At 44.2% G+C, this 144179-nt stretch overlaps 1 long non-coding RNA gene across 1 annotated transcript; it reads right to left on the bottom strand.

Annotated features, from left to right (window-relative positions):
* Positions 1-92353: 92353 nt before the first annotated feature.
* LOC146809216 (uncharacterized) lies at positions 92354-128022 on the bottom strand. Its single transcript, XR_014965533.1, has 4 exons — positions 127903-128022; positions 127278-127433; positions 125245-125776; positions 92354-92418 (listed from the first exon to the last, which is right to left on the bottom strand). It is a non-coding gene; the product is annotated as an uncharacterized LOC146809216 (long non-coding RNA).
* Between the last annotated feature and the right edge of the window lie 16157 nt (positions 128023-144179).

Raw genomic sequence — 144179 nt, 5'->3', positions numbered from 1 at the left:
GGATTTTTGGTGATTCAGAGACTAGCTCTGCAGTTCTAGATATTTAAACCTGGACATACCTTATGGTCAAGTAGAGCCCAAGACAAAAGTGAACCATCAGTAGCCAGATCGCCCCACACCGCAAGCCCTCCTGTTTTTAACAGGGTTGCCAATTGATCTTTCAAACAGGCCGGAGATCTGGGAGAGACCCTTAAGGGAGCCAAGCTTGAAAAGTAATTTAAGCTGGTACATTGCTTAATTCTTGCCCATGTACAAGCCATACCCAATAGGACTTTCAGCCGGACTTTCTTGAAGAACTTTCTACGCCATCTAGCATGGCCGAAAACATGACCCCCTCTCTGACAGGTCTGAGGATTTCAGGAGCATTCTAGAATGCGTCAGCTGAAGGGCCCAGGCTTAGTATTGGAGATCCGGGAGTGTAAGGCCCCCTTTCTCCCTCCTGTGCCTTAGCTTCTTCCAAGCTATTCTCGTAGCTTTATAAGCCCATACGAATGAATTAAATGCTTGCTGCAACTTATCTATGTCCTGCTTTTCAAAATGCAAAGGAATGGTGTTAAAAAGAAAAGTAATGTTTGGTAATATAACCATTTTGATCAAAGTAATTCTCTCTAAAATAGTCAGTGGAAGATGCGTCCATGATTTCATAAGTGTCTGGCACTCCCTAGAGACGTTTGCCAGATTAATCTCTGAGATCTTTTCTATACTTTGAATGATCCTAACCCCCATATATCGGATGTCGCCTTTTGTCTGGTATCGACACTTCGGCACATTCCACAACATAAAGTCAGTTTTCTCCTCGTTGATCTCATAACCAGATACCAGCCCAAAATCCTTTGCCAATCTAATTACATGGGGGAATGATGACTCCAGATCAGATGTGAAGCTCAAGATATCATCCGCATACAGGGCTACCTTCCTCTCCCATACCCCAAATTTGAACAATGAAATCCCCATCTCCTCTCTGAGACGCTGTGCAAAAGGCTCTATATACATGTCAAATAGAAGGGGGGAGAGGGGGTAGCCCTGTCTGGTTCCCCTACTAATCTTAAAGGTGTTGGTAAGTTTGTTGTTAACTAGGAGTCTTGCTGATGGATCACTGTAAATAAGCTGGATAACTCTACAAAACTTGACACCAAAGTTGAGCATTTCTAACACTGCCAAAAGATAGGTCCAATTGACCCTGTCAAAAGCTTTAGTGGCGTCTAATGTCATGGCTGCAAGTGGTAATACGAAGGTAAAGGCAAGATCAATAGCTCCAATAAAGTCATACGTAAGGTTGTGTAAATTCCTGCCTCTTAAGAAACCCTTTTGGTCTAAATGTAACAATCCACCCGCCACAGACCCCAACCTGTCTGCCAAGATCCTAGTGAAGACTTTGTAGTCCATGTTTAAAAGGGAGATGGGTCTGTATGACCCACAATTCACAGGAGCTGTTCCTGTTTTCAAACTTAATGTTATAGTAGCTTCTCCCCACGAGGCTGGAGGTCCAACTCCTTCCACTAGTATTTTATTAAATAGTGCTGTCATAACCAGAATTATTGATTCATCTCAAGCATATGTATAGTTCGAGAGGAAGCCCATCAGGCCCTGCAGCCTTGCCACCCGTACATGCCGAAATGGCTTTCCTGACCTCCTACTGAGTTATATCCAACTCAAGATTGTCTCCCTGGGAGGAATTTAAAGAGGTGAGCTTAATTCCACTTAGCCAATCTTTAGTACGGCTGCTCTCTACCATGTTATCTTCACTATATAGATCTTGAAAAAATGTGTGAAAAGCCTCTCCAATCTCTTCATCCGTATCCACTAAAGTTATTATGTTCAATATCGATTTGCTTTATATTATTATGAACCCTATCTGTCTTGGCTCTCCATGCAAGCAGTTTACTAGCTCCCTCCCCATATTCAAAATGGGCAAGCTTACTGGCCTCCCATTTTTTAGAAATCCTCGTCTGGATAATGTTCTCTATATGGTCTTTCAATGTCTTCAGTCTCCCCAAATGTGCCTGGCGTTTTACAGAGTCGTCTTCCCCACTCAGGCTCAACTCTACTGCCTTCATCTCACACTGTGCCTGGGCTATCTTCTCTCTGTACTGCCTGTTCTTATGGCATGTTCTACTGTTGACCAGATCCCTCAAGTAAGCCTTCCAAGCATCCCAGACCACTGAAAACTCGGCCGAACCAATGTTTATTTTAAGAAAGGACTCTGTCTCCTGGGACAGATATTTAACTTCTAATTCATCCAGGAGTATTGAACGATCGAATGTCCACCTCCTCAGTTGGTTTTTCTCCTCCACAATTAAATCCATCCATACAAAATAATGGTCTGATAAATGGGGAGTCAGGTAGCATGTATCTTTGATTTTACCCCTCAAATCCTGACTAACCAGGATGTAGTCGATCCTTGATTTGTGTCTATATTTGTGATTGTAAAAAGAGACTGACCTTTCCCTCCAAATATCACATAATCCATTCTGCCTCATCATCATTTGGAGATATGTCCTCGATTAAGACAGAACATTTGCCCCACTACTTGGGGACTAATCCAGTTGGGGATTCAAGACGATATTAAAAGCACCAGCCAGGATAAATGGTTCTGGAAAATACAGCAAATTTGTGAAGATAATTTTCAAGGTGGAAGGGTCATCTTAGTTAGGGCCATAGTAGCCCACTACTGTTAAAAGAAGGCCCTGAACAGATATTTTAACGATGACCCATCTGCCACCTGGGTCTATCATTGTATCTAAGATGCAAGCATTTGCTTGTTTTTTGACCAAGATTGCCACCCCTCTAATATTAGCACTCTGATTAGAAGTAACACAATGTTCTATCCATCTAACCTTGCTAAAGATTCCACCCATTTCCTCTTTCAGTAGGTGTGTCTCTTGCAAGATAATTATCTAAGCAGGGTAGTCTTTAAGATATTGTAATATTTTTGCCCTTCTATTTTTCACTCGGAGGCCATTGACATGCCAAGGCAAATACTGTATAGTTCTCATGGTGGTTTAAGTAACAGTATGTCAGGTCTCTGTCACGACATCCATATATAAACAAAACAAAAAGGCAAATGTTTTTTTTTCTTTTCTTTTTTACCCCATGCTCCCCACCCTGTGCCCACCCCTTCCCCCCAACTCTTTGAACCTCTCCCTAAGAACCCTACCCATATTTACCTGGACTAATAGTCCAGATTCTGCCTGCCGGAGCTACCTCCCTGTCCCTAGCTACTACAAAAAAGACTGGAAGCTAAAGCTCCCTATCTAAATTCCATAAAAAGGTTTCCCCACTAGTACTGTAACCCCATATTAATGTGCATAGCCGAATAACTGACCCTTAACTATATCGTGCCTGTCTTTCTAAAACCTGATACCTCAAAAGATTTTAAATCTTGGAAAAGAGGGCGAGAAAAACAACATGGCAGAGCTATTTGGAAGTTATAACTAAGTTTTCCAAAAGCCCGTCTGCCTCCTACACTGTTTTTATATTATACATCTTGTTATTGTGCATAATTTTTAGGAGTACAGAAAATTTTAACTGGGCAACCGCGCCCACTTTCTTGAATTCATCCATCTTCCTGCCCAGTTCCCATTGTCTGTCCAATGTGACATGTGCCAGGTACGAGCGAATCTCAAAAGCAAAGTCTCTGGGCCTAAAAGATTTCTGTTTTAAGGCACAATTCAGAATTTTCTCCTTCAGAGAAAAAGTAAGAAAATGTATTAAAATTTTTCTTGGCTTTGGCCAGTTCGGATGTTTCCTAAATGGGTGTCTGTGGATCCTCTGTATGTCCTTCTTCAAGTCCTCCTCAGACTCTTCAATCTGGATTGATTCCTTTATGAGAGTCACTATATTGGACTTGAGATCTTCCCCCTCCTTTCCCTCAGGGACATTCAAAAGACACAAGTTATTGTGCCAAGACTTGTTTTCCAGCGTTTCAAGTCTGTCTCGGAGCACAATCTCCTCCTTCTTGAGCAAAGAAATATCTACCTTTGCAGCTCCCAAGTCATCTCTGAGTCCTACGACTGAGCTTTCTAGAGCTACTGTCCTAGAATTTAGGAGGTCCACTTTTTTCTCGAGAGACTCACAAAAAAACCTGTATGACCCCTGCCCTCATCCGAGGTCCTAGTTGAGGCTAACTCAGTTGCAGGTTTATTTGTGGCTGGCATTTGTGCTGGGAAACTACTGCTCCTGTCTCCACCATGCCATCCAAAAAAGGCCCCAGCCTCAAGTGCAGGTTTTTTTTTCTGAGTATCTCCCCTGTGTTGCTACGTCCAGCACCTGAGGTTGAATTTTAAAATAAGACATCAAAGAGGGGGTGATCTTGACCTTTAAATCCAAAGAGCTACCCTTAGCTCTACCTGCCTTAATGCTCCTGCCCTTAATTTCATAGTGCTGGAACGTTGAGCTATTTTCAGGTACTGTAGCCAAGGTGCTGCTTCCTTTCTTCTGAATTATATCCTTAGAAGTGCCAGATTTATCCTCTAAAGGAAGTTTAATGTTTTTATCCGCCGGCTTTCCTCCTTTTGACCTCTGTGGTGTTAGATACCTCCTTCCTCTCTTAAAACAAGCAACAATTTATCAACTGGTATCATTAGGCAGGACAGTTAGGCAAGCATGTACAAGACATTACATAAAAGAAAAGGAGAGTCTCGGTAGGTTTATGTAAAGAATGTGCACATGGCATCATATATTTTGAAACAAATTGAGACAAGAAAAAGGAAAAAGAAAAATTGCAGTTGGAACAGCACTGCGGGCAAAGCAAATTTCCGCGAACAACCCGAATTGTACTTGGGGCTCAATTGTGTTCGTGACACAACGGGTGGTAACGTAAGTGGCAATGTGATATCAGCAAGGAACGGCACAAGGTGAAAAAATAATTTGCAATCTTTTTAGACAATTAGAAAACATTTTCTTTTGAACCACATGAGGTAAGCACCATCAATTGCGCTGACAGGTCGATGACGTTTACCCAGTAACTTAGGATCATCTTCAGGACCGGGTTGGCATGGTTTAAGCGGTGTTGGAGTTACGAAGAAGGCTGTGTCAAAATGCGACATCGGCGTTGCCGGAGGTTAAAGAGTGTCAACCAGTCAATGGTCCGTCTGGGGTCAGCGATTAGTTGCTTGGAAAAGAGCCGTGTTGTCGGAGGGACATCGGCGAGGTCAGAGTCAAACCGGCAGTAGCCCTCTTTCCTCTTTCTGCACCCCCTGTGCTTCTTTCTGCACTTCTCTTGTTTCTGTATATACCTCTTGCTTCTTTCAGCACCCCTCTTGCCTCTTTCTGCACCTCCTGTCCTTCTTTCTGCAACTCTCTTGCCTCTTTCTGCTCCTTTCTTTTTTCTTTCTGTGCTTCTTTTGCACTTTTATATGTACATTTTTCCTCTTTCTGCAGTTCTCTTATTTCTTTCTGCATTTCTCTTGCCTCTTTATGTACCGCTCTTGCTTCTTCCTGTACTTCTCTTGCTTATGTATGCACCTCTCTGGTTTCTTTCAGTACCCCTCTTGCCTCTCTCTGCACCGTCCTTGCTTTTTTCTGCAACTCTATTACTTCTTTCTGCTCCTCTCTTGTCTTTTTCTGCATTTCACTTGCCTCTTTCTGTACTTCTCTTGCCTCTTTTTACACCTCTCTTGCCTCTTTTTGCACACTTCTTCCTATTTCATTACCTCTCTTGCTTCTTTTTGTGATTCTCTTGTTTCTGTATGCACCTCTCTAGCTTCTTTCTGCACCCCTCATGCCTCTTTCTGTACCTCCCTTGCTTCTTTTTGCAACTGCCTTGCCTCTTTCTGTACCTCTCTTTCTGTGCCTTTCTTTCTGTGCCTTTCATGCCTTTTTCTGCACCTTTCTTCCTCTTTCTGCAACTCTTGTGCTTCTTTCTGCACTTTTCTTCCTCTTTTGCAGTTCTCTTGTTTCTTTCTGTACTTCTCTTGACTCTATATCTATCTCTCCTGCTTCTTTCTGCACTTCTCTTGCCACTTTCTGCACCTTTCCTGCCTATTTGTGCACTTATTTTGCCTCTTTCTGTGCTTCTATTGCCTCTTTCTGCAATTTTCTTGCTTTTTTCTGTAAATTTCTTCCACGTTCTGTGCATTTCTTTCTTTTTCTGGGCCTTTTTCCCTATTTCTGCAACTCTCTTTCCTTTGTATGTACTTCTCTTGCCTCTTTCTGTACTTCTCTTGCCTCTTTATTTACATTTTTTCATCTTTTTTCACCTCTCTTGCTTCTTGCTTTTTTCTGTACACTCTTTGCCTCTTTTTTCACCTCCCCTACTTCTTTTTGCACTTCTCTTGCCTCTTTCCGTACTTCTCTTGCCTCTTTCTGCACCTCTTCTGCCTCTTTCTGGATGTTTCTTTCTCTTTCTGGTCATTTCTTTTTCTTTCTGCATCTCTCTTGCTTCTTTCTGCACATCTCTTGCTTCTGTATGTACCTCTCAGTTTTTTTTCTACACCCCTATCTCTTTTCTGCACCGTCCTTGCTTCTTTCTGCAACTGTATTGCTTCATTCTGCTCCTCTCTTGTCTCTTTCTGTACTTCTCTTGCCTCTTTTTGTACTTCTGTTTCATCTTTCTGCACCTCTCACGCTTCTTTCCGCACTTTTCTTCCTCTTTCTGCACTTCTGTTCCCTCTTTCAGTATATTTCTTTATCTTTCTGCACGTCTTGCCTCTTAATGCACTTCTCTTGCTTCATTCTGTACTTCTCTTACAACTTTCTGCACCTCTCATGCTTCTTTATGCACTTATCTTTCTTCTTTCTGCACCTCACCTGCTTCTTTCTACAGTTCTCTTAACTCTTTCTGTACTTCTATTGCCTCTTTCTGGACTTCACTTGCTACTTTCTGCACCTTTTTTCTTCTTTCTGTGCCTTTCTTCCTATTTCTGCACCAGTTGTGCTTCTTTCTGTACTTCTCTTGCCTGTTTCTGCACTTCCCTTGCCTCTTTCTGTACATTCTTCTTCTTTCTGCACCTCTGTTGCCTCTATCTGCACTTCTGTTGCCTCTTTCTGCATTTCTCTTGCATCTTTCTGCACTCTGTTTATGTGGTATACCATTTTCTCTAAAGGTGGGGTCAGATGTACATTTGGAGGAAGAAAAGAAGCATGCAATTTGTTCTAATTTTTGCAGTAGCAACTACATCAGAATAAGAAAATATTATGTGTTTGTTTCTTAATTAGGTCTTTGGTATAAAAAAATGCCCTTGTTTTCTTGCTACCTGAACAGCAGAATATGTGAAATAATTCCATCCAAATATGTATTTCCCGGGGCTTGTCTTGAGAAGCCAAATATGGCAGATGTGCCCTAGAGCAACTCTGTCTGCCTAAGCCATATTTACAAGAACTCGCAAGTTATCCTGAGCCCCACCGGGAATCCAACCATGCTGCTGTTGTAGACAGCATCAGAAGCCGTTGCTTTTGGAGTCCTCTGCCACAATTGTCCCTTGCAGCAGATGCGCAGCGGAGTGAACTGGGCCTGGGGGTGTGGCATGCGATCGGCAGACACTGCCGGGTGTGGAGCCTGGCCCTGGTGCGACAAGCCGAGGGCAGTGCTGGGTTGAGACTTTGCATAAGGAGGGCACTTGGCGACTGACGTGATTGAGCCCTGTGGTTGCCACTGTTGGGCCCAACTTAGAGGGGCCTTGGCACAGCACTGGAGTCGACGGGCGGACACTGTTGCCCAGTCTCAGTTCCCCAGAATCCAGAGACTCCCAATATAGTGTGGCTGAGATTCTGGATCCGGGCGGGGGTGCCTGTGGCATGCTAATAAGGTACACACATGCAGCACAGGCAGGCCCAGGGTCATCAACGTGGTGCGGCAAGCAGCGGGAACACAGCCGCTCATAGAAATCAGCCGCGACCAGCTGCCTTGGGCCTAGCGCTGGGCATTCGGGTGTCTGTTGGTGAGACTGCAGGGGGTGGAGTGGAGTGGGGGGTTTTCTCCCTGGTTGTTGGACACGCCAAGATTCCCCCCACCAACGTGTGTGTAGCAGTGGTACTACACCGCTGAGCAAAGAGTCGACTTTTTAAAATTTATATTGGTCATTACTGCGGGGCCCAGAGGGGCAAACCCTGATACTTAAGGCCTGTGGACCAGAAATCAGGAGCACGCCGGTCGGAGCCCACTGCTCTGCCATAACCCATTTGGCCGCAGCTCATCATCCCCAAGGGAGAACACCACGTTGCAGTACATTCTCAGGGTGCATTGTGACAGCCTTTAACTGGGCCCTGGAGTATGTTGTAGAGCGATGCCTAAAGCAGAATAGGGACGGCGAATCCGGTCCCTTTAGGGAGCCAACTTGACTGGTTCTCTCGGACTGTGGAGGCAGCTGGGCTAGGCCTGGTGCGGATTGTGGTCCGGGAGAATGGGAACCGTGAGGACCGGCCTGGGGTGCTGCCCCGGAGGGACCATCTGTGTAATACATTAGAAGCTATGCACAGTTAAGCAGATGCCCAGATCAGAATATCCACACCGCAGAGAAAAAGATACTCCATCGGATCTACAACCAGGGAGGTTCCTCCGCACATACGTTCCTCTATTCAACATCGGCAAAGACAAGTCAGGAGGGACCGCCTCAAAACAGAGCACTGCGGATCAGTACACAATGCCAACGGGCGGCTCCAGCGGAGATGGGGCGGGGGGCCCAATCCCAGATAATGCAACACTACTAGCAGCTATTACCCAGTCGCGAGAAGCACTTGAGGCGAAGATTGGCTCAGTGGCATCGCAGGTCCCATTCTTGCGTCAAGATCTCCACAAGGTGGATCGCATCACAGAAGCTGAAACCCGTGTCTCAAAGGTGGAGGACACGGTAACGTCTCTCCATAAGTTGACAGTTGTGATGCAAAAATTTGCATCCCAGGTCGAAGAGGCAGAGGGCAGGGCCCGGCAAAACAATATGCACAATATGTTTTCCAGAGGGTTGTGAAGGCCTATCCATGAACAAGTTCCTTATGAAGTGGCTCAGGTCCCTACTGCCGGAAGAATCCATCTCAGCGTGTTCTGTAGTAGAGAGAGCCCACTGGGCTTTGATGAAGAAGCCACCACCGGGTGAACATCTGCAACCGGTAATTGCTAAGCTTCTGGACTATGCAGACCGTGACACAATACTACAGTTTTAGCGAACCCATTAAGACCGACTGCTCTTCAAATTGCACCCTATCACAGTGTTCCCAGACTATACCAGACTTGTGCAGCAATGACGACAATCCTTTTTTGCCGCAAAACGTAGACTCAGAGAACTGAATTTTTCTTATATGCTGTCATACCCTGCCAGGATGAGAGTGATATACAATTCAAAGTCCTATTTCTTCGACTGCCCGGAGGCAGTGTATTATTGGGCTGATGAAACTATACATCTTAAGCCACACTCCCCGCCGCTGCAGGACTCTGACTCCTGCCAGGGCTCGCACAGGGGCAGGCAAAATAAAGGCAATTCAAAGCGAAGGCATGGGTCCCGCTCTAATTGGTGTGTCTAAGAACAAGAAGAAGCAGCAGAATAACTCACTCTCAAAACAGATATAAGGTTCAATGGCTTAGCTGGTCAAAATAATAATCCCACTCCTATGCTGATAAATATGGGGTTCAATCTATTGGCTGTGTCCATGCGCAGAACGCTCATGCCTCAGGACATTTGGCTTTATGTTTTGTAAGTTTGGGATGTTTGGGCACACTTGGCAGAAGTCCCAGGGTTTCCTACTTTGGCGTCCATGTGGGGACTGCTGTGACGGATACACCTTGTTCATGGAAGTATAGGGGAGGGGTGATGGGCATTGTTGGGTATATTGTGTTAGTAAAGTTATACACACCGACACAGGAAACATCAGTCGATGTACCAGTAGTAGAGAAGACACAACACATGCTAGGCCCTCAATTGGAGGAACTAAACATAATCTCCTGGAACGTCAGGGGGCTCCAGAACAAAATCAAGAGGGGTGCAGTGCTCCATTTGGCAAACTCTGTGAAGCAGATATACTTCTACTTCCGAAGACTCATCTTCTGGGGAATAGAAACCCTTGCCTTACTAGATTTGGCTATACCTCGGTGTACCACTCTGGGTTTGCTTGTGGCTCCAGAGGCACGGCAGTCCTCATATACTGCCATGTGCCACATTATATTTCCAAACACTGGTTAGACCCAGGGGGGAGGTACACAGTTATTACAGGTACAGTGGCTGGGCAGCAGTTAACTCTAGGGAGTATATTTGTCCCTACTGCCTATGGAACAAACCTTCTCGGACAAAGTCACATATCTGTGGGGTAAGCTGCTGGAGGGATTGACAATCCTAGGGGGGGACTGGAATGAATTTGATGACGCCCCAAGATTGCTGGCAGGCAAGGGAAAAAAACCCGTTTAAGCAAATACAAATTAAACTCTCTTGCCACTACACTCGAATGGTCAGACACATGGCAGTTTTTCCTTCCCTCAGCGAGTGGGTTCATGTATACATCGGCAGTACATGATACTCTGTCACTACTGGGCTACATATTTCTCCCCCACAGCTATATACACAGGGTATCACACACGTCCATTCTCCCCCAGGAACTCTTGGATCATTCGCTGGATCAGATTAAGCTGCGCTTAAGCTTAAAAACCCAAAGAGCCACCTACCGCTGGCATATGTCCCCCTGGCACCACAGGGATCCTCTTTATCAAGACTTCCTTCAACAGGGCATTATCTCCTGCTTAATTCTGACACAGCCCCGTCCAGAATAGTCTTGTGGGAGGCACTTGAGCCCTCGATCAGAGGGATTGACATAAGCTTCCGCACCGGGGAAAAGCATAAACGTCTCGCTCAAATGCTAGACCTTGAAGATTGCCAGCTATCCTTAGAGTCGGAAGCAGCGACTGGGAATGCCCTGTGATCTCGTCGTAACTTCCTCATCATTCAGTCACAAATACATCAACTTCTCAATAACAAGGCACAGGAGACCTGGTTGGCGACACAACATAGGAAATATCAGTGGGGTGCTAAATCAAGCAGAATGCTTCACCGGTTATATCAAGCTAAGATGGCCCCTATCCCTGTGCCAAAACTGTGAGATGCAAACGGAGTGTTATGTACAGGTCTTTGCGACATTTTATGCCTCACTGTACCAGAAGCAGGAGCTGATCTCAGAGGACCGTAGTGATGAATTCTTGACTGATATCCCCCCAAACCTTTCAGATGAGGATAGGGACCGATTAGATGCCCCCATAACATTATACAAGCTAAGAGCAGCATTGATTAATATCCATCCCGGCAAAGTGCTTGGTCCCAACGGATTTCCCAGCGACTTCTTGCGGCCACACATGCCAACGTTAGGCCCTCATTTCTTGTGGGACTACAAGAAGCTAGTGAGCAACACATGTTGCCTACAGACTGGCGTCATGTGGAAATAGTAGTATTTCTTAAATCAGGCTGCTCTCCGGAAGACCCAGCGTCATATTACCCCATTTCCCTGCTCAATTTTGAGCCTAAATTACTTGGCAAAGACCTTGCTGACTGTCTTAGATCCTGCATCCAAGAATTCTTTCACCCCGACCAGGCTGGCTTCATGCCTCAGCAATCAACTAGGCACAACTTCAGATGGGTTCAAAACACCATGGCTAGGGCCCAGGAGCTTGGCCGGCTGCCAGCCATTCTGTTGGCTGACATTGATAAGGCGTTTGACTCTCTAAGTTGGACGTATCTCTTCAAACTCCTGCGGAGCAATAAACTTAGGAACCCTATTTTTACTATACACAAAGTTGCTGGACACAGACCTTTCGGTCTCGATCCGGGTGGTTTTCCCAGTTTTCAATCCATCGGGGCAGATGACAAGGATGCCCCTCATTTCCATAGAGACCCTGGTGGTATGGGTCTCTCAGGATCCACTGATTAGAGGGTTCGAGTGGTCGCAAGAATACTCTGACAGAATTGCACTCTATTCAGACAATGTCCTATTCTTTTTGACAGATCCATGGGCCTCTGGGCCCCATATCCTTCAGAGTCTCCGAGTGTTCAGAGAGACTATGGGGTTGGGAACTAACCCCTCCAAACCTACTTTTCCCACTGTGCGGAGACCAGAAGCACCAGACCTGAACCATGCAATTATCCCGGGCTAAAGATGGGTATAAATACCTGGGAGTTTACATACCACTATGTCCTACAACTTCGTGGACTCAAACAATTTCCCTCTGCTCCCTGCGGTTTGTAGTGAAACTTCAGTATGGTCCTGGTTGCCCCTATCGCTATACGGACGTTCAGCCATTTTCAAAATGGTATCTTTACCCTGCTTATCTTATCGGCTGCAAAATTTCACGCATAACGTCCCCCATTCTTGGTTCACATAATTAAATGCAATATTGAATGGGTTTCTTTGGCAGGATGGCATGATACAGGTGGCACTTGCAAACAATTGAGGCCCTAGCTAGCCCCCGACATGCGGCGGTCTCTTCGAGACTCTGCCTTTTACAATTTAAATTTCTCCACCATCTATACAATACAAGATTAAGGCTGTGGAAGATGGGAGTTATCCAGTCCCACCAGTGCCTCCTCTGTACAAAAGAGGAGGGTTCATTTCTCCATACAGTATGGAGCTGTGAAGTAATACAACCATCCTGGAGGAGGGTGGTGTCCTGCCTGGGCCAGGTGCTGGTTTGGACCATTCCATTTGATCCCAGATTAACTCTCCTCCACAGTACAGAAGAGATTGGAGGAAATCGCTTAAAACAGCACCTCCTGTTCCTGGGTCTCACACTGGTCAAAAGAGATATTGCCCAGAAGTGGAAGGCGTCCACCCCACTGGGTTTAGGAGAGTGAAAACAGGCCTTAGATGCATGGGTGCCAAAATTGTTGTTTTTTATGCACGGGATGCCCAAAGAAGCATAGGAAGATTTGGTCCGGCTGGTAGATATATCAAGGGATTACCTTGCCCCCCACCACATACAGACCCCCGATAGCTCCTCAACAGAGGAAATATGATACAGTTATACATCAGATACAGATAATTTCCAGCACTCTCATTTGACATACCTTAAGCTTATGCAATTACGAACAGTTAGCTTGGTTCGGTGTGGTTTGTCAATTACCGGGCTTGGTGTTCTCCAGGCCAAGTTGCTATTGAATTCTTAAATCAGGTACGCTATGTCTTTTTCATTATACGCATTGTACTTGTCGGGCCATGCCCATATTGTACCCATAAAAACAAATAAAAAATGTGTTGTTAGAAAAATACATATATATTTCCCATAATATCTTTATAACTTTATATTCTTTGCATTGAGAACCAGCTTTCATAGCTGAGAATGAGTATGCCGGATCGTCAGAATCCAAAACCTGTATCCCCTTTATTGTTTACAGAATTACGAAGATTTTGATGAAGAGAACAATCACCTTTGCAGAATTGATTGGGTTTCTAGAGGCATTTGGCATGTATCAGAACTTCCTGTTGAAAAACCCAGAAGAAGCAAAACAATTCCTACAAAAATTCCAAGAAAGGTAAAGAAAATGTGATGCTACAATAACGCATTTTGAAAGTCTCCATCAGGCCATTTGGCAAGCAGAAGTGACACAATATTTTCCTATTTTACCACCACTGATTGATCTGTTTTGTCATGGTACCTGCACAATAAGTACTCAACCATGTTTACAGCAATACCTTTTCATTTAGTTCTGTTTAGTTTAGTTATGGGCAGATCTTGAGGAAAGTAACAAACACTGGAGTAATCACGCTCAATCGCCATGTCCACAGAGCTAAAGTTTACCTGTTTAAATAGTCTTCGATGTCCCATAAACAAAGGTGGTATTCAGTAAAAATTTGTGAATTCTGAACAATTTTTTTATGAAAAAAATGATGTACTGAACTATTGTAATGAACATTTACATTGTAATAATACGTTTGCTGCCACATCATTGAAATGTAGGTACACCCTTTAATGAGAACACATATACAAACATTTCTTCTCACTTTTGCCCACAGGCTACATATCTGAAGTTTGCATCTATGTGTTACACACATAGAAAGACATCAGCTGGAGCCCCTATCACATCAGGAATATCTGCATATTGTTAATATTTAGCATGTTACTTGTTCTATCTCTGTGAACAAATATTTAACATTTACAGTCAAATAGATTAATTCTACCTTTTACAGTTTCATGTAGCCTAAAACCAGTAGCTAAATGGTTGGAAGAGCCCTGGACTTCTTAGTCAGTGGACAAGTTGCTATATAAAGAAATAGACTATACCAGACATTCTTATTTTGTGTATGTAATATAATAGCAAAGTAATTTATTTTCATTTCTGTTGTTTCTAAGCAATGTAAATTGCAAAAGAGATATACGTTTCCAATATTAAAATAAGTAAACAGGCCGTGTGATGGAGAGGACTAATGGGGACACAGTATGCCTCAATTAGTCTCTAGTGCAGTCATAAATTACACCCACAAAATCCCCTGAAACAATTTTGCAATAATATCGTAAACATTAAGTATCCTATTAGATCTTGACTTTTGTGGGGTGGCTAATATCTAGTGCTTTGCCCCTAATAAAGTTAGATTCATCAGCAGGTCTTTTGTGGGGACCTTCATATTTGTGTTTGCCGATATGCCCAGAAATATTCATAATAATGTATTATCTTTCTGATTGTACCATTTAATTTTCAAATGTAAGAATGGATAGCCTCTGAGAGTGTCACCAACACATGACTAGTTGAGCTATGTCATGCACGCAATGATTAACAGGATTACCGACAGGTGAACGTCACTATTTCTGATGTTCTGGTGGTGTTTCCTCCTTTACCTTATTTACAAGACAGCATTAAGGCACTTAACGTGGCTTAACGCTGCCTTTAAACAGTGCCCTTCTTCACGCAGCACTTTGAATCAAAGGGACATGCAATCGGTGTTGCAGTGGATGTTCTGCTGCAACACCTATTGATTTTGATGCTGCCCATACTTACAAGGTATGGGGCACTGCCGAAAATATCCCCAGGGAGAAATGTTTCACTTTACCTCGTATTTTGCTAAATTTTGCAGCTATCAAACTCCACAAATGGATTTCCGTCTTCGCTAACATGCTCGCACACCACCAGAACACCTACAGTTGACACTCCACTAAAGCCACATGGTTCACCACAGATGTCCGTGAATCCAAGCTCTTGTGCCAACGACTCAAGAAAACTTAGAGTAAAAGCGAAACCCCGGGAGCATGCACCGCCTACAGGACTGCCACTACAGCATATCACAAACTCATCAGATCTACGAATAGGAACTTCATCCCAAACAGAATCCTCTCCAATTGCCAGAACTCCAGGGAACTCTTCAAAATCATACAAGAATTTACCAGACTGCCCAGCGAAACCCTTCCCCAGCACCTCTGCAACAAACTTGGCTCCTTCTTCCACTACAAGATCAGGACACTCTATGACAACTTCAATGAACAGGACCAAGGCACCGGCCAAACACTTTCCACCAGCAACTCCACTGAGCCGAACATCCTCACCTGGACCTATGTCACAACAGAAGACACTGCAAAGACCATGAGGAGCATACACTCCGGAGCACCCATGGACCCCTGCCCACTACACATCTTCCACAGGACCGCCATTGCACCAGAACTACAATTGAAAATCAACTGCACCCATGAAACGGGCACGTTCCCCACTGACTGGAAATGCACAGAAGTCAAATGCCTCCTGAAGAAATCCTTCACAGACCCAACGGACCTCAAGAACTACAGGCCCATCATCATCCTCCTCCGCTTTGTACCCAGAGTCACAGAGAAGATCATCAACATTCTGGTAAAAAACTTCATAGAATCCAATAACATCCTTGACATATCTTAATTCGGCTTCTGCAGCACTGAGACCGCCATCAAAGCTGTCACTGACAACATCCACACACTCCTCAACCAAGGACACACTGCAACCCTCATTCTACTAGACCTCTCAGCAGCATTCAACACCATCTGCCACCGCACACTAGCCTCCAGGCTACATGACGCGGGCATACAGGGAACTGCCCTAGAGTGGATCAGCTCCTTCCTTGCCGGCTGAACTCAAATAATTAGACTCCCACCCTTCATCTCCAAACCCAGAGAGATCAGATGTGGAGTCCCCCAAGGATCCTCCCTTAGCCCCATGCTCTTCCACATTTACATTGCCTCCCTGGCAATCATAGTCAGAAAACGGTCCCAGCATAGTATCCTACACCGATGACACCCAGCTTTACCAAGGAACCCAACATCACAAGGCAGAAATTCCAGGAAGGAATGAAGGATGTTGCAACCTGGATGAGCACCAGCTGCCTGAAGCTCAACTGGGAGACAACGGAAGTCCTCATCCTTGGATCCACCCCCTCCTTGTGGGATGAAACCTGATGGCCCCACACCCTCAGCAACACCCCCACTCCAATGGACCTCGCCCTCAACCTAGGCATCATACTCGACTCCTGTCTCACCATGAATCGACAGATCAACGCTGTATGCACCACTTGCTTCAACACCCTCCGCAGACTCCACAAGACCTTCAAATGGATCCCCCCCGAATCCAGGAAGACCGTCACCCATGCACTCATCACCAGCAGACTGGACTACAGGAACACCCTCTACGCAGGAATCAACAAGTATCTACTCCACAAGCTCCAAACTGTCCAAATGCTGCACCCTGACTCCTCTTTAGCATCCCACGACAAGACCATATAACCCAGCACCTACGAGACCTCCAATGGATCCCTGGTGAAAAAAGAGTGACCTTCAATCGGCTCACACACGCCTACAAAGTCCCCCACAACATCGACCCCAAATACCTAAAAGAAAGAATCTTCTTTTAGGCCTCCAAGAGAAACCTCTGCTGACCTAGCCCTGGCTGAAATCCCCCCATCCACAGAGCAGAAACTGGTGGCTGATCCTTCTACTACATTGCAGCCAAGACCTGGAACAAACTTCCCCTCAGCATCATACAAAGCCCCTCACTGCAAGCTTTTCGGATGACCGGAGCTTCCCGAAACCCCCCCTACCCCAGTTCCTTGAGTGGGGAAGATTGTTTTTCTGCAGAAAGGGACACCTTCCTCCCAAAAAACTATTACAAAAGGTATTTTCCCCTTTGCATGCATGCTGCAGAATGCAGCACGCATAGAAACAGGAAATAAGGAGGATAAAAAAAATTATTTCTCCTCATTATTATTATTATTATTATTAGCATTATTATTATTATTAATGAACTTATAAAGCGCATGGTTACACTTAGAACAGTGAGTCCCCGCGCTGCGATGATGCAGCAAAGCAGGTACTGAGGTCTATTCAGGAGGGAACAGGAGAGTCTTCAATTCCTTCCTAAAAATGCTTTCAACGGGTTCCACTCGAAGGCATACTGGAAGTTTGTTCCAGAGTTGGGCCGCCAAAAATTGAAAGGAGCGGCCCCCCATCTTGGCTCTCTTCACCATCGGGATACAAGCCAAACCCAGCCCCTCAGACCTGAGGCGGCGGGTGGGAGTGTAAGGGGTGAGGAGGTTCCGCAAATGGGCTGGAGAGGTCCCATGCATAATACGGTGGCACACACATAGTGCCTTAAAACGAGCACGTTCCCAGATTGGGAGCCAGTGCCGGTTTGGAGGGGGCTCTCCTCGGACGCTTCAGAATTAATCGGGCCGCAGCGTTCTGCACGCATTGGAGTCTTTGTATACACCTTTCTGTAGCACCCAAATAGAGGACATTCCCATAATCAAGATGGGAGGTCACAAGTGCATTAACCAGGGTCTTCCTGGCAGCAGCGGGAAATATGTCCAGAGTCTTCCTGAGTCCCTTAAGAACTCCGAAACATGTGCCCGCAACCTGTCTAGTATGATAATCAAATGAGAGGTGGGAATCCATCCAGACCCCCAGGTTTTTTGCCTGGGCACAGGGAACAGGAGTAGGGCCCAAATTATGCGGCCACCACGCGGACGACCAGACAGAAGGAGCTTTTCCCACCACCAGTACCTCTGTCTTATTGCCTTTAAGTTTTAAACAATTAGTGTCCATCCAGGCTGCAAGTTCTTGGAGGCACGCCACCAGGTTGGGAGCCGCCGATTGTTGATCCTGAGTCAGGGACACAACCAACTGGGTATCATCGGCGTAGGATACCACCCCAATCCCGAAGCCTTCAGCAATCTCAGCCAAGGGAGCCACATATAGATTGAAAAGGGTGGGGCTCAGAATTGAGCCCTGGGGGACCCCTGCTGCAGTGCCATCACCTTCGAGTAGAACTTACCCTGCCTCACCTGAAAGCTACGATTATCCCAAAAAGAGGTGAGCCAGCCTAAGGCCCTCCCATACACACCTCCCTTCTTCAGACGGTCAACCAATATCTGGTGGGCCACCGTGTCAAAGGCCGCACTGAGATCAAGCAGAATCAGGGCTGCAGTTTGACCCGCGTCCACGAATTGTCAGATGGTCTCACTGGCCAGAAGAAGAGCCGACTCCGTCGAATGACATGCACGGAAGCCCGATTGGGTAGGGTGTAAAAGATGATATTTCCCAATATGAGCCGTGAGCTGCTGGTTGACCACTTTCTCTGGCAAAGTAAGGAAGAGAGATGGGCCGCAGGTTATCTAGGCGTTCAAGGCCCAGGTGCGGTTTTTTTGGGAGGGGGAGAACAACTGCCTCCTTCCAGCAGCTAGGGACTGTGCTGGTCTTAAATGAGACCTCCAGGAGATGTCTGATGAAGGGTTCCAGAGCTTCTAGACAGCCTTCAAGTCTTCTTGGGGGGGCCTGATCTTTGGGAGACCCGGACTTTACACTCCAACAGATATTAATCAAAATTTCAGGGGGGGGAGTGAAAAAGTTCTCAAGCCTCTCCTCCTCAGTTAGAGTAACATGTCGTGACCTAGCCCACACGTCTTGGCCAGTAAGGACCACATCAGGGAAAGATGAGTAAATCGTCAGCACCTTCTCGGAGAAGAATTCCGCTATTTGGTTACAGCGTTCAGCTGAGCCTTCAGCAGACGCTGCTATAGAGTCCAGAGAAGAAATATCTTTATAGACCCTAAATAATTCTTTAGTAGAATTTTCCGCAGACCCGATTCTTTCAAGATAGTGTTCAGCCTTAGTTTTCCTAATAAGCCTGTGATAAGCTTTCAGCGATGCTTTATACTCGTTCTTCCCTTGCACAGAGAAGTCCTTCCTCCATTGTCTTTCAACACGTTTACAATCTGCCTTAGCCATTCTCAGCGTATTATTGAACCATGGGGCAGATTTTTTGGTTCTGGTTAGTGTTTTCCACGACCAGGGGGCAGTCTTGTTAAGGGCAACTCCTACCCTCCCATCCAGTTCAAGACAGGCACTATCAGCGTCCTCACCCCCTGGCGGACCCCCCATCAGGAGGGCACTCTTAAACTTGTCCGGGGAAAAGCCAGCCCATTTCCGGTAGGCTATACCCTCATTCGAGTGCTCTTGCACCTTCGACATGGGGATCCGCAACATGAAAGGGACTAGGTGGTGGTCCGACCAGATCAGAGGCTGGGGGGTACCAACCACAACCTCCTTCCAGTTTGTAAAGATTGGGTCAAGCAGGTGGCCCTTCAGGTGGGTGGGGCCCATAACACTAAGTTGTAGTTGAAGTGTCGCTAGTTCCTGGCACAAAGCTTGTGCAATTGTGCAGCCGGCATCTTCCAGGTGTAGATTAAGATCCCCTAGCACAATAAGCTTACTATAGCGCAGTGCAGGTTGGGTAAGGTAGTCAACTAAGCTTAATGACAAATCGGGATGGATACCCCGGATTCCTGTAAACCAGGAAGCTTTTCACAATACTCTTGCTATCAATCGTAATAGTGAACAGGCTGGCCTCACAGTCAGTGATGGTGATAGACTCAAGTTGGCACTGGATGTTGTGTTTAAAAATCATTGCCACGCCACCACCCCTACCAGAGTACCTATCAATACGGCTGATAGTATACTCAACTGGCAGCGCTTCGAGGAGCTCCGGAGCGGAGTCCTCGTCCAGCCAGGTTTCAGTAAGAAACATAATATCCACCTGATTGTCAATCAGGAGGTCGTAAATCTCTAGTCTGTGTTTCCTGAGAGAGTGGCAGTTCAACAGACCGCAGGTCAGAGTGGGTGAGCCAACCTTTCCCTCAAACGTAGAGTTAAATTTAAAAGTACAGTAGTTGCAGGCTCTAATGAGGCCATCAGCATGCATAGAGTGAGTGCACGTGTCGGCGGTTTTGAAGCGAAGAGCAAGAAGGGCCTGACTATTATAACATAATGCCCTACAAAAACCACCAGGGGGACTGGCCCCGGGCCCCGGACGGCCGCGGACGGGTGCAGACGGGCTTGCCTTAGGCGCGCCTTTTGCGCGCCAGCGGCGCGCCCGCTGCGCGGCCGCCGGAGCATGCGCTTATATGCCTCCCCGCTGCCTGCTTGTCCCCGGAAGTGCTTTGCCCTGACCTTCTCCGCCCTCCGCGCAACGGTACTAGTTACCGCGTCGGACCGGGGCGAGAAGGAAGGAGAAAGGAACAAAGGCATACAGATCTCCCCAGGTAAACTACCCCTCAAACAGAGGCGTTTCAGTGTTTACAGTTTTAAAATGCTTAAAAAATGCTTAAAACGTACACAGCAATCACAGGTGAAAAATAATTAAATAAACGAGACTTAGCGTTTCGCTCCCGATGCAAACAGCGTATCACCAAGCGGCTCAGGGTACTGCCACTGCCCTGATCACCGCTGCGCGGCCGCCGGAGCATGCGCTTATATGCCTCCCCGCTGCCTGCTTGTCCCCGGAAGGGCTTTGCCCTGACCTTCTCCGCCCTCCGCGCAATGGTACTAGTTACCGCGTCGGACCGGGGCGAGAAGGAAGGAGAAAGGAACAAAGGCACACAGATCTCCCCATGTAAACTACCCCTCAAACAGAGGCGTTTCAGTGTTTTCAGTTTTAAAATGCTTAAAAAATGCTTAAAACGTACACAGCAATCACAGGTGAAAAATAATTAAATAAAAGAGACTCCGCGTTTTGCTCCCGATGCAAACAGCATATCACCTAGCGGCTCAGGGTACTGCCACTGCCCTGATCATTGCATCTCCTTACACCTCTACTGGAGAGGTGTAGGATTCTGACTCATTCCCAAGTTTACGAATTGTTGTAAATTTGGATATGTGGCAGAATCCATGGGTGTTGCATGGAAACACCTACAGCAACACCCATGTCATTCTGCTTTCACTCAAAGTGCTGCCTGAAAAGCCCTTGTAATTATAGGGCCATGAAAAGCTACGCACAGTGGCTTTACATGGCTTTTTAAAGAAAGAACACCACATTACAGCGAGATTTGTGTCAAAAAATGTTACGCTCCAGAAAGTACATGGGGCTTGTAAATATGCCTCCTTTACTTGATATTCAATTTAAAATTATTACAGAAGGGATAAACTGTTCTTTCACCATGTATAAATGAGAAGTGAAATATGCTGTAGCTGTTTTGCACTAGAGGGTGTTGAAATGCTAAAAGATAACTAATATGTTAAAGTTGTGTTTTTTGCTCTGAGTTTGTTATATTGAATTAAGTGCATGTAGTAATATATCTGGGTCCATCTGCAGATTTAAAACCACAACATAACATGAAAACTGTGTTTGTTTTATGTATAAGACAGTAGTAAAGTAGTTGGTAGATTGGCTAGGGTACAGAAACAATATCTACATAACTACACACAGTTCTAATGCCCACAAAACCTCAGATGAAAAAACAACAGTAGCTACAGTATATTTGTAGAAATAGGTTACAAAAGGGGCAAAATACAGAAAAAGTTTGAAAGAAAAAAGAGCTACTGGTAAGAGGACAAAGTCGTTTCTTAATAATATATGTGGAGATTTGCAAAGATTACAAAATAAAGAAAATGAAACTATGACTGTGAGAAACAAAGAGTCGACAAAGTGTACATTGCAAGAACAGAAAAGATTGTAAAAGACATGGATGGACCTTAACCAGGAGACAGAAGCAGTTTAATGAATTCAGAGCCAGAATTTTGCCAGAGGTGCTCCCAATATTCATATGCTGTTGTGTGTAAAAGATGTCCGAAAGTTTGGATAGGACAGTGATGCGTCTATGTTGTTTTATTGAGCAGTATGTAACTTTCTCCATCACAAAGAATAGTAGTGACAACATGTTAAGAGAACAAGTTCTACAATTCCAAAATCACAGATGTGGAAACTATTGTCAGCCAAAATACAGAGAAAAATGGAAATTCTATACAAGATTTTGTTTCTGATTCCCAGGACCTATCATCTCACAAGGAAGAGTCAACAGCTTTTCGTCTGCAGTCACACATACATTTACAAGGAAATCATAGATAAATACATACAACCTAATAGGAAAGAGGTCCTCCAAGTACATTAATGACTGCAACCCTCTGATTCTGAAGATGTGGAATGAAACATGGATGTGCAGTTTGTTGCAGACAATTCGATTGCCTTTGTTCGGTATATTATATCTTATGTAACAAAGTCAGAGAAATCTGAGATGAAAGCGATATGGGAGGCGATTTCAGCAAAAATTAGTCTTGCAAAGAAATTGTACAGTTTTAGTTTGAAAATGCTTACTCACAGTAAGACAGGTTCCTTTGAATTTGTGGACCGTTAAAGCTCAACCAGTTTGTTTTCTAAATCTGGAGAAGTTCTATGGGGGAGTTTAGGGCTTGCTGATACTCGTAGCAGAGTATTGAAGTCTATGTTCCACTGTATAGTCTATCCCCTGTAGGGAAATGGCCCACCTCAAAAGTTTGGGGCTTTCACCCTTCATCTGTTTTAGCCATAAGAGGGGCTTATGGTCTGTCTGAACAATGAAGTGAGTGCCAAACACGCATGGCTCCAACTTCTTCAGAGCCCAAACCACAGCAAAGGCTTCCCTCTCAATAGCTGACCAACGTTCTTTCTGGGGGTCAGCCTTCTGCTAATTAAAGCTACTAGCTGAACCTGACCCTCTTCATTCAGTTGTGATAACACAGCTCTTACACCAACTCAGATGCATCAGTTTGAACAATGAATTGTTTGGAATAGTCAGGACTTTGCAGAATGGGAGCAGTGCACATGGAATGCTTCAGGTCATCAAATGCCATTTGACACCTAACTGTCCACTGAACTTTCTTTGGCAATCTTTTGGAAGTTAGATCATTCAAAGGGGTCACTATGTAGCCATAACCTTTGACAAACCTCCTAGAGTACCCAGTCAGGCCCAAAAAAGCTCTGACCTGAGTCTGGGTGGTTGGACCAACCCAATCCATGATGGTTTGGATGTTGCTCTGCAATGGTTGAACCTGTCCTCCACCTACAAGGTGGCCTAGGTATACAACCTTACTTGGTCCTATCTGGCACTTAGTGGCCTTGATAGTGAGACCTGACTTTTGCAGGGCCTCCAAAACATTTCACAGGTTGACCAGGTGATCCTCCCAGGTGGAGCTAAAGACAGCAGTATATCTAGATAAGCTACACTATGGGCTTCCAGACCTGTGAGAACTTTATTCACCAGCCTTTGAAATGTGGCAGGTGCATTCCTCAAGCCAAAAGGAATCACCTCAAATTGGTAGTGCCCACTAGGGGTTGAAAATGATGTTTTTAGTTTTGCATCCTCAGCTAATCTGATTTTTATTTTTATTTTTGACAGTTTTATATAGCGCTGGCTACACCCGGAGGTATCAGAGCGCTTTACATAAGGTTCCACAGAAATTACAAAATTACATGAGTTACATGTTACATTTCAAAAGTGTAGAAGACAAAATAAATGGAGCTTAGAAGGGTAAGGGGGTGGAGTAAAAGGTAGGAGGTAGATAGGATGGAGAGACGAAGGAGAGACTGCCCAAAGTCTGGCTGGGTAGGAGACGGCCGAGGGGGGAGTCCAGAGCCTATCTCCTCTTTAGCTATCAGGTAGCTCCACCGGGCATCAGCCAAACAGCTTGGTCTCAACGGGAAAACAATTTAAGACCAAAGAAGAGGGATAAATGGAGCGTAGAGGAGAAAGGGGTGGAGTAAAGGGGTAGGAGGGAGAATACAATGGAGAGACAAACTAAGTTCTGTCCAAAGACTGGCTTGGTAGGTGACGGCTGAAGGGGTAGTCCACTGCCCATCTCCTCTTTAGCTATCAAGTAGCTCCACCGGGCATCGGTCAAAAAGCTAGGTCTCCACGGTCAGAGGTAAGTACACTGATTCCGTATCATGATGGGTAGGCCTGATGGGGGATGTGTTTGAGGCATGATTAATTCTGCCGAGGTGCCATCTTAGGGTCAGGCGGTCTTGGGTTCTTACTGCAGCCTTTTCTGCTGTGAAAAGCTGGCTTCCAGACGGTTTAAACCACTCTCTGCCCCACTGGTGTAAAGTCGGTGGGCCAGCCCATGTAGCCCCGTGTGGTTCATGGGACTTTTCTTCTTACTGCGGGCCGGTGCTGTGAGATGGGGGGAGGATCAAGATACTGCAGGGCTGGGTGGGTGAACGTCCTCCGCCAGTTAGCTACCTACACCTCAGTCCCCCCCCCTGCAGCGGGTGCACTCACTAATAAAAGTCGCTCATTGGAAGAGTTCGGCTTCTCCATGGGTCTTCTGCCCGTTACGCTGTGATCAGCGCTAAAAACGGCATCTAGTCGCCATTTTGGGCCTCCGGGTGGATCTAAAGTCTGGCGACCACCTCACACATTAACCACACTGCTCAGGGGCCACGCTTCAATTCCCCTATGATTTACCAGTAACCAGCTGTCAGTTCAAATGTACTTAAGAACTTGGCTGAGGCCAAAGTATCAATCAGTTCATCTGCCCTTGGAATTTGATAAGCATCAATCCTAGTGACTGCATTGAGTCCCCTGTAGTCAACATAGAACCTATGTTCTCTCTAACTACCCTGGGTGTAAGGTTTTGGTACCAAGACTACTGGACTAGCCCAAGGGCTATCTAAGGGCTCAATCACTCCCAGTTCCAACATCTTCTGGACTTCAGTCCTGATACAGTTCCTTACATGATCAGGTTGCCTGTAAATCTTATTTTCAACAGGCAGACTGTCACCTGTGTCCACCTAATGTGTACACCAGGTAGTCTGACTTGGAGTCAGTGAACACGTATGTCTGTACTGATTGAGGACTTTCCTACAATCAGTCTGTTGCTGTTCAGTGAGGCTGGTGCCTACCAGTTTGATGTGCCAAGGCTACTCCATCAACTGAGTCATCATCAGGGTTCTGTGAGAGGAGGTCAGGGAGTGGGTCACTCTCTTCCACCTGCCCTCATCAGTAGCCATAAGCAAGCCCATGTCTGCCCTGTCCACATATAGCTTGAGCCTGTTCACATGGAACACCCCTTGGGGGCTCCTGGGAGTTCCAAGGTCCACCAGGTAGGTAACCTTTCCCTTTTGCTCAAGAATGGTGTGGGGCCCACTCCACATGTCTTGGAGGGCTGCTGGGACCACAGGCTCCAACACTCATACCTTCTGTCCTGGCTGGTATACAGTCAAAACAGCCTTTTGGTCATGCCAGGCCTTTTGAAATTCTTGGCTAGCCTCAGGGTTTTTGGATGCCTTCTTCATGTACTCAGCCACCTGGGAGCGGAGACCAAGTACATAGCCCATATAGTCCACTATGTCCTGTTTAGGTGGTTTTAGAGGTAACTCCCATCCCTCCTTAACCAAACATAAGGGACCCCTAACTGGATGTCCAAACAGAAGTTCAAAAGGGCTGTAACCAACCCCCTTCTGAGGAACCTCTCTGTAGGCAAAGAAAAGGCAGGGCCTAATTGTCCTGCTAATGGGATGTCATGTGCCAGTGTCAATAGGAAGCCCCTAAACTTCAGAGGTATAACCAACCTCCTGGTAGCACCAGGTGTGGGGTCTCTACTCTCTGAGTATAGGATTCCATCATCCCAGTAGATCCTATAGGACCCACTGGCACTCCCAGTAGACTCAGCAGCAGCTTGCTGTCTGAGGGATTCAAGAGAGGGGCCACTCGACTGCTCCTGGCTCAGATCTGCCGTGGAAGGGCCCCCTGTCCCCAAGAACTCAACCTGGCCAGGTTCAAGTTCGTTTGAGACAGTTCCTTCACAGGGACTGATATCTTCCTCCTCAAGAGACTGATCCTCACTCTGAGGCAGGGGGGAAGACACTGCCTTACCCCTTCTGCTCCTTCTCTTGGAAGGCAACTGGTGTATCTTTTCAGGATCCAGGGCCTTTTTTTGCCTGTGACCTAGTCATGGCAAACACATCTGCAGAGATGCCCAGAATTTCTGCATGTGTCCTGAGTTTCACTTCAGCCCACGTCATTTGACATCCCAAATAGATATTAAATGACAATTAAAAAATAGTGAGTAAACTAAAACTTACGCAATGTGAAAACAAGAAATAATGAATCAAAAATAGTTGCATATAGAACATATGGAATAAAAAGGGGGGAGGAAGGAGAAACAAGGGTAAAGGAAACATTAGTACTGTGATTGAATGAATACATATGAAGTAAAAAAAAAGCTTAATATACTTTAAAAGGTACTGTATAATATAAGGAAGAATTGCTGTAAATCAAAGTATGGTAGTAATTAAAAAAAAGGCAAAAGAGAAAATATATAATTACAAATATAAATCAACAATATATCATTATAAACAATTCATGGTGGTTTGGGGACTTCTTCCGCCGAAGGGTGATAACGAGTAGATCTTTATGCAGAAGTGTCTACGAAAATAGTCACAGGAGACCATATGCGTTCTCTTTTCAGGATTAGAGACATAGGAGAAACATAGGCACGATCTAGTCGATGGTTCTAACATACACTGTACCACCAAGATTGAAAAGAAAGTTGTGTGGACTGTTTCCAATTCTTTGTTATTTGCTGGAAAGCAATTGCAATCAATAAATCCACAATGTCCATGTTATGAGAGAGGGTTTGCCACTGATCATTTGTTGTGCCTAGAAATACAGCTTCAGGGGAGAAAGGGAAACGGGTATGGCAAATGGTATTAATTTGAGACCATACATTCAACCAAAACTGTTGTGTAAAAGGGGCAAGAAAAGAGCATATGAAATAAGTCTGCATCAGAAGCTTTACATTGGGAGCTTGCTCCCACTCTTCCCTAACCAGACTGAAGGTCCCCTTACAGGTTAAACATGCAGAAGTTCAAAGGGACTTCCAACCTCTTTTTGGGGTACCTCTGTATAAACAAAGAGCAGGAATATCAAGAGGACGTCCCACTTTTGCCTCATGGGCACAGGAAGGCCTGTGATCATGCCCTTTAGGGACGTTTTGAGTTTTACATGTCCTAGAAGTGAAAAACATTTTAATGTTTCACTTCTGCAAGGTCTCTCCAATAGAATAATATTATGATTACCTCTTTTAAGTGTAATTCACAATTGTGAAGAGATAAACTTTTCAAGTTTAGTGTCACTGAACTGACAATTTAAAATTACAACTTATGATGAAGTTGAACTTTAAATTTAGGTCTAGCATATTTCACTTTAAGAAAGTTTATATTTACTTACTTTAGCCATTTGGTGCCTTCTGCCTGTCTCTGGAATACACATCTGGGGTGGGTGGTAGCTGACTTTCTGCATTCACTGCATTCCCTCCAGACAGCCACACAGAAAGGAAGGGTAGGTGTGCCTGAGTTGTGCGCTGGATGCAGATGACCATCCTGAGCGAGATGGGTGTGAAAATCTGACACTTACACCTGAAAGAGTGGAGTCCTGCCCACACCAAAGGATTATTTACCCCCTGTAGGGTGTATGAAGCCGGGGCAGGAAGGGAGAACCTCTGTGCACTTCAAAGCTTTCTTTGATGTCTCCCCCATTTCTAAGGCACCACTGGGAATATGTACTGAACATCCAGTACTACCAAATATGTACAAAAGCAGACTTTTGACTACTCTGCTAAGATGAACTGCTGTGCTGCTGAAATGACTACACTTTGCCGGATTGCTGCTTTGCTGGACACTGCCTTGCTGTGTTCTTGCCTTGCTCAGCTGCCCTGCTGTCAGATGTCCCCCTGCCTTAGTAAGAAGGACAGGACCTGCATCACTTGAACAGAGAGTGACTCCAAGGTCTTTCTGACTTACCTCCTAATGCCTAAGTCTCAGGTGCACAAAAGACTTAGAACCCTCCTGTTTTAAGCCTTGGGCTCATCTGCATGTGAGTCTGTACTGTGAAGTGGTGCTACCATACCTTTGACCCCCTGGAATTGGGCCTAGGTGCTTGCTCCAGAGGAATCAGCATATCCTCTGCTACAAGAGCAGAATCAACTAATCAAAGCTGTTGCAGAAATCTGACCGGTGCATTGCATTTGGCACCTCTGCATTGCTCTTGGAACCACCACTTTGGAATAGATGCATCGCCGCCACTGTGTGGAGAAGTCCAATGCATCACCTTTACAGTGTAAACATATCTGACATATCACATTCGCACCCTAAACTCTGCTCAGGGAAGCAATGCATCCCCTCAGTTGTGCATAGAAACTTAGCGCAACACCTCAACTATGTGGAAATCTATGATGCATCTTGCTGTTGTGACCGAGGTCAAGGTGCGTTTGCTCAGCTGGCCCTGCATGGGTCCTGTATCTGGCCAACTCTACATCGTGGTCTGCCTCAATTCTTGACTTTGTCTACATTCACGCAACCCATCAACCCATCAACTCTTTAGACGCTTCTTGCTTTTAATTGTATTTAGTCTTTAAAAATTCCTATCCCAATGTCTACTTGATGGCGATTTGTTGTTGTGGTCTTATTTATAAATTCATAACCAATTTTTCTAACCTGGTGTAGAGTCTTTTTGTGATGTTTTCACTGTGTTATTGTATGAAGTGTTGCACAAATGCTTTACACATTGCCTCTTGAGTTAAGCCTGAATGCTCTAGGGCCAAGCTATCAGAGGGTGTGCACAGGATAATTTAGGGTGTGTTGTCTTACCCCCGACTAGGATTGTGGTTCCTGCATGGACAGGGTACATACCTCTGAAAACCAGAAACCCAGTTTCTAACTAGACCTTTTGAGAAAAAGGCCTTATGCTGCTGGAGCTCAGAGCCCACTTATTGGTAGAATGCTGAGCCCTATTAGCTCAACAGGAGATCAGCTTTATGACCTTTGAAGTTCACTTCTTTGTCTGGTACAAGAGGTAGAGCAGGTCCAGTGTTTTGATCCCTTCTGAGGTCTCAGATAACAGGTGCAGTCCTCTTCCTATCTTCAACAGGTCTAATAGTATTCTGTGGATGCCAGATTTATGCCTGGCACCAGCCTGTGGAGTGGGTGACGTCTGACCCCCTGCCTAACCAATAGGGTGAAGGTTTTCAGTTGGAACCCTACCCACTTTTTCAACACTTTATATTTGCTCTACAATAAACAGTCCCCAGCAAAATATATTTGTGAGAAATTGGGTAGTTGGTTGACTGGCATGTGGCACCTGTTGAACCACAATAAGTCACTAAATTATCATGTGTTATCCCTGACATAAATAGCAGTCAAACTAACATGGCACATAAAACAGTCAGGCTTAACTTAAGAGTAATGGAGTGTAACACAACACAAAAAAAATCCCAAACCAATTTAGAAAATGTAATAAATTTGAATACATTATTTGGCACCAAAACAACAAAAATCCAATCATAAAAACCAGAGTTATGATTTTTTAAACGTTTGTAAAAGTTCAAAGAACCACAGGTGGACATCTAGCTACACAAGACTGGGTCAAAGTCAAAGAATTTGGCTGACCATGATGGAGCGCAGTTCTGTACAAGAAGTGGATTGTGCCCTGTCAGCGTTTATCTTCGGACTTGAAAACATTTCTGAGAAAACTTTTCTGAGAAAGTAAAGTTCAGTGGTTAAGGTTGCAGGCGTCGTCATCGGATGGCCTTGGGTTGAAGCTGCAGTGAAGATTTCTACGTTCGATCTCTGAAATGGAAGTAAAAAAAAAATGCTGGACGAGGCATGGCCTGTAGCCAAATACAGTTCCATGAGGCCGGATACCCCTTTGGCAAAGCACAGCTGAAATGGATTTGCTGCTGTGGAGAAGAACATAGCAGGAGAAGCCTCAAAGTCAATCTGACCTGCTATGCACATCAAGTGGATAGGCGAGCAGGTTGGTTCCAGTCTCTTCCTGGTTCTCTTGGTTCTCAGATCAGTTTTAGCAATCTTTTTCTTTGTCTTTTGGCTATCTGTACCCCCTTAGTACCACTTCCTGGGGTCTGAGACTGGAGGGTTAGGATTCATGCACGCTGGGTCCAGGCGCAGGTTAAGGATGCAGGATGACTTTTGTGGACACAGTGGATGGGTGTAAAGAAATTAAAAAACTGTTTGGCTCAAAACTAAACAGAGGTATTAACGGTGTTGTTTTCCTTGACTTTAAGCACTTTAACCTAATGAAACACCTACTTCAGTCACTGTATTTTGAAAATCCATTTGAACTTAACTTGAATAAATCTTTGATATAAAATGATCAGATCTAATTTGTTTGGCACACCCCATTTAATTAAAAAAACTTTCTTTGGATCAACAAAACTTCAAAACTAGTGATTTTCCCTTCATATGCATTATTTTAGATCTGAGTGCAGTTAAATATAAAGTTATCCGCAAGGCTAACTGAGGAACAAATTGTTTGGTGTGGGTTTCCTATAACAATAGCTTTTGTTCCAAATGCCTTACAAACATTGAAAAACATTAAAGGCAGAATTCATATTTTAGCATTGCAGATCAATAGGATGCGAGTGGCACTGAAATTATGCTCCCTCTCTGCCTAAATTCAAGATGGATAAATAACTTTTCCTTTCACAGAGCCTGTGTACCCATCCCAGAGTTGTGGCTAGGAAAATGAGCACCCTTTATCTATGGTCACACCAAACAGGCTCTGGGGGCATCTCATGTCCCATTTGGATTGGTACATGCCTGACTGAGAGAATAAAAGATGGGTACTACCCAGAAGACCACTAGCACTTACCCATGACAGGGTTGGCTTCTGTTTAGTTAATCAAGTTCCTGAGCACAGCTCAGTTGGTCATTCTGCCAGAGGAGCGTAAATACTGCCGCAAGGCCTTTATCCTGTTCTTTGAGCAGTTTATACACCTTTTCAAGGGGATAGTTTATGCTCATACTAATGGGCCCCCTGATGTTTTAGTGAAACAAAAGGTAACTTTCTGAGAGTAGAATTTTCTTTACAGTTATCAACAATTCCATTTAGAGTTAGAATTATATTTCTCGCTGTTTCCTAACTAAAATTTGCATTATTTAATTTCAGAATGTAACCCACTGTATTGCTTTGGAACAGCCAGCCTTGGTACAGCAAAAATCACTCTTGGGTCTTTTTCACTGCAAGTACATGTTTAAAATCAAATGTTTACATGACCTACTTTTGAAAATCATTCACATGCTTAGGGGTGACTTACTAATACTTAAAATTAAGATTTATTCCTGTCAAAAGGGATTATTTTGACAGGCACTATTTGCAGTTAAAAAAGGCAAGAGCCAGGCTACAATGGTAGACCTGCAGTCATGTTAGCACTGTCGGTGTAGTAGGTGGCACAATGGGTGCTGGTGTCCACTAATGACATTTAAATTAAAGGCCACCTTTTACCATTTACTAGGGGCTTATAGGTGAGTTATATATGCCAATTAGAGGTATGGGAATTTCTTCATGTTGAAAGGGGCACCATAAGTACTTTATCACTGACAAGCAAAAACAGTTAAGGCAAAAGTCTTGGGGTACACAATACACATATTAGTAATTTTCTACATTTTGATTTTAAATCATCTTTATTTGTGCTCAGTCGACACATACACTAAGTTCAAGGTACTTTCAAAAGGCATAGGCCCTGATATCAAAACATAATATGAGCAGTGTTTCCTCTAATTATTTTGCCTGGTGTACTGGCCACTATTCTGAGCTGTGTGTGAAAACAAAACTTATCATGAGATACTATGCAAGCGAGTTGGCTACCTCTTCCAGGTTGATCAGGTGAAAGAACCATTTAATTTTTTAAACAAACGGACTAAATGGTGAATTATATTTTTAAATGTTATTATTTGAATTCTATTTTCTAAAGGCAAAAATATATTTGTGACAGTTCCACAGAGGGTATGGTGCAGCTCATGCAATAATCCAATCTTAGCAGTCCAACAGGTGATCCAAAAAGGAGTTTCATTAAGGCCAATGTGCTCCTTTCCTAATTTACTGCAGCTTATTTCATGCCCAAGCTTTTTTCTGGAGATAGCTCTAGAGTGCAGGGTTCAGCTTCCCATGCTATTCTGTGAAAATCCCTCTACACCGACTACCAACCAAGGGCTTTTTTCAGCTATCTTCAGCATTCCAATTCAGATTTAGATGCAGAGTTTAATTTGTCCACATTCGTGTAGGCATTAATGAGCACTTTTCCAACTGGAGCATCCCACTTATTGGCACTGCCTGCATTGACATTGCCCAAAGCTGGATTTAAGTGACTGAAGCCAGCGAGTCTGCCATCCCCAACAAAGGTTCAGCGCCAAAAACATTTTGTTGGCCAATAGGGTATCTAAAATCTTGACATACATTTACTTAGAAACTCTATGTTGACACAGATCATTTTAAAAGGGCACTCAGGTAATATTCCAGTAATCTCTTGTTCTCAATTGGAGGGGTAGGGGGGGTCATGGGCTAGGCCTCCAAGAGAAAAAAGACACCAATACAGCAGAGTTCTGGGTCCTCTGGTTTTAGAGGAGTGCATACATTCATTTAGAGCCAATACAGACCAGTATGCTCAAGCTATTTATTTGTGGGATGGAGGAAGCCCTTACTGAAACTGTATAAACTCCATGCTATTGAAGAATGTGGTGGCCTCAGACTACCCACTACTAAACTTTATTGGCCGTTGCTTCAACTTGAGAACTTCAAACCCTCTCTCACTCCTCTGTTGAAAAAGACTAAGATGGGTGCTGATTGAAAACTGTCTGATGGAAAAAGACAGGATGCTTGGGTTTGCTGTGTACGAAGGATAAAAACCAGCTGATCAAAGCCTACCCTTTCCTTAGGGCCAACTCAAGGGTGTAGGGTAAAGCCCACAGTTTACTGGGGGTAGATGGGGGACTATATATATAGGCACCTTTGTGGGGTAATGGCAGGTGCCAGGGGACCAATGTGAATGGATTCTAATTGTAAGGGGATACTCCACATTGACCACTTATTGGAGAATGGCGACCTGTTGTTGTTTGAGATGGCCTATGCCTAGTGCAGACTTTCAGCAAAACAGTTTTGCAGATACCATCAGTTGTTCTACTGCTTACGTGGCACACGGAGAGGCTCACCCTTTACTCCGCCAACATCTCCCATACAATCCTACCATTAAGATGGGGATCATACAAGGGAGTGGTCTCCAGACTATACTGACTTCTCATAAAGTGAACCTTTCCTGTCCAAGTACGGGCTAGTCCCAAGGAGGTCAGGACCACACATTTTTCCATGGACTTCACAGAAGAAGACTGGTCCACCCTCCTCCAGTATCACAATGAATGTTTAGGAATTGCTTGACTAAAATTACCAAACTTCAAGATCTTACATACATGGCACTGGTCCCCAGACAGATTATACAACATGGGGATCCCTGCTGATCCATCTTGTTATGTTGGAGATGAAAGGCAGAGAACAGAGATATAGTGTACGCATGTTGGATTTAACTGGATTATGGGTAGAGTTTGTGCACATGCAGGGAAAACTTGGGGCCTGTGATGTGCAACTGTTTTCCTTCACAATGTCTCCCTTTATTCAGAACTAGTCCCACATTTAGGCTGATTGTGCTCTTCAGCACTGCTAATCGCAAGGCATGTATTCTTCAACACTGGAAGACGATGACACTCCCTTTGATTGACACTTGACTTGGAGAAATATTCTTTATTGCCACTGATGAATGTATTATATATAACCTTGAATATTGCTTCCCCCTATTTAGAAAATTCAGGATTAACTTTCTACGACATTAACACAAGACTGTCTGTACCTTTACAATGGTGTTCCGTGGTCAGCTCAAGGGCGGTATACTAATCAGAGGTGAGGGAATGGAAATTGACCGCCGCTAAAATGACTTGCTACAGATTCCACTGGAATGGGTCCTTTGGAGGTTAAGAATTCCTATTTCCTCCTTTTCTAAGCTTGCTCTTTTTATTTGCTTTCCTGATGTTCTGTATTGTAGTTTTCGACTGATTTGAGAGTAGTGAAGGAATGGGTGGGAGTGGAAGGTTGGGTGGTGGAAGCCTCATGTCATTGTGCCCTCTTTATTTTGTTGATAGTTGATACACCAGGCCTTGGTGGTAAAAATATTACAGTCTTGACAGCGGAACTTGTAGCATATTTTGGCTTGAAATAAATACAAAAATATAATATAAAATAAAAAAACCTTCATAATTAAGAGGAATGGTGTATTGTTAAACTTACATGGAAATGTGCCATTAGAGCGCTGAAAACTCTGTTAAATTCATAACCTTTCCACCAGACCAGGAAATTATAGCTTTATGAGCAATGTAGACTTTGATGCTCTGATGATTCGATCAGAACTATTTTTTGCTTGATCCAAAAAAGTGCATGTTTTTATTTTTGTAGGTTTTTGTAGGTTACACAAGGCACAACAGGCATCAGAGTGATTAACAAATCTTAGTTTTTTCAGTGAATTTTTAAGTTTTTTTTAGTAATATTTATTTACCATACATTAATAGGACAGCTGCCACTCACAGCATTAGCCCATACACCGCAGGGGGTTGGCTGCATGGGGCCAACTCTCTAAAGGCAGCCAACTCATAAGCCCCCTCCCCGTCCCATTTTTGGCCCAGGAGGCCCCATTCCCGTATTTTTTAGAGAGAGAGGGCCCTTGGCTCCCCTCCACGGGTCAATTTATGGCACTGGGGACCCCATACCTGGCCGCAGAAAAATATTTCAGAGGGAGGGGGGTACGCAAACCCCCTCCTCAGGTCGATTTCAGCCCCAGGGACCCCATCCCCTGGGCCTGGCACTATATCAATCAATAAATCAAAGCATTTGTAAAGCGCACTACATACCCGTGAGGGTCTCAAGTATCTGGGGGGGGAGCTGCTACTGTTCACTCTCTACCTCTACCTCTCTACCTCTACCTCTCTATCTCTACACCTCTACCTCTACACCTTTACCTCTCTACAACTATCTACCTCTCTCTACACGCACACATATGCACATATATATATGCATATGCATTTATATATATGTATGTGTGTGTATATATATATACATATATATAATCTGCATATCTATATAAATACAAATATAAATGCATGCATACATATACATATACATATATGCATACATATGTGTCTTAAGTACATGAAAGTTTGAAACACACTAATACACGCAAAGCTAAAAAGTCGCCTAATTACAAACAGAATTGCTTTAACTTAAATGAGGGTGAGACCTATTGCATTTTCAATGCTTGTTTACTTTGGTTCCATCAAGAAGGCATTCAGATGTGTCACACATTTGCCATGAATTCTGAATGTTAGCTCTCTAGTTGCTCATTAGATCACTGTAGTAAAGCTACTGCTCACCAGGAAATCTGCTGCTGGTATTCAAAGTGCATGTTTCAGTCTGCATGTCAGAATTTCTTTATGAAATAGAAGAGGATTTGAGAAGTCAAAATGTGCCCTAATTTTTCTTTCTGCAGTACTAATCATACTTTCTATGGCAAAATGAACCCCCTCATTTTGTTCCTTTTTAAATTAAATGTTTCAAGAGTTACCACTTTATTCCAATCAAGATGGCTTCAGGTGTGCCATACATTTGTCATAAGTAGGACTGTTAGCACTCTAGCTGTTCTTCAGAACACTCTGGGAAGCTGCAGTAGAACACAAAGGAATCAACTGACAGTCTCTGCCCTTGTTGGATGTACATGTTTTACTGAGAATGTCAGACTTCATCCTCACATGACTGAGAAAGATAATGTGAATTTACAGAAAATATTCTCTCAGTTTAGCTTATAGATGACCTTCCAAACCTCTGTGGGAAAAGCATGAGAAAATAGTTTTCTCTCAAACGTGATTCATGATATCCCAGCAGAAGGCTTTTTGACAATGTAAAATCACCTCAGAACACACCAAAATTCCTAAAATGAGTATGGTACCATCAACAAATGATTTATAATGTAACTAAAGTCTTAAAACCTTCTATTAACTGCAATGCTTTTTAATGAGGTGCTATCATGTATATTGGTCCCAAGATGACTGCCAACATTTCTTGGATGAAGTGCTGACAGCCAATCAGATATGTGTGGTTAGGCTCTGCCCAGATATATATGTGATTTTTCTTTTAATTTTCTCAGGAACTACTGAACAGATTTACACCATTTAAGCAAACGACACGACTCTGAACCAAGGTCTACCTTTCGGCCAAATGTGGTATAATTCTGTTCAGCAGTTCGGACTGTAGCTGCGACTAAATGTCCCTATGGAAAATTGCATGGGGAAAACATGTTTTGGGACCCCCTTATTTCTTGGCCCCCGCTTGATGAATCACCCCGAGACTTTCAGGATAGGAGCGGACCTGAGCGGGCCACGAGTTTTGAAAATTTCGCGAAGATTCGTCAACCGGCGCCAAAGTTATTCCAAATAGAATGTTGCTGATTTCCTATGGATAATAGGTCCTAACTATAACTACCTACTGGCGACCGCCAGTAGGTAATATATTCTGTTTAAGGAGCAATTAAAATAAGAATATCAACTTTCATTATAATTAAACATTTATAAAACATTGGAGTTTGATGGAGGTAAAAATAAATGTTGTGGGAATAAAAATCTCACTATAGCATGTAGTGAAGTCAAAAGGCAGCAGCTAATTTTGACAGACTTCTTTGTGCATATAGTGAGGAATCCTGCAGCAGTTTGTTACAAAATTGTCGTACTTTAACTTTTATTGCCAAAAAAGTAGAGCACAAAGAAAGGCATTGCTAAATGAGATGAAAATCACCCCAGCCACAGATACAAATGATTGCTTTTCAGGTTGAAGTAGTCAGTTGCTGTTGTTCAAATCAGTCATTTTGCCCTCAAAGTATGCCCCCTACACAGAGACTAATTGCAGTGTTTATGGTTGCTAAGGCACATACCTTTGAGGGAAAAGTGCTTGTGTGTTACTTGTCTAAAAGGTTATGACCAAGAGACTCAACAAAAGAAGAAGAGGAAAGACAAGAGAGGGCAAGGAGACAATTTTGAAAAAAGCATTGTCCTTTAGGAAAACATTTATATCTATCTTGCTACCTGTGAGAAACAAGCTGAAAAATTGTTCAGCCGAGCAGTCACAGCCAACCAGTATGAATCAGAGTGTTGTACACCTTTTTGAATATGCCATGTTGCCCTGTTTGTTTTTTTAACTGTATGCCATTATAACACGGTCATTACAATGACTGCGTTGTAACAACGCTTGCCATTACTCTGCAAGTAGGACCAACAATTTGCTCTAGGGAGGTCCCTGGATGTTGGAATAATATAATTTACGATTCCAACTTCAGTCTGTGCAACAGTAGGAAAGGTGTTGGATTTTAAATCCAACACCTTCTGACCCCTAGAGCAAGTCGTTGTTCCGACTTGCGGAGCAATGGCATACATTGTAACAACCCGTTTGTTGTAACAACTACATTGTAATGGCATGCGGTCTGCCGGTTTTGTGGTAAACAATGTTTACCATCTCATTATCTCAGCTTCGTTTTTTCAAATTTTTACAGAAAGTCTTGTCCAGAATTAGGTTCGTAAGTTTGTGTGGAACCTAATGTCTCAGTTCCACAACTTTTTTAAATGTGATGTGCCGCTTTTATATTGGTCTCTGATACTATTACAGACATCTGGAAACACCAAAACACTTCAACCTTTGTATTAAATTCCTGTTACCTGCTAACACTTATGCCATTGACAAGTTTAGGTTTAATGTGCATTGCCAGTGATGCAGCACAGAAACCTGGGTAATGGGAATCAGGTCAACAGCCCGTACCTAATATCCTCCCTTCGTCACAGACCAGATATCACATTAGCACATTAACTCCTACAATCGCTGGTGGGGCCCATAACACCAACATTCACACTTCGCTTCTCACTGGTCTGCACTTACAGGAGAGATGATTGTTCCAAGTGCTGACATGAAAGGAATACCTTATAACTATAGAGAGAAAAATATTTACACTTTTATACACTAATACCCTTATTACTGCACATCATAAACCTAAATATTAAGATACTCCTCCCACATGATCAATGGATCAATTAGTTGATTTGATTTTGATGATTTAGTCCTACTAAAGCATATTCAAAGATCCTGATCTACTGCCTTTCAATAAATGACCAAACACATTTTCTTGTTAATCAATATTTATCTAAATAATGCAAGAATTTTAGTTCCATCTAGTAAATTTATTAATCATTACGCAAATCACAGAACACCATATTTACCTATTCTGGCTATCGGTCGTTCTCTAAGTTATCAAATTTAGTCATCAGCACACTACAGTCCCAACGATCGGGTCAAGGACCAGAGACGTGCAAATATCGATCAGTGCTCATAGATTTTTGGAAGTCCGTAGTTCATAAAGAAATTGGGCAGCAATTCAGTCTGTCAAAGATTCAGGAATACAGCCGTCACGTAGCGTCACCGTCGTCTCCGTCAGCAAAAAGGAAGTACGAGAAAGAGTTGAACTCCACATTCTACTCTAACGTCATTTATATAATGCAAATAAGGTCTAAAAGATACAAATTAGAGAATTTGGGCTCATCCCATTGGTCGGTTGGGATCGTCCGGTGAGGTTTCACACAGTTCGGGATGTTAGGTCGTCCTACATGTTCCATCCGGTTTTTATAAAAGTCTTTTGTCGAAACACTTGGCAGGCATCCCGTTGTGACCTTGCTTGGGCACATCGAGTCTGGGGTCATGTCGACGCTACTGGTACGTGTGGTTGGCGCAGGCGCACTTGGTCTAAAACCTCATGGAATGGTAGCCATCGTGTCAAGTACGTCAGGCGGCCATCTTGATTTCAGGCTCAAAGGACAACTTAAGAAAAACAAACACAAAAAGTAATTAAAACATAGAAATAACAAATAAAATGTTAAACCCTCACTAATTCCCCTACGTGCTTATAATTTATCTAGCATATGGCGACATTTAAAGCGATCATATTCACCCATTGATGTCATCTGGTGGAACATACGATAACGTCACAAAAGCAACATATATCATGCGATATTCTATTTTTCTAATATTAGTATGTGTACATATGTTAATTACAAATTATTTTATCCATGCAAAATGCAAATCCCACGTATGTTTCGTACATTAGTAATGTTGTTTAAACTTTACACAAATACATTAATAGTATTATAATTAATAGATTATTCTAATTAGTATAAACATGCAGAATGGGGGTGTATACAAAATGTTGTACTACCCGCTCCATCAATCCCCCCTTTGGTGATTATATCACCACACCATTAAAATGTTATATTACTTTTATGGAATCGAGGTGAGTTCTTGCGTTTATTCATAACTCAGTTTTCCCAGTCTCTTCTCTTTTTGCAGTCTTATACATATTTTCCTTGACTTCTTCTAATTCTATTTCTTCAAATTCTCTCTCTTGTTTCTTATCTTTTCTCCTTAAATTTTCTCTTTTTAACTTTTTCTGAATTTTATTCTTTTTACGACAAATACACCCTAATCTTATTATTAATACTATGAAAATCACACATGTTAATGGAAATAAGATTTTACTTAAAAAGGTACTACCTAGGTTTACTAAGGAATTCTTAATAGCAGATATTTTCTTTCCAATCTTTTACGAAACACCTTCAACCTCCAGTGGTGCAATTTCATCATGCAGTTCAGTTATATTTTTAATATAAATTCTCAAATCTTTACTTTCGTCTGGAATGTAAGTACAATAATGTTGAACTTTCAGCATTCCACAAACTCCACCCTCCTTTGCCAATAATATATCAAGGGCAAGTCGATTTTGCATTACCATGGCACGCATGGCAACTATTTCAGTGTTTACCAATAAAAATCCTCCAGCGGTGCTTGTTGACAAGCGATCCACTGCTGTTGAAAGCCTTCTAATTTTGTTTGCATTCAGAGATATTCCCACCGCTGGTATCAATGCTCCAAAGATATCACCCACAATTTCTGACCAAGATTCTCTCTTCCTACGTGCTAAATAACTAGGGGTGGGTGGAATTTGCGAAATTCACTTTCACAAATTATCGCGAAAATGTTAAAAATCTCCGCAAACACACGGAAATATCGCGAAGATGCGGAAGTTTTTTTCCCGCCCGTTTGCGGTATTTTCTGCATGGTCGCGGCTCGCCAACTTACCCATGCGGTTGCTCGTGGGCGCGGCCATCTTGTTTTCACTTGTCTCGCGGTGCATGATCGCGAGAAGAAAGATGTGATCGCGCGACGAATGACGTTACTGCGGGATCGAACTGTCGCGAGACAGCGCAAATGGCTACCAACAATCCAACATCTCGTGGAGAACGCGACCGGATCCGGAAAACTTGTCGGCGAACGCGGGGATTTAGGTAAGGCGATCGCGCGCACGCGAGAATGTATTATTTTACAGTGCAAGCAAGCAAAAAATTTCCAGTAGAATGCAGATTGCGGAAATTTTGACATTTTCGCGCTCTCCGCGGAACGCGAAAATGTCAAATTATCACAATTTCCGCGAGCGGAACGGAATTTTAGCCCAGGCCTATAAATAACTACCTAAGTTATGTACACCATCATCTCCTCTTCCCATATGAAAAATCTTCGGGAAAACTAGGCCTACATAACGTGCCATACCAATGGTCTGGCAAACGATAATACGTCTTGTTCCTGCAAATAAAGTATAACCCAGGAAAAACTGGATCATTTCCACCTTTAAATCCCTATCCACCCATGATTTAGTATGTATCATGGCACTCACTATTACCTACAAAGTAATTATCATATGCAGTTTGATTCCTTCTAATACACAATTTCCCTTTCTGAGGCCAATGTAAAGCCATAGTTGGACTAGCTTCTCCTTTCAAGTGTTTTTCCGTTTCTACATCCCAGACTGTCTTCTCCACTTTTCCTTCAGATGCCTTCCTATGCATTTTCAATCTCCTTTCTTCAACCATAACCAAAAATGTATTTTCTTCTTTCTTTAACCTACAAGTCAAATTGTTTTTAAATATATATTCTAATGTTAGTTCTTTAGTCTCTAAGAAAAATTCACCTAATACCTTTGCAGGTTTTACCTTGTTTAGCTTGTTAATTGATGGTACTTGTGAAAATATGTTATCTACGTCTGAAAAATAATACTCTAACGTCCCTGTTTGGTAAAAGAAACTAGCTATTACACTACATGTTATTCCATAAGCTACTGGAAGGTGGTGATAAGTCACTCCCTCCGATACAGATGCAGGTAACTGCATACAAACGTAGCAGTCCCTTACGTCCAATGTCTTTACATACTCATACAATAATTTCGAAAATACATTATTAGAAAAATTAGTTATAGACCTATCTTTATGCAATTAGTTCCTATCTATTCTAGTTGTAACTACCTTTTGAATCTTTTCTATATTAGTTTTGTTTTCACTATGTCCTTCTATCGTATCTATAGTAACCTTAAATGAGATCATTAGAGCAAGTATACTCCACAGAAGCATTAGTAATCCTGTACAACAACAACACATTTTACACCATCTTTTCAAAAATATACATCTACCTTTTCTACTATCCGTGTTTGCCATTTTTGTTAAAATGGACAGTGTCTTTTGCCTTAGCCTCTTCTACTTCACAACTAGTTTGTCTAACCCAAGGCTCTAAGCACCTACTTGGTTCTACCAGTTTTTGGCTTTTTCCCGTATTTTATTGTCTTTCAATTAGCAGCTTCCTTGTCTCATTCAGTTTGGCATCTCATCATCTTTCACTTTTCCTTCGTGATCTGAATACAGAATGTCCTGAACATCCGCTTCTTCTCCAATATCGGACACGATAACTCTCAGGATTTCCGATTCTTCGTCCTCCTCAACCACTTCCGGTACAATCACCTCTGGATTTCCTTGGCTATCCGCCTCTTCTTTTACTTCAGGCAGGGCCACATACGTCCATTCTGGTGACTTATACATTTGGTTAGGTTTCCTCGTTCTTTTGCTCTCTTTAATTACAACTATTTCTTCATCTTTTGATTTCCCTTGACTCGTTACTTCATTCACTTGTTCAGCTCTTGGTGAATTTACTCGTGTCAATCGATATCTCAGTCTTTTTATTTTATTTGGCCAAACGTCGTCTTTTGCTGCTCTTTTCAGTTTACTTCCTTTACCATTCTTTTCAGTTCTCCAAGCTCTCTTTCTTAGAACTCGACCTTCAGGTACTTCGTCTTCGCTTTCCTCTGACTCTGTTTCAACTTGCTTTTTACTTTCAACAGCTTCTTTTTCCACCACTTCTTTCGTTTTCCCTACTTCTGTCCCTCCTCGAATCTCCGGCACGCAATCTTCCTGCTGACTATTTGTCCCTACTTCTAACTGGATGTTGGAATTCCCTACACCTCCTCGGGGGTCTTCCGCAGAAATCTTTCCCTCTCTCTCTGTATCTGGCACCTGTCCATCTAAATTGGTTATTTCAGGTGTAATTTCTCTCAATCTTTCATCTGGAACTTCTCTCTCAGTAATTTCTTTAATTCTCATTTCACTGTCTTTTTCTTTTCTCGTACATTGAGTTCCTTGTTCAGTCTCTGAGTCTAAGCTGGTATCAGAAATCTGTAGCCTTCTTCTCAGGGAGATACTTCTGGGGACGAAAGTTAGAGTTGACTCTGATTCCCCCCTTTCAGGATTTTCTTTTCTTTTTGTCTCTTCGTCATCTGATTCAGTACTAGATTCTGATTCGTCAAAATATTCCTTTTCTTTGCTATCCACTGGATTTGGAATTCTCAATGTGTGACTCGCATGAATCCAGTTTTTCAGTCCAGCACACTTCACAGCTGTGGTTGTGGTCAAAATAACTTGTCGTGGTTTTCCCCACCCTGGAACCAAACAGTTTCTTCTTCTGTGTACTTTTATTCTTACCCAGTCCCCTGGGCTCAGATCATGGGCTTGCTTCTTTTCAAGGGTGGTGGCATCCACTCCAACCTGATGAAACACAGAATGAACTGCGTCAGCCAGGCTTTTACAGTAATCCAATACCATGTCATCAGTTATAGTCATCAACTTGTTGACTGGTATGAACACATGTCGCATCGCCCTACCCATGATCATTTCATGGGGGCTCAACCCTGTAGTTCTGTATGGAATTGATATAATAGTCATGAGTACCAGAGGCAAGACATCAGGCAATTTCATACCTGTGGCTAAACACATTTTCCCTCTCCTGTTTTTAATAGTACCATTCATCTGTTCCACTACACCAGAAGCCTCTGGGTGAGAGGCACAATGTAGTTTTTGTTGTACATTCAATGCTTCACAAATCAATTTTATGATCTCATTATGGAAATGCCTTCCTCGGTCTGATTCAATTGTTCCTGGGAACCCGAATCTAGGGATAAATTCCCTCAAAGAATTTTTTGTAACTGTTATTCCATCATTTCTCCTTGTTGGGAATGCTTCCACCCATCTAGAAAACAAACAGACCATAACTAGAACATACCTCCACCTGTTACAGGGAGGCATCTCAATGAAATCCACTTGCATTCTGGTTAAGGGCCCTCCATCTCGACCTATTGTTCCTAGGCTCACTACTGTCTTTCATCCAGGGTTGTATTGCTGACATATAAGGCATCCTTGACAAAGACTTTCTTCTACAAGTCTAAATTTTGCATTGTATCAGGTCTGCTTGAACGAGCTGATCATAGCATCTCTCCCTATGTGTCCCTGGCCATGATACATCTGTGCCATGGCAGACATCATGCTATCAGGCATAACTGGTCTTCAATCCCGATAAACCCACACATGATCCTTCTCTCTTGGTGCACATCCTGCTTTTACCCACTGCTTCATTTCCTCATCTCCTGCTTCTTCCTGTAATTGCCTCACTTCCTCCCAGGTACCTACAGTGTTAGTAAACATCAAGGTGCAAGAAACCACCTCCTTCTCCTTCGCCCTGTTTATCAAATTCTGATTACGTGCACAATATTGAGCCATATCATTGGCGTACTTGTTTACAATGGTGATGTAATCACCAGTCTGACTGTGGGCAGCACACTTCTCAACAGCCAATTGTCTAGGCAGCTGTATCGCCTCAAGCAATTTTCCAACCACCTCAGCATTCTTAATGGGAGTTCCACTCAACGTCAAAAACCCTCTCTGCAGCCATATTTGGCCGAAATCATGTACCACACCGAATCCGTACTGGCTGTCAGTTATCACAGTCACTCTCACACTCATTACTTACATTACTTACATGCTCTAGTTAAAGCGACAAGTTCAGCTACTTGGGCCGATTTTACTCCTTTCAGGGAGGATGCTTCCATTACTGCTGCAACTGTGCATACTGCATATGCTGCACTCAACATTCCATCATCTGTTCTCAAGCAAGACCCATCTACAAACATCACAAAATCCCTTTCTGGTAATGGTACATCTTTTATGTCAGGTCGCGGTTTGGTACAGAAATCAAGTACATCCAGACAATCGTGATCTGCTTCATCTCTGACTTCCACATTCTCAGCATCAGGCAGCAATGTTGAAGGATTCACATTCAAGCATCTCACAAGACTTACATTTCTTGCACCTAATATGACTTTCTCATACTTAGTCAGCCGACTATGTGTCATATACTGAGTGCGACTCCTTGTTAAAAGGATTGCCACATCATGAGGTACAAACACTTTTACAGGATATCCCATCACAATTCCTTCACTCTGTTCCAAACTCCGACAGGAAGCAGCCACTGCTTTCAAGCACCCAGGTAAGGCTTTAGCTACTGGGTCCAGCATTGATGAGAAATATGCAATTGGTCTCCTCAGTTTTCCATGCTTCTGTATTAGAACAGAGAGTGCACACCCATTTCTCTCACTGCAGTACAACTCAAATTCCTTTTCATAGTCAGGCATACCTAACGCAGGTGCTTCACACAACCCATCTCTCAATCACTTAAAAGATGCCAATTCTTCTTTGTTCAAGTCAATGGGATCTCTCACATCACTTCTTGTCAAACGTACCAAAGGCTTTGCGATCAAAGAGAAATTGCTAATCCACTGATGACTGTATCCAACCATTCCAAGAAACATTCTCACCTCTCTTTGGGTTATGGGAGCTCTCATTCCTTTTATGATCCTGATTCTGTCTATTGTTATCTTTCTCAGTCCTTTTTCAATATTTTGGCCTAAATATTGTACTTATTTCTTGCAAAATTGTAATTTTGATGGTGACACTTTAAGTCCTCCATCAGCCAGATGATTCAGCAAGGCTATAGTGTGTATTTCACAAGCTTCACGGGTTTTGGACGCCACAAGAAGGTCGTCGATGTTTAGACTAACACTGAATTTTCGGGCATTTCTAAACTTTCTAAGGATTTCTTCAATATCTGATTAAATATTGAGGGGCTTTCTGTATACCCTGTGGAATTCGGCACCAAGCCAAAATATGTTTGCCAAAACGAAACACAAAGATCTGCTGACTGTCATAGTGCAATGGAATGGAAAAGAAAGCATGGCATAGATCAATCACTGTATACCATTCTGCATCATGGGGAATCTGATACAAAATCACAGATGGATTTGGTTCAATGGGACAGCAAGATCCAACAATTTTGTTTATCTTTCTCAAATCTCGCACTATCCTGAACTTTCCAATAGGCTTTTTCAGTCCCATAATTGGGGAATTGCATGGACTACTCATTATTTCTCTCAGAATGCCTTGTTTTATCATCTTTTCAATCACAGGAGTAACTCCTTCAATTATTTGAGGTGTCAATTTATATTGAGAGACATTTGGATAGCTTACTCCTTCCTTCACTGATATTTTTACTGGATCTACATTTCTCATTAGTCCCACATCTTCTCCTGTGAAATCCCAAACTTCTGCTTTGTCTGCTTTTCTGCTGTTTCAATTCTTTAGGTAATTCATCAGGGTTAAATACAGCATAAGCTTCAGTAACCTCATTTTCCCTGTTCGCCATAGTCATTTTATACAACACATCTTCATCAGGAGTTTCAAATGCTATCCCATCAGGGATACAGAATATAGTGCAATTCATTTTGCACAGCAAATTCCTACCCAACAAATTCACAGAACTTGTGTCGCACACAACAACGCAGTGCATTTCAGAGAATTTCCCTATGCTAACTTTCACTGGTTCTGTAAGATAAGTTTTAATCTGTCTGTTGGATACACCAACTACTTTGATTGTTTCATCCGAGAGAGGAAGATTCTTAACATCAGCTGACCTAACAGTTGATCGAGTAGCACCAGTATCGACTAAGAAAGTAATACTTTCATTATTTATTTTTCCATCTACAAATGGGCCTGTCTTTTCTACTTCTAGAGTTGCACCAAGTACGCACACTTCTTCCTCCTTTCGGCACCGTCAATAACCCTCTTCCGAAGCGCTCTTATCGCGTTGTAACCAATACTGCGAAACAGCATTAGCGCGCGGCGGTTTAGTTACCTGTTCTTCGTTGTAGAATCCTGTCTCATTACTGTATTTCTGTGAGTTTTTGCTTTGTGGAAAAGGCGGTTTTGGCACCTGATTCTGTTGGGTAACAACCTGCTGCTGTCGCTGCGGTTGACCACTCACCTCATTCTGCACCTGTGGATTCAATGATGCATTTTCATTATTGGTACTTGGGGTAAATTTACACTCGGATTTCCAATGCCCTACTCTACCGCAATTATGACATGGGAATTTCTTTTTAGCTTCTTCTATATTAAAATTTCCCTTACCTTTCCCAGGAGTGAATTTTGGTCTGGGGCCTGTATTATTCGCTTGTTCCGCTAACTGAGCTTCCTGTCTTTCAGACACTTTTACTTGTGCCCACATAGCTTTCTCTTTTAACTTACGCTGTTTGGCTTCAATCTCATCCCTTAAATATTTTGCATGTCTCAATACTTCATCTATTTTCTTATTTTGCCAATCTACAGTATGTTGTTTGATCATCTCACTAATTTCTGGACGTAGACCATATACAAATCTGTATACAAAATGACTTAAATCCTTTTCACTCAAATTTTCATCACCACTGAACTGTGTAAAGGCCAAAATCAGCCTTTCGTAATAGGCATGTAACGACTCCTTACTTTCCTGATGAGTTCTGTCAATTTTCACCCAATCTGTTTCTTTGGGAGGTACTTTATTTTTCAGAAAGGCAATAACCTGTTCATATTTCTTCATAACCTCTGGATCAGGGGCTCCTGTTTTTGGATCCCTAGGGTATGCCTGTGTTGGCCAATTTATCATAAGCTTGCACTCTGTCCATAAATCTGCTGGCACTATTATGTCAAATAGACTATTCAAATCAATCCATAATACTTTAGATAATTTCACAAATCTGTCCACTTGCCTATACCACTCGACAGGCTTTTCGCGTATTCGAGGGAAATCATTTGTAAATGACAAAATATCTTGTCTAGTCCATGGAACATGTACATATCCTCCTCCTGGAATTTCTCTCATGGGGCATTCTGTTACTACCTTTCCCTTTTCTCTCACTGGGAATGCTGCAAATGTTTTATCTGAGGCATCATCTCGTTTTCGGTACGACCTGCTTCTCCATTTATCCACATCTCCCCATTTTCTTAACAAAATAATTATCTCCTTAATCTGACTGATCCATCCCATGGTGTTCAAATTTTCAAAATCTTTTTCAGTAAAATCTATTCGATACGGTTTTTGTAAAGCCTTTACCTTTTAAATATCTATACCCATTTGATTTGCTACTTCTTCTAGTCTTTCATGCAGATTTTTTGCACTCCAAGTTACACTTTTGCACAAAAATAGTAACTCCTCATCCTGATAAGTTTTTAATTTCTCTGTGGGGATAGTTCCTACTATTAACTCTTCCAGTACCATTTGTAATTTAGCCACATCTATTGATTGGGATTCTTTGTCTTTTCTCTGCAAGCTTCTCAACCATTCACTCAATTCTTCTGAAGATGGACCTACTGGTTTCTCTACATTACTTCGTTCTGAGTCCCTTTGTGTCTCTAATATTGACTCCATTGTCATCGTATGTCTTTCTGCTACATTTGGACCTATAAATGGGTTACTCGAAACATTTGGTTCAATCATACTCATTGTCTGTCTCCATGGATTTTCATTTAGACTCTGTTTTGGCTTCTCAATCTGTTTATTGCTATTATAAGGAACTGTTAAACAATGTTCACTATCTTTCCGTCTATCAAAAATAGGCATCACAGGACCTATAGTCACCGGAACAGTTACAGCTTCTAAATTTTTAGTCAATTCTCTTATCTTTTCAGTTAATTCTAAAGTTGTTTTTGCTAATTCTGCCGAATTTTCACCACTCATTTTATCATCTGATTTACTCTCTATTTCTCTGATGGCATTATTTTTCCCTAATTCTTGGGGAACTGGTTCAGTCTTAATGATTCGCAACGTTTCTCTCATTGGGGCACTTGGTGTCAACATTTCAGATTCTTGTTGATACGGAGGTGGATTTTTATAAAACATGTCATCAAGAACATCATCCTCCGATTCATTCACTCCATACCCTCTTGATTCTATATTATGTCTCTTTTCCGTACATTTTCTACCTCCAAATTCTTTAGCATGTCTCACAGGAAACAGACCTTCAGTCATACTTGCATTCCGCCACCTTCTCATCCTTTCATCATGAGTGTCATGCCGATATCTGCCAAACATGTACTTATACCTTCCGCCACTCCTCTGTCTCTCTCTGTCATGCATTTCATCTTCCCATTCGGTCAAATCTTCAAATTGTGTCGGTCTAGGTCTCGGTTCTAGATTCATCATTCTTTCTCTCAAATTTCTCAAAACCGCTAAATTAAATGAACCATGCTCTGGAAATGCCAAAACTCCATAATTTTTAGTGTATTTTACCCAATTGTCTAACCAAATACAAGTATGATATCCGTATTTCGCAACCATGAAGGATGCAGGCGTTTTCGGCGGGGGAAGCAACTGTCCATCCCTAGTCACAATCGGTTTGTCCTTTTTAAACCATTTCTTGATTTTTCCGAACCAGGACTTTTTCTCCTTTTCTGGTGGATCGTAATACATCTTTTCTGTCTTCCGTGTATCGCTAGTCTTCTCTCCTTAGGACTGTATTGTTGTTCTTGACCAATCGTAGCGCGACTCACACTAACGCACCAATCCGGAGCGTCTACGACACTTCTGCAATTCTCCAATCCCAGCCCGACTCACACTAACGCACCAATCCGGAGCATCTAGGTCACCCTGTAATTCACCACTCCTAGCGCGGCGTACACTAACGCATCAATCAGGAGCATCTACGTTTCTAGCTGATGTGCCAATCCCAGCGCGGTCTTTCTGAGGTCAGCAGCCGCTGCTGCAGCTCCTGCTCCTGTTGACCCCTCCTTTACAAAATTCTCTCAGTAAGCTTTTTACGTTCTTCAAATTCACAAATCTGTTAATAACGACATAAAAACGCCACCATTGTCCACTTCGCTAACCAAAGAACAGTCAATGACCTTTCTCACAAGAATTCCGTCTTTCCCGAGAGCAGCGCTTACCTCTGCCCTACTACAGAATCGTTACTTCCCTTGATAAAGTAGCACATCCCTCTACTTTACCATTCTAACAAGCATCAGCTAACCATTTCTCCAGAATTAAGACACCTAGTTGGAGACCCAATGCTCCTGAGAAACAAAACCAGAGTTTCACAATTAACCTGAATGCTATTTCATTCACACACTTTCACAGAGAAAAATGTAATACATTCACACAAAATTCTGTTTTTCCCGAGAACAGCGAACAGTCTGTCCTACTACAGAATTATAACAAACGTTAATAAAGTAGCACTTCCCTCTACTTTATCCTTCTAGCAAGCTAAGGGAACACCTATTACCTTTCCAGTGATAAGCGTTATCAGAGTACCTTCTGGACTCCTGGTACCTAAGACCGAAATTTCACAGGAGACCTTCGCTACCATACACTTCTTTCATACAGGAGATATTCCTAATGGAAACACACGACAATGTCACTGAATCGAACCCAGACAATGCGTTGTGCAACTTCAATCATTACATGTTTCCCCTGTATACCTACAGGGCAACAACAATTCGGTCTTTCCCGAGAGCAGCGCTTACCTCTGCTCTACTACGGAACTGTCACAAACTTCCGACTTCCTACATCCCAGAAGTCGTGCAAACAACATAGAACCTGATGCGACTCCACATAGAGTGTTAATACATAAACCAATACCAATCAATAATCAATAAGCAATGTACAAGCAATAATCACCTAAACCAAAACAATAATAACCATCATCTTACTACCAGAAAACTGATGCAGCGCGGAAACCTGGGTAATGGGAATCACGACAACACCCCGTACCTAATATCCTCCCTTCGTCACAGACCAGATATCACATTAACACATTCACTCCTACAATCATTGGTGGGGCCCATTACACCAACATTCACACTTCGCTTCTCACTGGTCTGCACTTGCAGGAGAGATGAGTGTTCCAAGCACTGACATGAAAGGAATACCTTATAACTATAGAGTGAAAAATATTTACACTTTTATACACTAATACCCTTATTACTGCACATCATAGACCTAAATATTAAGATACTCCTCCCACATGATCAATGGATCAATTAGTTGATTTGATTTTGATGATTTAGTCCTACTAAAGCATATTCAAAGATCCTGATCTACTCCCTCTCAATAAATGACCAAACACATTTTCTTGTTAATCAATATTTTTGTTTATCTAAATAATGCAAGAATTTAAGTTCCATCTAGTAAATTTATTAATCATTACGCAAATCACAGAACACCATATTTACCTATTCTGGCTATCGGTCGTCCTCTAAATTATCAAATTTAGTCGTCAGCACACTACAGTCCCAAAGATCGGGTCAAGGACCAGAGACGTGCAAATATCGATCAGTGCCCATAGATTTTTGGAAGTCCGTAGTTCATTAAGAATTTGGGCAGCAATTCAGTCTGTCAAAGATTCAGGAATACAGCCGTCACGAAGCGTCACCGTCGTCTCCGTCAGCAAAAAGATAGTATGAGAAAGAGTTTAACTCCCCTTTCTACTCTAACGTCATTTATATAATGGAAATAAGGTCTAAAAGATACAAATTAGAGAATTTGGGCTCATCCCATTGGTCGGTTGGGATTGTCCAGTGAGGTTTCACACAGTTCGGGTTGTTAGGTCATCCTACATATTCCATCCGGTTTTTATAAAAGTCTTTTGTCGAAACACTTGGCAGGCATCCCGTCGTGACCTTGCTTGGGCACATTGAGTCTGGGGTCATGTCGAGGCTACTGGTACGTGTGGTTGGTGCAGGCGCACTTGGTCTGAAACCTCGTGGAATGGTGGCCATAGTGTCAAGTACGTCAGGCGGCCATCTTGATTTTAGGCCCAAAGGACAACTTAAGCAAAACAAACACAAAAAGGAATTCAAACATAGAAATAACGAATAAAATGTTAAACCCTCACTAATTCCCCTATGTGCTTGTAATTTATCTAGCATATGGCGACATTTAAAGCGTTCATATTCACCCATTGATGTCATATGGTGCAACATTCGATAACGTCACAAAAGCAACATATATCATGCTATATTCTATTTTTCTAGTATTAGTATGCGTACATATGTTAATTACAAATTATTTTAGCCATGCAAAATGCAAATCCCACGTATGTTTCGTACATTAGTAATGTTGGTTAAACTTCACACAAATACATGAATAGTGTTATAATTAATAGATTATTCTAATTCGTATAAACATGCAGAATGGGGGGGTATACAAAATTTTGTACTACCCGCTCCATCACCAGCATGAACAGTTCAGTTTCTGCACTACACGTTCTTGCTTCAGTTATACACCAGCAGAGGAAAGTGGAAAGGCTCAATGGACATAACGAACTAATATCACCACCTCCTCTAATAATGGTGGAAATGCAAGCATCCTCAATTACTCAGCATGGACTACAATCACAGAAGCCACGGCCTTATCTTATAGAAGTGCATTTTTGGAGATGACAGAGAGCCTGACATAGATTTTGGTAGGGGGGTTCTCCATTACAAATATGATAGAAGTCCAGTCTGCCTGATTACAAGTGCATTAAATCTTAATGCACTAGTAGTAAGACAGGCAAGATATCAATCATGGCCTTCACATGTGCCAAAATCTCAATCAGATCCAACATTTTTAAACTAAGTTGCGGCAAATTTTCTCTGTGGCTCTAGCAATAGCTTTGATATTGGTTTTGATAAATTCTCATCACCTAATTTATTCTAATTTTGATCAATCTCTGCTTTAATTTCCTCTCAACCGCTCTACACAGAAGAACCCTTAACCCATGATACTCTGAGCCATTCCAATCAGATCAATTAGATGTTCAAAAAGCATAAAGTCCCTTGAGGATAAGATGACTAAGAAAAGCTTATCAGCTTCTGCTCTGTCTCGAGATTTGTGAGGGGAAGATGAGAATTGAGGGAAAAATAGCTTCACTCCCGCTTTATCTCCCCCTCCTCCCTATTACAGACTAAGTGTGCCCTTCATGGAATCCAAAGTGAGGCTTGACAGCACTGGTTTTCAGGATGGCAGAGTGCTCATGAGGTCATCGATTAAGGCGGGAGAATGCGGATTTCCATGTTGATCAAGTCCTCGTCGATGGCATGATTGAGAAAGTTGCAAAATGGAGTTGAAGCGGCACCAGCATGAACTGATTCCGCTGTCACAAGAAGAACATGTGGGAGCTGTGGCAAAGTCAGGCCCATTGGCGATGGACGAGGCACCCTTGGATCAGCTGGCAGGTTTATCCCACAATTGTTCTCCTGGATTTTAATTAGAGGTGGACAGTGTAACGTAATCACATGGAATTACCTAATAATTCCACAAGGTTAATCTCGTGAGAGGAATAATTCCTCATTCAGAACTATTTTTTGTGTGCAAAAATGCTGTCTTGCACACACAATGGACACAAGGATGCATTTTGCAGAAAGAGACACTCGTGCTAACTAAATGTGCTCTTGTGTAAGGATTTTCCTCAAAATTACTCATGAATAACAGAGGAGGAGCAATAGCAGAATTATCTGCAATTTTGCTTCAAGGACAATTGCAGGACTTCCCAAATTCGTCACATTTTCTCCTGCATAATTGGAATTCTGCTCAGGCCTGCTTTTAAGGTTAGGCAGGAGTAGTACACCAGCTGAGGGTTCCAGGAGGTCAGGAAAAGAACTTGGGGTCAGGACCTACTCCAGCAGAAGTCACCAACAGGTCAGGTCCAGCTGAAGCTGGTCCGCTGAGCTCTTCCAGAAAAGCGTGCTTCTTGTAGCATTTGTGTCCATGTAGCTTAAAAGGAGGTCAAGTAACCGACAATTGGAGTCCACGTATTTGCCCAGGGTCGAAGTCGGGGCAGATCCAGCCCTTATGGTTTTCCTTCCTGTAGGAGGTGCAGTCCTTCTTCTGTATTCCATGAATAGAGTGCCCAATGGTGCCACATTTATCCCTGGCACTAACCTGTGGTTGGGGGGGACAGCTAGGCCCTTCGAGACCAATAAAAAAGAAGTTCCCAGGGGTAACGCTACTCAGTTGCTGTATGCTCTACTGCAAATAATCCCACAATGTCGATCAGCCTAAATCCAACATGGCAGAAACTTTCTTCTCTTCTGCTGAGCTCTTGTGCCCACTTTAGACATATGACCAGGGAAATGAGTAAACCTTCCCCTCTTGTCATTCAAAGCCTCTCCAATTGAAATTGGTGCCTGTCTGGCTAGGACTACAAAAGGATGGCAGGCCCAGGCATAAACTACATCTGCCGATGACACCCTAGGCATCCTTTAAAGCTAACTAAGTTCCTTAGCATAGCCCAGGTGGTCCCCCTGTCAGTGGAACAAAACACCTCTCTAAATTCAAAGCATTTGTCTGAGGTCTAGGAGCCATTTCATGCCTCATCAAGGAGCCATTCAGCTCTTGGGTGACAATTGGAAGCTCATGCAAATAAGCTTGCAGAGGCTTTAGGCAGGTTATACATATGAACCAGTTTTACCTACCACAGTAAAAAACGCTTTTCGGGTATTCTCACTACTGAAATGTTTAAACTTAACCTTTTACAAGTCCTACTTTTTTATCTGGTTCCTATATTGAGCAAACTTTATTTATTGTTAACTCTCAATGCTTTCCTACAGACTATCTTACTTTTTTAGGACACTGTGACTGTAAGGATATTTTTAACATTAACCATATATATCTCCTACTTTCAAGTATCATATACCCTCCCTTATGGGCATTAAAGGCCAAATTAGCAGTGAATTATTAATATTTAAAAGAGGGTTTAGACCAGTGGCGGCTTGCCATGGAAGTGCTGCGGGGCGGGGGAAGGGCAGGTGGGGGGCTAGTGTAGTCTGACATACGATGGACAGGAGTAAGGTAAGTAATGAAATAAATAAAACTATTTACCTTACATGTGCTGTATCGCCGAGTTGGCGATGAAGCGCCCGTAAGGTAAATTGTTTTATTTATTTTTTTGTATGTTTTGCAGTGTCACTGTACTTGTCACACAATATGTGTGGCAATCCACTCTTGAAATGTGACTTACTGGCCCTACATAAATTTGGTACTATACACTAGGGACTTACAGGTAATTTCAATATCCAATTAGGAGTGTAGTCAGAGCACATGCAGTGGGTCCTGGTTAGCAGAGTCCCAGTAAAAAGAGGCATTTTCCGACAGTCATCATCATTCAACTATCTGAGAGATGAATTATTATTTTTTTACCTCATTCATCAATATTTGTTGGTTTGTTGATCCTGTGTGCCTCTACCCCTGGGAGTTACATAACGTTCTCTGATTTTGTATTCTGGTTTCCTGTTGGTGTACTTTCTTCTTCCTCATCCTTGGTAGTTTCTGTTTCCACCTGGGTCTCTCCTTTTTTGTTGATGCATATTTCAGCCCCTCCTCGGAAGGCAGGACATATATAAAAAAATCCCTTTTGGCTTCCCACCTTCCAAAGTACTTGCGTCTCCCATTCCAGAAACATCAATCTCATCAATTGTGTCCGATTCTTTGTCAGAGGCTATACTGATGCAGCTCACTTGTTTTTTATCCATTTGTTCTAGCTAATGTAAGCTATGACATTTTCTATTAAATTTAGGAATACATTTTTAGCCTTTATTTCGTCTTCCTAGTTTGACCAGCCTCTTGTTCATTTCAGTTCCCTATGTCCGTCAGATGCGCTTGTTGTTTTCAACCAATCAATTACATCATTTATTTCTTTACTTATTCCTTCCTGGTACTCCATGCATACTTGATCAAAAGCTTTAACATTCCTCTTGAGCAAGATGCTGAATTTAATTTTGCATCTATTCTTCAAGCATTTTAGGATCTGCGGGGTCAAACAATGGTATTATAAGATTTGATGCCCCTGACTGAATCCACATCATTTTGTCGATGAAGTTTCCCATCATTTGCTAAGGTCTGATAACTCTCTGGGCCATTTTGTCTTCTAATTTAACACTGGTCATTAGAACTTTGTAGTACCCTGAGAGGAAAAAGGGTTAACAAAAATGTAAATCTCAAGTTATATTGTGATCTTGAAGACCACATAGTAAAACAAATATACCCTAATAAAACAAAATCACCAAAGGAAGATCAAAGCGTTATAAAGTATTGGTCCTCAACAGCAATGAGCGTATAAGACTTTCTGTTGCAGCAATGCAAAAGATAAGGAAAATAATTTGATGATTAGACAAATAGTTTTGATCCTTCTCCCTATACTTGGGAACAATTTGCAACATCTAATAAACCATACACTCAACCAGGGATTAGAAAGGCCCTATTAAATCAAAAAAGCAAGAAAGATGCGGACATCAAAACTTTGTAGAAGTTCGATTGGTAAGAAACCATTTATAGCATCAAGGCACACAATCAGATATATGAAGAGAGATCTGTATGTCTCCAAATCCAAAAGGAATCTGACTAATCCCAAGGTGGAATTACTTATTAAAATGCAAAAACATTCAAGAAATATAACCTCATAACCCTCAGAGTACTTTTCCAGCTCACAGAAATAGACGTGACGCTTTAAACAATGCCCCCATAATCCAATCTCTGCTTCCAAAGCATCCTTGGGTTCCTTCCTTAATCTGATAGTACCAACTGGTAACACTCCCTTTTTCTCCAAAATGATTTAACCTTGCCAGTTCTTCCTCGCCTTCTTGTCAGTTCTTCCTCAACTCACTGTCTCATAAATACAATGTGTTTTTCACTAACTAATTAATGTTTTGAGCGGCACCCGCAGAGGAGAAACCATACAGTAAAATAGCTTTCAAGTTAATACTAAATGTTTCAACTGTAAGCTTAGTGCCCACAGTCATGCTAACTTACCAGTTCTCTTAAATGCATATAGCTACAACAAAATACATATAAGCCAATAAATGGAACCTATGAGGAGAGTCAGGTTATAATATACTGTACTCTTATGCAGCACAATAAGCTGATACATGTAGTAATAAACGAAAATGACAACTAGTCAAATTTTATATGAAAAACATTGAACTCACATATGATTCATTCTCAGCACTCCACCTTACAATCTAAACCTATATAAGATTATTATCAGAGAGCCAGATTTTTTCCAAAAAAGAAAAATAATATGCATGCACATATATGTGCCTAAACACACAGTAAGATCATGTTCCAAACATTTTTTGTACCATATCTCATTTGTATTATTGCATCACATGACTATATAAGTTCAAATGTAAATATATATATATATATAATATATATATATAAAACCTAGCTTCCATTTTTTTGCCAATAACAATGGCACCGTTTGACGAATCTTCATGAAATTTTCCAAACTAATTGTTCATTCAGGTCAGCTCCTGTCTTGAAAGTTTAGGGGTAATTCGTGAAGGGGGGGCCGAGGAAAAAAGGGGCTCCCTAAATGGGTTTTCTCCATGTTAATTTTTGTACGAAACTTTAGACACGGCTACAGCCCGAACTGCTAAACGGAATTGCACCAAATTTGGCAGAGAGATAGCTCTTGGTCCGGAAAGCACACTTTTGTTTAAATGCTGTAGATCTGTTTTTGAGATATTTAAATATTTACAAATATCAATATTTGAGAATAGTGAGATCTGATTGGCTAAGGTGTTCCGAGCACGAGCTTGCCTGGGATTGGCTGCCAACACTTCAAACTAGGAAGCCTTGGCAGCCATTTTGTGAGTCAGTTGAAACGAGTTGGGGAAAAAGGGGGAAAATAATTGGAAGAGGGTAGGGTAGGACCACTGTGACATTCTTAGGGTGCTCAGGGGGTGTCACAGGGAGTCGGAACGTAAAGAAACAGTTTTATATGTTTTCAGCAGAATTCGCGTAGGGACTGGAAATCACGGCAGGAAAAATAAAAACAAAGAGCGGTGGGGAGTGCTTCATTTAATTAAGCCCCCAGGTGGGCCAGTTCCTGGAAGCAATGTTTAGTTATGATGTGGGGTTTACTTCTGTCATGGAGAGCTCCACTTCCTTGGAGTAGATATAATGATATGGGGGGTAGGTATCTTCCCTCCCCCTCCGCGGAGTAGCATGTGTTTTGAGGTATACGTAAAATTTAAGTGTGGAGGAGTGAAGTTTCCCCCAGACTGTCCTGGGGGGCGCTATTTCTTAGGGCATTCAGGGAATAAAATGTGGAGTCTGTTGCGGACTGCTGACCCCAGGGAGTACGATGATAGCGGGCTTTAAATTGGATGGAGGCGCATCGTCCAATTTCCCTTGAGGAACTTTCCATGGCTCTGGGTATCGTTATCTCCGAGGGCCGGTTCCAACAATGCGCTGTGGTGCCCTCGCCATGGACACTGTAGTTTGCTATGGCAAGGCGGGATCTATGCAGAGTTCTGGCTCTGTCATAGCAGACCTTTGCTTCGCTTGATGGAAGCGCGAGGAGGAAAATTGCTCTCGCCTTTATGAAGCGAAGTAGATTTGCTTTTGGGCAAAGCAAGCTTGCATGAAGCAGCTGGCTTTGTTGAAAAGGAATGCCGGCTGCCACAAGAGGCGAGGAGCTGGCAGGGAGTGCAGGGAATTATGACTTTTTGCCCGTTTACCCAACATTTTGGCGAGGCTCCGGTGGTGCGGTTCCCTGGGCCTAAAATGGTCCGACTGAAGTGGTGTAATGAGACTTGAGGGGGCTCCCCTGCAAGGTATGTGGAGGGGCCCCCCTCTCGACTCAATCAGGAGCTCTCTGGCTGGAGCACTGTGCTGAGGGGGCCCCTTGGAGCCTGGGGGGCCTGCACACCATGGGGGCTGTGGGGGCCTGTGTTACTGAGTTATAGGGTGGCTCCAAAAGAGCCCTTATTTTCATTGTGAGTTTGTTGGAGCTACATGTAAGTGTGGATGCACAGCTTCAGGTTGTTGAGAAAAACTCTGGGCCATATTATCAAGAACGGCGATAACATTATAGACACTTTAGCGGCAGGAAACTGCCGCTAAAGCGCCAATAAGCGGCTTGATCATATGCCCTAGAGAATTCCAATAGAAGTCCACATTCTGGTGTGAAGGACCACAGACCTGGGCTTCTATTGGAATTCTCTAGGGCATATTATCAAGCCCCTTAGCGCTGCTTTAGCGGCAGTTTCCTGGCGCTAAAGCGGCGATAATGTTATCGCCGTTCTTGATAATAAGGCCCTCTGTTTCCTTGATCTGTGAAATGAACTCCATCACTTCTGTAGATGCTATCCATGTCAAAATGTCTGTTGTTGTTGTAGATTGACCCCATTCTATGATCTCCGGTATGTAGATACAGCTTTATTTACATTCTTCCTAGTTTTCTCAATCTGAGGACAGAATTGATTTGACCATTTCCACTTCTGTCTTTGGCATATATTGGAGTATATGTGCACAATCATGAGGTCAGGGGGTTGGAGATGCAAGGAGGTTTTAACCAAAGGCAACAATTGGTGCCACTTTAATCCTCTCTTTGCAAACCATTTAATGTCCACATTTTGTAAACCTAGGTCTTTGTCAGTACGTCTGTGTTCAGCATACCTTTTGCACCAGAAAACATAGCTGTGTCCTACGATCCATACTAGCATTTTGAAGGTGTGGCTGGAAGGAATCAAAAGATGTCTGTAGCTCATGTAGTCCATTGGTAGAATGAGAGATATGTTGAAAGGTGTAGAAGAAGCTTTTTTTTGAGAAAACGATAACTGATTGGGTGATGAAGAACATTGTGTAGTGAAAACTAGGGTGCATGTTACTTTCGTGAAAAAGTATGTTTTCTGATTGGTTAATAAAAAATGTTTGAAACGTACACTACAAAGGAGCGCAACCAAACCTGCTACTTGCATTTGGAAGGTACTATTCTTAACTAAATAAAATGGTGAACTTGTGACCTGCACCTGCTGTTGAATGTCCCAGAAATTATTAGGATGAAGTATGGTGAACTTATGACCTGCACGTGGCGTTGAAAGTTCCAGAAACTGCTGGGATGAAATTTGGTGAACTTCTGACCTGCAGCCTTCCGTTAAATGTTGCAGAAACTGTTGATATGAAAATTGGCGGAAAGGTGATTGGGGAGGAGTTGAAATAACTGTGGTATTTAAATATGAAATGGAAAATGTATTACAACTGGTAACCAATTAAAGTAAATTTTTCAAGATGAGTAGTATGTCTAGAAAAAGTGTGTTCTTTAAAATTTGCAGTAGTATTATCAGAAATAGGCTTCTGAATTGTTGTAAGGGTTTGGGCTGGATGGCAATGCAGCAGTGTGTGGGAGTGAATAATCCACAAAATAAGATAACCAGTTTGGGGCATTTTAGAAGAGAGTTAGAGAGGGTTAATATGAGTAACCAATAGGAATGTGTTTTGCAATTTGAAATAATGAAGGAAGGATTTATATGTGTTATGTGCATGTATCTGTGCGCAAAGAGTGGGGAACTTTGCCATTACTGGTTGTATTCTTGACGAGAGTCTTGAATTATACATTTTTTGTCTGAGAAAGAAAATATTCCGTGTGTTTGTGAAATTCGCAATCTGTATTCCAACTACAGAGGTGAGTTGCAAATTAATAAGGTGTGTTATATATTGTGTAGTAGTGGTTAAGTCTTTGAGACAATATTTTTAAGTTTGAAAATATGTTTTGTGGTAAATAACATAGTATTACTGAATTGTGCTGTTTCACATTTGTTACAAAATGTGCATAGAGTGAGTAGTTGCTAAACAAGTACCCCATATATATTCAGGAGTTTTGGAGGAAGAAGTATAGTTTGTCATGTTTAAAGGAGTCTATGGTTTTGAAAGTGTAAACAGGGTTAATTTGGGTTCCAAAATGGATTTGGGCAACATTACATTTTTTTTGCACGTTTGAACATTGTTACTTGTCGAAAAATAGTGGGGGGGGGGGGTAGAAGAGGCATGTTTTATTACCTTGAGGGAAATAAAAAAAAAGAAATGTTGCGTGCAGACATTGTGCTCGGACTTTTGACACTGGTGAGCTATGTTTGTACATAAGTGTAGGAAACTGTCACAGTCCCTGGCCGTGCAGAATATGCAGACATTAAAAGGCTGGCAGATCGAAAGACTAAGAATGACACGTCCCTTTCTCTATGTATTTTTACATGTGTAATGCATCGGAAGATTCCATAACTATATACCAGTGGTATACATCGATTTGTATGTTTCTTTTAAGTATGTGCTACTACGAAAAGATACAGCTCCATGTACGCATGCTTTCATTGATATGGTGACACTCTCAACTGTGATATGAAAAAGGTTTCTGCTTTGCATTTGAATAGAGTCAAAACTGTTGCTGAGTAGTGAAGAATGAAAAGACAGATGAGGTGAAATACAAGGTGGTAAGGGGATTAGTGATTATGGTACTTTGTATGAGAGTTTGGGGAGGTATTGTTGAGTCGCACCGTATATATTTTAGTGTTTTCGTGTAATGAGGAATGCAGTCTCTTATTCTGAAAGGTCTGCATGGTGTTCCGAGTAAGGTACAGGGTTGAATTGATATAAAAGACCGGCCCGGTCAATGTAAGAGAAATAGGGATGTTTGTAGATTGTGCCTTAGCAGAAAATATAGGTTGGGGGGATCATTTTTTTACAAGAGATATGTTTTATGAATGTGTGAGAGATAAAAAAGAAATAAAATGTTTGGAGCATATTTTTTGTACAAATTTGTTCACACTGGTGAAGTAAATGTGTATATAAATGTAGGGAATTGTGAGGGTCTTTCCCTGTGCTGAATCTGCGTATATTAGAGGGTCGGCAGATCAAGAGTTTGCAAATGACATGTCCTCCCTTCACCCCCCTCCTTCATCCCGCAACTTACCGGTTGGTCTCCCATTGTTTGTTAAAGGAACAGAAGAGAGGCCCATGTACTCTGAAAAATAGCACTTAGATCTTCACTGGATTGTTGGTGGCATCTGTACAGTACAGAGAAAGTTGCAATCAGTTTCAGTGGTACACAAGTGCACTGTGTGATGTTGCAAGGGTTTCATGGTCTTGTGTCCAAGGTACAGTGATGAATTGGGGTCCAAAATCGGCCAGGGTAATGTACAAGAAATAGCCTTCTGCAGATTTAAGCTTGTGGGAAAATACTGGGGGGGCCTTTAACATGGACATGATTTATTAACTTCAGCGAGAAGTAAATAAATTAAATGTTGTTTGCACACTTTGTGCATTGCTTTGTGCACACTTGTGAAGCACACGTGAATATAAGTTGAGGTGTTGTCAAGGTTCGTGCTTGGAAGGCAAGGGCTGGACCTAGCTTCCGGAGGCGGAAGGCGAGTTTCTTGTCCTTGGCAGGGAGTGAAGGGACGCTTCGTCTACAATTGGCCAGGCGTGCCTCTAATGACAAGGCGCTGGACGCTGCAAGGGTGTGGGGAGCTTTAGTAGAGGGGCTTTGTTCTCCGGAGGAGCTGGACGAGGGGGACAGGGCTCCTGTAGACATGGACCAGAGTGTGGAGCCTAGGGCGGGGCCCTCTGGGACTACTGGGGAGACTGTTCAGGATGAGGCCACTTAAGTACACTCAGGGAGGAATCAGCGTCTGCACAACATATTAAGAATTGTCGAAAAAGTCAAGGTGGGAGCATAGAGCACATATGGGTGGCAACATGGAGCCTCCTGTCCTTTGAGAACAATGATAGTGGCTTTTCTATTGATTTGAGTTAGGCTTTCTCGGAACACGGGGTTCTAAATGCCTAAGCTGAAGGGGGGTTGACGCGGGCACACTGACAAGGGGGGGTGGGGGTAGAGAGGGTGGGGGAGTTAGGGGGAAAATGTTGAAGAACCGGTTTCTCCTGACATGTACAATGATGGTTGGGTCTCTTACAAGATGCTATTGTATGTAATATTGGTTTATTGGTACACTGGTTGGGAAAAACTCAATAAAATTCTTAAAAAAAAAAAAAAGGTTTGTGCTTGTGCTGAACCTGTGTATATCACAGGGGCGGCAGATCGAGAGAATGGGAATGATACGTCTCTTGAGCGCCCCCTCTTTCCTCCCTCTCTCTAATGGTTTTTCTCACGTCACTTGTAAAAGGAAGGTAACAGAGGCCCATTGCGTTGATCATCACTGGGCTGCTGGGGGCATCTGACGGACAGAGATAAAGTCACAATCAATTTCTGAGCTATATAAAAAAGCAGCTCACAGGGAAATATTATGAAGGCGGAGAGAGGCGTTAGCCTTCTTGGGTTAAAGTCTTTCTCCGGGACCCTGGGACCTACTCGACTCCAACACCCCAGACGTCGCCTTCCTGACGGAGACCTGACTGAACCCCTCCTCGGCACAGGATATCGCCATAGCCATCCCGGAAGGCTATAAGTTCACCTGCAAGGACCTCACCAACGGAGCAGGAGGAGGAATCGCCATCATCCACAGGAACACTCTCATAGTCTCGACAAATACCAACAACACCCTCAGCACCGCCGAACACCTGCACTTCCAGATCCGCACCGACCCCAACACCACCCTCAGAGGAACCCTCGTCTACAGACCCCCCGAATCCCGACCACAGTTCAGCGACCTCATCGCTGACTTCGTCAGCGCACACGCCCTCGCCTCCATGGACTAAATCCTGCTCGGAGACCTGAACTTCCACCTCGAGAACAAAAACGATGCCAACTCTTCCACCTTGATAGAGAACCTCGCCAACCTCGGACTCCGACAACTCGACACAACACCCACCTACTCCGCTGGCTACACGCTTGACCCCATCTTCTCCGCAAGCTCCCACGTCTCCTTCAACCGCACCACCGAGCTGCACTGGACCGACCACCAGTGCATCCACTTCACCTTCCTGAAACCCACCGTGCACCACCGCACCCAACAGTTGCCTCGCCGCTGCTGGAGCAAAGTCCCCGAGGACCAGCTATCTACCACCCTTGCCCATAGCCCACCCACAGACCTGACCGACCCCAATGCCGCCGCCCGCAACCTCAGACAATGGATCGACGACTGCAGCAACACCCTCGCACCACTCAAGAAACCCTCCAACAGCCACAACAGCAAGAAGCTAGAGAAGAACTGGATCCATGAATGAACACTGGAAAGCTACGCAGCCCACAAGAACGGCACCCACATACACCATCACCTCATCAGATCCGCCAAAAGGGCCTCCTTCAAAGACCGCCTAGACAACAACGCACACATCAGTAAAGAGGTCTTCAACATCGTGAAGGAACTCTCCAACCCCAGCTCCAACACCAACGACATCCCACCTTCACAAGACCTATGCGACTCGTTGACCACCTTCTTCCACCGCAAGATCGCAGACATCCGCGACAGCTTCAACGCAGCGAACACCCCGGCAACCACTGAGACCTCCGCCCCCATGACCGCCATCCACACCAAACGCCTGCTCGCCTGGACCAACATCGATGGTGACGACACCATCAAGATCATGAACACCGTCCACTCTGGATCCCCGTCAGACCCTTGCCCACACAACATGTTTAACAAAGCCAGCACCACCATCGCACTCCATCTCCGGTAATCCATCAACATCTCCTTCAAGACAGCGACCTTCCCGGAGAGCTGGCAGCACGCTGAGATCAACGCCTTACTGAAGAAACCCAAGGCGGAACCCAAGGACCTCAAGAACTTCCAACCCATCTCCCTGCTCCCGTTTCCGGCGAAGGTCATCGAGAAGACCATCAACAAACAACTGACCAGCTTCCTCGTGGAGAACAGCATCCTTGACCCATCCCAGTCCGGGTTCCACAGCAACCACAGCACCGAAGCTGCCCTCATCGCTGCCATTGATGACATCAGAACCCTGCTTGACAATGGAGAGACCGCGGCCCTCATCCTCCTGGACCTGTCAGCCACCTTCGACACGGTCTGCCACCGAACACTGCAAACACACCTAACGACGCCGGAATCCAAGAGAAGGCCCTGAACTGGACCTCCTCCTTCCTCTCCGGCAGATCTCAGAGCGTCCGCCTCCCCCCCTTTCGCTCCGAAGTCACCAAGATCATCTGCGGCGTACCCCAGGGCTCATTCCTCAGCCCAACGCTGTTCAACATCTACAAGGCACCACTCGCCCACGTCGCCTGACTGCACAAGCTCAACATCATCTCCTACGCCGATGACACCCAGCTTATTCTATCCCTCACCAAGGACCCCCACAATGCCGAAACCAATCTCCATGAAGGTATGAAGGCCGTCGCTGACTGGATGAAGAACAGCCGACTGAAGCTGAACTCAGACAAGACGCACGTCCTTATCCTCGGATCCACCCCCTCGGCCTGGGGTGACTCCTGGTGGCCGACAGCACTAGGAACAGCTCCAACACCCACCGACCATGCACGAAACCTAGTGGTCATCCTCGACTCCACCCTCTCCATGACAAAACTGGTCAATTCCGTCTCCTCCTCCTGCTTCAACACCCTCCACATGCTCCGCAGGATCTACACGTGGATGCCCACCGAAACGAGAAGGACCGTCACCCAGGCCCTCATCAGCAGCAGACTGGATTACGGAAACACCCTCTACAGATGAGCCTCGGCCAAACTCCTGAAAGGGCTCCAACGCATCTAGAACGCCTCCACACGCCTGATCCTCGACATCCCTCGCCACAACCTGTCGACAAGAGGATAACCTTCAAGCTCCTCACCCACGCACACAAGGCACTCCACAACACCGGACCAGCGTACCTCAACAGCTGACTCAGCTTCTACAACCCCACCGGCCAGCTCCGCTCAGCCGACCTCACCCTCACCACTGTCCCCCGCATCCGAAGAGTGACCGCCAGTGGCAGATCATTCTCCCACCTAGCCGTCAAGACATGGAACACCCTCCCAACCCAAGACCTACTGACCTTTAGAAGACTCCTCAAGACCTGGCTCTTCAAACAGTAGCAGCGCCCCCCCCTCAGTGCCTTGAGACCCTTACGGGTATGTAGCACGCTTTACAAATGATGTGATTGATCCACCAATTCAGAAACACGAGGCTGTACCATATTAACAAGGATATGGTCAGCCTTGCGTTTCCCCCTGCGATGATTCTGATACCCTTGCACCAGAGTACAAGGGTGTCTGCGAGCAGGGAGGTTTGTTTATGTACAGGAAGCTGTCCCTTCCTGCTCATGAACAAACCTGAATTACCAGTTTGCAACTTAAATGTGTGCTGCTTCGTGCAGCACACATGTAAGTTACAAAACAGCATTTTGAAAAAAGGTTTGTTTGTGTACAGGAAGGGACACCTTTCTGTACATAAACAAACTATGGCATTTAGCTTTTTCCATGTGTGCCGCACAAGGTAGCACACATGGAAAAAGCAGAAATGAGAAGAAATAAAGCATTTCTCCTCCTTTCACCAAATTAAGAACACAGTTTTCCTGGACTTAATTTTGGCACTGCCTCCTATTAACACAGCCCTTGTTAATAGGGGGCAGCATCAAAATCAATGGGTGTTGTGGTGAAACGCCCACCACATCACCCACTGCACGCCCCTTATACGCTAAACAGAGTGTGAAAGGGGGCCTTATTAACAAGGAAGCGTTAAGCCACTTAATGTGGCGTAACGCTGCCTTGTTAATAAGGCTCCCTTTCATGCTGTGTTTAGGGTGAAAGGGGTGTGAAGTTGTTTTTGTGGTGGGCGTTCCACCACAAAATTCATTGATTTTGATGCTGCCCCTATTAACAAGGGCAGCGTTAACAGGAGGCAGCGCCAAAATGAAGTCCATGAAAACACTGCTCTTAATTTGGCATTTCTATGTGTGCTGCCTTGTGCAGCACACATGGAAAAAGTAAAATGCCATTGTTTTTTTATGTTTGTTTATGTACAGGAAGGTGTTCCTTCCTGTACATAAACAAACCTTTTTTCAAAATGCTGTTTTGTAACTTACATGTGTCCTGCAGGAAGCAGTACACACGTAAGTTACAACCTGGCATTTCAGGTTTATTTATGAGCAGGAAGGGACACCTTCCTGTACATAAACAAACCTCCCTGTACGCAGACACCCTTGCACTTTGGTGCAAGGGTGCCAGTGTTGGTGCTAAGTTGTGAAACTTAGCACCAACGCAGGGTGAAACGCAAGGCTGCACCATATCCTTGTTAATATGCTACAGCCTCACTTTTCCGATGTGGAATAGAGAGGAGTTAAGCCACAAAGGCTAACGCCTCTTTCTGCAATTTCCTTGATAATATGCCCCTATATATGCAGAGATTAATTTTTTGAAGTAATATCTATGAACTTATCCAATTAGTGATGTACAATGGAAGCATTTCTCCAATTATTCTAGCAATACACTGTGACTCATAGAAACTGTGAGGCAGTATGATATGACGGCCACTAACCTGTATTCCAGATTGTTCAGTCCTGGCACTTACAGGCCCCTAACCCCTCCGACGTGAAACTGAATGTCAGTAGCAGAATATACACGGCCATACTAGATCATGTCAGGGGAGAAGGATAATAGGGACGAGAATAGAGAAAAAGAGAAATTAAGAAATGTCATCAAGCATCTTCCTGCGTCAATGATTCTCTTCTCAGGCACTCAGGAATGTAGGGTTTCTCAAGGCATTCACTGAGGTACTATGTATGCAGACATGTACTATCTATGAACTTATCCATTCAGTGATTTACAATGGAAGCATTTATCCAATTATTCTGGCAATACACTGTGAGTCATAGAAACTGTGAGGCAGTTTGTTATGATCGCCACTAACCTGTATTCCAGAATGTTCAGTCCTGGCGGTGGTAGGCCGGCTACCCCTTTGAGGTGAAACAGGGTCACAGTAGTAGAATATACATGGCCACACTATATCACCCCAGGGGAGAAGAAGCTTAGGGACGAGAAGAGAGAAAAAGAGAATTGACGAAATGTCATCAAGCGTCTTACTGCATCAATGTTTCTCTTCTCAGGGACTTGGGAATGTAGAGTTTCTCAAGGCATTCACTGAGGCACTATGTCTGCACAGATGAATATTTAAAGCACTATCTATGAATTTATACATTCAGTGATTTATAATGGAAGCATTTCTAAAATTATTCTGACAATACACTGTGACTCAGTATGTTAGGACGGCCACTAACCTGTATTCCAGATTGTTGAGTCCTGGGGCCGACAGGCTCCCAACCCTTTTGAGGAGCAATAGAATGAAAGTAGTAGAATATACATGCGCAGATTATATCTCCGCAGGGGGGAGGGAATGGGGACGAGAAGAGAGAAAAAGAGAAATGAGGAAATGGTATCAAACGTCTTCTTGCGTCAACATTTCTCTTCTCAGCGACTCGGGAATGTAGGGTTTCGCAAGTGAACTGTGTCTTCTGAATTCTGTTTCTTTGTGAGCAGGAGTTGGTGACGTTAGATGGACATGCAAATAAACAAATAATGTAACAACTGAATCTCAAAAACACATTGAACTTTTTAGCAACTTTTGTACAAATACCTAAAGTTTTGATATCTGAATAAGTCTTGATATCTTTTAGTTACTTGTTTCCAAGAGCACAAGAAGCAATTACAATGGTTAATCCCACCACTCGGATAAATAGTCACGTATTATACATATCTACTATCGCTTAATCCAACAATTTACAAGTCCGTAATCTGTTTTGTTGTCGTAAAAGAAGAACCTTACGCTGGAGAAGGGAAGCTGTATCTCAGACTGGAGACAGGTAAATGAGTCTCAAAAACAAAAGTAAGCGATTCTGAAAGGGCTGGGTGTGGTTTATATAGTCTTTGGTTACTAAGTAATCTATGGAAGCAACATGCTGCACCACGCATCTAGATATCACATTTTTCGGTTAACATGTGCTCACGTTTTGATTGTTTGACACGTGCACACGTTGGTAGAGGTTGAAAACTGTTAACCGTCAAAGCATCTCATTAACATCCTCGTGACTGAAAACGCCTCACACTTGCTATGATTCTGAATACAAGACATATGAATAAAGTATAGTTCAGAATACAAGAAATAGAAATAAACATAGGAAACATTTAGCACCACCATGCTTCAATATTTTGATCTTTGCGAAGCAAGTTTTAATCATGGCTAAATTAAGAGTCATGACACAGTACTGTTACAGTCATTTTTTTAGTACAGAGGTAGGCATGTATTTATGCAATTCACTGAAAAAACATTGCTTTCAGGGATGTTATAGTTAGAAATTAGCATTTAAAAAACCTTTGAAATTAACTGAAAAAACCATAGGTTTCAGGGGCGTTATTGTTAGAAATTAGCATTTAAAAAACCTTAGAAATTCACAAAAAAACATAGGTTTCAGGGACGTTATAGTTAGTTGGAAATTTCACAAAACCAGAGAAATTCAGCTGTTATAGTTAGTTGAGCTAACTATAACTTGCACCCCCGCAATGCACTGCTGATGACATCACATATTACATCATTCATGACATGGTCAGTGACATCACTGATGACATCACTGATGATATCTCAAATGACGTCACTGGTAACATCACTGATGACATCATCCACATAATAATCTGATGCACCTCCTCGCACCCTAATTTAACCTTTAATACACTCACTCTAAAATAGACTACCATTTTCAAAACCATAAACACACCAATACCAGTTACGATATACCCACTCACTGATTCCTAGGTCTACAACACGTCCACTCATTCAATCATACAGTCACTCATACATGGCATCACTTATCAGTACAGCACTATCATTTGTACTCATACACCTATACAGCCACTCACGCATCACCAATCATCCATAGAGTTAGTCGCACACCTAGTCAGAGATGCAAACAATCATTCACACTCCCATTTACTCACCTATTGAGTTATACACATACCACCTCACTTATTCATACAGATACTAACACATACTTACTCTCTAATACAATCACTGATACAAGCATACACTTATCCATGCAGCCACTCTCAAAATCACTCACTCTCACATATAGTAATTGATATACTCCAATACTCACATATACAGCCTTTCACATATGTAATTACTCACACATGTACAATTGAGACATCCATTCACTCACCAAAACACCCATACACACACTCATCCACCCATATGGTCCTTCACAGATGCACTCTTAAACCCATACACCTAGTGAATAACCCACTCACACATCTATGCACAGAGCCAAACCCCCCACCCAAGTACACAGACACTCAGGCACCCATACAGATACTCAGACAACCAATCAATAAGCCATATAGACACTCATTAGCTACTCACCAATCAATACAAGCGCTTATACACCAACTGACAGACTGATACAGACATTTACACAGTTTAGTCACTAACCCATGCATCTAGTAAAACACATTTAATCACTCACTTATACAGACAGTGACACACCTACTAAATCATCCATTCAGACAGTTATACACCCACTCATTCTTCAATACACCTTGGCAGATATATATATATATTAAACATATTTAAACTTTACAGAAGCACAGTCACTGGATGATGTCATCAGTGATGTCAGTGACCATGTCACGAATGATGTAATATGTGACGTCATCAGCAGTGCATTGCGGGGTACGAGTTATAGTTAGCTCAACTAACTATAACAACCAAATTTCTCTGATTTCGTATGAGTGAAATATCCAACTAACTATAACGTCCCTGAAACCTATGACTGTTTTCTGTGAATATATATATATACATATATATATTTATATATGTATATATATATACACATATATATATATATATATATATATATAGCACTGTGCTAGTCCTATGCTTAAAGACTTTGCTGTACAACTGGCAAAAGACTTTGTCCTTTTCTATCTCGGCGTGGATGGCACTGTGCTAATCCTATGCTTAAAGATTTTGATAGAAAAACAGACATTTGAGGTGAGCAGATCTAGAGTGTCGCTGGTGTTGAGAGTGCTCCATACAGGAGCTGCTTTCCACCTAAACTTGAGAACTACCCAGAGTTCTCTGCTTCTTTTTTGCATATATATATATATATATATATATATATATATATATATATATATTCAAGCTCAGAAATGCGGAGCACTCTCGGGACGTTTTCTGTTGTAATTTATTAAGAGCAAATGCATTTCGGCCTTTAGCCTTCCTCAGTGCTCATCAACTTAGCACCAAACACATTGCACATTTAAATACAATCACAGATGATTTCATTGGAAAAGCACTCTGTCATGGCCAGCAACGAAGGACAAGTCAAGTTCTCAGTATGATACCAATCTATCTGGCTGCCATGTCAGCGTGGACTTTACTGCTTACAGCCTAATGGTAAATGTTTTCGTTTTCTCATAGTTCTCTGTCTTGTATAGACTTTAGTGGCTGCATTTCTCTTGAATAGAACGAAAATCAAGTTTGTTAAATGTCACTTACGCACAACATGATTCATGCAGTCCTTCGTAATGACACCAGCCACTGTGCCTCCAATTACTGGTGCTTTTTTAGCTGTCTTTCTGTCCCACGCCACTGCCCAGGTTTAAAATGTTGCGCATTCCTGCAGGGTAAAGTATTGATTACTTCATTCCTTCCATTAAATAATCGACAGCATATTCAAGCTGGCAGGATAGTTCTCCATTTCTCCTCGGCGGTTCAAACAGGAATTTACAATGTATGCTCCAAGTGTCACCCAGCTGCTGAACTCTTATCGGACGGGTGCTGTTATCCGCTTAACGTGTGGGTGAACTCACGTGAAAATATTCAAGCTCAGAAATGCGGAGCACTCTCGGGACGTTTTCTGTTGTAATTTATTAAGAGCAAATGCATTTCGGCCTTTAGCCTTCCTCAGTGCTCATCAACTTAGCACCAAACACATTGCACATTTAAATACAATCACAGATGATTTCATTGGAAAAGCACTCTGTCATGGCCAGCAACGAAGGACAAGTCAAGTTCTCAGTATGATACCAATCTATCTGGCTGCCATGTCAGCGTGGACTTTACTGCTTACAGCCCAATGGTAAATGTTTTCGTTTTCTCATAGTTCTCTGTCTTGTATAGACTTTAGTGGCTGCATTTCTCTTGAATAGAACGAAAATCAAGTTTGTTAAATGTCACTTACGCACAACATGATTCATGCAGTCCTTCGTAATGACACCAGCCACTGTGCCTCCAATTACTGGTGCTTTTTTAGCTGTCTTTCTGTCCCACGCCACAGCCCAGGTTTAAAATGTTGCGCATTCCTGCAGGGTAAAGTATTGATTACTTCATTCCTTCCATTAAATAATCGACAGCATATTCAAGCTGGCAGGATAGTTCTCCATTTCTCCTCGGCGGTTCAAACAGGAATTTACAATGTATGCTCCAAGTGTCACCCAGCTGCTGAACTCTTATCGGACGGGTGCTGTTATCCGCTTAACGTGTGGGTGAACTCACGTGAAAATATTCAAGCTCAGAAATGCGGAGCACTCTCGGGACGTTTTCTGTTGTAATTTATTAAGAGCAAATGCATTTCGGCCTTTAGCCTTCCTCAGTGCTCATCAACTTAGCACCAAACACATTGCACATTTAAATACAATCACAGATGATTTCATTGGAAAAGCACTCTGTCATGGCCAGCAACGAAGGACAAGTCAAGTTCTCAGTATGATACCAATCTATCTGGCTGCCATGTCAGCGTGGACTTTACTGCTTACAGCCTAATGGTAAATGTTTTCGTTTTCTCATAGTTCTCTGTCTTGTATAGACTTTAGTGGCTGCATTTCTCTTGAATAGAACGAAAATCAAGTTTGTTAAATGTCACTTACGCACAACATGTTGAAATCATCTGTGATTGTATTTAAATGTGCAATGTGTTTGGTGCTAAGTTGATGAGCACTGAGGAAGGCTAAAGGCCGAAATGCATTTGCTCTTAATAAATTACAACAGAAAACGTCCCGAGAGTGCTCCGCATTTCTGAGCTTGAATATTTTCACGTGAGTTCACCCACACGTTAAGCGGATAACAGCACCCGTCCGATAAGAGTTCAGCAGCTGGGTGACACTTGGAGCATACATATATATATATATATATATATATATATATATATTACCTACTGGCGGTCGCCAGTAGGTAGTTATAGTTAGGACCACGTTTCCATAGGAAATCCGCAACATTCTATTTTGAATAACTTTGGCGCCGGTCGACGAATCCTCGCGAATTTTTCAAAATAGGTGGGGCGCTACGCTCCGCTCCTACCCTGAAAGTCTCGGGGGGATTCGTCAAGCGGGGGCTGAGATAAAAGGGGGGTCCCAAAACGCGTTTTTCCCATGCATTTTTCCATAGGACCTTTAGACACAGCTACAGCCCGAACGGCTGAACAGAATTACTAGAAATTTGGCAGAGAGGTAGTCCTCAGGTCAAGGAAGTGCCTTTTGTAGGTTTGGTGTAAATCTGTTCAGTAGATTCTGAGAAAATAGCCTTTAAATCAATATATATATCTGAGCCAGCTTACGGTGCGCTTACGGTACGCTTACCGTACGCGTACGGTGGCGTGCGCGAGCGCGATTCTGATTGGCTCTTAGATCTTAGTAAACATTCGAATCGGCCGAAACCAGGAAGCGGCGGCCGCCATTCTCTCTCTCGCACTGAGAGTGATGATTAAAATACAAAGCATAAAAACATGTAAAGGGGCTGTTTGGACAGCTCCAAAACACCTAGCCATGTTGAGGGTGTCCCCAAAGATCCCCCAAGGCCAAAAACGGAATTTTTATTTTTTCGCTAATTTCGGCGATTACGCTTACCGTACGCGTACGGTAAAAAAATATTTAAAAAAAAAAATTACCCACAATCTCCCCACCCCGTGTGCAAATGGTGCCCGCAGGGCACAATTTGTGCATGGCATATAACAGGTGCGAAAAATTAAAATATTACCTTTCAAAATGAAGTGCATCATATGTCCTCCATGTGCGCACGGTGCGCGAAGCGCATCGTGCGTACATGGCCCATCTAGCGTAACGTGGGCACGCGGTGCGCGTAGCGCACCGCGTGCCCACCGTGCGTGCACGGCACTAACTGCGTAAAGTGGGCGCTCTGCTGTGCTCTACTGTGCGTGCACGGTGCGCGAAGCGCACCGTGCGTGCACGGAACGAACTGCGTTAAGTGGGCGCGCACGCCACGAATGGCGTAAAGTAACTTAGCATTTAAAAAAACGTACAAATTCACTGAAAAAACTATAGGTTTCACACACATTATAGTTAGGAATTAGCATTTAAAAAACCTTGCAAATTCACTGAAAAAACCATAGGTTTCACACATGATATAGTTAGCGGAAATTTTACTGATAAAAAACCAATGAAATTCCCCCGTTATAGTTAGTGCAGGCAACTATAACTCACGCGACCGCAATCTTCTGCTGATGACATATGTGTCTTTATGAAAAAAAAATATTTGTAATATATGTATAGCTAAAAATGTATGGAAGAAGACATGGGCAAATAAGTGTCTAAATACAGTATTAGCATCAGCAGAGGATTGCGGTCGCGTGAGTTATAGTTGCCTGCACTAACTATAACGGGGGAATTTCATTGGTTTTTTATCAGTAAAATTTCCGCTAACTATAACATGTGTGAAACCTATGGTTTTTTCAGTGAATATATATATATATATATGATCTAGTCAAGTGTAAAAGAGTGGATCTAAAATTATGATACTCCAGGTCTGTTTTTCTAGTCTCTTGAGTTTTTGAGTTATAGAGGCACTGATTTTTCCTGTTCTTGTATCAAAACTCTTCATAGTTTCCCTGTCTGTTGTCTCTCAGTAGAGAATTTTAGCACCCTGCTGTTGTTTGAGTTTGCGTTTAGGCGCCATGTTTACAGAGTCTAATGTGGGCTATAACAAATCCTCACTAGATGTACTTAATCCATTTTACAAATGTTTGTATATGGGATCTCTAACTATATATATCAATAAAACATGTTATACTACATTGATAGGGGTGGGATGCTTACAGGGATCAGGATAGCTTGTCAGCTCCACATCTATCCAACTCCATTCTCTCTCTGTTCCTGCTGCTGTGTGAAGATTGTCAGCTGGGTCATTTGTGAGCTTGTCCAAATCCTTTACAGCTCTCATGTTGTTTACCACCATAAACCTAAGCAAGAGTAGAGCACTTATGTGGGTATGAGATGGCCAAAATTAAGCAATGACAAACCATTCACTGTTCGGTGTTTAGTAAAAAAAAGTGCTCACTCAGAAAAACATTGAAAAGTGCCCAGGTTTATTGTAGCCTTCTTGTCACTATAATTTGCTGACTCATTTCAGCCTTGTTCCTGGCCAACAAATCAAAATATAATCTTCACATTGTACTTGCATGTTTTTTCTAAACATAAAAAACAGACTAGCAGGAGAAAGTCATTAGTACCATAGGCACCATCTGTGAATGGTACAGTCTGCCTATAAATTGACATACCGTCTTAATGTATCAGGCGGCCACTACTGTGTAGTTATAGTTACCTCAGAGATTCTGTAAGAAGAGCGTTATTTGACAATCTCCTTTTTGCAGCTAGGCCCCATAGGTTATCCATCAGCAAGACGTCACAAGCCTTTAAAGGATTGCACTGACTGAGCAATCCCAGTAGGTGCACCAGGAAGAATGCCAAGACCAGTACATGATGTAGTACTTTAGACTGGAGAGATAACAGTCCCATTAAATTTAAATAGTCACCACTGTAGACAACTGTGGATCACCCCAAACAAATATGGGGACCTTGTCCCCTTGTAAAGGCCCATACAGGCAATTGACAACTGGATTTTGGTCTGGACCAGGAGATGCTGAGACTGAAATTGCAGGGAGATAACTCAAATTGCCATGAGAATGGCATCAAGCTTCTTCAAGTTGGATGACAGAGCTGCTCACAGCAGTGACCAACAAACCTGTGCTGATCACAGTAGGCTGGCATCCACTGGGGGAGCAATGTGCAAGAAATGCCATTTTAGTAGAGTTTTGTTCTTAAAACATCCAGAAAGGGATCCTTTGAAGGACCCAGGTGCTTCAAGTCTTGCTTTGTTGGTCAAGGAAAGTTTACCCAGGGCAACACACAGTTGGTAGCTGACCTGCAACCCTTGAACCATAACCTTTTCCTTATATCAACATAACCACTCCACAGCAAAATGGACTGATGGCACTAGCACAAGCAAAAACAATTCCTATAAATCTATAAAAATCTGATCCCCTATAACTTATTAATTTTGGGAAGGCTGAAGATAGAACTCTTCTTTTTTTGATCAAGAGGTCATAGGCCCTCGGTGACCGGCACAGCTCACACTTATATTAGCCAGATGTACAAATACAGATACACACCTATCCTGTTAAACCTAGCAGCCTTAAAGTGGTCTTTCCCCAACTTTTTGCCATCCTACCTCTATTTGTCTGAAATAATTGTTGCTGTTTTTAGGACTCTGCATACTTTACCACTCTTGACAAGTGCTAAAGAGCTTGTGTTCACTCTCCTAAACAGGGTAACATTGGCTTAACCCCAATTGCCATATTTAATTTACTTATAGGTCCCTAGTAAATTGCACTAAATATGCCTAGGGCCTGTAAATTAAATGCTACTAGTGGGCCTCAATTAGTTATTGTACCACCCACTTCTGTAACCCTCTAGCCATGGCTCAGTCCTGCCATTACACATGTAATTCACCCCTTAAGTAGACTTAGTATACCCCAAAGGGTAGGATGCCATGTATTTAAAAGGCAGGACATGTACTTTTAATTTTTACATGTCCTGGTAGAGAAAAACTCCCAATTTCACATTTCACTACTGCAAGGCCTACCTCTCCCATAGGATCATATTACATCAGGAGACATCCGTTACAACGCAGGCATTACAACGCAATGCCTTTACAATGCAACTATTACAATGCAGACACCTTTACATCGTATGCCTTTACATCGCATGCCATTACAACGCATATACTATTAAAACGCATGCCATTACAACGCATGGTAAGTATTGAATGGTAAGTGTTTCTTTTGTTGTAAGTGTGTTTGATGATTTAATACTCAGGTATTAATATTAATACTTACTATTAATAAAAAAAATGTTGAAAATTAATAAGCCAATTTAATTTTTATTATGTACTACTAAAAGGATGTTAGACTATAATGTAATACTCAGGCATTATTTTAGTAAAATATATAATATTTAAAAAAAATATATTCAATAACTGTACATAATAATTATTTTTTAATAATGTAATACACATGCATTATTAATAATATCAATTAAAAAAATATTATAACTAATAACTAAAATGAAGACATACGTTTCTATCATTTAATACACCAGTATTAATATTAAAGCTACAGTTTTAATAATAATGTTTACAATGTATTTATTAATTATTAATAACATTAGTAAAATATTAAGCACTTGAAATAAGGGTGTTAGGGGCACATGCATCAAAGTAGGTTTTTGCGATACCTTAATTACGATTATTGAGGAATCGCAATTAAGAAATTGCAAAAGCCTATGCATGTAGGAATCGCTATAAAATTAGCGATTCCCAAACATTCCTTAATTGCGAGTCACAAATTGCGAGTCGCAATCAAGGAATGCCTTCCCATTCATTCCTCTGGGCCTACAGGCCCAGAGGAATGAATGGGAGATTGCATGCTTAACTTGTGAGTACCAATAGGTACTCGCAAATTGTGCAGGTAATTTCAAGAGTGCAAGGTTGTCAAAAGTACACCCTGTTGCACCCCTGAAATTGAACTGTGCACACATGCTGCACACACACATGCACCAAGGGCATGTGTGTGTGTAACCTACAACTTTGAAAAATACACTTTAGAGCATTTTTCAAAGTTTTTGCAAATTACCATCAAGTTCGAATTGATGGTTATTTGCACCCCCTATCAGCAAAATCGCTATTTGCAATATCATCATGCATTGCATTTAAGGAATCGCAGTTTGCCTTTCAGTTTCATGCATCGCAGAGGCCCTTTTTGCAGGAGGAAACGGGCTATTTTTGTGAATCACACCATTTGCACTGACAAAAAAAGGTTGATGCATGTGCCTGTTGGTGTTTAATTTATTAATAATGGTAATATTTATATTTATAGAATATTATTTAGATACATTTTTTAAATAAAAATATAAACAAGAAACTTTATGATGAGTTAAAAAAAATATGTATAATTGTTTATTTTAATATTTAGGTTTTAATATTAATAATGAAATATTAGATAGTTTAAAGTATAAAAAAATATATAATTTAAAGGTATTGTCATGTTTTAATCTTATGATGGACAAGAGTTAAAAGTTTTTTTACAAAACATGTCAAATTAAAATTAATGTTTAGTATACGTAAATTAATACTCAGGTAATAAAAAAAGTGCTAGAGTTATGTTAGTAATTTATAATATTAAAAATATAGAAATATACTAATAATACCATAGGGAAATTGTAATATATTCATAAAAAATGTTAATACAAATCAAAAAATATATATATATATTGTGTACATCAGTAAAAAAGTATTATGCATTCTTTAAAATATTAGGATATAAAACAATATGAAAGAAGAAAAACAAGACATGTATAAATAACACATTTTTTATTTTATTTCAAACATTTTTAAATATTATAAATGTATTAACAAAAATGTTTAAAAAAATAGAATACAAATATAATTGTAATTTATTAGGAACATTTACAATTTATAATACATTTCTAAAATAAATTCTCATGCTTTTACATTGAAGTCAATGGGAGAAAATGTCCTTTTTTCCTTTTTACAGATGAAGTTGACGCGTAAGTGTAACTTTTGTCATAACGAGGATCGTCACAGGAGAGGACAGTTGCAAGGGAACGCTCTGTTAAGGTAGGGCATATTTAATTTATTAAACGACAATGGGGCTCATTATGATGCCGGACGGAAGCCCATCTGTGCTGGTGACTGTGGGGCAAAACGTTATTTTTCCTGCTCCAGGTGCAATCATGGCAACCACGGAACAAAAATGGTCCTACAGAGTCCATTTTCCATTCGCCGCAGTCTTTTGGGCTCCACACGTTTATTGCGTGCGCAAGGGTGGTGGATGGAGCCAACAGAGCAAGACCGGCGTGCAGAAACACGTTCAGTCTGCAAAACAGAGTACGATGTGGCAGCCCTTCCAACCACCACGTGAAAAACACCACGTTGCGGATGGCGGAAACACAACAATGGAGAGGAAGAGCCAATACAGCACCCATCTAACCCACCGGAGCTGGCATGGATCCATCCCTACAGGCCTCCCCGCTGCACTACCTGCTGAACCTCCTGCAGACAAGATGCCGCTGTGCCCAACAGCAGAGGTACATACCAAACATCTCCGCGCATGCAACCCCTGAACAAATACAACTCTTAGCAAGCTTAGCTTCATCACAATGAATGTGGCATCCTGCCAAATGCAAAGTGCGAGGCCCACCCAATCCCGATGAGTGACCCTCGGTGCCCCTGAAGGCAATTGGGGCCAGTGCCAAGCCACGCAGTAGCAGAGCGCGCACACTGCAACATCAAAATATGTACGCCAAGGGCCACACCGTGGTGTCCGGTAAGCTGCGACTGCAACCCTGCATCATCTTTGCGGATGCCAGCTACTGCGCATGCAAACACATACTGCATTTGCATTGGCGCCATGCGAATTACATTGCACATCACAACTAATGGTTGGTACATCAGAACAACTAGAACAGTGACCAGCTGGTCACTACACTGTGAAAGTATGAGAGAGTGTGACCCTTGAGTCAAGTCTTCACACACATGGCATGTCCAAGAAAAGGAGAGTGAAAGTACATACATAGTCATGCCCTGTGGCTAGCATGGACCGAAATGAGAGGAGTCCAAAAGGACAAAGGTCTCTCACACTGTACCAATGTTGTGTAATGAAACATCAAACCTGTGAACATTGCTTGTACATCCCTTGACAACTGACTGGTGTCCCTTGGCCACGGGTCAACTTGAGAAGGGCCAGTGATGTAGGCAGACAATCAGAGGTGTCCACTGTCTGCAAATCTGATATACTTGTAACCGTAGCAATCCCAACACACGTACTGGTGTGGTGTGCAGTGTGCACAGCTGCCATTGCCTGTAAATGTTTACACACACGTCATATGAGTGCACATGTGGAACAGACAAGCATAGCTCTGACTGACATCATCGGTCATTGCCAGCCATGTGGGCAAGTATACACTATCAATGTGCATTTGTACCTCATTCAGGTGAACATTGCAATGTCTTTTACGCAAATTCCACACACACTCACGCAGGACTGACCCCATAAAGTCCACATGTGTCTGTCCACCGTGCTGAACAGCTATGTAGCATTGTTCAGATGACACTCACTGCCCTCATCCCGTAATGGTGTTGTGTATTATGGGACCACAGGGCAGCTCATTATTGATGTAGCAGTGTACTACATGCCATACACATCGACTTCTTTGGATGTCGTAGTGTCAATATGTTAAGTGAGTGAAGAAAAACAACGTCTGAATGCGGGTCACTTGTGCATTTCACGATCATGAGGCCTGTCAATGTTGTGGTTGTGCGAGTCTCTGGGTAAGCTGTGCACCACATTTCATCTAGAACTCAGCCCGTGCTTCTGTATCCTGACATACGTAGGGGGAGACCACCCGAACTTTCACCCTGTCCCCGACCTGACATTGATGGAGGACATCAAAATCATCTGGGGATTCTGCTTGGATCGTCGCACACTACGTATCCTATGTGCCCAGTTAGAGCCACATTTGAAGCCCAAAAGAATATATCCGGCTGCATTGTCTGCTACAGTGAAGGTTATGGTTGCACTGCATTTCTCCGGTACTGTGTCTTTCCAGTGCATTGTAGCCAGCGCTGAGGAGATGTCACAGCCCATGCTCAGCATGGTGTTGCATGACGTCCTGTCAGCATTGATGCTTCACAAGAACAGACATGTCCACTTCCCGGGGAGGGATGAATTGGCAGCTGTGAAGGGGGGGTTCTATGACCTGGGAGGCATTCCAAATGTGTGGGAGCCATTGATGGTACCCACATTGCCCTAGTTCTGCCACAAGCAAGTGAACACTTCTATCGGAACAGCAAACACTACCATTCCATCAATATACAAGTGGTATGTGAGGCATATCAGATCATTTCACACGTTTGTGCAAGGTATCCTGGGTTGGCACATGACTCCTACATCTTGCGGAACAACACCATACACCAATTGATGGCCAATCTGCACCGCCGAATGGGCCTGGCTTGTTGGTGAGTGGGCTAGGTCAAGAAATGTGATGTATGTGTGACATGTTGTTCTCCCCACACATTCAGATCACGCTGTTTGCCTTTCTGTATCACAACTAGGTGACTCTGGGCATCCCAATCGTCCGTGGTTGCTGTCCCCACTGCGGAATCCAACAACGCCGTGGTTGCTGTTCCCACTGCGCAATCCAACAACGCCGGGGGAAGTACAATATAATGATGCACATGGGAGGACACGTTGTGTGTTGGTGCGCACTTTTGGACTGCTGAAGTCAAGATTTATGGGCCTGGACCAGACTGGTGGTGCACCTAAGTACTCACCACAGAAGGTATGCCAGATGGTAGTCACCTGCGGCATGCTAGACAATCTGGCCATGCGCAGAAGGCTCCCCCTAATTCTGGACGATGATGAATAGCAGCAGCCTCCTGCACCCAACCCACAAATGCCCAGTGATGATGACAGTGGTGAGGATGACGGCCTTGACCAGTGACAACAGCACATCGTCAACTACTTCCGTTGAGTGTAAGTGAACAATGAGCGACTATGACTGTGTCTGCATGCCTTGCTGTTGTCTAACAAACTTTGAGATCTGTTACTGGCATTTTGTACACATACAGGACTATGCGTGGGATTGAAGAACTTGGGCAGGCAGGGACTGGGCACCCAGAAACAACCAATAGCACAGGACCCAATTGCTATAGGTGCCTCACTAGCTCTCCCACTCACTCCGAGGTATGCAAGCTTCTGTACACAAGTCGATAAGTTGCAGACAAACACTTTGGAATGTGCTTTTTTTACTACAGTGTCAATACAGGCAACATACATGCCACAAGAAGTTGAGAATGCATGAGTACATATACAGTTTACATAGTGACACATCCATAACACATGAAGCAAGATATCATATCAATCCCTCTGGCTGAAGACCCACAAGCATATCCCCCCACTCCTTCCTGGGAGAAGTTGAATGAGATGCTCCAGGTCTATGAGCTTTGCCAGCAGACCCATTGCTCAGCCAATGCATGGTGAAATGTACATCCCATGTACTATGTTGCTCACATCACTAGATGGATGACTCTCCAAGTGTGGGGCAACTAGCCCACTTCCCCATGACATCTAAAAGGCCCCCGTGTCCTCTAGCAGCTGTGACACCTTGTTGAGTGAGGGTGCTAGGGCCTGACCAGAACAGAATGGCAACGGACAATCCCCTCGGACCACGGACAGAATGTACAGGCAGTGCTCCTGGACCGCGCAGAGAACAAGCTCTGCAGACACTTCTCATGTGACAGAAAAATACTAATGTACTTGCAAAACAACTATGTCATGTAATTTAGTGCACTACAGCTGCATGATGGAAGCTAGGCTCATGTGAGTCAACAATGTCCATGACGGTCAGATGACAGCCTACCTTTGCTCAGGTCTGTGGTACCAAGCGAAACAGACCGCAGAGGTCAGCAGAGTCAAAGCAGATGCTGATAGGGCTGAATGACAATTCCTGTTAGTAGACGTGAACAAGTTAAAAGGACATTGAATTAGTCACCAACAGTTCCTGTTGCTGTTAAGTAGTTACGAATATAAAAACGCACAGGTAGCCTCGAAGGCAATTAGTTCCAAAAGATGATCCAAATCATCTCCAGCAAAAAGGACGGCCATCCAATCCAGCCGTATGAAGGAAAGGAACAGATGTGCTCCTTGCACCATGAGGATGAAAGGAGCATCCCATGGCAACAGGGGAGAGGTTCGACGTAGGCATGGCACAGGAGCCTTTGCGCAAATGCACAGGTGCAGCTGTCAGCCTGTCTGACATATTGAAAGGCATCCCACAAAGGACTCACCCACAGCTCATGGTCCAGGGCAGCAAAGGATGTGTGGGAAAGGCAGACATTCATGGACCACTGAAAGGGGCATCTTCGGCAGTAGAACACAACCTGCATGCAGGTGAAATAGGCATAGCAGAAGGTTTGCCTATAACTGATGCGTAGCACGGCTAATGGGACACATCCAAAGAGAAGCTGCAAGCAGTCACGGTACAGTTGCAACTGACCAGGGTTCGACTGGACAACAGGACGGGCAGACTTGGCGTGAAAGCACTCTTAGAACCAGCGCTCAGCTGTACAGCAACAAGTAGTGATATCAAACCGCTAAATGCAGTCTGGAAATTGGAGGAATGACACCCGATAGAACTCCAGAAATCGCATGAAACTAAGGGTCAAGGCCAGAGCCCACATATTTTTAAAAAGTATGCAACGGCCTTCAGTATCAGAGGCTTTCAATGATTCTTGTGTCAGTCCCCCGGAAAAAAATGGGTGTGCCGTGTTCAGCAGTGACTGAATCGCGCGAACGGTCAAGGCACCTGGAATTCTAAGGTCTCAGGGCAGATGTTGGAGAGATTACTTGTTGAAACAGAGGCCCATTGTGCCTGCACACTTATTGAAGTCCACATTCGCTGTGGGAATGTGAGTCCACAAATGGATATCCACAATCACATATGGGGGAGTGAGGTGGACATAGCTACATAAAAGAACACGGCATGCAACAGTTCCTATATACGTGATGCGTGCCCTGTGACCACAGCACTTGTGCCCATTCAGGAGAAGATAACTTTGTAAAACAGATTTAGCATGGATATGTTGTCAGGGACTGTTGTACATGTGGGTAAACATGCATAGATTGTACATGTCTTACGAAAATCCCTGTGCAATAGTACTTGAGTGTGTGAATGCGACAATGTCGTCATCATCCACATGACATGATGTGTTGTAATGCTGGCTCTTGTGGGCACACGGCTTAAGATTTCATTGTTCTGCACTGTGTGATCTGTGACAACTCCCGTCATGTGCATGATGATGTTATTAGGGGGATGGGAGCACACTGCTACACCTCCCAGCACAGTTGGCATTCTGGTAAATGCAGTTCAGTCATGATGCTTACCTTTCATGTGACTGAGGTGTTCCACCTAAGTTGGGCAGGGAGAGGTACAGAGACCCGAGTAGAATCTGTCAGCTTCCTCACAAGACACCGTTCACAATGTATCTTACCCCTACTGATGTGGGAGGATAACGCGACACACGTGTCTAGAGATTCACAGCACTGACCTGCACCAACCTAGGTGACACACGACAAGGGTAACAGAAGTAAGATTTTCAACTGGACTGCATTCACCAGGATGCTAAGGGCTAAACTGTGTTGGGAGTTGCAGTTGTGTGCTCCAGTGCCCCTGCTGTCCATGTTGATGGTGTTTGTCGGTGTCTGTAATGCATATTGTACAGTGTTGCCTTGTGGTGTGCATTTGCGGTTATTGCATAATATGGTAATGCACTGTTGTTTCCCTGTGTCTTTTCAGGTACCTTCACTCTCTCAATGGATTTTCGCTTTTATATATTCAGAAACATTGCAATGTGAGTCAACATGCCACTTACTGTCATGAGAATGCTCTTGACACGAAGGCATACTGTTGTGACTTGTGTTTTTCATTTTGCGATGTGTGACAGGTGAGGGGTGAAGTAGGACATGATGGTACACGGATAGTTAGGGTAGGACACACAATGGTAGATTTCCAAAGTCCAAGCGAACACTCCCATCCATGTGGCAATGTGGTTTGGTATTTACAACGACAGTCAATGCTCAATGTTACAGTGGTGACATCAGCGGTTGCTCCGAGAACTGGTACAGCATGGTGCTGTGCCACATGATCCTCCTGGGGTCTGAAGATTCGCCGTAGTGTAGTGTGACTCATCCCTCCCTGTGGCTGCTGCTGTGGTGTTGTGACTATCATCCTGCTGGCCCGGGGGGGAGGGGGGGTTGGCAGTGATTTGAGTCACATGCATGTCCCTCAGGACACCCACAAACTGGCCCATGTACTCCACATGTTGTCCCAAGCGAGTGTCCATGGAACTTTGCAGCCGGCGGAGTTCCTGCAGTTCTTCATGGCCCTGGTCCATCTGTCAGTGGTTCTGCTGGTATGGACCAAGGACAGTTAGCACGGTGTCCAGGGACGCAGTCTCATTGTCCTCCTGTGGTTGTCCCCCAGTTGGCCTCCCACCAGCTCTTCTGCCACAGACCTGTGGTGGTGCCAGGCACTGCAGCAGCACACCGTCGCCAGCATCTCTGGTCTGCCTGGTGGTATTCGCAACTGCAGGCAAAGGGACAGTGTTGGAGGCAGCGGTGGTGATGGTGGTGGTGGCTGCCACATAGGTTGTTGCTGCAGGGGTCTGCGTTGGCGGTGCAGCTGTGGGAGTCGTGGTGGTTTTGACAGAGAGGGCCAGAGACTGAGCTATCCTAGGCACACCAGAGGGGCGAGGTCAGTCCTCCTCACCTGAAAAGACCAGGGAGTCTGCATCTGAGTGTTCACCTTCCTGGGGGGAGACTGGCTGGGCTCATCCATGGCATGGGCGCCTGCTGTTTCTGGCTAGTCACTTGTTGAAGAGAGGTTATATTGTTAGCATGTTCAGTACACAGCACAACTTTGATGTTCATGTTTAGCTCATTTAATTTGAGATGGCCTTACTTTTTACCTTGGCGTTACTATGCATTCATAACAGTTTGTCAACAGTCAAACGTGATGTGGAGGTACATACATTGCTCGTTGGCTATGTGTCTGGCTTACGAAACAAAATCATATGGACAGATATTGTATTTCCAAGGACATGTCCTCTGGTACCAACCTGTTGCTCATCCAATTCAGTTTATGCCTGGACATTTGTGTCTTCTCAATGAGTATCTGACTACTATGCCGCAACTTCATGATTTGTGTTATGCTTTTTGTACTTACCTCCTGTGATTTGTGAGGTTTGACAGGGTTTCCATGCATGTGTTGTGTTGACCCGAGTCTTTCTACTTTGAGGCAATGGGACTTTTGCATTCGCTTTTTGTGATGGTGTTCTTGTATTTTGCTTTGCAGTTACATGTGCCTTCATCACTGACACTGCAAATCATGTGGCCTCTCAATGGTATTGTTTGTATGTGCACTACCAACAACTTATGGGAGGTTCTAGAGTTGTCTACCAGGTGTGGGATGTGAGGGTCATTTGGCTCCATGCTGTCTGTGAGGGAAGACAGAGGGCCTTGTGGGAGTTGTGGTCTATCTGTCAGGGCTCTATGACCCCCTCCCCAGTGAGATGGCTACCTACCTGTTAGGAGTCACTGTCGAGGGAGTTAGCTGACACATGGCTGTGGCATGGGGAGGGTGGGCCATGCTGTTTGGGAGGGAGGGCAGGGTGCATGAGCTGACTACCTACCTGTGAGGTGAAGCTGGGTGAGGGAATATTCGCTTTGTTATCCACTCATATTGAAAGCATGCATTCCGCATGAGTTTGATGTGGGCTGGTGATTGAGGCTCACTCACAACAGTACATTGCAGTGTGATGGGAGACATTTGTTAGTACTTACCAGCCTCCAGTCCCCCCTGGATTCCTGTGAGATTCTCTGGATGCAATGTGACAAGCACCTTCTCCTCACATTCGGTGTAGGTTAGTGGTGGAATGGAAGGGCCGCCACCAGTTCTTTGGGCCACCGTGTGGCCCGATGCTTGACCCGGTCCTTGAGGTTGCCCCACCGCTTCCTGATGTCACGCACAGTATGTAGGGTGGTCCCTACAATATTGACTTTGCTGTGGATCCTTGCACACATCTGAGTCTTGCGCGCAAGTAGGGTGCGTTGGACCAGGTGCCTAGACAAATATGGTTCTACCCTGATTGTCTTGTCTACCATCACTCTCAACTCTGAGTCGGTGGATTTGGGTATTGTCTTGGGGGCCATGATTCAATTGATTGAGGGTTGCAGGGTGCAAGGTAGTGGTTGAGATATGTGAAGTGTGTGAGGTGTGTTCTGTCTCTCTGTTTCGACTTCTGGTGTGCAAAGGATGCTGGTCCAGGAAGGGGTTAGTTTTATACTATGGTACGTGGGTGTGTCCACATGAGTGATGATCCTACTCTCCTACAACCTCCAGATGTCACTTCCATGCTGCGAATGGCTTTCCTTATCAGGAACAAGTTGAAGTGTATCATTGTGCTGTGTGTGTTGTGGTTGAGGGCAGCAGGGAGTACAGGCACACTTTGGGCATTGTTGTGAAGTTGGTTCCGTCTGCCATTCATTTGGCCTATGTGCCTGCACTGCGGTCGGACCCTGTGCTCAGTCCGCCAGCTTCGCATTCTCATCCTAATTAGCCGTTAGGTCTTGCTCCGGCAGGAGCAGCCTTTTCAAGCCGTTGAACAGTTTTCCCCGTCCGCCGCAGTCGGATTTGCAGCTTTTCCGACCGTGTTGGACGTTTTTTTGTGACATCTCTCCGCCGCGATCTGATTTTACGTACATTGCATCGTAATTTGACCCTCAGAAATGTCGCGGGTCATCGGGGGGAATTTTTTTCCGATGCCATGGTGGTTGGAGGGCTTTTCCATGCGCCATCGTAATTGGGACCATAATGTAGTGGTAATGTTAACTGTAGGGAGAGAGAAGGGAGGTAGATAGATGTAGAACATGTGTTTAAGGTACTTTTGTTGTGTGTTAACCAACTATTTCACTCCATTACAAACTGCAGTAGTAGGCCCACGTCGGGTTTAGTTTTTTCGAAACAATTATTGTTTAATAAAGTTAATAAGAATATATATATATTAAAAACTTTATTAAACATTAGTGTTTTGAAAGGTATGCTTTTTTTGTTTTGCAATGCGTTTTTTATAAAAAAGAAGACTTTTTCGTCATATTGGCTAAATGTATTTAGAAAATGACTTTAAAGAAAAAAAATCCAAATTGCAAAATAGAAGGTTGGATATTTTTAAATCAATCTATATTTAGATCTTGGATTTAGGATGTGCGAATTAAACTTTTTCAAGATGGATTTTCAGCGATGGATTAAGGAACTTGGAATTGAAAAGGGATTGTTTTTGATGAAGATTGAATCGCTACTGTCGAATTTGTTGTGTTTTTTGCACAGTAAAAACAATTTTTCATGATTTTTTTGGGGTGCCTTTTTTATAGATATGCACATATTTTTAATAACAATATTTGTGCATATTTAAATTTTTGAAAATGGGTTATGGATTTTCAAAATGGAATGTGGATTATTGGTAATGGATCTACAAAAAAGAAAAAGGACACTTGGCGAACAAATGGAAGGAACAAAAGTCTAAGGGGTCCATTATGATGTCAGACAGATCACCACTGCCCGCATCGCGGTGGTGATCCGCCCAACATCATCCCCCGCCTGCCTCCCATTTCCCCCCGCCATAACATAATAGCAGATGATGAGTCGACTGGGCAGAAAAGGGTTGAAAGTGGTGGCGGTGTCTGCTAGACACCGCCATCCATATTACAATGGTAGTGGGAAGGCATGTGGATTCCACAGATTGCGGTCCCTTGCTTGCCCCCAGGATGTTGAGGGGGTGGGGGAGACACATGGGGGGTACCTACGGTACCCCCCTGCATTTGGATGGACAATGTGGCAGGCACCACGTGGTGCCTGCCACGTTGTGCATGCAAATGCACAATGTGCGAGCAAAGCATTGTGGCGGGCGGTGCTGTGTGCACCACCAGCCACAATGAAGTGGATGGGGAATGACACTGCCACCGTGGTGGTGGCATCCTAATTGCCGGTGCGGGACCACCAAACCACTAGCGGCTGGTCCCAGCACCGCTAGGCTGGCAGGTGGATGTAAGTCCGCCCTCCATCCTAATAGACCCCTAAGAGTTGAAAAAAGAAAACATCTGATGGTAAGGAGACCCAACTTTTAATATCATTTTAAACAGTTTTGTAAAAAAACTCAAATTGATTTAGTGTTAATTTTTTAGGGCAAAACAGGCAAGTCAGAAAATAGTGTTGGTTAGAAATGGAGGATGTGTGCAAGATTATTAAGGTACTCTGAAGCCACTGTCAACGTAAACTGTTGAATTGCACTCAATAGTCTTTCAGACATTTCCTTTGTTCTTTTAGAAATAAGTGGGTTCAGATTACCTGTTATTGACTCCAATATTCTCATTTCTTTGAAACTTTGCTCCTTCCTCAAAATTTCCAAGAAATGATAGAAATTAGGATGAGGTCTGCCAATTGATTTATTGAAGGAGTTGTGCCATCCCTCTTGGGCATTGTTTGTTTTTGCTCCTCCCTCTTAGCAGGTCGAGTAGCAGTTCCACCACTCCATATGGAAACGTGGCTTCCTCCTGCGACCCGACCTGCTTAAATGGCCAGTCCATGTGTCTTCAAAATAATTTAGAATAGATGCCAATTTTTCTTAATTTGAGGTAAAGTATTCAGATTCTGTAATGGAAGTGTAGTACTCGTCTACACTGTCAGGAGGAACAAAGTATAGGGCAGTTAGTTTTTTTTAGTTCAAATTGTAGTTTGCTATCTGATATATAATCCTCAATTAAGGATTTTGTTTGAATTTTTCACCAATATGCCAGTGAAAAGTGAAAAAAACATCCTTGAATTTGGGTATCCGTGTACAATTCGATGATAGCATTAATCATAGGTAATTCTAAGTCAATTAGTACTTTTCTAGGACTTCTGTTGAATGTTTTGGCTTTTATCACTGACAATAATTCAGTGTATTAAATACAAAATGCGAAGTGGGTCGCACACCGCTCGTCATACTAGCAAATAGCCCCATAGGATTCTGGAGAATGTAGTGACAGCGGCGGGTACACCTATGCCACGAGTATATAGTTTAAAATGCCATCCCTGGACACGTGTTTCGAGGTAATTGCCTCTCGTCAGCAGGGAGCAGGTATGTATGCGGGGTGCTGTAGACTGCCAAAAAATTATCAGGTATAGTACCTCTCACGGCGCGCGGGTGCGGGATCCGGGCTCGTCAACCCATAGCTCAGGGAGCTTTAAATACAAAATGCGAAGTGGGTCGCACACCGCTCGTCATACTAGCAAATAGCCCCATAGGATTCTGGAGAATGTAGTGACAGCGGCGGGTACACCTATGCCACGAGTATATAGTTTAAAATGCCATCCCTGGACACGTGTTTCGAGGTAATTGCCTCTCGTCAGCAGGGAGCAGGTATGTATGCGGGGTGCTGTAGACTGCCAAAAAATTATCAGGTATAGTACCTCTCACGGCGCGCGGGTGCGGGATCCGGGCTCGTCAACCCATAGCTCAGGGAGCTTTAAATACAAAATGCGAAGTGGGTCGCACACCGCTCGTCATACTAGCAAATAGCCCCATAGGATTCTGGAGAATGTAGTGACAGTGGCGGGTACACCTATGCCACGAGTATATAGTTTAAAATGCCATCCCTGGACACGTGTTTCGAGGTAAATTCCTACTCCCTGCTGACGAGAGGCAACTACCTCGAAACACGTGTCCAGGGATGGCACACGCCACGCATACTTGCATTCACACTCGAGCATAGGTGTATCCGCCGACGCTGACCTTCAGGGACCATTTTCATTGGGGGAACACGCCTGGTAGGTGTAGCAGTGTGCGACCAATCTGGTTTAACTTTATATTCAGGCTCCCTTGAGCCGGTGGAGTCGACGGACTCATGGTTACGCACCTGCGCGCTACGAGAGGTACTAGACCTGATAACGATTTTAGCAGCTTACACAGCAACCCCACACATTTTCCTACTCCCTGCTGACGAGAGGCAACTACCTCGAAACACGTGTCCAGGGATGGCACACGCCACGCATACTTGCATTCACACTCGAGCATAGGTGTATCCGCCGACGCTGACCTTCAGGGACCATTTTCATTGGGGGAACACGCCTGGTAGGTGTAGCAGTGTGCGACCAATCTGGTTTAACTTTATATTCAGGCTCCCTTGAGCCGGTGGAGTCGACGGACTCATGGTTACGCACCTGCGCGCTACGAGAGGTACTAGACCTGATAACGATTTTAGCAGCTTACACAGCAACCCCACACATTTTCCTACTCCCTGCTGACGAGAGGCAACTACCTCGAAACACGTGTCCAGGGATGGCACACGCCACGCATACTTGCATTCACACTCGAGCATAGGTGTATCCGCCGACGCTGACCTTCAGGGACCATTTTCATTGGGGGAACACGCCTGGTAGGTGTAGCAGTGTGCGACCAATCTGGTTTAACAATAATTCAGTGTATGTTGAGGATTGTTTATCAGGAAGTAAACTGTAAACTAAGGGAACTACAGTGTTGCTAATATATCCGTGAATAGTCTATATTAGGGTGAAAGGATGGGACGTGCTTTTGAACGTTCCGTTCATCATCCAAATATCACTGTTCTCCATCCTTACAAGATTATGGAGGGTGCTAAAGATTAGAATTCTCTTTTGAGGGTTTTTGTTGTCATGCAAAAGGAAAGGTTCATTAGAAACAGTTACAGATAGTTCAGGTGGAATGATTGTCAGAATAGGTTTGGGGTGTTACTCTATGTGGGTTACTTGCCTGTTTTTGACGTTGAACAATTAGTCTCAAATTAGGAATTGTGGGCATACTACTTGCAACATGGGGAGAAATGTGTGTGGCAACCTCCCTTAAAAGTGCACCACAGGGTTCATTCGAGGTGGATGCAATGTCTTTAATTTCATTTATTGTTTGCCTTATTTCAATCTCCATTGCAGAGGCAGAGTGGTTATGATCTGTGGTTCTTAAAACAGAGTCACCAAGAGTAACCGCTCTGCCTGTGCAATGGGGTTAGAAGTATTGCACACACCTCCAATGACACCTGGGTTTCAGATAATCTCTCCTTACAATAAACATACCCACTATGATTTAGCAAACAATTTCCCCGGCTTGATGTGATGTATTTTGCTTCATTGAATGACATTTTCTGCTATGGATAGAAAAACAAAAAAAAATGAAATAAAATGTTAGTTTATTATTATTGATTATGTTTTCCTCATTATAGGAAAAAAATATAGTATCATTTAAGTAATTCAAACAACATTTTAAAGTCTTTGCTTTTGTAAATTATATTTAATGCTTTCAACATGTTAAATTCATGTATTGGAAGAAAGTTACTTTCTATAAAACGATACTGGGAGAGAAAAATCGTTAAGTTGGTTTATTGAGAATATTTCTAGTGGCTTACCTTTGTATAGACGTTGCTTGATGGTTAGAAATTGGTGAACTGATTTTTTTTTGGTTGATTCTGTAAGGAAAAAAAGAAAAAGTGTTTGATTAGTCTTTTGTTATACTAATAAAGTTTACTAGGGAGAGAACCTTTGATAAGTTATTTTATTGTCAGTTGTTTTTTCTAATCTTACCTTTTGTGAAAGGTTTGTTTTGTGGATTTAGGCTTTAACACAATTAATTTGTGGTCTGCAAAAGAAAAAGAACAAATATTTTTTAGGATTTTCTGTACTTTTAAACATGTTTTCCTGGAAAATAATTATAAAATAAGGGTTATAGAACAACATTTTCATTTATTTTGGAAGATTTTAAATGTGAAGGATAAGAGATGTATTTACCTTACACAACTATTTTACATCAGAAAAAGAGCATTGTATCTTTTAAATGTTTTTACCTTTTTTATGTTTCACCAACTGTATTTATATTTGAAAGATATAATATTTACCTTGTGAAGATTTTTCATATAATGCTGGAGGATTATTAAAGATTAGATGTTAAAAGATGTTAAAGCTTGAAGAAACATATATTTCAAATATTTATAATTTTTTACTTTGTATCTTTATGTGTTTTGCAAAAAGAGTTTTTCATATAATATAATTGTTTTAGTCCTTTTTTGAGAAAATCTTTTAAAAATTACCTTTAAAATAATTTTCAAAAGCCGATGTGCTGAATTGAAATTTTGAAGAATATATTCCGCCTTATCACAGTAGTTGAAGGATGCTGTAGTTATCTGTTGATATATGTAAACATAAAAATAAACATTAGACTATTTTAACAAAATATTTATAATCCCCCGAAAAAAGATTGGTGATTTTGTCAAAGCTAAACACATGTTGGAGTAGGATTAGTACGTTTTTAAACAGTATTTATTCAGAGGCAAGCAGCCTTTGGAGTAGGAATAGTAATTTTAACTCCACCACTATCCAGCATTTTCCCTGAGGCAAACACCCCTTAGAGTTGGAATAGTAATTTGAACCCCACCACTATCCACTACGTTTCCCTGAGGCAAGCACCTTTTGGATTTGGAATATTAATTTTTACTCCACCACTATCCAGCATTTTCCCTGAGGCAAGCACCCCTTGGAGTAGGAATAGTAATTTCAACGCCGCCACTATCCAGCATTTTCCCTGAGTTAAGCACTCTTTGGAGTAAGAATAGTAAATTGAACTCTACCACTAACCAGCCTTTTCCCTGAGGCAAGCACCCCTTGGAGTCGGAATAGTAATTTTAACCCCACCACCATCCAGCATTTTCCCTGAGGCAAACACCCCTTGGAATAGGAAAATACATTTGAATCCCTTTATTATTGTTTATTTTTTCTCTGGGAAGCAAATTTTTGTTTTGTGATAGTATTTTTACATAACCAATATCTAACACTTTCCCCCAGGGAAGATTCACGACTAACCAGAATTTTCTCTCAGTTAAGTACTCATTGAAATAGGAATTATACTTTTTAAGTTCAGCACTATCCTCCACTTTCCCTCAGGCAAACACCCTTTGGAGTAGGGATAGTGATTTAGCTTACGCCTCAATCTATTTTTTATACGAGGTGAGCCTTATTTTTAGAGCTGGAATAGTATTTTTGCATTCTTCAATCCAATATTTCTTTATTTTGGTTATTCACCATAAAAGAACAAGCATATACAAGCAAGTTAAAATAGTTAAATTGTTAAAATAGTAAAAAAAAAAAAAGAAAAAAATCATCTGACGGTGCATTTTAAGTTAAAGACCGATAAAAAAAGTCAATAACAGTCAAGTCCTTGATTTTGCATGTTAAGGAAATTTCTCCTAACATACCACATGGAAGTTAGGAAGCGTGAGACCGCAAAGACTATATGAGAATCTGTGTTGTATTTTAAAATTCTGAAGGCTTCAATGCAGCGGGTTGTGCCTAGGTTATTACATAGCTGGACTAACCATCTTTGTCTTGTTGTACGATATCCTGGACAAATGAAGAACACATGAATTTCAGACTCAACACACGTGTTACAGACTGGACACCTACTCTTAAATTACCCCCTGACCATTTACACGTGAATGCACGCAGGGGGAGTCAGCCGTGTCAAAACTGTACATATAATTTCCTGTCTAATGCCGGGCGGATTGCATCCAGGCATGCCTCCAGCCTGCAAGTGTCTTTTACTTCCAAGAAGAGTGATGTGAGAGAGCCATGAGCGGATTCTGCTTGGAGTTTTATGGATAAACGCACCAGTAGCTGATGGTTAATAACGTGCGTGGTGTTCTCAAGCACGCTATATCAGGGTTATCCCATAGTTCTTTTAGGCCTATTTCATAGAGTCCCTCCCTGATAAATCTGGCCACTTTCCTGAGCCGGGGAGACTCAGAATTTCCAATAGCTCTTATCTGTATTCTTGACGCTCCGGTGTTGCCCAGAGGCGTAGCCATAATAGTAATGGCCTGCTGCCAATTTTCTCAGAAATAGATCTCACCCCTAGGCCCATGCGCAGTGGAACCAGGGGGGAGCTGATCAGTAGACTGAATAATTTTCTAAGGAATTTGTTCACAGTAGTAACCAGGGGCCTAAGGTTGGAGTGCCCCCAGAATTCAGCCCCATAGAGAGCTTTGCTCCTGGCCTGAGTTTTGTATATCTCTCACTGGTTTCTGGGATGTTTCCCTAAAGAACTTGGCCAGGCCACCTGTGGTCTGTGCCATTTTAAGATTAGACTTGCTAATTTGAGCCCCCCAAGTCATATTCTCTGTGAGAGTTAGTCCCAAATAGTCAAATACAGAGACCTGCTCCAAAGGGCTACCATTCATGTGCGGGTTGGGGCGTGTAGATTTACTGGGGTTAAAGATCATAAATTTAGTTTTTTTCATGTTGGTCTCTAGTCTCCTAGTCCAGCAAAACTCAAAAAACCCATCTAGAATTCTTTGGATACAAATGGTGACTAAAAAAGGAGAAGGGTATCGTGTACAAACATCATGGCAGGGATTCGCTTTAGCACGATTTTAGGAGCGTCAATATCCTTACAGGCTCTCAGCGCATCAATCAGACCATTGATGTATATGCAGAACAGGGTGTGGGAAAGCACACATCCCTGTCTAACTCCCCTGTTTACAGGGATGGGCTGCATTAGTTCCTCATTTTTCCCGTATCTAATTTGGGCATCATTTTCATTGTGTAGCCTTCCAGTACATTTAAAAGGTAAGGGCGTAATCCCAGATTGCTTAGGATCCTCCATAGAGCATCTCTAGGTACCAGGTCAAACGCACTCTTCAGGGCAACAAAGACCAGATACATGCTGCCCCCTTCTAAATGGACTGTTTTCCAATAAAGAAGCCGGAGCCTGAACATCTGATCTATTGTTGATGTTTTCTCCCTGAAGCCAGCCTGCAAGGGGGTCAAAATCTTTTGTTCTTCCAGCCAAGACTGCAAAAGTTCTAAAATAACCCCAGCAAAGATTTTCTATGAGACATCGATCAAACTGATCGGTTTATAGTTTGCTGGTGACAAAGGAGATCCCTTCTTGAATACCGGGATGATCTCGGCACCTACCCAAGTTGCGGGAAGAGCCATTCCCAATAAAATGGCGTTAAAGATTGCCCAAAAATAAGGTCCCCAGATCTTGGATTCAGCCCAATAAAGATCCCCTTATTTATATTTAATTTTTGAGAGGGAAGTATATTTTAGAGTAATTTTATTAGTTTTTAATGTTAATAAATGTTAAATTTAATTAAAAATGATAACAAAATTGATTTATATAGTTTTGGTCACTCACTTTATATATATTGTCGAAAAATTTGTTTTTTAATCTGGTAAATAGAAGTTTGACAATTTTTCCAGAAAAACTGAAAGAAAAATAAAATGCGTTATTGTAGTATATTTGCGTTTGGATTACTTTTCAAATATTTTATTATTCCTATACATTTTACTTACTATGGGGCATATCAACAAGCAGGCGATAAAAAATTATCGCCGCTTTTGCGGCCGTTTTCGGCCGAAAAGCGGCGATAATTTTATCGCCTAATCAGCAAGGTCACGCTAACGCATGAAACCTTGCTTTAGCGTCAGGATTTCTAACGCCCAGCTTTGCATCTCTAATGAGATGCAAAGTGGGCCTTCCTGACCTAACATGACAGGAGAAATGTCGCTAAGCGACATTTCTCCTATCGACAAGCCCCACGCTATGAAGCATAGCGTCAGGAAAAGTAGCGATAACCCCTGTTATCGCTACTTTCCTTACGCCTGCTTCAGGACTGACTTAGGCATGACATCCTATGGAAGGAGGATATCATGGCTAAGTTTGTGAGTCCCGAACAACTAGCTAACGTGAGATTATCGCTGGGTTTCCAGCGATAATCTCACGTTAGCCAGTTAGCGCCAGGATTTTTATCGCTGATGAGATAAGCGTTGCTAATAGCACGCTATCTCAGCGATAAAAATCGGCGATAGCCGGCGATAATTATCCTGGCGCTAAGTGCGCTCAGCGATAATTATCGCCGGTTGTTGTTGATATGCCTCTTGGTATTTTAGATGTCTTAGTTTGATGTTGTTAATTCTCTGGCAGCAAAATGCTTGTGGTGTGTCTGGTAGTCAGGTAACCACTGTTTTTAAAATGGTGGACGGCTCCTTTTATACATTTTGTGGTGCTGAACATTATTTGAAATGAACATGTGTTTTGTGTCTATTTTTTTGTCGTGTTTTTAATGCTATGTAAAACTGTAAATAATGTTTTTCTTATGTTAATGTTCATTACTTTTTTTTCATGCATCTTATGACTGCCATTTTGGCAACCTACGGGTCAAAGTGATTTCGTTGAAAGAGTAGTAGGACTTTTGTTTTTGTGCATTTTGAAATGGTGGGGTATTTGTTTAGATTCAGATTACTTTTGTGTTATTGAAATTTAATTATGTTTAATTTTTAACATAATTAATGTTAGATAGTTAGGTAAAATAAAGTGTATTAATGTTCGTCTTTTGGGCTCGTGGTTATTTAGAAAATTGTATTAAAAATTTTACAAGATGTGTATTTAATTAAATTATCAGTATTAACAATATTTTGTATATTATTTGTTATATAATAATTCATAATTGTGTCTTGATTATATTTGAGTTATATATTAAAGAATTTTATTAATAAAAAATATTTGAAAACATTGATCTTTATTAAAAGTTACTTGAGTATTAATTTTAGTACTCCTGTGTTATTTTTAGTGTTCAGTACCTTTTTAAATACAGTGAATTAATAAAGTAACTGTCTGAAACATATTTGAACAGAATAAAAAATTAGTTTTGTCAATTTTTTTTCTATAAATTGAAAACAAGAGTATTCATTTTAGTCCCCGAGTATTAATTTTAATACTCTGGTATTAATTGTAAATACCCGCGTTTTAATACACTACCCCACCCAAAACCCCTATTTTCCCTGCATCCCATCCCAGGGGTTTATTATACAATTAAAAAATATATATACTTTGTCATAGTATGCGTTGTTCTAGTATGCGTTGTAATCGATCATTCAATATATTAATATATTTTTGCGTTGTAATGGTATGCATTGTTAAAACATGCGGTATAATGGTACTTGCATTGTAAAAACTGTGCTGTAAATGCGTGCTTGGTAATGGTTTGCATTGTAACATCATATATTCTATTACATCTCTTGAGTGTAATTCCCAATTGTGAAGAGATAGACTTTTCAAGTTAGTTTCACTGAACTCACAATTTAAAATCAAAACTTATGGTGAAGTTGAATTTTAAATTCCAGTTTAGCAAATGCCACTTTTAGGAAGTTGAAGCAAAACAACTAAAACTGACAGGGAGATACTCATGCAGAGGGACACTAAATCAGAGGCACACAAAGGAATGCAAAAGTGTTACAATTGTTCACATTGTAACAATGTGTTGATGGGTCCATCAATCTCACATCCATGGTCGGGAAAGCCAGTAAATCTGTGTTTCATTGCAAATTGCAACATGAAAAATGTGATTTATGCTATAAGATGTCCATGTGGTTTATATTACGTGGGTAAGACAGAGAGATCATTGCATACACGCATCACAGAACATAAGAGCAGAATTAGAACCAGGGTTTTGAGTTCACCATTAGCCAACCATTGGAGTGAGTTTCATCACACCATTGCACAGCTTAGATTCATGGCACTAGAATCTATCAAGAGACACAATGACAGAGACAAGTCAAAGTTTATTACTCAATGAGAAACATATTGGATTCTGTAGCTGGATACTTTGACCCCCAAGGGTCTTAATGATAAATTGGAGTTAACCTGTTTCTTGTGATCCTGTTCTGAACATGATTGATTGCGGTTGTTTTACCTGGGGAGAGCAGCAGAGATTAGTTCTTGTGGGTCAGTTTATGAACAGTCAATCAATGAATATTAGTTTTAGTCATTTTCACCTTTCATAGAGTTTTTCAGGGTTTGTAATAGGTTGGAGACTCTAGAATGCTTTTGGATTTAGGTTATCACACTACGTACCAGCGACAGTCTTGTTGAGCAGTTCCACAATAGTTCAGGAAAAGCAGGTCATTCTACATATAGCCGCTAGTGAAGGACTCTTTCTCGGTGACAGGTTATGAATGATGATTACGATCCAGTAATGCAGGTACACTAGACACATCATTTTTGCCCCTTTCTTTAAAACAGTAATTATTTCCTTTATGGAACAACCTGAATAATTCTTTTTGTTATGATTCATTCTAACCATGTTTTATTCTCAATTCTGCAGTTTTACTGATACATTTACTTTACTAAGGTGCCGATTACGATCCTGGAAAAACCGGGTACGAACCGTCGGTTGGAGCATTTTCTCCGTCCGACTCGTACACGGTTGTAAAACTTTACAAACATGGAAGTACGATTCGCACGGAAACACCATTTCCGTACGTATCGTAAAAAACACCGTCCGACGAAAATATACATACGAATGTGATCCGGGAATGCTCCGACGTGACGTCGGGACGCTGTCAGGCAGCGTTTCACGACCCAGGAAGTACGAATCGAACCGACAGCAGTCCGGACGGCAATATTTTCACGGCATCCAAAAAGTGCCGGAAAAGCGAAGTACGCCGCAAAACGACCAGAATAGGGGGCCCGGTATGTGCCGTACCCCCTCCCCAGCCCCCGTGAGTACGCGCCTAACCACCCCCCCAGCCCCCGTGAGTACGCGCCGAACCCCCCCGTGTATGTACACCCGTGTACATGTCGAACCCCCCGTGTATGTACACCCCTGTACGTGTCGAACCCCCATGTATGTACACCCGTGTACGTGTTGAACCCCCCGTGTATGTACACCCGTGTACGTGTCGAACCCCCCATGTATGTACACCCCTGTACGTGTCGCGCTGGGGGTACGCACCATACATACACGGGTGGGGGTACGACTCGAATGTACAGGGGTGTACATACACGGGGGGTTCGACACGTACACGGGTGTACATACACGGGGGTTCGACACGTACAGGGGTGTACATACACGGGGGTGTTCGACACATACACGGGTGTACATACACGGGGGGTTCGACACGCACACGGGTGTACATACATGGGGGGTTCGACACGTACAGGGGTGTACATACACGGGGGGTTCGACATGTACAGGGGTGTACATACACGGGGGGGTTCGACACGTACACGGGTGTACATACACGGGGGTTCGGCGCGTACTCATGGGGGCTGGGGGGGTGGTTAGGCACGTACTCACGGGGGCTGGGGGGGTACGGCGCGTACCGGGTCCCCTATTCTGGTCGTTTTGCGGCGTACTTCGCTTTTACGGCACTTTTTGGGTGCCGTGAAAATATTGCCGTCCGGACTGCTGTCGGTTCGAATCGTACTTCCTGGGTCGTGAAACGCTGCCTGACAGCGTCCCGACGTCACGTCGGAGCATTCCCGGATCACATTCGTATGTATATTTTCGTCGGACGGTGTTTTTTATGATTCGTACGGAAATGGTGTTTCCTTGCGAATCATACTTCCATGTTTGTAAAGTTTTACAACCGGGTACGAGTCGGACGGAGAAAACGCTCCGACTGACGGTTCGTACCCGGTTTTTCCAGGATCGTAATCGGTACCTTACTAGTTATTGGTTTATGGTTTTCTTGTCTGCTAAAGGTTTGTGGTATAGATCGTGAGGTACCATTGATTACACAAATTGATATTGGGACTTCAAAAAACTGTTGGGATTGTACTAATATCAATTGAGGCTTGCAGAACCTCATTGCGATGAGGGTGATTTCCCGCTGGTCGAGATTTCACTTGCTGATGTGATAATCGTTTGGTGTGAACATTCTGAAGGTATTAAAACCTTAATAATCTGATAGGTGAAATGTTTTTGATTTTCTTTATTGTAGCTGACAAAGCTAGTTTATTTTAGTTTACAGTTGTCAAATTGTGTGTATGAGATAAATTGTAAAGGTAGTGAACTGCTGCAAGGAGTACCATCATATGTCATAGTGTGCCGTGCTTTGATAAGATAGCAGGTGTACTGTTGCGCTGTGATTGGTTAATGATGACACAGAGTGCTGCACAGTGGTAGTTAGTTGGTTGTGTGCGTATTGTATTGAGATTGGTAAAAAGGTCTTCAAAAAAATATTTACGTCTCAGAATCAAAACATTGAATCAAATTGAATGTATTGAACTAAATATTGTTAAACTTGTAGAAATCATGAAAAGTTTTAAAGAATTTAAGATTTTTGTGAAAGGTGATGTTATAATTCTGATACTGGAAGGTAAAGAGGTGCCGTCTGAGGATACACCTGCACATTATGACAACTGATTTGGGATGACATACATGTTTATAGCTTCTCTAATGGTGCAGGATTATTAAAAAAGAGGGTACTTTGAGTTTTCTTAAATATTGTACCTTTGAGCTAAGAATTATTGAAAAATTGAAGGAGAAACTGTTGAAAATGAAGCCACCAACTAGATGCACGCAATGAGAAGCACTGGATCTATGGGAGAAGGTAGCACGAGACAAAGAAAGGGAGACATACCAGAGTACGACCTAAAGAGCAATGCGTAATTATGCAGATGCTTAATGGGATGAAGCACAGCAGAGATGGAGGAAAGTTATAGTTGAAGGAACTAGACTGTATCCAGCTATTTCCACTGAGAAACCTGAGAAATCAAAAAAGACTAAGACACAGGAAATGATGAAAGGAATGATGAGACAGTGATTCAGGGGGCGATATTTTTGAAGAAATGTTAGCCTTGTGCCCCCACCTTATGTGAACTCCACCACAAGTACCTGTAATAATGTCACTGCAAGCACTACAGTGGCTACTGGTCCTGTTAACCTTGAGTACTATGCAAATTGAAAGACCACTGCAGACATTACAAATTGATCCAGCACCTGTTCTTCAGACACCAACTGTTATCAAACCTGGTGTTACTGATTCCATTATCACTGTTCTGGTATAATTACCACAAATTGCAACTATACAGACAGTGCCTAGTTTCACTTGTGACTAAGTCAATTGTAACTCCCTCACATGTGATTGCTGCATGAATATTTTCCCGACTCCAGAAGCTGAAGGAGCTTTAGGAGGATTGACTATCTCAGGGTTTATCCCAAAATACCAACATTAACAGATTGTTGTCTGAAATCACCACAAATGATTCAGTCATTGAGGTGAGGGGAAAGGATTGTATTTACAACACCAATAATACAGGGAGAAGCCAATTTATTTGAGTATGGGATTTTTCCACCATGGTTTTGAGGAAGCAGCATTACTTAAAAGACAGTAAGTGAGGAATTGCAAGTTACCCTAGAACCCAAAAAGGAGAGACCGCTGAATGTTTCAAAGCTGAAAGTTTAACTTGGAGAAATGTGCATTAGTATTTGAATCCGTATCAGAAGATACTTTTAATTAACCCAAGTAAGGAGATTACAAGATGTGCAAGCTGTCACACGTGATAAATTGACTTATTTGACCTTTCAAAGTGCTTTCCTTTGTAGAGAGGTTACATGGTTCAATTAGATAATGGAGCAATTGAGAAGATGCGCTCTTCAGAAATGCGTTTCCACATAAGTGAATTGGTAAGATGCATGTGGAAATGGAGTGATTTTGAGCGACTAGAAATTAAATGGTCCAAAAAGGAGTGCATGTTTGTTCTTTGGAGCTCATGACTTGGGCTGTAGATCAATCATTATGTGCGGAATCTGATTCCTTCATGGAGCCTTTGTCCTTTGAAATATAAAATAGTGACACTATGGATTCCTCTGAAGCACTCTAATTTGATTATTTTTCCAAATTGACTTTTCTCTGTAATTTTAGTTTCTAGTTCAGATTTCTGAAATTAGACTTAAGGTATGTTTACATAGTGATTAAATTTATCATAGCTAGTATCCTTTTTAGTGCTATTGTCCTGACCAGAGGGCGTATGGCCCATTGCAGTTTTCCCTATGTTAGCCTAACTGTGCACATTGTAGGCCTCATTCTCCTTTGCACACATTACTATATAAACATGCTTGCCTTTGTGCCACATTGTACTTTCACATCTTTATTTTTATTTATTCATTTAGTGTTTTGTATAGCGTGAACATGACCCTTTAGGGTATCAGAGCGCTTTACAGCAGCAGCAAGTTATTTACAAGAATTTACAAAAACAAGTTAGATGCAAAAATAGAGCATGCAAACATGAGAAAACAGTGTAGGGAAAAAACAGGATATACACAGGGAATAGGGGTAGCGAACAGGACAACAGTTGGGAAGATAGCAAGAGGATGGGCAAGGGCAGAGGGAGACTGGAGGCACCAGCAAATGGAACCTGCATATGTTTTCACATTCTGTTCTTTTCCTCAGAGTTAATCTGAACACCACAGACAAAGTCAAACAACAATGATCATTATTATTCTTTCTGGCCAGGCACTAACACCTAGACATAACACAAGAATGCCACTGTTGTTTATGTCCACACGTTTTGCACATAGATGAGCCAAAAACACACCCATGGAATGAGAGTTCTGAGACAAGAGCACTGGGTATGCTGAGATGTAGAATGCTCATCTGTGTAGGCTAAGGTATGTGGTCTGCTAATAATCTCAGAGATATCTCATATATAATCATTTAGATTTAGTGGCAGGGGAGTGGGGTTTCGGTCACTCTGTCTTAGAAAATGACAGGGCTTTTCCTTGTATATGTATTATTAACCATTCTAACTGTATTTTTATTATGCATTTGCTTTCAAATTGTGGCATGTATACTGCATTTCAGAGAATGATATTTTAAATAAATATTCTAAACTTCCTTTGTGTCTCCTAGTTATCCTATTGTGGACAAGTACGAGTGAGAGAGTGAAAGGGTGAAAGGCTGTGTGCTGCTACCACGATCCCTGAGAGGGTCGAGAATGCTGTGTTCTAGGGTGTCATCACTGGTTTCTCTGGTAGGATAGGAGGTCAAGTAAGTCACTATAGCTAGTCAGACTCAGACTCATAGACACTGAGGTGGTATGGTGACTCTGCCCCAATCACACTGATTTTCTATGGTTCCAAACTTAGTTCTGTTCCAGAGCAGAATCCCTGCAACAAGATTTAGCCTGGAAGAAAATTGAAGCAATGATAACTAGGGAAAAAAGTTTAAAGGGAGAAAATTGTTAAGGAGCCTGAAAAAGTAAAAACGAGTTAGCAGAAAAATTGGTAAAGGAGTCGGCAAAGGAAGAATTAACGGGGAAGAAAATGGGTTAAGTGGAAGGAAATCATTAGAGAATTCTGCAAAAGAAGAATGTGTTTTTTAGGGAGATAAACAATTACTAACCTGCTACGAGTTCCAAGGACCTGCCTGGAGGAGCGAACCGCAGGAGAGAGCTGGCCCAGAGACCTGCTCAATGTAGTCACATTGCAGCCTTCATTAAGCAGGTTTCTGAGGAGGGGGTGTTAGTTGAAGGTAGGAAACAGGACAGAGAGAGGAAACAGCTTCAATATCAAGAGGAAACAGCTTGGATGAAAAAGCAGGAAAATTTGGTTTAGCCTGGAAGAAAATTGAAGCAATGTTGAGAGGGCATAAAAAAGCAAGTTTAAAAGGAGAAAATAATTACATAGTCTGAAAATTAAGAATGAGTTAGGAGAACAATTGATAAAGGATCCTGCAAAGGAAAGACAGATTAAGAGGGAAGAAAATGGGTTAAGCTGGATACAAGTCTTTAGAGAAGACTGCAAAGGAAGAATGCAGTTTATAAGGGGAACCTGCAAGGAGTTCCGAGGTCCTGCCTGGCAGAGTAATCAGCAGGGCAGAGCTGTTCCAGAGACCTGTTCAATGTGGTCTCGCTGCAGCCTCCATTAGGTAGGTTTCCTGGGAGGGGCAGGGTGCTGGACAGGGTCAATGGGAAGCAGGAGGGAAAGTGAGCATGAGGGAACAACTGGGATAAAAAAGTGGGAAAAAGAGGTCTTGCCTGAAAGAAAAATGAAGCAAGGTTGGGAGAGGGGAGCAAGTTTAAAAGGAGAAAATAGTTGAAGAGCCTAACAAACGAGGAAAAAAAGAGTTAGAAGGGGATACATAGTTAATGGAACTTGCAAATTAAGAACACAGATTTAAGAGAGAATAAATGGGTTAAGCGGAAGGAAAGAGGTAAAGAATGCTTCAAAGAAACAACGCAGATTAATGGGGGCGAAAATGGGCTAGGTGGAAAGAGTTATGGATCCTCCGGGAATTGGGAAGTGGGAGGGAGGGAGAGGGAGCATGAGGAAACAGCTGGGATGAAAAAGCAAGAGAAATAGGTTTAGTCTGAAAGACAAATGAAGAAGAGTTGAGTGGGTTAAAAAAGTGAGTTTAAATTGAGAAAATTGCGAAGGAGCCTAAAAAAGGAAAAACAAGTTAGAAGTCAAAAGAGCCTGCAAAGAGAAAACATATCTCAGATTAACCCCTCCTTCAAAAGCTTTAAGAGACAATTAAAGGATCTCCTCTAAAATTGGCACGTTAACCATCTGGGCAGTAATTCCTAGTGTATAAGGATAATCTCTATGCCGATCTATGTATATGTGTTTTGTTTTCTTTCAAGCTCAAACCTTGATTTGGCTCTCAGCACAGTTAGTTACTTTAAATAATTAATCTCTGATGTTGCCTTTGACAGTGCAGTAAAGCACTCTAATACCCTGGGAACTTGTTAGCACTATATAACATCTTTAAATAAAATAAACTTGCTTAATGAGACACTTAAAAAAAGTCTTTAATATGCCAATAAAAGAAATAAATATTAACCTTACACCTAGTAAAGATAGAGAAAATGATGTTTAGAAAGATGTTTGGAAGAAGGAGGAAGACAATTTAAAAAAGAAAATGGTTTACACCAAACTAAAATTAGACAGACAACAATTAGATTTTTTGGTTTACTAAAGGAGAAAACACACCAGAAACAGACATGTGGGAATAAGTAACAAGAACTAACGACAGACTCCAAATGCCGCACCTCTTTACTGTGTTCTCATAGGGTAAAGTTAATAATATAATTGAAGTTGGTGTGCACAGACTGCTCCTGCATCCGCCGTTAAAGGACGCAAACTGCCAAGCAGATATCAAGCAATATCAAGAGGAAACAGCTTGGATGAAAAAGCAGGAAAATTTGGTTTAGCCTGGAAGAAAATTGAAGCAATGTTGAGAGGGCATAAAAAAGCAATCCCAAACAACGTTTGAAAATAATCGGAGCAGTGCACTACCAGATTGTTCTGTTAGGTCACACCAAGGTGCCGAATTTTTCACGTACGACTCTTATCTGTATTTTTTTACGTACGAGTCGTACAAGTCCCGTACAAACGGTGAAGTACAATTCGTACCGTAAAAATACATACGAATTGCTTCGGGAAAAGTCTACGAGACGTCCCTGGACAGATTTACGTATGAGTCGTAAAACTGAAGTCCGAGCGCACAAGTCCGATCCTTACCGGCGTCCCGAATACACAAGCGTATGGAAAACGTCCCGTACGGAGCGAACTTTGTACGACCACTACCCCGGGTACACTTGGGCCCGGGGTACGAGTCGTACGGACCCCCCACCCCACCCAAGCATGCACGCACCATACCCCAGCACCTACATATGTACGCGCCGGACCCCCCACCTCAGCAACCACGTCTGTACGCGCCTTACCCCAGCACCCGCGTATGTACGGGTCATACCCCCCCTCCCCAGCACCCGTGCATGTACGTGCCGTACCCCAGCACCCACGTATGTAAGCGCCGTACCCCCCACCCCAGCACCCGCGTATGTACGCGCCGTACCCCCCCACCCCAGCTCCGCGCATGTATGCACCATACCCCCCACCCCAGCACCCACGTATGAACGCGCCGTACACCCCCACCCCAGCACCCGTGTATGTACGCGCCGTACCCCAGCACACGCGTATGTCCGCGCCGTACCCCCCCACCACAGCACCCGCGCATGTACGTGCCGTACCCCAGCACCTGCGTATGTAAGCATCGTACCCCCCACCACAGCACCCACGTATGTACACCCCGTACCCCCCACCCCAGCCCCGTACTTGGACGCACCGTACCCCAACACCGTACCCCAGCATCGCGTATGTACGAGTCGTACAACACCATTGCACATGTGATCACTGTACAACAACATAGCCGTGGACGCACCTTACATACACGAAAAAGACTCGTACTGAACCAGGACACTGTAAAACAGCACAAGGTCCGTCAATTCGACTCGCACAACACCACAAAACACGTCTACAGGACAAAAAACAACTAAAAGACTGACCTGGCACATCCAAACTGTCAAACAGAAGCCCAAACTCACAACCACCTCTTATAACACACCCACCAAAAGTTCAAACACAGCCACACCCACAAATGGACCAATAAAAAGAGCCCACAATCCCAAACCATGAGCCTTTGCAACAGACCCACTGCTGACAGACATCACACACAAACAACTGCACCCATACACCTTAACTTACACACCTTCACACAACCTCCTTCACACAGACACATACACACACCTACACATTCACACCCACACACCCACAACCATCCACACCCACACCCCACACCATGCCCACAGACAAGAATCCAAAGTTCACAGCTCTTTGGAACATTGGTCAGACAGACCAGCATATCCCAAAACACTAGCCTGTGGCAGAGGATCGTCGATCGGGTGACTGCTGTTGCGCCCATCAGAAGGACCAGGAATGAATGTCAAGCCAGGTGGTACGATCTGCGCAGGGCAGTCAAGCGAAAATGAACGAGGAATACGCCCAGAGTAACATCACAGGAGGTGGGCTGCCCCGCAGACCGGTACATTACCATCCCTGGGAGGAGAAGGTGATGGCCCTGCTTCCGCCGGTGGGAGTACACGAGTCGAAGGAGTTCGAGAGCCTGGTGAGTACACAAACAACTCACGTAACATGGGGGGAATGGCATACACACCCCAACTACAACAAATGCACTCACCTACCCCCAAGCCCTCACCTGACCCAACCACACCCTAAACAACGCTCAGGCCACTAACATGAGTATGCCCTATTCCATGTCCCAGCCTACACAAACCACAAACCCAAGACAGGATGTCCGGGATGCTGGGAGGGTGGGATCACTAAACATATTGTACAACTCAGTAACAGACACCATTGCCCTCAGCCCATATGGCCCAGGTACATACCCATGCACCATGTGCAATGCACAGGGACTGGCAAAGTACTGAAAAGGTAGCTGACACTTGGCCCTGCTGTAGGCAGCACAAGGCCCTCCTGTGACAACTGCAAACTCGAACACAAACATAACAAGCTCAGAAATCTAGTGCAGGAACTCACACACACTGACATGGCAGCATGCGCCAGGGTGGGACAGATACATCACCTGGGAGACCCACAGCCAAATCACACCACACCCACCAGCAGGCTGCGTCAATCAATCAACAATCGATCAGGGTACTTGTAAGGCGTGCAATTTACCGGTCAGGGTCTCAGCGCGCAGAGGGTGGGGGGTTCCACCAATACCCGAAGAGGCAGGTCTTGAGGAGTCTCCTGAAGGAAAGTAGGTCTTGGGTCAGTCGTAGGTGGGTTGGGAGGGTCTTCCAGGTCTTGGCGGCGAGGTAGTAGAAGGATCTGCTGCAGGCGGGTGTACGTTGAATGCGGGGGACAGCTGTGAGGGCGAGGATGCCGGAGCGGAGCTGGCGGGTGGGAGTGTAGAAGCTAAGTCTGATGTGCAGGTAGGCTTGTCCGGCGGTGTGGAGTGCCTTGTGTGCGTGGCTGAGGAGCCTACAGGTGATCCTCTTGGCGATGTGGAGCCAGTGCAGGTCTCTCAGGAGGGGGGTGATGTGGCTGTGGCGGGGGCGTTGATGATCAGTTGTGCCGAGGCGTTTCAGAAGCGTTGTAGCCGCCGTTGGTGTGTGGATGGAAGTCCTGCGTAGAGTGCAGTGGCGTAGTCCAGTCAGCTGCTGACGAGGGCCTGTGTCGCTGTTCTACTTGTTTAAGTCGGGATCCACCAGTAGATCCGGCGGAGCGTGCGTAGGGTGTCGTAGCAGGAGGAGGAGACGCCGTTGACCTGCTTGGACATAGAGAGGGAGGATGCGAGGATCAATCCTAGGTTGCGTGCGTGTTTGGTGGGTGTCGGTGATGTCCCCAGAGCAATCGGCCACCAGGAGTCGTCCCAGGGTGAGGGTGTGGGTCCCAGGATGAGGACCTCCGTCTTGTCCGAGTTCAGTTTCAGATGGCCGCTCCGCATCCAGTCGGCGATGGCCCTCAGACCCTCGTGGATGTTTATCTTGGCGGTGTGAGGGTCCTTGGTGAGGGAGAGGATGAGCTGGGTGTCGTGGGTGTAGGAGATGTCTTTGAGGTTGTGGTGGCGGCCCACTTGTGTGAGGGGGGCCATTTGGATGTTGATCAGCGTTGGCCTGAGTGATGATCACTCACCCCTCACACAAGCACCCACCCCCGGGGCAGCCAATGGAGTCACACACTCTCACAATGGACATGTGACACAACAAGAACAAGCCGCAGCCAAAAAAGCATCCAACGCCAAATGCGACATGTCAAAGACCCTGGCTAACATTTCAATCAGTCCCCTGCAACATACCCATCCACAAGTGAACATTGATGTGAATGCTAGGCACATACAACTACCTGGAGGAACTGTGGCAACCAGAACATGTGTGAAACATGGATGTCGCATGAAACAGCATTAAGATTGTCTCTCTCTCACACACAGGGCAACGTCATGGATCTCCCCCCAACACTGGGGGGGAACAATCACAGGCCCAGGCTCGGCAGGAAGATGATCCCACCGGCGGCGACGACTCTCAGCACTCTGTGGATGACCCCAACCAACCTGGACCCTCTGGTGCCCAAGCCCCTGCAGCACCTGCGTCAGGTACACCTGTGCCAACCACCACCCCCATTCTTGCCACATCCCAGGAGACACCCAGGAGCCCTGCCCGCACACAACAACTGAGCCAGTCTGACCTGCAGGGACAAGGTTCTCCGGCCACCCAGGAGGAGGCAGACAACCCAGCAAATGCCATCCCTCAGGGGTCCGGTAGACCCGATGTGCCCACAACGGCAGGCCAGGCTCGTGTGGGCTGGGGTGGTGGGAGTGGAGGCAGGCGGAGGCGCGAACCTGACCAGCCAGCTGAGGGAACCGGTATGTCACACATACGCCACATCTTGGAGATATACCGGCGTGACACCAGGGGCATCAGCCAGGTAGTGGGGACCCTCAACGAGATTAAGAACCAGCAGGCCGAGCAACACGCCAGTCAACAACAACACCAAGGACGGATGGAGGCAAGACTGGCTGAGCTCCTGGCGGTGCAAACGGACATAAGCCGTTCACGCCGTCGGATCGTCAACAACATGGGCAACCCTCCCTGTGCCACCAGGCGAAGACCAGCACCAGCCACAGGGAGGGAGGAGGAGGAGGATTCGTCCAACGGAGTGTCCCAAGCATCGTCAAGGCCTGCATCTGAGGGTCCCGCAAGGAAGGTGGGTCATCCACGGAAAAGACCGTGAGAGGCAGTGGACCATCCACATATCCCAGGTCACCTGGTCTGGCACCTGGCCCTCTGGCGCAACAGCAGCACCTCATCCAATGACATTCTCTGCCACATGGACTTTCTGGTCACAGTCTGACCAATGATGACCAACACTGTGGTCTGGACTCTGATGACTCCAACTGACAAGGATGCCATCTTCCACTGTGAACTTTGGATTCCATGCGCACTGTATAGAACCTATTTGTCCATACGAAACAGGCCCCCCACTGAAAATAAATCTCATTTTCTACAATTACATGTTGCATTCATTTTGCATGAGTACACAACCTACGTGTGGGGAAATGTCAAACTATGCATGAGTGTTGAACTAACTCCAGCCATCCATACCCTGGAATCTGAGTCTGGGACAGGACACACATGGGTCACACTGTATCATACTATACAGACATGGAGCACAATACTCAGCCGTGATGGCCTCAAGCTGCTGAGGGGGGCATACATTACTGTGCGGACAGACCAATTGGGGAGAGTATCATGAAGGCATAGAGGTCATGGCTCATGTGGATGTTGCCGGGGAGGGAGTAGCATGTATGTCTTGCCAGGTGGGAAAACTATGTCCTGCATGCTGGAGTACGGTGGATGTGAAGAATGGTGGCCAGGGCAAGGTTGGATGCACGGAGTTGGCACAACGGGGTCTCGGATGACAGACGGCCAATGTTGGTTTGGGGTCTGGGGTTGTGGCCTGCCTCCTGAGTGTGGGTGAGGAGTCTGAAGGTCATCCTGCAGCACACAGTGATCCATTGCAGCTATCTCTGGTGGACGGTGATGTGGCTGGGGCGCGGGATGTTGAAGCCGAGGTGTGCACATGCAGCCTGGATGTGGACTGATTTCCCGGGAGTTAGGATGTACTTGCTCCGTAGAGGGTGGGGCAGTAGTTGACACAGCTGGTGTCGTGGGCCTGGGGCAAGGTCTGTCTTTCCCTGGAGTGAATCTATCTGTGGATCATGTGCATCATGCAGAGGGTGTTGCACCCTGAGGTACAGATGCTGGTGATTAGCATGGCAAATGTGAGTGACAAATCCATGATGCACACCATCTGGTGTGCGTGGCCACTGGGTGCATGTGCAGGGCTCTTGTGGGTGGGACACAAGCAGTTTACCCACCTGTAAGGGGACAATCCTCAGATGATTACCTCAGTCCTGTACAAGTCCAGCCTCAGGTGGCTGATGTTCAGCCATTCATCAATGGATCTCATGCCTTCTTGAATGTTGGAACTGCCATTGGCTGCGTCTTTGGTGAGGGTGAAGAGCACCTGGCTATCAATGGCATACGAGCTGATGATGAGGTGCTGTGTGCATGTGATGTCGGTGAGGGGGACCTGGACACATTGAAGATTGACACGCTGAGAGATGATACCTGGGCCATGTGCCAGATGTTGCCACTACACTACATGCTGAAGGCTTGAGTCCCACTCCCATGGCCTTGCTGGTGTACGGAGCCAGTGGGGAGTAGGAGGGATATGACCTGGTTGGTGTGACAGGGCCTGGAAGGCGGGGCAGCGCTGTGTAGGCAGTTGGAGTTGCACACTCATCATGCAAAGGTGTCGTGTGTGCGCCTAGGGTATGCCTGAGAGCAGGCGGTAGCTCCTTGGATGAACAATGCTTGGAGGGTGGCTGCAACATCAGACTGTAGTGTGTTGTGGGTCATGTAAGGACATGAGGGTCGTGCAATGTGCACGTTGCATGCGCTGACGGTCCAGCCTATGGCACCGCGTGGGCGCAACAGTGGCACAGACAAGCTGATGCCAGCCAAATGAATGGAGGGAGGAAGGGAGGAGCATCTTTGAGGTGTGTGTGTTGCCGCATCTGTAATCTTTCTGTGCCCTTGCTGCAGGGGCCGCAGCAGCAGGCGGCATGTCCTGGAAACTATGCCACTAGTTGCACACAAAGACAAGGATGTCAGAAAGGACTACTGCAACAGGCGTATGTAAAGGAAGGAGTGTCCGGTTTCCCATGGCACACCCAGAGACAATGGATGCACAATCACCAAAGATGACTGACACCGGATCATGAAACTGAAGGACGAGCTGCGCACAGGATACACACCATCAGCAGGTGTTGACGGCCTGTTGCAGTCACCAACATGCCCAAATACATACATAACCATGGACATCATGCACAATGGATATTCAAATCCCTGAAGAACTGCATGCATGTTGCTAAACTACACATAGACCCATATGCACAATCTATGACAACTATGCCAGAGATGCCGCATGCAAAGTGGCAAGAGACCTGCATTGACAGAGATGAGGCACCTTGGAGGGTGAGGAACACCTTTATTACTCAGGTTCACACCTAGGGAAATGCATCAATATGAACAGACTCACAGGTCATTTGGCTGAACATGTGGGACCTACACTGGACACCCCCTTCACAACACAGATGCTGTAAATCCATTGAACTGGCACACAAGTGAAGGGTGTGAGCCAAACACCCCCTGCGGCACACAGAGGGGCTGCAATTCCCCATTTATCCTCTCATGGGGATGTCCCACACTATGTCCACCCGTAGCATCCCGTATGTTTCAGAGGGAAGTTGTACACACATTGATGCCTTCATCAGAATCCACAGTCCCATCACAGAGGACTGTTACGAAGGGTGACTATCAATACATGGGAGTCATGCAACATGTCATGTGCCCCATGGTGAGTCAACATGTATGTATAGTAACACAACATGCACAGGAGCAGTGCCCACACATTCCAAACACCTACCAACACAAAAATGCCGTGCAGCAATCCTTAACCAAAAAGACTTTTCACCATGTCCGTGCATGGGACGCTGATTCAGCACACATTGCAATACTCATGAGGAATAGCGGGAGGCCAACGATGACACGAGCAGACAGCATGCGAAACTACCTGGGGATGACAGAGACACAAGAAGTCAGGTAAAAGATTGTCATCCGCATGCATGGTCATTTACTCTACAGGAATAAGTGTGTCACCATGCTATATTAAAATTGTGTGTCATCACTCCAGTGACACATCTGAACACACATCTAAGTCACTTAGCATACAGTCAGCTGGACACACACATTGCAACACATGCCACACAAAGCTCCAGGCGTGCACACTCAGACCCATGGACTCACCATTATGAGAAGAAGTTGCGTATGAGCTCACTCCGGATATCATCCTCCTCCTCCTCCTCATCCTCACTTGCCTCGTGACCAAGCCCTTCATCCTCCACGGGTGGATGTTCCTGCTCATCCGGATCCAGGATGAGTGGCACAGCCTTCTCCACTGCCATGTTGTGCAGCATGCAGCACACGAGGAAGATCTTGCTTGCCTTCACCGGTGCATATGGGAGGGACGAGCCTGTCTTGTGAAGGCACCGGAATCTGCTCTTCAGGAGGCCAAACGTCCTCTCAATCACTCGCCTGGTCTGCCCATGTGCGTTGTTGTAACGGTGATCTGCAGCTGTTCTGGGGTTGCGGAAGGGCGTCATCAGCCATGGCATGTTGGGATAGCCAGAGTCCCCTACATGGAAACATCATGTAAATAAGTGGGTCAGGAGATGCCGTAAGATGCAAAAATAGTGCTAAACAAAGGACAAACAGAGTATACCCACCAACAAGACATGCTCGTTCGTTGTGCAGCCCCAGCATCATTTCTGGCACATGCTTACGCTTCATGATGTTGGCATCGTGTGCTGACCCTGGAAAACGTGCACAGACATGGGAAATCAGCATGTTAGCAAGACACACCACAAGGGCATTTATAGAGTGGTAATGTTTACGGTTGCGATAGGCGACCTCCTGTGCCTGTGGTGGTACCAAAGCCACATGTGTCCCATCAATAGACCCAATTACATGGGGCATCCCTCCCAGGGCATAGAACTCACCCTTGACACCTGTCAACTGCTCACGACTTGGAAAATGGATGAATTCATCCAGGTGCTCCAACATGGCTTCTAAAAATTCATGCAGGACACGGCTGAACATGGTCTGTGACATGCCACCCACATCAGCTATGGTGAATTGAAACGTACCGGTGGCAAAAAAATGTAGGGCTGCCATCACCTTCATCTTGGGGGTCAGCGCAGTAGGATACCTGTGTCGCAGTTGGAGGTGTTGTTCAAGCTTTGCGGTCAAGTTCTCAATCAACTGTTGCGAGAAGCGGTAACGTCTTAGGCAGTCACGTTCCCTCATGGCACCCAAGTCTGGCATTGGTCGGGGGAGAGGCGGTGCCCTGCAGAAAATTGGAAGGAATAACGAAGAGTTAGTACATAACAACATCAATGTCAATGAACTGAGCACATGCTCAACTGCTACTACACATCTGCTAATTACAGAGTCAGGTCTGTGCAATACATCCAGGACATGTATGCCAGCCAGGTGATACTCCTACAACAAGCCAGCTACACCCGTTGATAGTCAAGTTCTACATGACATGGCCCGAAACTAGCTGTGGGCCAGTGTTAGTGAACAGCCAGAGACATCACAGGAGTGAAATACATCCACATATCTGCATTTGAAGGATGTCATCTCATACAGACTGCTGGCGGCAAGCTAGACGCACAGGTCACATGTCATTGGAAATATACAGATCATACACATAGCGATGAAGGGGTACACGTGAAAAACGAAAACACAGACATGGATACGGTGCAGATATGTCCTCATGTCATAAAATCATCTTTGAAGCATCCAGACACACGTAACGTGTGAATCCACATGTGGCATGGTGTGCGTATATATGTGCCATGCCCATCTACATACAGACACATGTTGGATGCAGCAACAGCAGATGCATTTGATGGAACACCAACAGCAAGCTCATGGGAACACATGACACACACAGGACATAGTCACATCGGGGCACGCTGGTACTTAGATGTCAGGTGTTAGTGTCCCTGTCCCTGGCATCAGGGGACATTTGCGGGTGTTGGTGACTGTGCCATACCAGTGATGCAGTGCTTGACACGTCTGTACTACATGCACACATGTGCAAAGTGGGAAGGGGAAGTTTGCCACATACTGCCCCATCACACATGACATGTGTACACAGGTCATCACACATCTATTGTGCTAAAACATGAGGAGACATGGGCCATATCACTGCCTGACACACCTAGGCCCTGCACATGAATGTCTGCAATGACAATGACTTGATGTACAGCCGTGCATGAGTCTGACACCTCCATTCCATTCGTGTGCGCCTCCTCTCACCTGTGTAAGCTGTGAAACGCACCGTACACACTCTCTGAGGGCGTGTGAACGGTCCGTATCATCACATTGGTATTCCCGCCGGAGTACGGGTGTGTGTACGGACTGTACACACGTACGTGTACTACCAGTGTGTACACATACGTGTACGACCAGTGTGTACATGTACGTGTACTACGGCAGTGTACACACTGGTCGTACACGTCCGTGTACACACTGGTCGTACATGTACGTGTACACACTGGTCGTACCCGTACGTGTACGACCACTGTATATACTCGTACACGTACGTGTACACACTGGTCGTACATGTATGTGTACACACTGCTCGTACCCGTACGTGTATGACCACTGTGTACACTGCCGTAGTACACATATGTGTACACACTGATCGTACACGTACGTGTACACACTGGTCGTACACATACGTGTACACACTGGGCGTACACATACGTGTACACACTGGGCGTATGTGTACACACTGGTCGTACACGTACGTGTACACACTGGTCGTACACGTACGTGTCCACACTGGTCATACCCGTATCTGTACGACCAGTGTGTACACCTACGTGTACTATGGCAGTGTACACACTGGTCGTACACGTCCGTGTACACACTGGTCGTACACGTACGTGTCCACACTGCTCGTACCCGCGTGTGTACGACCAGTGTGTACACGTACGTGTACGACCAGTGGGTACACGGACGTGTATGACCAGTGTGTACACTGCCGTAGTACACGTACCTGTACACACTGGTCGTACACGTACGTGTACACACTGGTCGTACACGTACGGGTCAAACGCACTGTGCAACTGGTGCCGTAGGGGTACGTGTGAAACGCACCGTACCTGTGTGTGGATTGCTAAATCACATAGGGACACATGAGGGACAAGTATTAGGGCCTAAATGCATGCTGGTTGTCATGGATACCAATTTTAAACTTCAAATTTTCAATCATGTGGCCTGTAAAAGGCAGTTGGCAACTAAATACAATGTTGCAAAGTGGTTGTTGACTTCACATTATGCTCAAATTTTGAACCATGCAAAGGCACTCACTGGTGTATGTTTAAAGGGATTGGAGGAAACGTAGGATGCAAATGAGACTGACCAATCACTCTGTACTCCTGTAAATGACACAGCCCAGCAAGGCAGATATAAGTCAGCCAGAACCCATGAGAGGGCACTTGCCAGCACTACCTTTCACTCGACACCACTGCAGCTGCTTGTGCTTCCTCTGGCACCATGTCAAGTTCTGTGGAGAGGGCCCAGCCTTTCACCCATGAGGAGAATGAGGCATTGCTTGATGTCATCCTCCCACAGTACCCCAGCCTGTATGGGAGACCAGGAGAGCAGGTGAGTGCTGACTCCACTAGCTTTGACTGTGCACCTTTTTTGTGACTGTCACTTCTGCCATTGTGTCCAGGTGTGACAGACATGCAATGTTGTTTAGAGTGTGTCCCGGGGGGGAATGGCTTATGTTTCCCATGCAGAGCATGATGTAGTTCCTGTGTGCACTCCTCACTTGCATTGTGCTTACTGTGACTGCATAGTGCATGGCACATTCAGCCTGCCCAATCCTTTGGGCAATTTTTGTTCTATAGTCCAGAGGTTATTCCCTGGCCCCCCCGGTGGGACAGGTTACTGTACCCACAGATGTGTGTGAGTTGAGTGGAGCTGTGGTGAGAGTGTCCAAATGATGTGTACGCCCCCTGGACATTGATGTGTGTGAATGTTCCTTGTCATGTGGGTGAGTGTCTATGTGGAGTGTTGCACCACAGCTGCATGGAGGAGGCAACAGCTCCACCCATCTGATGTGAGAAGTAAGCCGTGCGGAGTGTCTGACTTGCTGAGCTAGCACCACACCTGTGACACCCCACAGGCAAGTGGCACATGTGCAGAGTGAGGTTTGTATCCGCTGTTGCCAATGGCAGGTGATTGATCTGTGCCTGTGTGTGTCTGTGTACTCTGCTGAGGTTGCGTCAGTGGCCTGGGGCATGTGACAGCTTGGAGGTGCTGTCCATCAGCCTGGGGTTGCATGTGATGCCAAGCGTGTGCCATGATCAGGGAGTGTGTTGCACCCCTCATGCCACCTGTGTACTTTCAATGCCATGTTGTGCATTGGGGCTTCCACAGAGGCTAATGTCCCTATGCCAAAGGTGTTATTTGTTGCCAGCATACTATGCCCTGTTCAACATATCAAAGTTGTTCAAATGTGTGTTTCTCTGACATGGAGCAGGTGTAGTGATGTTGTCTCACTTTGTCATCCTCACAGGTAACTGCCTACGCCAAGGGGGAGATATGGAAGTGGGCCGTCAGGGCCGTGAGATCGGTGGAGGGTCGCAGTCGGCACCTAGCCCAGGTGAGGAAACGCTGGCAAAACATCCGGTGCTGGATCCGGAGGATTGCCCGGTGGCAGCTGAAGGACTCACCTCCACGCAAGCACGTCGGGGGCCGACGCCTGACCCACCAGATGAAGCGTGTTCTGGGGGTGGTCTTCCCTGACTTGGATAGGTGGTTACAGGAGTTGCAGCAGCAGGAAGGGGGTAGGTACATGTGTGTTTGTTGTGTGTCACCAGCTTTTGGAAGTGCTCAGTCGCCTGGATACACAGCGAGGGTAAATTTGTGCAGTGCATATCCTATTCCCCAAAGTCAAACGGTGCTGTTCTTCCTCCCTTCCCCTCCTTGACATGTGTTCCCTGGTGTGTGTGTAATCACTATTGCACATGGTCATCTAGGCTGGCAGTTAATCCAAGTGCACATTGCTTTCTGCATCATGTGGGGGGGGGTCTGAGACATGTGTTGTTACCTTGCCTGTGCCCTGTCCTGTTCAGTCATTTGGGGGTCCATATTAGTTGGCACTGATGCTGAGTCTCAACATAGGAGTGTGAGTTTTCAAATGAACAGACTTGCAGCATGCATGACCGATGTTGTGGCCTCAGACATGATGTGCATGAGTGGGAGATATGCATAGTGCCGGGACGGTAGCTCATGTTACAGTCAGATAATTCCAGGACCATGGAGCAGTGTGCCCACTACAGTCCCCTAAGACACCCTTGCCTTGGAATCATGTGTGTCATCCAACACTTTGCCCATTCTCTGTGTGTTCAGCATAGTTTGGCCTCTGTGGCATTGTTCCCTGCCCTCATTTGTATTTATCTAAAGTGTGCTACATGTGCCCATTGTACAGGCTAACCCCATTTTGCTTGTGCATCCTCACACTGGGCAGTGCCTGTGTGTCTATGTACAACTATCTGTTGATGGTTGTTTGTCACAAATATGTGTTGGCAGCCTCACAAGGTGATGTGGAGTCCATTTAAGATTTCTTGATGCACATTTGAGTAAACCCAGATTAAGAGGTGTAACTTCTGGATCTATCTCTATGACATTGTCTCAGGTATGGGGGGTCTGTGCGGGCAAGGCCTACATGTCCAAACCTTATGTCTCCTTGCCAGGTCTGACCTGTGTGTGATAATTGTCTGGACAGACACTCAACATGCAGTGACCCAGTCATGTTGTGCTGGGTTTAATGTTTGTGCTTTGCAGCATGTGTAAAAAATGCAAATACATGGTTCATGCTCATCCATTTTTTCAACCAGTGTGTGGTCAAGATGCTACGTAGTTTGGTCTGTGTGTGCTGACATCTGTGTGGACATTCTTGCTTGCCATGAGGGTATCTCCTCAGTGCAGGTGCTCCTTATCCCGACACATTGCAGGCCCATTAGCTAATGAATTGTCCTGTGTTTGGACATGTGTGCCACTCCACATGACAGGCAGTGGCTCAGATGTGTTGCTAACTGTGTCATCATGGTACGGATGGCCATGTGCCAGATGGCATGATTCAAGATTTTAGTCAAGAAGTATTGTACCTTGGCACTCACTACACTTATCAACATGTCTCAATTTTTCATATGCTTCATTTTGCTAGTTGGTTGTGAAGGACAATAATGTGCCTGCATGACAGATGTCTCCCAGGGAAGTGCAAAAGAAAGTACTTTTACACTTTCCGTGGACACGCTGGCGCATTTTAAAGAAAGGCACAGTTTGATTACCACTTGTTTTCTGATTATACATATCCATGTTCACACAGTGTGTTTGCATGTGTGTAAGTCCTTGGTTGTTGCTGATACCAACTTACGAGTGTCAAGTCATCAAGACCACCGTGGTGCCATGTATATGTACTTACTGATACCCCATTTCTTCTTTACAGTGGCTTATTAGAATTCGTCTGGCAGCTCATACAATGACTGTGTAAATGTATTTTTGTGTGCACCTCATTGTGTGACTTCTGTCATACAGGCAGATGTGTCTTCTGTTCACAAAGTGGCACATTCACACATTCTAAACATGTACATTGTGTAAAGTGTTGTGAGTCCCAAGGGATCGCAATGTTTTTGGTTATGGTTTCTAAAGTACTCACAGGTCTCAGAGTGTGGGGACACCTTCAGCATTGAGGTGTGTTATTTGGCCTTGGGTGCACCAATACTGTTTCGTTCACAGTGAACAAGAGGTGGCATGCCTTCATAGTCTCGCTGTGCTCAACTGTCCCCAGACACTAGCTTCTCAGTATAATTCGATATCAAGTTATTTGCTGTTGTGTCATAATCTTCATTGTTTCCAAGTGGCATGGTGGGTCAACCAACTGGGGAGTGCCGGGTTACATATGTGCGGACTATTCTAGATGTTACTCATGATGCATTTCCTGATATGCACTGTGACATTTTTGTTTGGACTCATGTGTCTGTTGTATACAGGTGACTGATTTTTTTCTGTATCTTCACCTTGCCCACAGCATCATCGGAGGACACAGAGGGAGACACCTGCACGGACGTGGAGGAGGGATCCAGCACCGCTGCCACCACTGCTGCCGAGTCTGCGGGAGCAAGTGGCATGGAGGGCGAGGGGAGTCAGGCGGAGGACCTGTCTAGTGACAACACTGACTACGACGCTGACGGGTCCGAGGCTGAACTCCTCGAGGGGGCGGAGGCTGCTATGACACCTGGCAGCAGCACTACATCTGTCACCGCCCCCTCCATTCCCATCACCGCCCTCCAAGTTGCTCCGGTCCCTTCTGTCCATGCTAGGCAACACAGTGTCTCCTTCGTGCCAGGCACCGCACCCCCTGCCCGTGTCCCCCCTGCTGCCCTCACTGCAGAGTCTGTGGACATTATGCGGCAGTTGCAGGTTGGCCAGACATCGATGCTGAATGTCCTCCATGGCCACACCCGAATGATAATAATAATGATCCACATTTGTAAAGCGCGAACAATCACCCGTAAGGGTCTCTAGGCGCTGGGGGCCGTCGGGAAGATTAAGCAAGCTATTGCCCATAGTCACATGGTGCTGGGCTAATCTGCCTCCGGTGCCAGGATCGAACCGTGATCCCCCGATTCCGGAGTCGGTCGCCCTGGCTGCGGCGCCACACCCCTTCCCTACACAGATGGTGTCGTACATGGAGGGCATGTCATCAGCGATGTCTGACCAACGGATGTTGCTGAGGTCCATGGACTCTTCACTGACGCAGCAGTGAGTCTCCTGCAGCGCTTCGTCCCCCCCTACCCCTGCACCATCCACACTTCCCACTCCCATACCTGTCCCAAGCACACACAGACATTCCCAAGCACACACCCCACCAGACACAGGCAGCACACCACCACATAAGGGCAAGAACACTCCTCCTGGCACGCACACTCATGGGGATGAAGGCACACCCACTGGGTCTGGGGCACACAGGCATACACGCAGCCACAGTCCGAGGCCGCATGCCGCACTACCCAGGCCCTCCAAAGGCACTCCCCTCGGCTCCCCTACCACACAACCTGACAAGGAGGCCTACTTGGCTGTGCTGGGCCTCAGCCCCTCTGGCTCTCCAGCCCGCAAACGGGAATGGCACTCCACGAGTAGGGGAGTCGAGTCCCTCCCTGTTCCCCCTTCCCCCAGTAGCGCTGCACCCCATCACTCCGCCCCCCTCTCCTTTGAGCCTGTGTTTTCTTCGGGTGAAGGGGAGACGCTGGACGACCTGGCAGCAGTGTGCAGTGCCGAGCTGACCTCCACCTTTGGTGCTGCCCCACCCCCTGTGGTGGAGGCGTCCGTCCCTGCACCCACCACACCTCCTGTCCCTGCGGTGCCTGGTCCTTCCCCACATGATGCCCCCCCCACAGTCGACGGCCCTGAGGGTTCTAATGTGCAGGCAAGGTAGGGGAGACACATGGCCATGTGTCCCCCCATGGACTTCTGATCTGGACTGGCCATGTGCCTTTGTAAATAGTGTCCTTTTATACATTTTCATTTAATGCTGAATAAAGCATTTTATTTTCACTTTGAACACAATTGCATTTCAGGTATGGATGTGGGTGCTGATGGTCCCGGAGTTGGGGTTGTGGTAATGTGTTATGTTTCAGGAAAAAGTTGTAGTCTGATGCTCATGGGGTGGACCATGGTATCTGCGTGCCATCACAATATCTGTGCGAAGTATCTTTGCTCGTGTGTGCTATTTGCGTTTGGAGACATTGTCCCAAGAAGTGTTCCTTCCTCTGTGGCACCTGACATCTTCCCTGCAGGGAGTTGCACTTTTGTTGTGCTGACCTGGGTCAACATTTCCTTTGTTGGTGACGGATCCCTTCAACCATGGCCATGCCTGCTCAGCAATGTCTCCGGCTGCATCGTCTGTGCCATCCTTGCTAGTCACTGTACTTGTGTATTGAGTATGTTGTCATGCCTTAATGGCGACATTGAGCATTTTCCCCACTATGCATGTGTGTTATCCCAGCCTAGCACACAATTGGTACTTGTTCTGCAGGGTATTTGGGCACCTGACTGACAATTGTGGGCATTGTATCTGTGGGAAGTCCACCTGATTCCTTCCATGAGAGGCAACATCTTGGTGCCTGTCCCAGCACCTGTACATTCCTATCAGTCCTGGGATGTGCGTGACAGTGTGTGTTCCCTTTGGCTCTCTTAGTGTAGTGGGCATTGACATGACTGTACAGTCTTCTGGCATGATCTCTGTGTGTGTATTGTGCTGCATCCGCCAGGGGTGGGTATGCATGTGTCATTTCTCCTCACACCCACATGTGTTGTGTCATGCAGTGGGGGAAGGTCATCATTCCTCATGGGAGTGGGGCACTGCTGTCAGTGATGTGTTGTTATGGCACTATCAACATAGTCGAACATTAGGGATGCGTACATACACCCATGGAGTTGTGCTCATCTGATCATGATGTACACACCCCCATTACTCTGTCCACTGCTGGGAGTGATATGCACCCACCCCTCACATGCCTCTCTCCACTGCTGGTATTCCTCTGCACCCACCCCTCACATGTCTCTGTCCACCGCTGGTATTCCTCTGCACCCACCCCTCACATGTCTCTGTCCACTGCTGGTATTCCTCTGCACCCACCCCTCACATGTCTCTGTCCACTGCTGGTATTCCTCTGCACCCACCCCTCACATGTCTCCGTCCACTGCTGGGAGTGTTATGCACCCACCACTCACATGTCTCTGTCCACTGCTGGTATTCCACTGCACCCACCCCTCACATGTCTCTGTCCACTGCTGGGAGTGATATGTACCCACCCCTCACATGTCTGTCCACTGCTGGTATTCCTCTGCACCTACCCCTCACATGTCTCTGTCCACTGCTGGTATTCCTCTGCACCCACCCCTCACATGTCTCTGTCCACTGCTGGGAGTGATATGCACCCACCACTCACATGTCTCTATCCACTGCTGGTATTCCTCTGCACCTACCCCTCACATGTCTCTGTCCACTGCTGGTATTCCTCTGCACCCACCGCTCACATGTCTCTGTACACTGCTGGTATTCCTCTGCACCCACCCCTCACATGTCTCTGTCCACTGCTGGGAGTGATATGCACCCACCCCTCACATGTCTCTGTCCACTGCTGGTATTCCTTTGCACCCACCCCTCACATGTCTCTGCCCACTGCTGGTATTCCTCTGCACCCACCCCTCACATGTCTCTGTCCACTGCTGGTATTCCTCTGCACCCACCCCTCACATGTCTCTGTCCACTGCTGGTATTCCTCTGCACCCACCCCTCACATGTCTCTGTCCACTGCTGGTATTCCTCTGCACCCACCCCTCACATGTCTCTGTCCACTGCTGGGAGTGATATGCACCCACCCCTCACATGTCTCTGTCCACTGCTGGTATTCCTCTGCACCCACCCCTCACATGTCTCTGTCCACTGCTGGGAGTGATATGCACCCACCCCTCACATGTCTCTGTCCACTGCTGGTATTCCTCTGCACCCACCCCTCACATGTCTCTGTCCACTGCTGGTATTCCTCTGCTCCCACCCCTCACATGTCTCTGTCCACTGCTGGTATTCCTCTGCTCCCACCCCTCTCATGTCTCTGTCCACTGCTGGGAGTGATATGCACCCACCCCTCACATGTCTCTGTCCACTGCTGGTATTCCTCTGAACCCACCCCTCACATGTCTCTGTCCACTGCTGGGAGTGATATGCACCCACCTCTCACATGTTTCTGTCTACTGCTGGTATTCCTCTGCACCCACCCCTCACATGTCTCTGTCCACTGCTGAGAGTGATATGCACCCACCCCTCACATGTCTCTGTCCACTGCTGGTATTCCTCTGCACCCACCCCTCACATGTCTCTGTCCACTGCTGGTATTCCTCTGCACCCACCCCTCACACTCTGTCCACTGCTGGTATTCCTCTGCACCCACCCCTCACATGTCTCTGTCCACTTCTGGGAGTGATATGCACCCATCCCTCACATGTCTCTGTCCACTGCTGGTATTCCTCTGCACCCACCCCTCACATGTCTCTGTCCACTGCTGGTATTCCTATGCACCCACCCCTCACATGTCTCTGTCCACTGCTGGTATTCCTCTGCACCCACCCCTCACATGTCTCTGTCCACTGCTGGTATTCCTCTGCACCCACCCCTCACATGTCTCTGTCCACTGCTGGTATTCCTCTGCACCCACCCCTCACATGTCTCTGTCCACTGCTGGTATTCCTCTGCACCCACCCCTCACATGTCTCTGTCTACTGCTGGTATTCCTCTGCACCCACCCCTCACATGTCTCTGTCCACTGCTGGGAGTGATATGCACCCACCCCTCACATGTCTCTGTCCACTGCTGGTATTCCTCTGCACCCACCCCTCACATGTCTCTGTCCGCTGCTGGGAGTTATATGCACCCACCCCTCACATGTCTCTGTCCACTGCTGGTATTCCTCTGCACCTACCCCTCACATGTCTCTGTCCACTGCTGGTATTCCTCTGCACCCACCCCTCACATGTCTCTGTCAACTGCTGGGACTCCTAGGCAGACACCCACCCACCCACCCGCACCCTTGGTGCTGTACACTGCTGTCCTGGCCATGAACACACCCCAATATACTGGTTATATGCTGCACCAGGCCCTAAGCCAACATTCGTGGCGTGTGTACGTCTTGTATCACTAATGTACTGGTGCCCTAGAGGTACGGGTGATGCGGTCTGTACCCCCGCTCTGAGAGCGTGGGTATGGCCCGTACCACCATTGTAGTGGTGATGTAGGAGTACGCGCCGTACACACGCCCTCCGTGCGTGGGTACGGCCCGTACCACCATTGGAGTGGTGATGTAGGGGTATGCGTGGTACGGGCCATACCCACGCTCTGAGGGCGTGGGTACGGCGCATACTCCTACATTACCACTCCAATGGTGGTACGGCCCGTACCACCATTGGAGTGGTGATGTAGGGGTATGCGTGGTACGGGCCATACCCACGCTCTGAGGGCGTGGGTACGGCGCATACTCCTACATTACCACTCCAATGGTGGTACGGGCCGTACCCACGCCCTCAGAGCGTGGGTATGGCCCGTACCACGCGTACCCCTACATCACCACTCCAATGGTGGTACGGGCCGTACCCACGCCCTCCGAGCGTGGGTACAGCCTGTACCACCATTGTAATGGTGATGTAGGGGTATGCGTGGTACGGGCCGTACCCACGCTCTGAGGGCGTGGGTACGGCGCGTACACCTACATCACCACTAGAATGGTGGTACAGGCCGTACCTACGCTCGGAGGGCGTGGTTACGGGCCGTACCACCATTGTAGTGGTGACGGGTACACGTACATGGGGATTGCTGGACACACCCCCCGAGCGTGGGTACGGCCTGTACCATTGTAGTGAAGATGTAGGGGTATGCATGGTACGGGCCATACCCACGCTCGGAGGGCGTGGTTACGGGCCGTACCACCATTGTAGTGGTGACGGGTACGCGTACATGGGGATTGCTGGACACGCCCCCCGAAGTGACCAGACCCTGGAAGTAATGTATGGGCAGTATATGGTATTTTTAAAATGAGGTAGAGGTTATGTTTCCGGCCCCTCGCCCCCCTTTGCCCCTGGGTGTTGTTCTGACCTTCTGCGGCGTGCACGGCGGTTTCGGTGCTCCAGGTCGTAGGTTAGGAGGGACGGGATGACACGTAGGATGGGGTCCATGGCTGTCTGTCGCGTACCGCTGCTCCTTCTTCGCGTCGTCCTCAATTTCCCGGGAGTTTTTGGCTGCAGTAAAAAATGATCCGTGCGGAGTGACGTAGGCACGGATCGTACTTGCTGGTCCGTAGAACGCTGCCTGACTCTGTCCGGACGTCACGTACGTGATGTCCCGGATCAGAATTGTGGGTATTTTTTCGGCGCACGTAGTTTATTACGAATCGTACGGAAATGGTATTTCTGTACGAATCGTACTTGCTGGTTTGTAAGGTGCATTTCCCGGGAAAGAGTCGTACGGAGAATACTCTCCGTACGACCATTCGTTTTACAGGATCGGAATCGGCACCCAAGTGGTCAGTTTTCTTTCAATAGAGATAGTCTTTATTGTGATTATCCAACAGAAATGTGAAGACAGTCTCAGCCAACGTGTTTCATTCAGAAATTGAACTTCGTCAGGGCTGAAAAAGTATGAAAGAGCATAACATAAATATAAAGACATTAAAACAAACACAGGAGCGAAAAAAAAAGTACAAATCCATATATACACAATTACATATATAAGTGAAATGAAAATTATGACAAATATCTAACTACACACTGGACAGTACATACAAACACATATATTTGGAGCATCCCATAAGAACATACTATTGTATGACACCATTTCATTAAGGCATAAGTGTGCCCATATTTACAAAAGAATATGGGCCTCATGTAGGTAGCCAAATACCGGTCGGTAACGGCCGATTTTCGGTAATTATACCGTTACCGACCGGTATTTTGGCTTTTGAGATGTAGGGGGCTCATTTCTGTATTCGGTAATTTACCGAATCGGTAATTTTACCGATTCGGTAAATTCCGAATCCAGAAATGAGATGTAGGGGGAGTGTGTGGGTGTTTTTAGGAGTCGGTATTTACCACCAACTAATAGTTGGTGGTAAATAATGTATGGATGTGTGTAAGCATTTTAAAGCGCTTAGAAGTGTGCAATGTGGCAGACATGCATGCCCTTAGGGCATGTATGTGTGCCACATGTGCACACATGGCCGAATCAGGGGTGCAACAGGGTGTCAATGTGACACCCTACCACCCTTGCATGTGTTCCCCCCATTCCCGAATCGGTATTTACCGATTCGGTAATGAGGCATACCTTCCCATCAATGGGAAGGTATGCCTCATTACCGAATCGGTAAATACCGATTCGGTAATTACCGAATTTTACCGATTCGGTAAAATTTTCCAAATGATTACCTACATACAGGTTACCACTTCTTAAATACCGATTCGGTAACGTTCGGTATTTAAGAAGTGGTAACTTGTATGCTACCTACATGAGGCCCTATATAACAAAAAATCCTTTGCCTATACAGTACATGTAAAATATAAATAAACCTATATAAATACAAAAAAAAAAAAAAGGAAGATAAAACCAGCCAGAGCGGAGGAAAGGCTATTACCCTATGCATTAGACATATTCAACCACCAAGTCTCGATCATGGTCATGTGCATATGTGCGTTCCTCAAAAGTAACTGGCTTGAAAACAGGGACCTAAAAACATGTGCATTATTACAATTAATAAAGCAACAAGTGATAACTTGTAAGTGTGGCCCTATAATAGAATGGGTTCTAATATATCGTATGTGAGGGTCGAAATACTATATCATTTTTGGCCAATCTCGCTATGTATATTTTAATATATGCAGGCTATACATGCTAAAACTATAATTCAACCATATGGATGGTATAGATTAGAAAAGACTAACAAATATAGTAAATGCATTGTACAGCCTGTAAATATAAACAGGCAGAACCCAGAATAAAACGCTAATACCAAACTATTAGGTGGACTAATAATATGAGGCATTTCAAGAAGAGAGAACAGACTGTATGGATGAGCCCAATGTGATACAAAGATCAAAAGAAAGATGTAGACAACAAAAAGCCATAGAGACACATACCATGCGTGAGAATAGATATTAACTCCACAGTGGGGCAACTGTCTGTATTGTTGTGAGTCAGTCTCAAGAGGAGCCAATACTGCTAACGTAGCAATTCCATATTATTTCATTTCATTTGACATGAATGCCTCCTTGATAAGGGAACAATAATAGATTCTGTCAGACAAAAAAAGCAGAAGGAGAATTCGATCAATGGAACAGTTCACACACATATCCTGAAAACTAAAAGAAACTCCCGGAAGGCTAAGAGCGGCAGAGAGAAAATATCCACTCAGGGAATGAGAGGGGGGCATGAGGGCACGGGAATCATATAATAGACGTACAAGACTCAATAAATCTGATAGTTGTGTGTGGTAAATAGTCAATGCACAAACAAGGGCCGGTCATCCCGGCATGGAATATAAATAGTTGCACAATATCGTGTCCGGCAACGGTAAGCCGTATACAACTGCCAAGATAAAAGCTAAACTAAAAATACACCCCATACAGGCCACATTATATCCAGGCAACGCGACACCAGATATGAAGAGATTAAGCAGAACAACAGCAACATGGCAACACAAGCCAGTGCGCCTGAGCTGAAATACACTATCCATTCTATACGAACGAGTCTAATGAGTCGCACCTCACGCTGCATACCAGGAGCCGTCAAAGGTCCGTGCTTCCTCCTCAAACCTTCACCGGATGTTTGGTCACGTCCATCATTGGGAAAGCGTGCCGGTATTTAGGCAGTGGATATGCGGAGGCGTCGACTTCCGCAAACACCAACCGAAGCGACGTAGGTGGGCGTAGACAAAACGGCCTGTGTGATTTTTGCATCTCGCATCTCCATTGAAACCCAAGAGTCAGCATAGAACTTGAAAAAAGACTCGTGCCTCAATACAAATATAAACACCCATATTTAAACCTGAGTGTCAAAAGAGGAAAGAGTATGTTTATTTATCCTGAATCACACAAATCATATTCTAAGGAGCAATAAAGTTTCCAAACGTAGAATTGTATATATTGATGTGTGGAACGACACCGCCTCACATTATAACACATGGCGAGCGATGTTAAACGCCGAACACCATCACAAGAGCACACAGGAGCAAAAGGATTCCAAACGCAGAATTGTGTGTGTCAATGCATAGACAAAACACCGCCTCGTGTGTTTCCACATGGCTAGTGATGTCTAATACGGATGAACGTCCCAAAAGTATATAAAAGGTGTACCAGTTGCACAAGGCAAGAAGCCATCCGGGAAGGCTGTATTTTAAATTAATAAAAATGTATCACAGTAACAATGACAGCGTGAGAAACATATTCTGTTGAAAAAGAATGTTCAGAAATGAAATTACATTGGCTCCATGTGGGAATAAGTAGCTGTGAACATACATTTGAATTAATGAGAGGCATATGGCAAATTTTAAATGGGGTTTATTTTGTTTGTGGATAAGATACTTACTCCCAGTCTCATGCTGATTGGGAGGGTATTTGCTATTCAGCTGTATTGTTTCAAAAGATGTATCATGTAGATAGACCAACACTGACACCAGCACACAAACACACCTGTAGTATAGAAGATGGAAACCAGTTAGTGGGAGACATGTATGGTGTACTCATTCCACCTACAGGAGTCAGAATAATGAAAAGATTACATAACTTTCAACAGTTGGTCATAAGCTGGCAACCAGTACTTCTGGAGCTTTATTAGTTGCAAACACTGATCTTGTAGCAATCAAATCTGCGGTTTTGCAAAATTGCTTCGCATTAGACATTTTAGTCGCAGAGATAGGCAGAGCCTGTCAACTGCTGTAAAACCAGCATTGCTGCTCATACATACGCAATAACAGAAAGAGAATTCAAGAATTTGCATAAAACATTTCAGATGTGAAACCTGAATTAGAAGAGGTAAAAATACATAGGGGCATATGCATCAACATTAGCATTTGCGATTCCTTATTAGCGAAAAATAAGGAATCGCTAATAAGGAATAGCAAAAGGCTATGCATGTAGGAATCGCTATTCAAATAGCGATTCCTTAATATTCCTTATTACCGATTCGGTAATACCGAATCGGTAATAAGGAATACCTACCCATTCATTCCTATGGGCTTGGAGGCCCATAGGAATGAATGTAAAGCCAGTCTGTATTAGCGATTCGGTATTACCGAATCGCTAATAGCGGGAGCACTTTCAAGGGTGCCAGGGTGTCAAAAGGACACCCTGTTGCACCCCTGAAAATGATATGTGCACATATGTTGCACACACACATGCTCTAAGGGCATGTGTGTGTGCAACATGAAACTTTGAAAAATGCACAAAAGTGCATTTTTCAAAGTTTTTGCAAATTACCATGCAGTTCATCTTCATGGTAATTTGCTCCCCCTATTAGCGAAATCGCTAAGTTTTTAACTTTGATGCATTGCATTTAAGGAATCTCACTTTAGGATTCCTTAAATGCAATCGCTATTTAAGGAATCGGTATTTAAGGAATCCCTATTTAAAGAATAGCTATTTAAGGATTCCTTAAATAGCGATTTCTGCTTTTGGGTTGATGCATTGGGATTGGGCATTTTTTCCTTAATACCGGGAGCTATTACCGAATCGGTATTTTACCGACTGGATTTTGGGTTGATGCATAAGGCTGAAAGTGATTAAAAAAACTTTGGTAAGGGAATACACAAGACTGGTCACTGGATCACTATAGCAGGAGGAGGAAACCTGAAAGCTATTCTTTTGTAGCAACTAATTATAGGGCTTTGTATACTTTTCCTATTTGCATTAATCAAAGGCTATGGATACTGCATTAAGAAAGAGCAGAGGAAGGAGTATGAGAATGAAAAAGAACTAGCATTAAAAGATCATCTTAATGACAAATATAGAAAATCATTGAACTTCAAAGGTTTAAAAGCAAGAAGACAATACTCAACTGATGATCAGAGTGCCCACAGAGCAGAAGCTACTTATGAAACTGTGATGGTTAGGATAATCATTGGATGAGGGGATTGAAAGGGAATTTTGTTAAAATGCTAATTTATATAGTTAAGGAGACGTGCAATGTTAGCATACAATTTATATTGAACTGACTCAACATTATAATGTGTACAAATGCAATCTGTAACCATACCTATTAGTACAAGGCCTTAACATTTTTAAAGAAAGACACATTTTACCAGCAACAAAGCTTAAAGTGTTGAGAAGTGCAAAACATTCCTATTTCTTGACATTACCCTGACATGTTTTTTTAAAGAAAACATCACATCGTATTACAAAAGGTTGTGATTAATAATAAGGTTTTGCAAGAAACACTTTATCATTGAATGGAATGACTTCTTATTACTTCACACAGTCACTACAATGCATGAATAGAAAATGTTGATAGTTTAACATACTTCTTATAATATTCATTGCAGAGGATATTTCTTTTCGCATAGCCTATTGTTTAGCCTAACCCACAGTTGTTTCATTTGAAGGTTATAAATGTGATCACACCCACGAGAAAGGGGGTCTAAGAATCAAATGGCCTCATATGTTCACATAGTTTTAAAATGTTTCATACTTCAAGGTCATTCTTTGTTAACTCTTTGGGACATATTTAAAAGGGGATATCACCACTAGAAAGTGACTTTCGACTACGACTCTCCACATCCAGCATGAGTGACCCCCTTTCCAACACAGAACACCTCCACATCCAGATCCAGACCAACTCCAGAACCACGTTCTGCAGCACCCTCATTTACAGACCACCAGGACCTTGCACCCATCCGGCAACCACCATCGCTGAACTTGCCGCCCCCCACACCATCACCTCCATGGACTACATTCTACTCGGGGACCTCAACTTTCACCTCGACAACCGCACCGACCCGACTTCACCACTCTCCTCGACAACCTCACCAACCTAGGACTGAAGCAGCTCATCAACAAGCCCACACACAGAGCGGGTCACACCCTCAATCCCATCTTTGCGGGAGGAACAAACATCCACTTCAGCCACACCACCCAGACCCTCTGAACGGACCACCACTGCATCCACTTCACCTTCAACACCATCACCGTTCCCAAGCCCACCCCGTGCCCGTCACGTCGGAACTGGAGCAAGGTCACAGAGGACCACCTCAACACCACCCTCTGTCAAAACCCCCCCAGCGCCACGACCGACACCAATACCGCAGCCAGGGAATTTCAGAGCTGGGTCTCCTGCTGCACCGACAAGCTCGCCCCCCTCTGCCACACCACCAAACAACGCCCTCTGAAGGCCGCTGGTTCACCACAGAACTTCAAGAATCCAGACGCTCCCGCAGACGCCTAGAGAAAATCTGGTGAAACCAGAAAACCACAGAAGCATGAAAGAACCACAAGATCACCCTAAAGGAATACCACCAGCGCATAAGAGACACCAAACGGACCTTCATAAGAGACAAAGTCCAGACCAACACGACCAATACCAAGGAACTGTTCAACGTCATACTGCAGTTCGCAAAACCCACCTGCGAAGCCACGGATGTCACACCTTCCCAAGAACTCTGCGACAAGCTCAGCTCCTACTTCTATTTGAAGATTAAGGGCATCTACGACAGCTTCAGTGAACCAGCACCAGACATCACCCCACTACCCACCCCAGATGATAAGCCGACCATCACGTCATGGGATCCCACTACCGTCGAACTCATCACCGTGACCATGAAGAAGACACACTCAGGAGCCCCATCGGACCCCTGCCCACCGCACATACTCCAAAGAGCCACCACCTTCAACGCACCCGATCTAGGACATACCATCAACGCCTCCCTCAGAACTGGCATCTGCCCAGAGGACTGGAAATGGGCGAAAGTTAAACCCCTTCTCAAGAAACTAATGGACCTGAAAAACTACCAGCCCATCTCTCCCCTCCACTTTGTGGCCAAAGTAACCTAGAGACTCGTTAACGCCCAGCTGACCGCCTTCATCAAAGAGAACTCCATCCTAGATGCCTCTCAGTCTGGATTCCATAGCAGCCACAGTACCAAGATCGCCCTCCTTGCCGCCACTGACGACATCCACACACTACAAGACCAGAGACACACTGCTGCCCTCATCCTTCTAGACCTCTCTGCAGCCTTCGACACCGTTTCACATCGTATGCTTGCAGCCAGACTTCACAGCGCGGGAATACATGGAGTCGCCCTCGACTGGATCCAATCCTTCCTCTCCGGCAGAACCCAGAGTATTCGACTCCCTCCCTTCATCTACGAACCCAAGGAAATCAACTGCGGAGTACCCCAAGGATCATCACTCAGCCCGACGCTCTTGAACATCTACATGGCCCCCCGCGCCGCCATCGTCAGACAGAATGGGCTCAGCATTGTTTCCTATGCCAGCTCATCCTCTCACTCATGAAGAATCCTGAAGATACCAGACTCTGCTTCCAGGAAGGATTGAAGAACATGGCAGCCTGAATGAAAGACAGCTGTTTGAAGCTCAACTCAGAGAAGACTGAAGTCCTCATCCTCGGACCCTGCACCTGTGCCTGGGACAACACCTGGTGGCCCTCCACCCTCGGAAGCCCACCCACCCCTACAGACCATGCCCGGAACCTCTGCATCATTCTTGACTCCTCCTTCTCCATGAACCACCAGATAAACGCTGTCACTTCCATGAGTTTCAACTGCCTTCGCATCCTCTGTTAGACCTTCAAATGAATCCCACCTGACTGCAGAAGGACAGTCACCCACGCAGTCAAAACCAGCAGACTGGACTACGGCAACGCCCTCTACGGCAGAGTCAACAGAACTCTTCGACACAAACTCCAAACCATCCAGAACGCCACAGCCAGACTCTTCCTTGGGACAACACGTCACGAGCACATGATCCAACACCACTCCACTGGCTCCCCGTCGAGAAGACGGGCACCTTCAAGCTCCTCACCCACGCCTACAAATCCTTCAACAACATCATACCCAAATACCTCAACGAGAGAGTGTCCTATCACGCACCCTAGAGGAAACTCCGCTCCGCCAACCTCGCCCTGGCAGAGATACCACGCATCCGCAGAAGCAGAACCGGTGGAAGAGATTTTCCCTACATCGCAGCCAAGACCTAGAATGAGCTCCCTGTGAACATCAGATGCTCCCCGACCCTGCACACGTTCAGGAAGGACCTAAAGACCTGGCTCTTCGACTGATCCGGAGCTGCTTCCCCAACACCCCCCCCCCCCCAGCACCTTAAAACCCTCACGGGTTAGTAGCGCACTATATAAACCCCTGATTGATTGATTGATTGATTGATTGATTGATTGATTGATTGACTTTTAACAACGTTCTGGTTGGGATATGCCCTTCTCCATATTTACAAAGTGTTGCTAAACCACTTTTGTAGCTTAACACCATCCTGTGATTAAAGTTCCCTTACACACATCAATTAGCTTCAAAGGGCCATGCAATGGGTGTTGTGGTGGATGTTCCAATGCAAAACCCATTGCTTTTGACGCTGCCCCATATTTATCGGCAGGCATTGGAATGGTGAAATGTGGAAAAATACTTTTAATTCTCCTCGTTTTTGCTTTTCTGCAGAACACATACTAATAGCACATGTCATTAATGATTGTTTATGTGAAGGAAGCTAGCCCTTCCTGCACATAGATTATCATTAAATAATGACAATTTGCTACTTCTATGTGTGCTGCATTGTGCAAGGGTGCCTGCATTGGTACCAGTCAGGTAATTTTAGCGCCATGGCTAAGGAAAACACTAGGGCGCACCATATTCTTTTGAATAGGGTGCATTCCTGGGTTTTGAAAATGTTGGAGCATGGCACTGACAAGTTTGGCGCAGTTTTGCGATCCAATATTTTCTCTTAAATATACCCCTTTTAGTAGAGACATGTGAAAGACTGGGTAGAGTTTGTTCTCAAGAAAAGTGAACAATGATTGGACGAGAAAGAGAAGCAACACAAATTGCAATATTTCTTTTCATTTTTGAGCACCTTTCCATCTATGCTTTTACCCATACTACACTAAAATCTGAATGCTACCAGCTTTATGCTGAAATCTGAACGCTGATTTGTTATCCTACCCAACCTAATTGCTGATTGCAGTTGCTACTACTACTTCATGATTATTTTTCTTATTTTTGCTGAAGCCTGTACTGAGTTTTTTTAACCTCTCTTTTTGAAAGTTCAGCTGATACTGATTGGTCGAAATTATTGTGGAAATATGGATTTTTATGGTCAGTTATGTCCCCTATCTTGGACCCCAACGGTTCTATGTGCATGTCACAAGTACATGTATGTTTCCCTCCAGTTCCAGTTTCCAAAACGCAAACATATGTGCGTCCACCGTCAACATGTTCTCTGTCAGATCCGCCATCAATGGGCTGGATATTCGATTCCTAAGTATGAAAGGCCACCGACTTTATATGGCTAAGTTACTCCATTTTTACAGTTCAGGCAAGTAGGCCCGATTCTGTCCTCAAAGCCTTCCCTGCTCTCTGTCTCTGACAGCTTCAGCTTGAGCTCGCATCTGTATCCATGAACTTTGTCCTACTCCCTGTGCAGCTAACGGTGCCTGCCTCGGCCAGTTTTTGCCTGCCTGCCAAGAAACTGTATTTCACCTTCGAATTATCTACTTTGCTCTTCAGCCGATGCATTCCTGTCTAGTGCTTTAGGTAAACATTTCCTTTAACTCACAAGCAAAGGACTCGGCCTTTCCGTCCTCCTGCAAGTAATTCATAGCCCTGTTTCCATGGAAAGTTTTCTGCCCCTCGCATCTCATATAGACACTTAGACGCTTGTACACGCACACAGTCAGTATAGAATAGATTCTGTCCGAGAGTCTTTTCTTGTGGATAACATAGTTCTCTAAACATAGGATGTTAGATATGATTTGGGATTAGGTTGACTTGACCCCCCAGACTTCTCGTCTCCACATGTAGAGCTAAATGTCAAGTCCCCTTCACCCCCTAGTTGCACGCCAATCACACGTCATGCTGCTGCGCGCGCATCTATGTTAAGTATTATCTTATAGATCCACCTATGCATGATAATCAGAGCCAATCATGTTTCTTTCTGCTCCTTATTACGCCTAGTTTCGGCTACGCACACCAAACGTCAATGTCCTTATCAATTGTTACGCCTACTGTATTCACTTCATTGTGATGTATGTATTATAAAAGTTACTGCTTGTCAATAAAGTATTGTACTTCACTTCCTGAACCCTCGTGGTGACGGAACCTGAAGGCCGCGACTCGAGTCGGCCATTTTGGAATAAAGCCCATTCAGAAACCTCTTATACCACGGATTCTGCCTCTTATTATTCTGAGCTATTTTGATTAAAGATCCAGTATGAAATTCAGTCCGGTAAAGAAGATTTTATTTACCACATAATGGCGCCCGAACAGGGACACTTTCTCATCTCACGCGCCGGCGGTGCGTTGCAGGCCCGGTCTCCTGCCACAGCTGGACGGACCATAAACGCGTACCAGCAGGATTTCCTGTAAGCTCCCTCCGGTCAAGCGGGGGCGACTGAGGCTGCGATCAACCCAGACGAGGCGGTGAGAAGTGCGAAGTATCCCGACCAGAGCCTAGCTGAGAGAGCAAGATCCGAGGTATACAGAGGCCCACCAGGTTTTCGAAATCCCGATGTCCAGAGGGTCCGCTGTCCGCAGTCATCGAGTCCCGTTCATTCTCTGAGGCCTTCCGTTTCAAGGAGCTACTCGGTGAGTACCATCGCCGGGGAGGCGTGTTGACGCGCACATAGGTTGTGCCGGTCAAGACGGATTTGGGTACACAAATCCGGTCTGCACTGTTTAGCAGTGTATATGTACTGTTTAGCAGTATATCAAGTATTCCGAAGTATTCAGTTATTATCAAGAATTCAGCTTGGTGATTAGTTATGCAGACTGTCATCATTGTCGGTCATTTTTAAAAATGTTTAATGTTTAATGTTTAAAGTGTTAAAATGTCTTGCATATTGTGGTATGAATGATTGTTCATTGTTCACCGTTCATTATTGTGTTTTTCGTATTAAGTGAATTCAAGAGTAAGTATCAGATCAGTTGTCAAGATGCCGCTCTTCTCGAAGTTAAGACAGATTACTACCAGAAAAGGGGTGCTCGAAGAAGCAGTTCCTATTCCTCCTAGGGACACTCCAGGGCATTTTATGTACCACAAGCATGGCTTAGATGCCATATTGTTTCTTGATCTATGGGTAGATTATACCAAGGGATTGCCGGAAAGTCAAAGGTGGCCCGCAGCGGGAACCTGGGATGCAGAGTGCATCATGAAAGTGGAGGAAGAGTTATGGAAAAGAAAAGTCAGACAGTCACAGAAAGACGCTGTTGAGTTATGGCGTAAAGAATCTCATAGACGAACAGAAAAAGCACGTAGACAGGAGGAGAAGAGTAAAGAGAGTTCTAATAAAGTTCAAGAGAATCTATTAATTGAGGAAGGTATCCGAGTGAAATCAGAACAAGTAGATAGACAAAGAAACGCTCTTATGAGTGGTATGTACCCCCTCCTAGCCGAAGGACTACCTAAGGCTGTTCCCGAGATGCCAAAAGACTTGCCACCCCCATTATTTCCAATTAGGGTACATCCAAAAGGGCATCCCAGAACCGCAGAAGATGTTTTTCTTTCCTCATATCTAGATGACGCAGCTCCCGAGTATGCTAACCCCACACCACATAGACCGTCTGGCGGAGGGGTTCAACGTCAGGATCAGGTATCTGTCCCTGTACAACAGCAAGTCCCGACACGAGCTCCGGCAAGCGCATCTGTTTCCGCATCTGTACCCGCAATCGATTCTACAGTGGTATCGACACCTATAGTTGCTGTATCACGTTCGACGAATCCATTCACACCCGACGCCCCTGAAGGGGCCACGGGAGGTGCAAGCAATACTTTTACGCCACCTAGAATAAATAAACTTGTTTTTCAAGAATCAGCGCATTCACGTACACCCAAGTTCGTAAGTGAACGTACGCTTAAGGAACTCCTTATAGATTGTAGATATGACCCAGTGGTCGGTAAAGAGGACGAAATGGTCCTGGCATCCTTACGTATCAGACGAGCCGCAGAGTATTTAGCAAGGTTACCAGGAATGATTACGCATCTAGATAAAATATATCATTTTGTCCAAACAGGGCGAGACCCAGAATGTATTAACAGAGCTATGGAATTCCAGAAAGTAGAGATACAGGGGGAACTGTTACGTTTCCTCATAAACTGTGTGATCAGAAATCAAGACCGACCGGGGGTAGACCCGAATACAATGCTTACTCTTACAAGATGGAGCCAGAATATATCAGAAGGGAGACACGATAAGAAAAACTGTATAATAGCCATGTGCCGAAAAATCCGTAGGGAAATAGAACGTATTCACGAAGAAAGATTGGAAACAGACGAGTTCGAGCAAGATGAAGTCTCCGAATCAGGGAATTCCGCAAGACAGTCAGAAACCATAGCATACGTAGGCAGAGGAAGATCCTGTGATAATACTAGATGTTTTTCTGATCCCATACACTCAGAATGTCCAAATAATAGCAGAACGTATCCGACGCCTGTAATAAATTTAAAGTCTCCTGAACATTTGTTCCAAGCCGCAGATAAAATACTACGGGGACGAAGGGGTTACCATCTCCTCGATTCCCTGGATGAGCAAGAATTAGCCAGATCAGCCGTTCACTGGATTGACAGTCCTGAAAAATACGGTGATGAGACCGTAGCACACACGTTTTTTAACCTTAGTACAGATGAACAACGTTTAGCTGGAATCTATATGATTCAGCAACTCCTTATACTATATAAGAGCCAACATGCTGACCCTGGTCCTTTACCTGATATATTAACGGAACTACTCACGAACAGATGGAGAGGTTCTAGTAACAAGTTAATTAAAGAAATATTAGTGTCACGTAAACAGTATGTCCTTTTTGTAAGTCCGGATTCTTTCCCGCTGCCCCGCAGAGAAAGAACGCCGTATTATATGGATAGACAAAATCCCTTACGAGAAGTGCACCCAATAAAAGGCGAAGACAATGAGTTTCACCGTGTATTTGTATACACACCCATATCAAAAATTGAATTGTTAGAAATGAAGAAAGTAGTACCAAGTCATGACAAAGACCCAGCGGGTTTCCACCGAGAAATTAAGGACATGTTGCTGATGGGAGAGTATACCTATCCTGATATTATGACGATATTAAAGGTGCTCTTACCTGCTGGCATTTATGAAAAACTGAAAGAAAAAGAGTGGGAAGTGGGAGACCAAAAGATAGATTGGACAGCATTAGAAACGGAAGAAAAGGCCCGAGCTGCAGGTTCAGGGCTCGGGGATAAAGTCAAAGCATTACCAGGTTTACTAGTACAAGTACTGCCACGTCTAATAACTACGAAAAAGGAAGATGGGGGTGCAATCACGGCCTGTAAACAAAAGCATGATGAAGACACAAGTGACTATTATGCCCGATTTGAAAAATGTTTTGGAATAAATAGTGGTATAAAAACAAGTAGTGAGTCGTATCCACATTTATTTGTGACAAAATTAGTAGAAAATGCTTTACCTCCAGTAAAGAATAGAATATTGAAATTCGAGAGTACCTGGCAAAGTAACACTCCGTCACAAATGCTACAAATGTTACAGTATCATCACAATAGAATTCGAGATGAACAAGAACACGAACAAAGACGTATGAAGGATACAAAAATGAAAATGCTAGTGTCTCAGACAGTACCGGCTGAAGGACATAAAAAGGGTATGACACAGTCCGATTCAGCAGGACCGGTAAAAGGAACATGCAATTATTGCAAAAAGCCAGGTCATTACGTACACGATTGTCCAGTTTTAAAACATAATATCGCCATAGGTAAAACACAAGAAAGATCACGGCCACACAGACAAGATCAGAATGAACAAGGAGCTATGCCGCATTCCCAGGCCATGCCAGCCGCACAACAGCCAATACAGTTTGTGCCAGCTGCACCGCCGTTGCCTGTTACTGCCACGCAAACCACAACACGACAAATGTATCAGACTGCACAGTATGAATATCCTGAGTATCAGCGTTACGCATGAACCAGCCTAGAGAGGGAAGTTGACTTACCGCTTATCGAGATTCCTGTAGATCAAGAAGGACCTTATGTACATAGTGAATTATTAGGTCAAGATAGAAAATTCTTACTCGATACAGGGGCAAGTCGAACAACTATAAAACGTAGTGAAGTTCCAGGGGCACCCCTCTCAGGCTCTCAAAATGTTTCCCTTGGTTTTTCAGGAAAACCTATTGTTAATGAAGTATCACAGCCTCTTCCACTTACGATAGGACCTTTGACACGAACCACAGATTTATTGCTTACTAAATCATGCCCAGAAAATCTGTTAGGAATTAAAACTCTGAAAGCCCTAGGAGCCATAATATGTTGTTCTCCGGAAGGAGTAAGATTGTTTTTACGTGATTTTAAAGGTCACTATGTATCTAGAGACATGGATCCCCGACTACAGACTTTACCAGCACATCTATGGGCACAAGGCCCTACTGATGTTGCTTGCATGAACATTACACCATACCGAGTTACACTCAAGGCAGGAGTGGTATTACCACGAATGCGACAATACAAGTTACCGCAAGATGCTGTAGTGGCTTTGTTGAAAATCATTGATGAGCTAATTGCCCAAGGAGTAGTTGTAGAAACAGACTCCAATGTATGTAATTCACCGATAATTCCGATTCTTAAACGAACTGACCCTACTGCTCCGCCAGTATACCGATTGGTTATTGATTTGCGTGAACTAAACAAGTGCATTGTGCCACAATTTCCTGTGGTCCCCGACATATCATCATTATTGACAGCAATTGATTCCGAAGCAACATTCTTTACTGTAATTGATCTCAAGAATGCCTTCTTCAGCGTCCCAATAGATCCGGAAAGCCAATATTTGTTCGGATTCAGTTTAAATGGGCGCAGCTTTAAATTCTCACGCGCTCCCCAAGGATTTACAGAAAGCCCCAGCATCTACAGCCAAGCACTGAAACGAGAACTTGACAGTATCCACATGCCAGTCAACACTGCACTGTTTCAATATGTCGATGATCCGCTGATCACCGCGAGAAGCGAACCTGAATGTGAAAAGGCTTCTCTGACAGTTTTACATTTTCTAGCCGACAAGGGGCACAAGGTGTCTCCTTCTAAGCTGCAATTCTGTGTCCAGCGAGTTATTTATCTTGGTCACTCGCTGTCCAAGGAGGGAAGGCAGCTTACACCAGATCGCATCCAGTTAATTGCTAATATGTCAATACCCCAGACACAAAAGGAGGTGCGGGCTTTCATAGGCCTCACTTCATATTGTAGGCAGTGGATCCCTCAGTACGCATTTCTAGCAAAACCACTCATTCAGTTAACCACACAGGAGGCAGCCACATCGACTGTTCTCCCTTGGACTCAGGAACATACACAAGCTTTTGAAAGCCTAAAGGAAGCTTTATGCCAAGCACCTGTTTTAGCAACACCATGTTATAGCAAACATTTTACACTCTTCGTCACAGAACGCGAAGGTACTGCTTTATCAGTACTCACTCAGGATCAAGCAGGATCACGCAAGCCATGTGCTTATTTCTCCAGTACATTAGATCCCGTAGCTCAGGCTTTGCCCGCGTGCCTGAAATCAGTGGCAGCAACAGCTTTAGCAATCAGACAAAGCGATGCCATAGTGTTAGGACATCCATTGACAGTACAAGTACCACATGCAGTAGAAGTTCTTGTGAACCGAACACAAACACAACACTTGACCATAGCAAGACTTACCGGTTATGAACTGACATTGTTTCAGCCACACATAGAGATCCGACGGTGTAATACATTGAATCCTGCTACACTATTACCTGTAATTGGAACAGACCCACTAGCTCATGATTGTGTTGAAATTATTGAAATAAAGACGAAACCTAGACAAGACTTGACAGACGTTCCATTGTTAGATCCAGACCTAACGTTGTATGTAGACGGATCGTGCATGAGAGCAAGTACAGGAGACTTAGTGGCCGCGTATGCAGTCACAACAGACACTGAAGTTATTGAGACAAATTGAATAGATACTTTGTCAGCCCAAGCAGCAGAACTTATTGCTCTAACACAAGCCTGTATTCAAGCCACAAATAAGAAAGTTAATGTATACACTGATTCACGTTATGCATTCGGAGTTGTACACGACTTCGGCGTGCTGTGGCGAGAGAGAGGTTATTTAACCTCCCATGGTACCCACATTCAGCACGGAACCCTCATTCATGCCTTGTTAGACGCAATACATCTACCAACTGCCATATCGATTATGAAATGTAAAGCACACACGAAGGTTACTGATATCATTTCTCAAGGCAATGATTTAGCTGACAGAACAGCTAAACAGACTGCTCAGAATCGCACATTAGACATGACAAAGCCAATAGTTCAGACACCAACACAGTGTATGACAATTAAGGATCCCGCACTTGACGTAATTGACATACAGACACATGCTACTGCAGAAGAATTAAAGAAATGGACTGAACTAGGAGGGATCCAGACAGATCAGGGATGGATGACGAAGGAGAAATCTGTATGGTTTCTTCCTGACTCTATGGTCCAAGCCATTATAGCTACAATTCACAGCCCAGCGCATTTAGGAGAGAAAGCTATGCTAGATAGCATCCAACACATTTGGTTCAACAAACATTTACGAGCAGCAGCTAAACAAAAAGTCCGTACCTGTATGATCTGTTGTCAGTTCAACCCAGGAAAAAGTGTTCCCGTAGAACAGGGTGGATTCCAGACTCCTGATCATCCTTTTGAAGTGCTCCAAATGGATTATATCCAGATGGAACGATGTCGAGGATTCAAATATGTTCTCGTAGTTGTCTGCGCTCTCTCCCGATGGACTGAGGCGTACCCAGTATCAGATTACACGGCCCCGACTACTGCCAAACAGTTAGTGCGAGAATTCTTCCCGCGGTACGGTTTACCACGTGTTGTATATTCAGATAACGGCCAGCCTTTCTCATCCGAATTAATGAAACATGTCTCACTTTTGTTGGGATATCAGTGGAAATTCCACTGTGTCCGACACCCCGAGGCAGCAGGTCTCGTGGAACGACATAATCAAATTTTGAAAATCAGATTGTCTAAAATATGTAAGGAGAAAGGTGTTGACTGGATAGTAGCATTACCAGTTGCACTATTTTACATAAGAATGGTAGCACACTCTCGAACAGGGCTATCCCCGTATGAGGTGATCTTCGGAAGGCCACCAAATATGTGGGGGACGCCTATACCACGTAAAATAACTGATGTTAATTGTAATATGCTGACAGATTACTTGGCTTCCTTGATGTCTGCACTACAATCTTGTCGTTCACAGGTAGCTGCAGCTTTTCCTGACAACACTGAGGTGAAACCCCATGACGTTGCTCCGGGGGATCTGGTGTTTATAAGAAATTTTGATCGGAAGACCCAGTTGGAGCCCAGGTGGAAAGCACCAAAGCTAGTCCTGCTGACCACAAGAACAGCCGTGAAAGTGGAGGGCCGCAAGGGTTGGATACATTCCAGCCATATTAAGAAATTTCATGGACTATCCTCGGATATAGACACTGTGCCCTGCACTCCCTCACAGACTGATTCAAAACTTCCTTTTGCTGAACAGAATGACTCTCAGTGCTATAAATTAAAGCTTAGGCCCAAACAGTCGAGCAATTTGATTGTTTAAGTCCTCTCCAAGGTGAAGCGGTTGAATTGTCTCCGACATGTATCCCTTGGACCTGAGTAGAGAAAATACTCGAGAAATGTTGAAACGACAGGCGTATTGTAAATCACTGCGTAGCTACTGTATGAGGACATTATTAATTTTGTTTTTATTGAGTGTTTTAATAATTATTACGAGTGTGATTTTGCACATATATCATCCTATTTCTAGACATGTTTATAATGTTGCTGCTGAACATTCTTTTAGTGACCTACCGCCACATGAATTATCTTATAGACTTGCGCTGCGCAATAACACCTTCATTAGTATGTTACATCATTCCCATCAGACTAGTAATGCCACCAATTGTTGGGTGTGTGGCCGACTCCCTCCCTATCAGAATAACAAAGGAGTTCTGCCTTTCTTTCCACATCCATTCACACACAATGGCTCCTGTGGAGCATGGTTTAGCTTACTAAATTCCATAGACCCAGACACAGCAGTTTATCAACAACATTGGATATGGGGAAATCTGAATCTAGTTTTATTCAAAGTCTGTCATCCTAATAAGGAGGGTCACCCCAGTAGAACAGGAACTGATCTAGAAAATGAAGTGTATAAATTAGGTAATTTTACACCTAATCTTATGATTCTGAATGTCAAATCCGAAGTTGAACTAATTCTGCCCACTATGTCAGTATTTCCAGTTAAGGGTGAATTATGTGTAAGAAAGGTTGGTTCCATACATATGGGCCATAGCCAATGCGTTACTACAATAGAATATAGTGATCAAGGTAAATCCTCATTTAGAGCTTCTCGCCATTCTTACTTTATATGTGGTCAGACGGCATATATGCGTCTGCCTCTAGATTGGGATGGTACCTGTTACATAGCATTCCTTTTACCACCTGTTTTCCTAGCTCCCCCTGATTATTATCGGAATGTTCATTTAGTACACAATAGAGAGCGAAGAGATCTCCCAGTTGTCGATTATACTGAGACGGCATGGGACAAGTATGTAGATTTCAATAAAGGCATCTTTCCCTATATAGGTACAATATCAAATAGTAAGCTGATACGTAGACTAACCAAGACTCTCGAAGCTGTAGTAAACGAGACTATAGCCGCCCTAGGCAATCTGACAGAGGAACAATCAGTGATGAGAATTGTTGTTCTCCAGAATCGTCTTGTCCTTGACGTCATCCTGGCCGATAGGGGCGGAGCTTGCAGGG

This window comes from Triturus cristatus, chromosome 7 (genome assembly GCF_964204655.1).
Source record: "Triturus cristatus chromosome 7, aTriCri1.1, whole genome shotgun sequence".
NCBI classification, from domain to species: Eukaryota; Metazoa; Chordata; class Amphibia; order Caudata; family Salamandridae; genus Triturus; species Triturus cristatus.
The sequence above is the reverse complement of the archived record's forward strand: the minus strand, read 5'-3'. Positions and strand labels throughout refer to the sequence as shown.